This window comes from Miscanthus floridulus, chromosome 9 (assembly GCF_019320115.1).
Source record: "Miscanthus floridulus cultivar M001 chromosome 9, ASM1932011v1, whole genome shotgun sequence".
Taxonomy (NCBI): domain Eukaryota; kingdom Viridiplantae; phylum Streptophyta; class Magnoliopsida; order Poales; family Poaceae; genus Miscanthus; species Miscanthus floridulus.
Window position 1 is genome coordinate 43,138,566 of NC_089588.1, and position 144,179 is coordinate 43,282,744.

Genomic DNA, 144,179 nt, shown 5'->3' on the forward strand with positions numbered 1-144,179 from the left:
TTATGATGGGTAAGTCTAGCTGAGTACATTCGAGTACTTAGGGTTTATCCCACCATGTTGTAGGTGAAGTTCTCGGCCTGCTGAAGATGGTGGCTAACCGCCAGTGGGCTCGGTGACTCTATATTTATTTCTCATCTATCTGCTTTTGTCAGAGGATGTCACTTACGCTAGCAATGTATTTGGAACTTATATTAATGTAATCATTTGAAAGCTATATTGTTTTCACTAATTGGTTTTGAAACCCAAACTTGTACTATTATTGGTGAACCCATTTGTAACATTATTTCTGCTGCAACTCTTTGTATGTGATGTGTATTTGCTTAATCCCTCAATTTTGGTTATGATGTTGATTTACCGAGGTCCTTCATGACACTCGGCAGACTACCGGGTTTATATAAGTGAAAGTATGCACGTGTCAACGTGTTAGGGGGGGACAGCCATACTTGATCTTGTATAAATTGGGCGGTTCTATCACAGCTGGCATCAGAGCAAGATTAAGCATAATACTGTCATGTATATAGTTTTAAAAACAAAGTTTTGTTTTAAAAAGCCTATTCTGACTAAAACTTTAGCTACAGGCAAATTTGTCAAAACTAATTTGCAACACTATGCTAGCGACATCCTCCTTTATGCCCAATTAAGGACTACTAGGTGGCAATAAGTAAACTAACACTAACTATGGGGGTTTACTTCTTGTAATTTTTATTTCATCGTCCATACGGCGTGCTATGGTATGGATGCCATTCGCTTGAATGGTAATGTATGGATCACTATACCTCTACGCATAGGTAAGAAGGTAAGTTCATGAGTGGCACGACCGCAAGTGTGGGCATGCGGTCGGGGAGAGCTAACTTTGATACGACTATATACGCATGCTTGCATGTGTGTATGGTGTGTATTTAATTGTGGGTAGCAAATTTAATGACCGGGTAGCTTTGATACGGAAGTATATATATGGGTATATATATATGGAAGTATTTAGCTTGCAACCTAGAGCCTAGACTTTCATTTCTGCATATATAATTGTGGGATTGGGCTGAAATGAAATCCTTTTGTAGGTACGCTAACCACAAATGTGTAGATTGAATGTAGCTAACGACTAGCTATATATCGAGAGAGTACGTGCTATGCCACCGACATAGAACGTGATTGCCGCCTTAGGCTGGCAATTTTGTGAGGACGAATAGGACGGTCATGCATCATGATTGTGCTTGTGCATAAATATGCTTCCCTCACTTTGTTCTAATACTAAGTAACTTGTGATCAATGTGAGGTTACTATCTTGCCTGTGTGAAGCTAGACAAAATGCCTTGTTCCATGCTGCTTGAATAGCTATGATTGAAGATAGTATGTGATTAGTTTTGCCTTGTATGTTTGCTTCCAAAGGAAATAGATAACAAGTTAGTAGTTACCAAAAACTTTACCCCTTTGAAAACTAAATTGCTAAATGTAAGCAAAACTTGTTTTGTAGAGATATCCACCTACTCAGTAAAAAGGAAGTAAAAGATAACAGTACATTACCACCATGTTTTGCATGATATGTGTAGTGGTGTTGCTATAGGTGACTGCTTGTTATGTATGAGCTTTGTGCTTAGTAATAGTCGCTTAAGCTAATTAGATTGAGTGTTTCGAAATGCTTGCTTAAGACCATGAAGTATGTGTGGATGCTCATTATCTAAGTAGTGCCGTAGCTATCACTCTTTTGCCCTCGGTAAGCATACGAATGTTGAAGGGCGCTATCATGGAATAGCATCCAAGTTTTGATAATCTCTTGGTTGTCATCTCCAATTAAGTTCTCTCTTAGGAGCTTGAGCCTATATATGTTGTTGTTAGCTCTTGAACGTTGCGCTACGAAGACCTTTATCCATGCCTTTGCTTGACCTTGGGCCCAAGCTTAGTTCCCTTGTTTGCTCGCATGTTTCATGGTTGTCCCGCTCCTGTGTGGGAGGACCTTGCTCAAAAATCTTTGTCGGGCCTCATTGCTCCTTCTCCTATAGATGATCTAGTGCAACGCTAATCTATCCTGGCTTTGGAACCTTTTCCTCGCAGATCATGTCATTGCTTTATCAACAGAATCCCTAGTCAGTGCCTTGGCTCTGTCCCTCAAATCTCATTTGTTTTGCCTCCAACTCTTTCAAGTCTTTGGATGTTTATCAGTCATGATCTCATGTTGCTGCTCGGCAAGACCAAATCTCATGTTAATCGTTATCTGGTAATCATTTGGTGGACACAAGGCGTATATGGAAATTAGGAAAGAGTCCCATGCTCAGTTGTCTTCGGCAATTAGGCTATGTTCTTTTGCGCTGTGTTATGATCTTTGGACCACCTCCTTGTTGATTCCTAACCTTGTGACTACCTTTCTTTGCTATCCCTCCTTCTCATGGTGCTTTCTTCTATGCAACCAAATTTGTACCACATGTAAATTCTTGTGGGTTGTATGTTCAGTAATGGTGCCATGATTAGCGATCTACAATGCTGCGACAAAACCGAGAGCCTCCTGTGGGTGCACACATAAGGCTGTGCTGCTCGACACGCGCTGGTATCGAGGTTCCTAGTCATGATCCATTGTAGAACTACACCAATGTATTATTTTCATGAGAGCTCCTCCTTTGTTATCTCTCCTTATCGTGTCAGAAGATCTGTATGTCGAACCAATGCAATAGGACTTCCTTCTAAAGTTGTCTAAAGGATAACCATTTAAGAATAGGTCACTGACATGAACTTAAACGGACTACAAGAGGTAGTAGACAAGTGACGTTACTTGACGGTCCCTATAATGATGTCGGTCATCTAGTGAGCAACTTATGTTATCCCCGTTGGATCAAAAGGGCACACAACACTTAAAGTTGGAACAAGTTATCAATCGGATGATAAATGGACCGGGATATTATGTACTGTAATAGGTCACCTGGTGCTTATGAGCTTTCTATCTTAGCCTTGATCTTCAGGTGCAAGATGCTCAACTGACCTTCTTCGGTGTGACCCCTTTCTGCTGACTACAATGGCGACCATCCATTATGCGTCAACCACGATTATGGCTATTACGAGTGAAGATTTGAAACTTTAGTATTGAGAGACAACCAATTAGTTACCAGTAGGAAGGTTAATCTCTAGCTAGGTAATGATTCTTTGGTAGCTCCGAAGCCCAGATCTCACAGAACAATGTTAAGCAAAGAAACGGCAAAGTCATTCATCGATGCCAGTACTGCTTCCTTCTCCAAGCCTTGTGTCATCAAGTCAATTCCATCTTGGACAATCCCAAGGGTAGTGCAAGAGGTTGTATCAGCTAAGTAAAGAGCTAGAGAAAGCACATCCCTAGTCTTGGTCAGCATCATTATGTATATGGTGCTATCAAAGGATTTGTTCAAGACTCTATTGGATAAAGCATAGAAGGATAATTAGAGATATTTCCTTATCTAGTAGGATTGTCCTCCACGTGAAGTATGCATTGTGCCCTACAAGAACATCCCACCAGTTCAATGCTTGGGTATCATCGAGCTGGTACCTACATCAACAGTTGAAGTTGTTACCTAGGAAGCATATGAGGAAAACCCTAGCCTCCACCCTTAGCAAGAAAGCTACCGCTGTCATAAAAAGAGTTAAAGACTACGAACACAATTCTGAATGTGTGAAGTAAAGGAAAAGAAGAGCGGGATAATTGTCGAGATTTTAAGGCACTCAATCGGTTATCTTTAAGCCGGTGATTAGAGGATCAACATGGTTAGATTATCACAAAACTTGGTGATCTCATTCCTCGCTTAGTATGCTTCAATGTCTTAAGTTGGTTTGAGGATCGGTTGAATAAAGCATTGGATTTGAGAGATGTTTTGATAGTTCGGTTCCAAAATTTCAGAACAAAATAGTTTTGGTAGATGAGTTGTTTGGATTGTCAAATGCTGTCCATTTGAGCTGAATTTTGGTCAGTAGTTAAAGGACTCTTGGATCTAAATGCCTACCAAGATTTGTGCACAATGGAGTAGTAATTTGCAGGATATGAACTGATTACCATAAGGTATAGAATCTACAATTTCTCTGCTGACTACTAGTATCCCTCATACTAGTAGGTTGTGTTGTAGTTCAGGTCATGTTGGCAATCTGATGATTGTTAATACTTTAGATACCCTAGAGAATACTCCTTGCACCCTTTTGTGCCTTTCTTTTGCCCTCTCATATCAACAATGCTTGCGCAGTCAAGGTGTTCTACAAGTCAATTTGTGCCATTACGAGTCGAAAGCAATTTGAAAAGTGTCACACAACATATTTCAGATTTTGCTTATGAGTTGTTGATTGACATTAGAAAGGAAGCTTCAATGTCCAATGTAGTTCAACAAAGCTAGTTTTGCTACAGTGCAAGTCAACCCAACTTACCGCGCCACTTCACCATGAAGGCAAATTGTGCTCAACCTGCTTAGTGGTGTACTGTTTTTCTAGTCGGTGTATACTTGCAACTTTCATTGACCTTTAGACCTCGCTGTCATCCTTCTTCAGCAATGTTTTCCAAGGCGGACTTGTCCTTTGGTACCTTCCATGTGTTTTACCCAAGAGGTTGCCTCATATTCAACCCAGATAATTGTTGCCACTTGGATACATGGATTCCCCCAAATGATGATCGTCGAAAACACTGAGTCAATAGAGTCAGCTATCACATTCACCGCTCACTCAACGGACTCAGATAATAATGTGTTATCATTAGTGAAAGAGAACTACACACATGGAACATTATGTAGTTTTCCATCGGGTGGCATCTGAGTAATTGAATTGTTATGACCGGCATAGACATTGTTTATTGGGGAGTTGGTTTCTTATAGCCTGGGAGGATGATTACCCCATCTGTGATCTCATCCCTTATGAAAGGTTGTACTCAAGCTACTTCGGTAGAGAACTACTTTTTCGAACTTTGTGAATGAACATGGAACCATTGTAATGAGTAGCTTTCTGAAGCTTGCAGCCTAATGCAAAGTTCACATGGTCCATGCTATATTCACTAGGGAAATAGATATTATGGGTAATTAGTTTATACTCTGTAGTACTCTCTGAATCCCGAGATCGAAGTGATGTGCTATCTTGGATTCCTCCCAAAGTAATAATGCTTTATGGAAGCCAACGAAGGAAATTTTTTAGACAAAACTTGTTACGAAGGGAAAGTGTCTTGACCAAATTAGCCTCTCTAATACTCCAAAGTTATGTAGCCTAAGGCTATCACTGATGTTGGAAAATGGATGACATGCTTCTCTTCCCTTAAGAGTCTTTCACACTGAATCTCGGGGCGAGATTCCCATAAGGGGGGAGGGCTGTAACACCCTAGGTGTTTGTCACTAGTTAAGCGATGGGTTCGAGCTCAGATATGACATGTTAATTGGTGATGAAGGTGTCAAGATCAAATCTACAAGAGTGACATCCAACTTAAACATAGAAAATGCACCTTTGCTTACATATGGATCCTTGTTAAGATTATGCAAGAGTAAGGTTAAGCATGCTCATTCCATGTACATTACATCAGCATACATCCATCTAGACCAGTGGAAAAGTTTCATGAAGTTTGGAATCAAGAAGTCATATGAAATGATAAGTTATAATCTTTCTTGGATTGCTTTATTAAGTGAATGGAATTATAGGTCATCAACCAGACCTTCCTACCTAGCCCAAATGACTCTAATTGAACTCTACAACAAAAGTCATGCAGGGTTCGTGTTGAGCAAAGGTCAAGAAAATGCCTCAATCGGTCAAGAACTCTAAATTAAGCTTTACTGTGATGCTATTTTGACCTATGTTGACCAATCGCTTACATTGCTTGCATGGAGTTGCACCTTAAATAAAAGTTGAAGATTGAGTGGAGTAGAACAAACTTTGTTTTTGGACCAAGAGCCAGATCAACTTGGAACTAAGACAAGCAGAGGCTTGAAGATCGAATCAGATGTTGTCTTAGGCTCTCGGAAAAATATTCTCAGTCCCCGATTGACAATAGCAAGTTTACATGTTTGTGAATTTTTATCTTCCAAATTCATGTGGTAGCTCAATTGGATTCCTTAAGATGAGTTGAAGTACTTTTCATGGTGAAAACAATAGATCAAGTCTCATCAAATTTGGAGTTCATTTGGATCTTCAAAAATAGTTTCAAAAATAGCAAAGGTCTACTTTGTCACTTAACTAACATCGACATTGGCATTCCACGTTCTGCAAATTTTGTGAAGCAACTTGATTTGGTACCAAAATAAAAGTTGGAGTGTACAAGATGGAGAAGAGCATATGTAAAAAGATGGCACTCATTTGACTTCATTTGGACCATCAATTTGGATTTTTGTTTGTCGTTGTGAATACGTTGACACTATCACTTTGGAGCTTAATTACCTACTAATCCATAGCTCTAATGGTCTTGATCCCTTAAGACAAGTCGAAGAGCATTCAGAGTAGAGCAACTTTGGTATAGGCACCCATGTCTGAATCCAACTGGAATATGCCAATAACAGGACCCAAAGTTGGGCTCGTTCTCGCATGCCGCGTGTTCGGCAGAATGTCTTCGTGGCAATCGTGCACCAAGCGCGCCCCCACCATGGCCGACATGCATCCCACCTCCATGCCATGTGTCGCTGCGTGCCCTACTTCACTAAAACCAAACACCCAAGCATCTCCATGCCTTCCTCCCTCTCTCTCGCCCTCCCTGGCGCTCTCCCTCTACGCATGCGCACGCCAGAGCACGGTCGCCATGGTCACCCCGAGCTGTTGTGCTGCTCCTCCTCCATAGCGCGCCTCCTCTAGCTCCTCCAACCTCTCCATCTCCCAATCATGTGGTGGCCATGCTGCTCTTCCGCCTATGTCTCTTCTCCGGCCAAACTCGCTGCCATGCTTGCCATCGCCGAAGCTGCCGCTGCCGGTAGTGCTGTCCTGGCGCTGCTCAGCTGCTATGCTACTACTGCCTGCAGATTGGCTAGCCAGGGTCAGGCATGGCCATAGCTAGCTATGGCCAAGCCCTAGCGCGGTCCCTCCTTGCTGCTACCGGCCGCTTCCCTGCTGACCCGAGCTGGCTCTGTTGCATTCCCGCGGTGTATAGAAGATGAAGGACCTCACGCTTGAATAAGGGAAAAGGAAGGGGCCTAAGTGCAAAGCCATGACTTAGATAAATAGTGCCAGAAAGGATATGATTGTTTGAGTTTAATTTATGGAAACTGCAGGGTCCCCGATGCAAGATTTATATTCCTTTTCTTTGATTTTGCATATTTGGATGATCAACTTTGAAAATTCATAGTAATTAGTATAAAAATAGTAAAATAGTAAATGAGGACTTTTTGGAATCCTTGTGAAATTATATATGTAGTAGATCTATAATATGGCATGCTTTAGTTTAAAGTTTTTGCTGTGAAAATCAATTTGTGCAGTTAGGTTCTTAATACTAGTTGTGTCTTGTCTTTTTCATAACTGCAGTTGTTTTGCTCAAATAAAAGTGAAATTTTTATAGAGTGTGACTAAGGTGATGGTTGATGGCTGATAAAAATTTCTGGAGTTTAGATTTGATGGTTTAAGAGTTATAAAAATAAAAAATGTCATGTGTTGCTTTGGTCCTATTCTGAATAGGCCTACATGTTTGAATTTATTGGTTCAGTTAAGTTATGAATCATGCCTTGAGGACAATAGAGGAATTGTATTAATTTTATTAATATTTTAAAAAAGATAAATGGCATAATTTTTGGTTAAGTAGATTTTTAGTTATGGTTGCTTAAAATTATGTGGCTGTTTTTGCCCAAACCCAGATAGGGTTGCCTTATTGGTAATGTCTGGCCATTTTATTAGTAGAATTAGCTCTAGGTGTTTATAACAAAATTGTTTAGAATTATCTAAGATTTCTAAAAAGTCTAGAACCACATTTATTGGACATATAGAACTCTAGTTATAGCTGCTTAAAGTGACATGTCATATTATGTCCATGTTTTGGACAGAGATGCAATTATTGGATTAATTGACCTTGTTAAATGTAGAATAATCTTAAGATGAGAATAATAAAGTTGTAGGTAACTTCATAAGATTTTCAAAAAGTTATGATTCATGTTTGTAGGAGGTCTAGAACTCCAGTTATGCTTCTTTGAAGTTCCTATCAGTTTTCTATACCGCTGTTGTTTGGGCAGCATGTGCAGTTTTGCTTGTAAAATTATTTTCGTAGTGTAAATGATATTTTGTATGGTTTTCATGAATACCAAAGTTGTATATAATTTTACAATATAGCTTGTGTTAAATTTTGATGACCATAGGACTAATAATTTAGGAGCTATAGATTTTACAATTTCATTGTCAGATTTTGCATGCTCTCTGTATAGATCTGAATGATTGTGTTGTTTGACTTAGCTAAGCTTTGAATCATGTCTTGGAGATAATATAAGAAGTTTAGTGATTTTCTTGATATTTCCAAATTATTAAAGATCACACCTTTTGGTGGTCTAAGTCTCTGGTTATAGGCTTGTGAAGTTGCATGGTAGAATCTGTCCAAGTCTAGACAGAGGTGCTCAATTGTGCTTGATTGACCTTGTTAATGGTAGAATCACCTTGTGATGATAATAAACATGTTTTAGATAATTTAATAAGATTTCTAGAAATATAAGGTTCATAATTGTTTGATGTCAAGATCTCCAGTTATGGATAAAACAAGTGATTGTTGTGCTGCTGTCCAGATTTCTATACATGTGCTAGGTGATTGTTTTAGCTTGCTCTTGTTTTGGCTAAACATGTTTGTTAGTTCTTGATCGATGCATGTGTGCAATATCTAAACTTAAGTTCACTTGTGTGTTATGCCTAATATGCTTGCTATCCCTCTATAATAGGTTGTGTGATGTTTAGTTAAATAACTCTAGGTGCCTATCTTGCATGATCTTATGTTTGCCTTGAATGCTATTATATGATGCATCTCATATTACCATTCTGCATATTCATGCACTTGCATATTGCATCTCATCTAGGTATGCTAGATGAACCACGTGAAGGATGTGATGTTGGAGCTGAACCCGAAGACGGTGTATGGTGGACCTATCCCGAAGATGGAAGGACTGGACAAGTGCTAGGATTGGAGATGCTCACCAAGCGAGTGTTGTCTAACAAACACTAACCTAGTGTTGGATCCCAGGCAAGCCCCGAAGCATTTTAAGTCTCCTAGTGTTTTACAAAATACTATTTGAGTCCTTTATGTTTGATGCATTAGGTTATAAGAGTTGATTGGAAACACTTGATGCATGGAACTACCTTGTCCAGATATATACACCTTTAACCCTATGTAGGTCTAGGATCGAATGTATGCTTAGCAATGCTTGGACTGGTAGAAGTCGGGTGATTTCCTATGACCTGCGAGATATAGGTGGATACCAAAGCACGGTTGGCTATATTGCTATCATGGAAATAACCATGTGTCAATAATGAATGGAGACCGGGTGAGATGTCGATAGAGAAGCAACAAGACATGGAGGTCTTGGGTGTGGATCTATCCCCATTTGTGTCGATTAAGGACCGTACCGTTGTTGGTGCTTTTTCACAAGATTGAACGCATGTCTATCACTTAGCTAGCTAGATAACTTCTTCTGACCATGAAGCCGAGTAGCTCAACTCAGGCCGGGCCCCGCTCTGTAAAAGTGCGCACACTAGAGGAAGTAAGGATGTGCGGGGAGCGGATCAATAGACCGTGGGCAAGCATGACCTGAGCGACCTGGTCCGAGACCATGGGCAGGCATGGCTTGAGCGACCTGGCTACCGTCAGTCCCTGATTGTGCGGCGCAGGTCGAACCCGCAAAATGCATACCTGAGTTGTACCAAAGGTGACCTAAGACTACCTTGGCATAGGTATGTCTGGGTTTGTGTTAGGAATACCTATCTGGTTGAAATCGATTCGAATCACCGTCTCTCCCGAATAGTGAGAAACTTGGCTAGTACCAACATCGTAGTAATTGTATGATGGAATGTGATGGTTTAGATAAACAAGGAATTACTACACCGGCTATGGTTACTATTGTATGCTATCAAATGATATACCACATGTTTGGCATAGGTTAGTTGCTAATCTAGAGATGAATAGCTATAATTAACTTGATGACCAAAGTATAATTGTATAACTGAATTAGTCACGTTTTATGCAAAATGTTGTCAAGCTAGCTCCACTTATAAAGCCTTGCATGATCCTTGGAGTCATTTTATTTCTGGTTTACGATGTGTAAGTCTAGCTGAGTACATTCGAGTACTCAGGGTTTATCCCACCATGTTGCAGGTGAAGTTCTCAGCCTGCTGAAGATGGTGGCTAACCACCGGTGGGCTCGGTGACTCTATTTATTTCTCATCTATCTCCTTTTTTCAGAGGATGTCACTTATGCTAGCAATGTATTTGGAACTTATATTAATGTAATCATTTGAACGCTATGTTGTTTTCACTAATGGTTTTAAAACCCAAACTTGTACTATTATTGGTGAACCCATTTGTAACATTATTTGCGCTGCAACTTTTTGTATGTGATGTGTGTTTGCTTAATCCCTCGATCTTGGTTATGATGTTGATTTATCGAGGTCCTCCGTGACACTAAGTAGACTACCGGGTTTATATAAGTAAAAGTATGCGCGTGTCAACATGTTAGCGGGGACAGCTGTACTTGATCTTGTATAAATTGGGTGGTTCTGTCCCATCAGTGTGGTACTTGCCGACACCAAAGTTCGCTACCCTAGTTCAAAAGCTTCTGTACTCTATGCTGATGGTGACCCAGAAGCTCCTGCACTACTTCACCAACCATGAGGTCACAGTCGTCACTTCATACCCGCTGGGGGAGATCATACGCAACCGTGATGCCGCCGGCCAAATCTCCAAGTGGGCTCTCAAGCTCATGGGCCATGACCTTAGGTATGTGCCCCACACTGCTATTAAGTCTCAGTCTCTTGCCGACTTCATCGCCGAATGGACGGAAGTCCAGTTTCTGACCTCTGATGTCACCCATGAGTATTGGATGATGTACTTCGATGGGTTGGTCATAGCGCCTGGCTCAGGGGCTAGAGTGGTTCTAATCTTCCTGGATGGGAGCAGGCTCTGCTACACAATCCATCTTCATTGTTTAGCCTCAAACAATGCTGCAGAGTATGAGGCCCCCATCAATGGGATGCACATCACCATCAAGCTCGGCGCAACACGGCTGTATGTCCACGGTGACTCAGAGCTGGTCATCGACCAAGTCATGAAAGAGTCCTCCTACAAGAGCCCTCTCATGGCAGCATATTGCCAGGAGGTGCGCAAGCTCAAGGACAAATTCTGAGGGATCAAACTGCATCATGTCTCTTGGAAGGACAACGACGTGGCTGACTTCCTCATGAAATTGGTGGCCAGATGGGGACCGCCCGCCGATGGGGTCTTTGTAAATGACCTCCACGAGCCATCTGCTCACATCCAAGAGGATCCAACCTAGACATGCTCCAACATCGATCTGGCGCTCGGGGGCTCTGACCCCCGACGTGCCCTGACCCTAACTGAGCGCTCGGGGGCTCCGACCCTGGCGCCTCTAGGGTGATGTCACCCAGTGACATTGCTATAATGGCACTCGATCCAGCCGACTAGAGAGCTCACTACTTGCCAACATTCTCGAGGAGGCCCTCCCACTAGAAAGGACTGAAGAGCGATGAATCGCTCAATGCGCCAAGACATTCGTTGCCATCGGTGATGAACTTTACAAATGATGTGCGTCGGGAACACTCATGAAATGCATCCTGACTAACTAGGGGAAACAACTTCTCCTCAAAGTCCATGCTAGAATCTTCGAACATCACACGGCCCCAAGGTCGCTGGTCAGTAGAGCCTTTCGCCAAGGTTTATACTGGCCCACTGCGCTCTGAGACGCATAGGAGGTTGTCCGCAGATGTTAAGGATGCCAATTCTATGCTCGGCAAACTCTCCTACTGGCGCAGGAACTCCAGACCATCCCCATTACTAGGCCATTCACGGTCTAAGGCCTTGACATGGTCGGCCCCTCAAAAAGGCCCCAGGTGGCTTCACTAACCTACTCATGGCAGTGGACAAGTTCACCAAGTGGATCAAGGCGAAGCCCATCACCAACATCCGCTCAGAGGAGGCGGTCAAGTTCTTCCTCGACATAATCTATTAGTTTGGTGTCCCTAACTGTATCATCACCGACCATGGAACAAACTTCACCGGGAAGAAGTTCCTAGACTTTTGTGATGGATACGGCATCAGGATTGATTGGGCCTCGGTCGGACACCCGCGTACTAATGGTTAGGTCAAACGGGCCAATGGCATGGTCCCATAAGAACTCAAGCCTTGCATTTTCCATCAACTCAAAAAGTATGTCGGACGATGGGTTGCATAGGTCTCAGCAGTCCTCTGGAGCCTAAGAACAACCCCAAACCAATCTACGAGGTTCACCCCTTTCTTCCTGGTGTACAGAGCTGAAGTCGTGCTGTGATCCGACCTCAATCACGGCGCCCCAAGAGTGAAGGCCTTCGACCAAGACCAAGCTACGGAGGCTCAGCAGGACACAGTTGACCTACTCGAGGAGGCTTGTGAGATGGCCGTCATCCACTCTGCTCATTACCAGCAAACTCTCCATAGGTACCACGAGAGAAAAATCAGGGGGAGGACCCTCAAAGTCGGTGATCTCGTACTCTAGAGGACCAAGTCGACCAAGGACAAGCATAAGCTCTCTCCACCATGGGAAGGACTGTACATGGTGGCTGAGGTGATCCGACCAGGCACCTACTGGCTGAACGACAATGACGGCAATGTTCTCACCAACACATGGAACATCAAACAGTTATGTCGTTTGTTTCCCTAAAGCTCGGTTTTACTGCTCATTTCCATTCAACGCTTGCTCCTACATCACCCTAGCCCGAGCACTCTTGGTCTAGGTTGCTCGATGGCTCCATGGGGGTGTGATACCACCCCCTCTTTACTGTCATGCAGTAACACATTTCACCCAAACAAAAGGGCATCACCCAAATGAAAGGGTGTCCCGTTCCTTTGATTACCCTACGTAACTTATGCTTTAGCCTCCCAACCAATCAGACCTAGCCATGACCTACAGTTATGAGCAGCTAAGCCTCATGGGCCACGCCTGGTTTCTTAAGGTTGCAACCTACAATCAACGGCAGGTGTGAATGGGAAAGGACAAAAAGCAAAGTCACACAAGGATAAAAATAAGGGTGGGCGGGACAAGCTTCACCTCACGAGTGATTTCATCACAAAAGAACATAAGTTGTTCACACAGGGGCTCCCCCATGAATTTATCTTTTTACAAAGACTGACTATTTCTATTTTTAACTCTATTGTGGCCCCCTGGCTGCGTCGGCCGATGGTGCAATTGGCGAGGACGAAGGCAGCTCGGCTATGGTCGGGAGGACGACGCTCGGCTCGGCTATGGTCGGGACGATGTTCGGCTCACTCGCCTCCAACCTGGCCTCCGCCGCTTTGATAGTCTGGACGATGTCTTCCTAGTGCACACCTGTGGCCAACGTCGAGCGACAACCATCCATCACCCACTACATGGTGACCTACTCGGCAACCACCTGTGCGTGTGGCGCCAAGCTTTCCCCTAGCGCCTGGATCTTGTCCACGCGCCACACACTAGCATATCCTCTACAGGCGGCCACGATGTCCAGGTCAGGGTAGTGGGTCCCCACCGACGTCAGCACCCCAGATGTCCCGTAGAACATGCCATCGGAGATGAGCGCTCGGACCTCATTCGGGACCTCAGCCAGCTGGATGGCGGGCGTGCTAGTGCTAGGGCTCGACCCGAACACCTCAGCGACCACCACCTGTGCAATGTTGCAGAGTTGGTCAAGCTCTTCCTAGACAATGCTTCACTCCTCTAGGAACTAGGCTAGTGCCTCCGTGCTCCGACCTGCAGTCACTTTGGCCGCCTCCAGCTCCTGCTCCAGAGAGCTAACCTTTCCACCCAGTTCTAGAAACAGACGATAGATTTAGGAGCAAGGAAAAGAAAAATTCAAGACATCAACTAAGGGACAGGTACATACTGAGGTGGGTGCTTTCAAGAATAGTAAGCCCTTCCTCTTGCTGGGTCACCCTCTCGAGCAGTTGAGCGTTCGACTCCTCTGCCCCGAGCATCTGCCCCCAGAGCACGATGACCTCCTGCTTGGCCTCCGACCGAGCCTTCCACTCTACCTCTAGAGCCTCCAAGGACTTCCTGAGCACCGCCTTGGTCTCTGCCAAATGGGCCTACACTACATAAGGGACCGACAGCTTGGGCCGCTTCTGTAGGGCAAACCCACCAACCAGAACGACTCTAGGCGGTTTCCCCTCGAACAAGGCCTGCCCGCTGAAGATCCACCGGAAGAGATCCATGTGTGGCTCCATCTTGAGGAAGGCCACACAAATGGTGATGAAGCTGGTGATGTGCAGCACAATAGTTGGGTTCAGGTGCTGCAACTCCAGGCCCCACTCGTTGAGGAGCCCACGCAAAAACTAGTGCACGGGGTACCCGAGCCAGCGCTTGTGGAAGGCAAGGAAGGAGACAACCTCATTGGCCCAGGGTTGCAGAACAACCTCCCTCAGTGTAGGAGTCCTCCAGTGCACCACCTCCCTCGATGGGAGCAACCACTTCTTGGCAAAGGAAGCTAGCACATCTTCCTGCACATTGGAAGGCCTCTAGGTTGACATCGTGCATGGATCTATGAACGGATATGTGAGTTTTCTCCTCTCCCTTGCTCTACCCTCTTGTCTCCTAGAAACCGCCATGGCACATGAACAGGCTTGGCAAAAAGAAGGAAGGAGAAATGGTAGCGGTTGAAGAAAGGCAAAAGAACAGGAGGAAACCCCTCTCTGTTCCCTCTATTTAATGCAGAAAGACGTGCGATGGGACATGGCCTTGCTAATGGGATGTGGCCTACCCTATGGGACATTGCATGGCTGATGCGATGTGGCCTGGACGAGGCCCACCACAACTGCTACCTAGGCAAAGGAAACACGGTGCAACCACACGCAAACAACCCTCTGCCTTCCCAGGTAGGGTTTGGAGGGGCCCACTAGCAGAATCTCCATCGAGGAGAAGCTAGCAGTCACCCAAGTCGATTGGATGGCTTGGGTGGCTATTGAGAGATGGGTAAGGAGCAGTGGGATGCCCCATGTAGATTATGCCGACTCTGCCATGAATGATGGACCCGGATTCCACTCGGACATATCCGATAGAAGCTCCCCGAACCCATCACTTGAGCCATCGAGGTAACTTTACCAAACCCCCATTTTACTTCTCCAATGCATGAGCATTCATTCATCCATTGATCTCATGCATGCATACATTCATCTCATACATCCAAGCATCACATGTGCAATTATTGCATCATAACGCTTCGTGTCATGTCATGAAGCCATAGTCGTCTCATTCGATATGAGCGGCGACCAACCAGGGTTCAAAGGCCGGCCTATGAAGGGCGCAAGGCCGCCTCGCATCAAATAGTGCTAGGGGAGATAACGCAGATGAGCCCCAGCGGCCCTCGCCTGACCCACTCAGAAGCAGACAGGGTCATCTCGACCTTCTCGTTCAATCTTGACCTCGAGCCAGGCCCACAGAATCACCATCGAGGGGAAGCCAGCGGGCCACCTGAGTCAATCTGGGGAACGGCTCAGGCATCTGCCGAGAGGCAGGTTAAGGAGTAGTGGAATGCCACATGAGGGCTATGCTGACCCTGTTATGAACGACAAACCCAGATTCTACTCGGACATGCCCATTAGCGAGCTCACCGAGCGTGTCACTTGAGCCGTCATGGCAAGCGACGTTAGCTCAACACCTCTAGTTGTGGAAACTGTGGATGTAGTGATGCATGAAACTCGATCGATCCCTACCAAGCCCAATGGGGCTCGGGCTGCTAGATCCTGACTCAGGAATCCACCCAACCGCACAGGTCACGGTCGGAACAAACATGGACAAATGCCCTGACCAGTAGGGACACCAGAGTCTGTGGCCCTAGGAAAGAGTACCAAGGTGCTCAGCCTCCAACCAACTCAGCAGTCGTCCATAGGCTCAAGGGCTGCACCCACCGGGTGTGCTCACGTGCACCCGACAGAAGACGGACTACCGATGAGTCCCCCCCTCAGGGGCTAGGCACCTATATCCACTTGCCGTGCCTCCACGGCCTTCGCCAGTCCCCTCATCAGGGGCTGGGTGCTAATATCCACTCTGCGTGCCTTCGTGGCCTTTGCTAGTTCTCCTCGTGGAGGTTGGGCGCCTAAATCCTACTCGGTTACCCTACGCGGTACAACAAACCAAGGGGGAAACACTGAAGTTCCAATAAACAGCCTGCCTCCACGGCGCAATGGGCACTAGAATTACAAAGCAAATAAAGCTTTCGTTAATCTAAAAACACAAGCCATAGGCTTTTACAATATCACGCAAATCATGTGTGAACAGCCCCAGCACTGCTCCGCACCTTGGAGCATGAAGCGAAACAAGGGAGCCAAGATCCTTGTTCTCACGCTCCAATGTTCTCCTCCCTTCCTCCATCCTCTGATCTAGAATTCAGGACAAGGGCCTGTTCGAGACCCATGATGCTCTCTCCTTATGAGAGATCTTCTAGCATCGTGGCCCCTCAATGTGCCTAAGGAGGCTTTGGAGGGAAGGAGCTTCCGAGTACCATTACGAGAAATCTTCTGGCATCAGGAGGAGTGGCCGAAGCCACCCCTAGCGAGAAGCAAGAGCCTCAAACCAAATAGCACTATAACTAGAGCCATGAGAACCCTGGAGGCAAAGGCAGCTCTATTTATAGCCAAGGCAACAAGCTACCGTCCGAGTGCACTATAGCATACGCCCGTGATCGCACAACAAAAGTGTCTGAGCGCAAGACGATGACACAGTACACCCGTGAAGCTGATCCTTATCTAGAATCTAGAGCTAGTACTCACACGCGGCTCACCATTCTGCAAAGCGACAATGATGAACAGTACTCCCATGCGCCCTCAAAAGCGACAACTCGACAGCGCCTTCACAGTTTCATAGACCCGCTTCGCTGCAATACTTGGCCCAGTAGGTGGCGTGGCGACATCATGTGCCTAGGCTAGCCTAGATACACGATGACAGGCCAAGACCACAATCCAGCCCTTGACTGGCACCTCTGGCCAGGAGACCTGATCGGCGCTTCGATCGGAAGGTCTGGCCGCGGTGGGACCATAGTTCAACTTTGACTAACTTCCTCCGACCGAGGATATGCCAGACCTTTGCAAGCCGCTCTTTCCCGACTGACATAGTCGAGGCCGACTGGGAACGACCGACCGGGGATGCTTGCTCGATTTGGGCCCAGAGAGCAGGTGGAGCAAATAAGGTAAGGCGCTCAAGTCAACCGCAATACCGAGGACCGTACCCTGCCATGCCCTATGCACCTACATGGCGGTGCTGTTGAGCCATGTCAGATGGACACTGTAAAGCCTGCTAGATGCATCAGAGCATAAACCGTATTGTGAGCGCCGTCATTTGCTAACCCAGGCGGACATTGTGCACCCTGCAGATACAACGAGATCATGAACAGTAAGGTGGGCGATGGCTGCATAAATAGTATGGCGGACGATGGCAATGCCATACCCGATGGTGTGGGCAACAATACTAGGTAGCACCCGTACACACTCTCTCCTTTTCCGACTTTGACTTGTAAGGCCACCCCCTTCAACTATAAAAGGGGATGCGCTCTCTCCTAAAAGGGGACAGCCACATGGCTCTATGACTCTCAACTCTAGGAGTCTAAGGCGCACATAGAGCATACGCTCCAACACTTAGCATATGATTGAGTCCCCGTCCCTCTTTTCCACTCGGATCGGAGTCCGACCAGGCCTCAAACACCCCCCCCCCTTCTCATTCCTCACTCGTTTGTAACCCCACAACAAACTTTGAGCACCTAGGCTCAGGAATAAAGTCACTAACCAACCGAAACTAGACGTAGGGCATGTTGCCTGAACCAGTATAAATCCTGTGTCATTGTGTGCTAGGCCACATTCGATCTCAACGCATAGCAAAACTACAAATATTTACTTGTCAGGCACATTTTGCACCGACAAGTAGCTTCCCTACTGCCTTGTGATACCTTGGTCCAATTTTGGTGGCAGTTGGTTTTGATTTGGTTGCAAATCGGGCAAATCTGTGTTCTTAGTGATTTTCGGGAGCTCTGTCCCGCAGACCACGGACAGTCCGCGCCCTTGACCGTGGATAGTCCAGCAGTCGAGGTCAGGAACAGTCAAGTTCAGTGCCTGTACTATTTTGTTTTAGCACAGGCGTGGATAGTCCACCCCTAAGGCGCGGACAGTCCGTCGCTGTAGCGAATAGTCTAGACCAGAACTGGTTCTTTTATTGTGTTTCTGCAGTTTTTGCCAGCAGACAGTCTGGGCCTAGACCGCAGATAGTCCACTGCTGCTGCAACTTTTCTGGGCAGAATTGTTTCTCATCTTCTATTTTTAGAGCTCTTGCTGGGGGACAGTCCAGAGCAAAACCGCGGACAGTCTGGCCCTTCTTTAGCGAACAGTAATGGAGATGGGGATCTCGATCTTCCATCAGGTGATGATAACTATCGTTATGGCGGAGAATGACACACCGATCCGGCTTCAGATCGAAAGATCGAACCCTGCAATCTTAGCACCACAGCTCCTCTGGTTATCAGCCGAGTCACAGACCAGGTTGACCTCGCCAAGAAGGCTAATCCCTACCTGCACAATGAACAACACAAGCAAGAACAAGAAAGAACGCAACCAAATTGCAGATGAATGATTAAACTCACAAAGTTGGGGTCTCACAAACCGATGAACGGCGAAACTGTTCTTGACAGATTAATCTAAGCAAAACCCCAAACCCTAATGGAGGGGCGGCAGCTGTTTATGAAGACTCTAGGGTCGTGCAAGACCCCTGGACATGCCCCTAATGGACCCAAACACGATACATGGTCCAACGGACCAAAAGACGGTGTTGCAGCACCCTAGCTGATTCTGGACGCTGACTTGTTTTGACGATTCCTATTGATTCCGAAGAGTTTTTGACGTGAAACCACTTGGATTGGCTTCCTTATCAAATTATCTTTCCATCCATATGTGGATCATCGAAAATGGAGTCCGGATGCGTCCTGAGTGACTAGTTTAAGGCAGACTAGTCCTGGATTCCAAGGCAGACTCGAACTTGAGTTGCTTTGGGCCTCCACCTTGGGGACTCAAACCGAATTAGCCTCGGGCCTCCTTCTTGACTTGGACACCCTTGCTGGCCTCCTTCCCCTCTATCCCATGTGCCAAACATGGTCATATGCATGGGTGTCATGTCCTCATCATCCTCCCCTTCTTGATGAAAAGCCGTCCTCGGCGTCGATTGTGCTTGAAACTGATCCTGCACAACATAAAGGAGAACGGGGTTGCGAGGACAAAGAAAACTGAAATAATTGTGAGAAGGAACGTGACTATGTTTCCAAGTTTCTAGCATGTCTTCTCGCATAAAAAATTCAGCAAGCATGTAGACTCCATGATCCGAACGCACACGATGTATGTCAACACTATCCTGCAAAAGATTAGAACTAACCAAAGACAATGCAGGAATAGATGGTCGAGCAGACATAGGTAGCGACCAACAATGCTCCCCTTCTTGGAAGTGAACTTGTTTCTTTAAGGAACATGAGAAAATGTTTGTATTATTATGGCTGCCCTCTAAACGATCATAATCTTGTACAACAAAAGGAGAATTCATATTATTACGAATGTATACTCGATGTATCATATATTGTCCCTTGTTGTTATATCTGCCAATAACATGATTTGTGTGTTTAGAAAACCAAGGCAAATTAGCATATTTAAAAAGGCTCTCTTTCAAACAATCTAGGTTACACAAAACATCAAATTCAATGTAACCCAAAGTATGTAAAGAAGACAACAATTTGAACTCATCAATTTTAGTAGCAATATGAATAACATGTTTATTTTTAGCACAAGTCACTGGTTCCAAAACATGTAAAACTGAAGCATCTTCAACCAATTCATCTTTGTCACAAGGAACATCAGGCAAATTATCATGGGACAAAGATAAATCAAGAGAGGGTTCCACTAACAATTGCTCTATGACAGCATGGTTTGTGGAAAAATTTAGTACATTAAGACAATTTTCATCTTCCGTGAGTGTAGGACCATGGACATTACCTATGTTCTCAGCAGGAGTAATAGGTGCATGGTGAAGTGATGGTTCTAAATTTGCATATGAGGTTGTGAGCTCCTCATTTTCTTCCACGTCATCCTCTCGCTTATGTACATTATTCTGTAGAAGGTTAGTCATAGCAAGAGGAATAACAACAGACTCTTCCTCTAAATGGTGCGCCTTAGCATACAAAGTCAAAATAGGAGGTGGATTAACAAAGGTTTCTCGCATAAGAAGTTTCATATCATTCCAAGTCTGAGGTTTATCACAAGGATCTAAAGACTCCCACCAAGATAAAGCAGAATGTCGCAAAACAGTAGCTGCATTTTTTACCTTCCTCATTGGACATATAAAGCGAGTAGCAAATATGTTATCGATGACAATTTCCCACTCCAGGTACTCATCAGCACCTATACCATCATAAGTCGGTGGATACGAACAACCTGTCATTGTAAATATAAAAACAAGGAACAAACGGTGAAAGTTATCCCTACCAAATGACTATGTGGTTGCAGTGGTGTCACTTTTCATAGCAAGTGGAAGCGTCTTACCAAGCTCTTACAAAGTTCTTACCAACGCAAGCAGTGGCGGTACAACCGGCGGCTGGTTCGTGATAACTGTGAGGCAGTGGTACCAAGATTGCAAAGCCCCTTTTCTGTACTGATCTGAAGAATTTGTGGAGCTTGGAAGGCAAACAAAGAGTAATATGTATATCTGGCACACAAGTCAGTAACAGAAAGTAATGCTGAATTATAGTCCAAAATACTTGTTCTCGTTGCTAGTCTAAAATGTTCCAAGTACCAGGTGTGTGATAAAAGTATGGTGGATAGCAAGGTGACAGGTGTATGAAAAACAAGTATGGTGGATGGAAACAGCAACACAAACAAGGAATCAGACAGCACATGCTATCACCGCTCACTTTGGTCTTCTCTATGTGCTCCTCTAGATATTGTTCCTCTTTTGCCCCTCTCTTTTTTTCTATTTTTTGGGCTGTCGTTGTTTTTTTGGAAAATTTTAACTTTTTTATTTTATTTTTTTGATATTTTTCCTTTACTTAGGAGCACAAAAGAAGTAACCACAGAAAATATGAGCTAAAACAAGTGAAAGACGTGGCCTGTGGAATTTTTAGAAAACTTGCTCGAAATCGACAAAAACCTTGTGACCACGAAAAGATCTTGTGACCACTTTTTGACGGGGATGGACGGATCTGGAATTTTTTTCTGATCGATTTTGATATATGGAACGTCGAAATCGGAGTTCGTATGTGAAAACTAGACCAGTTTTAAAAATTGGCTCCGAATTAGAGGACAAAACGGAAACAATGTGCACAAAACTGGTCACAACAGCAAAGATTTGATGGAAACGATGGGGGAAAATACATGAACTGGACTCTAACACGACCGAACCAGCAACAAGACCTCGACCAGGACACAAACTCAACACGATGGACTCTGAAACTGAAATATGCAAAGGCTATAGCGCGGAAGGTTCTAGGACAGGAAAAATGAGTATGGCACTAGACTATGGGACGAATACGAAACACTCAAAACTAGGGAATAAAAGTGAACCTGACGATATACCTTAGCTCTGATACCACTTAATAGAGACGGGGATCCCGATCTTCCGTCAGGTGATGGTAACTATCATTGTGGCGGAGAATGACACACCGATCTAGCTTCAGATCGAAAGATCGAACCCTGTAATCTTAGCACCACAGCTCCTCTGGTTATCAACTGAGTCATGGACTAGATTGACCTCGCCAAGAAGGCTAATCCCTGCCTACGCAATGAAGAACACAAGCAAGAACAAGAAAGAACGCAACCAAATTGCAGATGAATGATTAAACTCACGAAGTTGGGGTCTCACAAACCGATGAATGGTGAAACTGTTCTTGACAGATTAATCTAAGCAAAACCCCAAACTCTAATGGAGGGGCGGCGGCTGTTTATGAAGACTCTAGGGTCGTGCAAGACCTCTGGACGTGCCCCTAATGGGACCAAACACGATACACGGTCCAACAGACCAAAAGACGGTGTCACAGCACCCTGGCAGATTCTAGATGCTGAATTGTTTTGATGATTCCCGTTGATTCTGAAGAGATTTTGACGTGAAACCACTTGGATTGGCTTCCTTATCAAATTATATTTCCATCCATATGTGGATCATTGAAAACGGAGTCCGGATGCGTCCTGGGTGACCAGTTTAAGGCAGACTGGTCCTAGATTCCGAGGCAGACTCGAACTTGAGTTGCTTTGGGCCTCCACCTCGGGGACTCGAACCAAATTAGCCTCGGGCCTCCTTCTTGACTTGGACACCCTTGCTGGCCTCCTTCCCCTCTATCCCATGTGCCAAACATGGTCATATGCATGGGTGTCATGTCCTCATCAGACAGTCCATACTTAGTTTGCAGACTGTACGGCCCTATGCTGTCTTCCTTGTTTTGGGTCGTTTCGTCATGGTCTTGGCTTGGTTGTTTCTCAAGTGTCCCGCTGTGTCTTTTGGTCATCACCATAGACATCCAGCCACCTAGTTGGCTCATGGATTACTCTTATCTTGCGTGTTTGGTTTTGGGGTTGATTTTGGTATAGCGGCCCAAGTTTTCAAAAGAAATTTGAGGCTCCCATTCACCCCCCCCCCCCCTCTGGTCGCTATTTTGGTCCTTCAATTGGTATTAGAGCTGATTAAGGATCATTCTACCTTAATCGGTTCATGATCTACGAAGGCAACATGGAGCGTGGTTTCGGCAAGCCACCGTACTTCGATGGTACAAACTATGCTTATTGGAAGATCCGCATGTATACGTATCTCCAGAGTTTGGATTGGCACGTTTGGGAGATTTGTGAGGATCCCAACTATGAAGTTCTTGTTATGCGTGTTGATTAGGAGCAAATTGATCAACACAACACAAATAGCAGGGCTCATAATGCTATTTTCTCGTGTCTTTCTCCCACTGAGTTTGATCGTGTTTCTCACCTCTCTACGGCTCGAGAGATCTGGGGTAAGCTTCTTAGCTACCATGAGGGTACAACCCAAATCAAAACCAGACTCTTCGACACATATAGACATGAGTATGAGAACTTTGTCGAAATGAGTGGAGAGTCTGTCGATGCTTTGTTCGCTCATTTTTAGACGATTGTGAACAAAATGAGAGCAAATCGTGCACGACTACATTATGATGATCATGAGAGGGCAATCAAACTCTTACATGCCCTTGATCAGATGGTGTGGGAGGTGAAAGTTGCTGCCATCACTGAGTCACTCAACTATGAGACACTCACTGTGGAAGAGCTCTTTAGTAAGTTGAAGTCAACTGAGATTGACATCAACACTAGAGCCAAGATTGAGAACCCCTCTGTGCCTACCATGGTGTTGGTCTTAGGTAACGGTAGCTCAAGTTCCTTCACTAACCCTTCATAGCCTCTCTTTGCATTGTTTGTCACAAAGGACCAGATGGAGGTGCTTGGAGACGATGAGCTGGCTCTAGTCATCAGTCGGTTCTCATGATTTCACAACAATCGCTTGAATCATTGGCATGGTGGCTCAAACCAAGGGTGCTTTGGTTGTGGAGACCCAGACCACTTCGTCGCCAACTGTCCCAAGAAAAGCAAGTACCCCTCCAACAAGTAAACTCTAGCAAGCGTAAAGAGAAGCGAGAGCACTCCTCGGACAAGCACAAGTCCAAGGGAAGATTTGACAAGGAGGTGCTCAAGAAGAGGTTCTTGAAGAAGGCCAAGGCTCAGCAACGTGCCTTCCTAGCGTCACTCAGCGACCTCGAAGACTCCGGCGACGAGCGAGCTTCCCTCTCCTCATGTGACAATGGGCACGAGAGGAAGGTGGAGGAGAGACTGAATGGTCTCTGCTTCTTCACTAACTCTTCCCATGGTGGTTTCTGCACCATGGCTCTTGGAGATGAGGAGGCCGGCAAGGATGAGGCGATCGACGATGACGACACCCCTAAGGTACTACCTTCTACCGACAAGCTCACCACTGAGGTAGATGCTTTGAGCGATGCCTTGATTAGTCAGGATAGACTGCTTAAGCGTGTTGCTCATGAGAGGAAAGAGTATAATGAAAGGCTAGAGCAAGCGCTTAAGGACTTGGAGCTTGCTAGGTCTTCTATGTCTGTGACCGAGGAAACAGAGTGTGATACTTGTGCTATTCACATGTCTAGTCTTGTTACTTTGCAAAACAAGTATGCACTCTGTTAGATGAGCATGATGAGTTGAAGGCTAGGTTTGTTTTGTTGGATGCATGCAAGTCCTGCTCAGGCTTGTAATCTGAGCTAGCAGAGAAGAATGCCAAGATCTCTATTCTTAAGAAGGCTAGTTCAGATAGCACAGTTGTTGCTAGGTGTGCGCTTTGTGAGAGTCTGAAGTTGGAGCTTGAGTCATGCAGGCACGACAAGATGAGATCTGAGGAGGAAAACACATATCTTTGGACCATCTTGAGCTAGGTGTCTTGTAGTGAGCTGTAGTTGGGCATGATGGTTAACCAGCTCAGGAGGGGAACTAGTGGACTAGGAGTAGGCTTTGCTATAGGTGGGAAGGGTGAAAATCTCTATGGCAAGGTTGGTGAGTGTAGTGGTTTGACCCCCAAGTGAGAAACCCTCCACCACTCCCAAATTGATCAAAATCACACTACCAAAGCCCACTGAGTTCAGTGTCAAAGATGGAGTGTTTGAAGAACCTCCAAAAGCTCCACCTTAGAAACAAGTGTGGATTCCAAAACCAAACCATCTCAGGAACCCACTTGACACTCTGCCAAACATCTCTGAGGATCCCCTTCCTAGAGTCCAAAGGCCACCAAGAGTGAACCATACCCACAAGAGAGTAAACCAACCACCACCCAAGAGAGAGGTGAGGTATCACTATGATTACTGCCATAAGGATGGTCACCTTGTTGAGTTTTGCTTTAGGAGGAAGAGAGATGAGAGACGTGAGTACGAGTTGAACAACCGGAACATGTATCACCCACCCCTTAGCATATATGTATCGCCTGTTTAGAGGCACAGTGCTAGGCCTAGAGGTACAATGCCTCAAGGTGCTAGGCCTCAAGGTGTGAGACCATGTGGTGGTCGTGCCCGGCGTGGTTCTAGTCATGATCAATATGACCTTGAATCTCGTGGTAGTGGCTTTTGGTCTCATAGCTTTAGCGCACCACGTTTTCCCCCATGTGGTGATCGCTTCCATCAAATGGGACATGGCATGTTTGGTATTTTTCCAAACACTTTTTTAGGGCAAATGAGCCAACATTGGTATCCTTCACAGTTTACTAACTCTAGTGTTGCGCCATTTGCTCATCCCATGCCTTTCTATTGATACAAGGCAGAGACCTGGAGAACACATGGCTCATTGATTCTGGCTATTCGCGCCACATGACCGGAAGCTCAAAGTGGTTCTCTAGCCTCGACCCCATGAGTTGCAAGGAGTACATCACATTCGGGGACAATAGCAAAGGTAAGGTGGTCTCTCATGGAACCATTCGGGTTAACAAGAGTTTTGTTCTCAAGGATGTTGCGCTGGTTTCAAATTTGCATTTTAACTTGCTCTCTGTTTCGCAACTCCTTGGGGATGGCTTTGAAGTGCGCTTTAAGACTGGCTTGTCTGGAGTTCTTGATTCTCAGGGAAATCTAGTTTGTCAGATTGTCCCTTTTGGCCATGTCTTTCGAGCTGACTTTTCTCACTCTTTTGGTTCTTCTCGTTGTCTTGTGGCTAGATCCTCCTCTGATCTTTGGAAGTGGCATAGGAGTCTTGGTCACTTGAGTTTCGATCTACTTGCTAGGTTGAGCTCACTTGACTTAATCCGAGGATTGCCCAAGCTAAAGTTTGAGAAGGATCTTGTTTGTAACCCTTGTCACCACGGGAAGATGGTTGCTGCTTCTCACCCTCCTGTGAACCAAGTCATGACCAAGGAACCCAGCGAGCTACTTCACATGGACATAGTTGGTCCAGCTCAGGTTCAGTCAGAAGGTGGGAAGTGGTACATTCTTGTGATCGTGGACGATTTTTCTCGCTACTCTTGGGTGTTTTTCATGGAGGGTAAGGATGAGGCTTTTTCTCATGCTCGAGATTTGATTCTGAGGTTGCAAAATGAGTTCCCTAAGAATGCTATGAGAGCGATTTGCAGTGACAATGGCATGGAATTCAAGAATACTCATTTTGAAACTTTTTGCTCTTCTTTGGGTCTCAAGCACCCGTTTTCCTCTCCATATGTCCCCAGCAAAACGGTGTTGTTGAGCACAAAAATCAGACTTTGGTTGAAATGGCTAGGACGATGCTCGATGAGCATAGCACTTCAAGGAGATATTGGGCCGAGGCAATTAACACCGCTTGCCATGTTTCAAACTGCATTTTTCTTTGAGCTTTCATGAAGAAGACTTCTTATGAGTTGTGGCTTGGGTGGCCACCCAAGGTAAGCCATTTCAAGGTGTTTGGATGCAAGTGCTTCATCCTCAAGCAAGGTAATTTGGACAAGTTTGAGTCTAGGTCCTCCGATGGGATATTTCTTGGTTATGCTTCTCATTCTCGAGCTTATCGTGTACTTAACCTTGAAACTAATCATGTCATCGAGACATGTGAGGTCACATTCGATGAAACCATACCTTGTGCAATTCCTATCTTTGAGCGTGCAGGTGAGGATGAGCTTAGTGAAAGCATCTTTGTGGGCGAGGGGTAGGGAGATGCCGATTGGGGTGATCCTGAGCTGGCTCCACCGGCTGCCCCTCTCTAGCCTACGACGACTACTTCGGTCCACGGTCCCGATCCCTCTACTTCCACCTCTTGGGGGCCACTCGAGCAGCTTCCTCAGCTTATGCCAGTTGCACCTGAGGAGGCACTAGCTGCTGTTAAGGGGGAGGCGACTTCTTCTAGGGAGGCACCACGCCACATTCAGCGTCGCCATCCACCTCAGACCATGATTGGCAACATCGACCAGCAAGTCACGCGGTCCAAGTCATATCACATCTAACACTTTGCTCATTCTGCATTTCTAGCTTCTTTTGAGCCTCGAGAAGTTGAACATGCTTTATCTGATCCCAATTGGGTTAATGCCATGCATGAGGAGTTGGAAAACTTTCATAGAAACCAGGTTTGGGTTTTAGTACCACCTCCACTAGAGTGCCATCCCATAGGAACAAAGTGGGTCTTTAAAAACAAATAGAGTGAAGATGGGGTGGTAGTGAGGAACAAAGCTAGGTTGGTAGCCCAAGATTTTTGCCAAAAGGAAGGTATAGATTATGAGGAGACCTTCACCCCTGTAGCTCATTTAGAGGTGAATAGAATCCTTTTAGCTTTTGCTGCTTCAAAGGGTTTTAAGTTTTTTCAAATGGACGTCAAAAGTGCCTTCTTAAATGGCTACATAGAGGAGGAGGTATATGCGAGGCAAGACAGAAACCAGGTTTGGGTTTTAGTACCACCTCCACTAGAGTGCCATCCCATAGGAACAAAGTGGGTCTTTAAAAACAAATAGAGTGAAGATGGGGTGGTAGTGAGGAACAAAGCTAGGTTGGTAGCCCAAGGTTTTTGCCAAAAGGAAGGTATAGATTATGAGGAGACCTTCGCCCCTGTAGCTCATTTAGAGGCGAATAGAATCCTTTTAGCTTTTGCTGCTTCAAAGGGTTTTAAGTTTTTTCAAATGGACATCAAAAGTGCCTTCTTAAATGGCTACAAAGAGGAGGAGGTCTATGTGAGGCAACCTCCCGATTTTGAGAACCCAAAGTTTCCAAACCATGTTTTTAAACTCCACAAGGCTTCATATGGTTTGAAACGAGCCCCGAGAGCATGGTATGAGCGTTTGAAAACCTTCTTGCTTAACAAGGGTTTTAAAATGGGTTCAGTTGATAAAACTTTGTTTATCCTCAAGCAAGGCAATGACACTCTCTTGGTTCAGATTTACATGGATGATATCATTTTTGGTGGCTCTTCTCATGCACTTGTTGCCAAGTTTGTAGATCTTATGAGTAGGGAATTTGAGATGAGCATGATGGGAGAGTTGACCTTCTTTCTTTGGTTGCAAATCAAGCAAACCCGAGAAGGGACGTTCGTGCACCAAGGGAAGTACACCAAGGACGTGCTGAAGAAGTTTGATATGGGCGAGGCCAAGCCTCTTTCGATGCCCATGTCAACCACGACGGTGTTGGATGCTGATGAAGAAGGAGAAGCCATGGACCAGAAGCAGTACCGCAGCATGATTGGGTCGTTGCTCTACCTGACAGCGACGAGACCGGATATACAGTTTGTTTTGTGTCTGTGTGAGCGCTTTCAAGCTTCTCCACGCACGTCTCATCACCAAGCTATCAAAAGGATCATGAGGTACCTTCGTTTCACTCCTGAGTTTGGGCTTTGGTATTCTACTTCTTCCTCGCTCTCTCTTTGCGGTTATTCTAATGTGGATTTTGCTGGCTACCGCTTAGATAGAAAGTCCACATCGGGGACTTGTCAGTTTCTTGGTTCTTCTTTGGTATCTTGGTCTTCTCGCAAGCAATCCAGCATAGCGCAATCCACCACAGAAACTGAATATGTTGTTGCCGCTAGCTGTTGCTCCCAGCTGCTTTGGATGATAGCCACCTTGATTGATTTTGGCTTAAATTTCACTAGAGTGCCTTTGCTTTGTGACAGCACAAGTGCCATAAGTGTAGCCAAAAACCCAGTTCTCCACTCCAAGACCAAACACGTTGATGTGCGCTTTCACTTCTTGTGTGACCATTATGAGAAAGGAGACATTGACCTTTACCACGTTGACACCCAAAAAAACTTGCAGATATCCTTGCAAAATCCCTCGACCTAGCATCCTTTGCCCGCTTGCGAGGGGAGTTGGGTGTTTGCTTCCCTTTTTAGAGGAGGGAAGTTTTGGTTCTTGTACTATAGTTTTTGGTTTTTCTTGGTTTTCTAGTTCTAGTCTTTGTTTTGTTTTTGTATCATACACCTTTTGCATTGCATCATGTATTATAGTGCATCGTGAGCTTCATGTGTATATCCCTGAGAATGAGATTATGCTCTTAGTGATAGATGCTTATGTGATACATGATGTTGGTATGGCTAGCTTAGACTCTTTTTGATCATATGTTACACTTTTGATGAGCTATGTCTGTTTTCAATGTGAACTTGATCTATAATTGATAAATCTACAAATTTGGTTCACCACTGAATCTGGCTCCTAGCATGTGTAGGATGTGTGAGATCCTTGTTCTATCATATTTATGCAAGGTTACTATGTCTCAGTCTTGGAGTCTTTCGCTTCAACTTGTATTACTCCGATAATCAGTTAAAATTATGACTCCAAGATAATTGAAACAGAAAGATCGAGAGGGTTTGCATTATCACACATCATTGTATCAAGACTACTTCTTATTGCACTTAGAGATGAACTTGATCAGTGTAGTGTATGACCGAGACCGACGCTTTGAGCTTCTGATTGTCTTTTGACATAGGCTTCGCCTGGTTGAAAAGTTAGGCAGGATAGTGCTTACAACCTCTCGCAATCACATGCCTTCTATGTTACTTGTGCAAAATGACTAAAATGAGAATTTGATGTAAAACACAAGTTTTGAATTATTTTGTGGCATGTTGATTAGACACTAGCTTGAGGTAGTTCACCTTGTATAGATTTGAAAGCACTTGTTGATTTTCTGCTTATACATGCTAAGTGCTAATTCTGTGGTGAATGCTTTTTCAAGATTAAAATTGGCTCAAAATGCTTTGCAATTCACTATTGTACCATATGATTAGTTTGAGCATTTGCCAGCCTTCAGATTTATTGTCTTACTCACATGACGGTATCCCTTAGAGCATTCTCTAATTCTGAATAATATACTCCTGAAGCTTCTGCATTTCCTGCATCCCTGTGCATTTTCAGCATACTTTGATGGGGAGTTGTAGTCTTGGGGCTTTAGCTTGATAAGTGCATATATCAACAAGGGGGAAAATGTTTCACACAAACCACTCAAAGGGAGAGTATGTTGTTGAGAGTACATACATTTGAGAGATTGCATTTGTTTAGGGGGAGTTGCACTTGAGTTGCTTTTGCTAGATGTGTTGAGCCTTTGCCTCTTTTGGAGGGTCTAGCTGTTTTTCAGGTGCTTTGAGCTTTCCTAGTGGTGTTGAGCCCGTTCTGCCTCTAATTGAGGACTAGCTGTGGTTTACTTGGTTGCGTTGAGCTGTTGGCCATGTCTTTGGGGACAAAGTTTTGCTTACCTCAAATGACCTTGTTTTGGCTTTTTCATTGGCTTTTGGTCATTTGGGTACATTCCTTCTTCCTTCCCCTTCTTCTGCTTCTTTATCTATGTGGTTTGTGTGTTGGTGTTGACAATGCACTCAACAAGGGGGAGATTGTGGACACATGGTTGATATGTGCCCATGTGGTCTTGTGTGATGAGTAATTGTCAACGTGATTCGCGTCTTGGGTTGAGTTGGTGAACTAACCTTGGCGTGAGTTGGGTTGTGCAACATGTCTCTTGGCTTGTGGTGCGCAGGTGTGGAGCTCAGAGGCAGTGGTAGATGGCAAGGTGAAGGACAAGTAGAGACGGGCCGTGCCGATGGACCGGGAGCGGTGAAGGGCGGATGTGAGTCTTGGACTAAGGGACCGGAGCGCCGGAGGACCAGCCACGGTGGCTGACACCTGCAGACATCGACAAGCACAAGCGTACATGGAGGAGTGACCGTGTTGACCGAGTCAAGATGGTGGACGTGTAAGTCGAGCGGAGGCTCTGGAAGACTTGGCGGCCGGGCGGTCGAGGACGGTGGTCACACGTGTCGAGGAGCGGTTATATGTACTTTTTTTATACAGTGTCACCGCCGTCCTCGACCGCACGACCACCAAGTCTTCTAGAGCCTCTACTGGACTTGCACGTCCGCCGTCTTGACTCGGTCAACACGGTCACTCCTCCATGTACACTTGTACTTGTCGATGTCCCTAGGTGTCAGCCACCGTGGCTGGTCCTCCAGCGCTCCGATCCCTCAGTCCAAGCCTCACGTCCGCCCTTCACCGCTCCCGGTCCATCGGCATGGCCCGTCTCTACTTGACCTTCACCTCGCCATCGACCACCGCCTCCGAGCTCCACACCTGCGCACCACAAGTCAAGTGACATATTGCACAAACCAACTCACGCCATGGTTAGTTCACCAACTCAGCCCAAGACGCGAATCATGTTGACAATCACTCATCACACAAGACCACATGGGCACATATCAACCATGTGTCCGCATTCTTATTATGTTTCTTCATTAAACACAGTGTTACTAAACTCAAGTTAGTTAAGTTTGTTAGGATGAAGTTAAAGCAAGCATATATCTTAATTGCAAGGACCATATATAAATCTATTTAAAAATGCTAGGACCTAATATCCTTGCAATATTTAAATAATGAATACCATTATGCAACTTTTTACAAATTACATTTATGCATATGTCCAAGCTTGCTTATAGTAAGTTCAGTTTGATAAAGGGTCATCAAGAATCGATATGGTCACATCATTAAAGGATGAGGCATTGACGGAATCAATCTTTTCATTGCATGATTTGAAACCATAAAGATGATAATAACCTTAATCAAGTTCTTGAATTACACATGATAAAAGATAGTATAGAGTGTTGCACAAGACCGATATTTACAATGAGTTAAATTTAGTCCTTCAAATGTGTTAGAACAATATGATAAGATTTCATATTTACCTGCCTATTGTCATGTCATCATATTTATAAAATGATAATCAATTTTTTACCTGCTTTGGTTTAAGAGGAGGGAATGGGGGATAGAGAGAAAAGGGTTAAGAAGATGAATGGGAGTTGCATGAGACAGAAAACAGGTAGGAAAAAGGGGGTGGGAGCACAATAAGATGGGAGGTGGGGAATAAGATGAAGATGGTGAGAAAGGGAGATGACAGCCATGTGCATGCTAACATTTATTTATGACATTGTGTGCAAAAATATTTTAAATACTCTCATCTAATTTATATCTATAATATATGTTTTTTTGTAGTACGAACAAAGGAGATATCAACATAGCAATACGCCATATATACTATACACCTAAATATTTGAGTTAGGCCAGGATATGTTGACATACCGTACCCTATTGAATCATTGCAAAGATCAATTATTTTTTACATGATACATATGAATTGGCTAGTAACAAAATATTAATATTTATTCATTATGCCTGAAATGTTTTTTATAACACATAGGTGTCTACCAGTTTAAACAAACTAGTCCGTGCATATACATACAGATACAGATACACTAGTAGAAGCAAACAATGGTCGTCACACACATCTTGGTATAATACGGTGGCTTTAGGCTCCATCGAGATTCCCAGAAACAAATGGTGCGCTGCAAGAGGCGGCTACATCTCGACAATGAGGTTCCCAAAAACCAGCGCCGTGATGAAGCTAGCAACGGTCCCTGCAATCTCGCCAAACATGTTCTCAAGCATGTGGTCGACATTCAGGGCGCCACCACCCACGTCGTCCTGGTTTCGGTTGTTGGCCTCCCAGCTGCGGCGAGCCGTTTCCTTGAGGCACGCCACGTGCAGGTCTACAGCCTCGCCGTCCACGTCGCAGCGGTACGCCCAGAACCAACGGCGGCGGCCCTCATTCTCTGGGCACAATGCACACGGCCGTGATGCCTTCCGGTGGAGATCGAAGGCACGGCCGTCCAGGATAATGCGGTCCGGCAGGGCCGCGCAGCACGGGTGGAGGTCGAGGTCTTGCTCGGAGCAGTGGTAGACGAAACCCCTCGTGGCGTCGCCACAAGCGTCGCAGAACCTCCTGCCCTCGTGGACCGGGGACGACGGGGCCTCATGGAGGAACCGGAACTCGAACTGCTTGCCGTAGCCGAACAGAGGATGCACCAGAGGATCCCCTGCGAGTGCGCAACGCGTGTGGAGGTCGTCCAAGGATTGGCCCCCGCCGCCGTAGTCGCACCTGTACCTGGGCCCGTAACCGGGCTCCTTGCAGCCGTCGCACAAGAACGGCGCGCCAGCGTCTGTCATCAGCTTCAGCTTGTGCTCCGGGCGGGCGGGATGGCAGATCTCGGAGGGAGAATCGTTGTCCGACGATCCAGACTCTCTCTCCAAGTACAAGGGCGTTGGACCCCAATCAATGGTTCCTAGTTCAGCCGTACTGAAATACGATGGAGGATCCTTGTGCGACGAGCCGAGTGGTTCCTCCATAAACAAATCACTAAGATATACAAGTGTTAAAAAATTATCTTAAATAAAGTATAAAACAAAAATAGGTGCCCTGATGTCCTCCAACTTAGTATTAGTTCCTCCATACTTGATGGTTCCGTCGCGCTGAAATATAACCTATCCACGCGTTCAAAATTTAACTTAAATAAATGACAAACAAATTTAGATCAACTCTCTAACTTAATTTAAAAAGGAAATATTCTCTCTCATACGTCATACATATTATTAATTTCAATTATTAACCAATGGTAACAAGAGATATTTTTTTTATGTGTCATTTAATTTACCATATATATATATATATAATATCTAAAATTTCTACAATACCTTGTATACCCGTCCGACCATTCCGGAAAACAACTTTGATGTTGACACCTTATGCGCCTTGGAGACCTTGGCCCTTGTTTTACCCTATAATCCAAAATTTGGTACTATACAAAAAGAAGATTCATCGTCACATCAAACTTGCGGTACATGCATGGAGTACTAAATGTTGACGAAATCAAAAACTAATTGCACAGTTTGGTTGTACTTTGTGAGACGAACGTTTTGAGCCTAATTAGTCAACGATTGGACAATTATTACCAAATACAAACGAAATGCTACAGTGCGCTACAGTTCCTTGAATTTTTGGCGGCGCCAACTTTGAGGGCAAACTAAACGCGCCCTTGGATAGCAAACTGCACTATACTCCGGGTCCGGAAAAGTCCACGGAAGGCCCTAGACAATCAGTTCGATTAAAAAAAGGATAAGATTTGAAATAATTAATTAATGCGGCGGCATAAATTGTGCAGGCCTTCTCCCTAGGGTCCTCTCCTCGCCGGCGGAAGCCGGTGGCCTTGAGCAGGACGGCAGCCGAGCGTTCCTCTTGCCGCGCGTTGGGCTTCCAGCAGCCTGTTCGCTGGTTGGTTTCTGGGCCGATAAACTCGGCTGGTGCTAGTTTGTTGTGAGAGAAAACACTATTGACTGTTCAGCCAGAAAATGGCACCGCCGCCACCGCCATCGAGTTCGGCGTCCGTAGTCCGCGGCCTGATCTGTCGTCCCTGTGCGCGGATCCACCATCCTTCGGCTTGGATCTGTCTTTTCGGCGGTGGCTGGCGCTGGCATGGAGGTCGGGCTGTGTGAGCCGCCGACTCCGGCTTCGCGTGCTCCGCTCATCCCAAATCCGGAGTCCCTCTGGCCTCTGCTGTCGCTCGCACGGCAAGCGGGGGCTGCTCCCTATCCTCTATCCTCACCTTCCTCCTTTGGTGTTGGTTGACCGAGCGGCGTCTGTAACTCGTTCTCACGACTGCAACAGTGCGAGCGATCGTCCCGTCTTCAGCGCCTCGGCACTTCCCTAGGGGTCCGATCGGCCGGTTCCCAGAGTGTTCGGCTGGTATGAAAGGACTGTTTATGCTGGTATGAAAATACTGTTCATGCTATATTTTGTGAGAAAAAAATATTGCTCCGGCTGAAAAAAAAAAAAAAAAACCAGCCAGCCGAACACTCCGTCCATTGGGCCCTTGGCCAGATCTGGCTAGCCCCGGCCAGATTCGCCCCCTACCCTCACCTTCCTCCATGGGTGCCGGTCCCGAGCGACTTCACCTACATCCGTGGGACTGCTGCTCACCTCGGCTTCCTTCCACATCTTTCTTCTGTTGAGCCTTCCTAATTTAGGCTGGTGGTTGCTACCATGACTCTGCGAGTGTCTGTCTTCGGCACATGTGTTCCGTCAGCGCTCTCCTTGTTGGTGGTGTCACTAAAACAAATCCCAGGTGGATCCACCTCTTCCACCAACCCCCTTCGTGGCTTCCTCCCCATGTGCCATGGCTTGTCTATGACATGTACTTAGTTGCTGTAATATTTCCTGATTTTCTCTCTCTGCTTTGTCTCTCCACACACCCTCTTCTACACTTTGTACACCTTCTGGTATGCCGAAAGTATGGTGTATCCGTTTGAGCTTTTAGCTCCTCCGTTTCAATATAGTAGGTGGGAACTTCTCCCGAATTGATCGAAAAATAAATAAATATAGTATCCTGCCCCCGCCAACAGCAAATAGAGACAAAAAAAAAAAACTTGCCATGTCCCTGAATATATATATAGCTGGGCACAGGACACTACATTCTAATTCGACATTATCTATACGCCTTCCTAATCCTATGGTACCTGTTCCATCAATATTTTCAGACTTATATAATGCATTTTCAATTGAACCAAGTCATCACATTAAGTTTGACCCAGTCGGTAGAAAATAATGTTATGATCTACCACATCAAAAAGATAAATTATGTATCTAATTAAGTTCATTTAGTAGTGTAGTAAATATTAGAGAAATTTTAAATTGGGTCAAACTTAGAATGTTTGAGACAACTAAAAATCCATTTTGTTTCAGGGTTGAGAGAGTAGGTCGAGGATCTTTTGGTTTGCCCTCTCGCTCTGTTTTGAAGAAGACTGGCCATCTTTGAATGGAAGATGGAAAAAAATCAATATTATGTGCCATAGGAGTATATATTTTTGTCATTTTTATATTTGAAAATAAAACTAACATTTTGTTATAGTATTTCCAGTGTAGTACTAAAATACATATATAGTCCAAGTCCAGTGCCATATGATGTACCAAAAGTTTTGTATTTACTATGGGCATAGATTTTTTTTTTTTTTTTTGGAAAAATAGCATACGGTCGATAGTTTGCATACAACAGATTAATAAATCGTACCATTCTGCGCAGCGGGCGATCACTCTCATCCAATTGGCTAACAATATCCTTGATTATAGGCCTTTTATGGCGATCACTCTCATCCAATTGGCTAACAATATCCTTGATTATAGGCCTTTTATGGCGATCATTCTCCATGCACCTTCTTGCAATTTCGATACATCTTTTCACTTGTTTGCAATCTACTTCAAGTGATGCATAGTTGGGTATCTCTTGTAGACATTTTTTCCATTTCTCATGAACCTTGGAAGTCAAAACACAGAGTACAGCAGTACAGATACAGTTAACATCAATGAAAATTGGAAGCGTACCTGGCAACAAAACATAGTACCGACTGCCCTCTTGCAAATATGGGTTCATGTTTTGAACACGTGAATCAATAACAACAGACCGTAGGAAATTATTGGCGCAGTTAGGTGATCAGAAGGTGAGCCTCTTGCACTACAAAACTCGAGCTTTTTTAATAACTCTAACTAATTAAACAATATGATAACAAGCACAACTTGTAGATTGAAGAGTCTGAGCTATAATTTATCCCTTCGTTCCAAAGACTAATGTATTTCCAATTTAGTTTGTCCTGAGCCAAACGTTCTGTAATTTCAACCGAGTTATAGAAAAATGTACTAATATTTATGGTATTAAATTAGTTTATGAGTTAAGACTAAATATGTATTGGTGCAACATTTATTTGGTGTTCTAGATGGAGTATTAGCCAAAGGTTGACAAAAGCATTAGGACTAAAATGATTTTAGACATTGCTGCAGAGTGAAGTAAGGGAGAGATGATTTGTTCTGCATGTGGAGGCAGTTGCATGGATTTTTTTTTATTCCAAAGGATGGAAGATTAATAACAGACTTGGCTTCCTTTAATTTTTAATTTTTTTCAAGTAATGTTTGATTTCCATATGCAGCTGCTGGATAGCTAGAAACGTTGTAATATAAGTCAGGCTGCATGCTTAACCAGAGGCCAGGAACTATCCTTTTCCAAAAAAAAATAGTACACAACATATGGGAAACTAACACATGGTAAATCTAACGGTATTTTCTTACTATGTCACAAGCTGTGATGTGAACTTGGTGCAATGAGGTCCTAATGGAACTCGTACGTAAAAAATAACATATTCTTACATGTTCAACAAATTCTTCGGCGCCCATGTCGGCAACATCTGAGTAGTCCGTAATTTCAGTGACGATTATTTTTGTAATTATAACACCTAAACTGTATATATCATACTCCTTCGAGATCACTTGATAATTAATGAACTCCGGCGGTAGGTATCCACTGCAGCACAACATTAATGACAAAGGTAAGGTGAGATTGAGGAATATATACTATTCACTTGAGCATTATTCTTACATTGTCCCTAGAGGAGTCAATGTCCTTTTGGAATTCTCTTCACCAATGAGCCTAGATAAACCAAAATCTGATATTTTTGGCACCATCTCTTGGTTGAGCAGTATATTATCCGGTTTTAGATCCAAATGGAAAACGGGAAACTCCAATCCCTCTTGAAGATATTCTAAACCCTCGCAGATTCCATTAATTATTCTATAGCGTGTCGGCCAATCCTTGCCAAGATTTGTACCTGCAAGAGCAAACACGATATAATCAATGAATAATTTTGTATTCACATGCATGGCAGACAAAATATTCATGCAATACCGTGATAATCACCAACCAGAAAGGAGCTTGCCAAGGCTTCCATTGCGCAGATACTCAAGGCAGAGTGCCCTGTGTATCCTTTGACACACTATTAGTTTGCCTTTGTACTCTCGGACTTCTTCTTCAGCTTCATCGCAGAACCCTACTAGTCGGACAATATTGGGATGCTTGAGCCGCTTAAGGATTTCAAATTCATTTTCGAACTGCTTGTCATTGATATTAGCCATGAAACGGAGCATCTTCACAGCAACCTCTTCTCCATCTTCCAGCACTCCCTATTCAGGATTAACTTTTGTAGGTACTCATACAAAGGTTGTATTGTTTTTATGCTCGTATGGGTTGGATTTGAAACAAAAAAAAAGTAAATAAATAGCTACAAGCACCATTTGTTTTGTCCACGTACATATAAACAACCATGGTCTTCATGTTTTATCAGTTTTACCTTGAAGACTTGTCCAAACGCACCGCGCCCAAGCTCCTCGGAGAAATCATTTGTAATCAGTTTTATCAATTCGAATGGTAGCTTCTTTAGATTGTCACTTTTTCGGTTGCGCTTGTTCTCCATGTTGTATGCGTTTACTCCTGTACAGCCTGTTAGCAGCACCCTGTTCTCTTCATTATTACTACTGCCACTGCTCCTGCTTTTGCAACAAATGATAGAATAATCAGAAATAGAATGACTTTTAGCAAATAATTAAATTAAGCAAATTGAGGAGATGTGCGTTCAGCAGCAGGAGTACCATTCCATGAAGCTTCTTGATCTTTTGAGCTCACCGGCCGGCTGTGCTGGTTCGGTCGCCGCCGTCGCCCCCTGCGGCCCGAGGTTCCCCGGTGTTCCGACGAAGCAATCTTGTTCGTGTCAAAAGCCAAAAGGCCAAGTTACCATATATATTCAACAAAAGGTCAAACAAACTCTGATTATGGATTTATGGTGTGGTGCGTTGCTGTGGTTCAGTGGAGCATGCATGTGGCGTAGTACTACCTCCGGGAGCCTGGGTGTTGGCAGGCTTGGGTTCAGCGGCAGACGCCTGTGGTTGCTCGTCCGCCTTGTTCCGCGGCCGGTCGATGAGGTATCCTATGTAGCACGGCAAACGAAAGATGATTAGAGAGAGAACGAGAGGGATGGAGCGAGACAGTGAACCTTGTGGCGGCACCCACCTCCGGGAACACGGTCGCCCATGGCAGATGTACCGATTTGTGGCCAAACAGCCTCCTCCTCTGCAGCTGCTCCGGCGGCGGTGGGTGGGACGCCGAGTCGACGACCAAGAGACATGGCAAGCAGGAGACGCCCTCCACCACGCGTTATATCAGCAGGGCGTACGTGCTCGGTCAATATGTGGGGTAAGCGTCCGTCGTCCGATGACACGCTTTCCACGCCCAGTGACCGGCGTTATATTTCCAAGGCCAGATTTCAAATTCTGTTAAAATTATAAGTATAACATACTGCAATACTCTCTTTGAGCTTTGACCATTAAATTTATCACTTATTCTTAGCTAGCATGGTGGATTCTAATATAGAATGTTCTCAAATTACGTATGACGATGGCAAGTCAGAAAATTAATCTCCATTTGGAGGGAAGCTTCACCTTCCCTTCTGGTTCGTTGCACGGTGCCTGCAGGCCGCAACTGCCGCTTGACGCCGCCCACACGCAGCCCCAACTGAGGGAAAAGCTTCCCCGCTTGTGTATGTGGCCGCACGGCTTATCTCTGCTGTGACCCACCACTACCGGATTCAGCTTCAGGCACTCGGCAAATGCCGATATACACTCGGCAAATGCCGCTCGGTAAACAGTTTATCGACAAAGACCTCTTTGCCGAGTGCACTTTATCGGGCACGTGCTAATCTGACATTCGGCAAAGAAAAGTCGCCGTGACAGCGGCTTTGGCGAAGGTCAAGCACTCGGCAAAGGTCGCCGCTTTGCCGAGCGCCGTTGACTCAGACACTCGGCAAAGGTGGCCACTGTGCCGAGTGCCACTGTCAAGACACTCGGCAAACAGGCGACCTTTGCCGAGTGCCTGGCTCGTGGCACTCGGCAAATCTGTGATGTTTGCCGAGTGCAATGGCCTTTGCACTCGGCAAAACATGTTCCCAGGTAGTCACTTTGCCGAGTGTCATGGCCATTGCACTCGGCAAAGTGACTGAAAACAACCTTTTTTATTTATTTTTTACATGCCATGCAAATAAATAGAAGATATATATAACAAACATCACCAACATCACATATATATCACAAACGTCATATATATATATATATCACAAATGTCACATGTCTCACAATATATCACAAATAAGTTCACAAGTAATTCAAGTGCTCCATCATCTACAACTGAAGTCCTTGTCATCATCCAGTTATATCTTTTTATCCCAAATTCCTTGGCTATATTTTCCATTCGCTCATCACTGCTATCATCACTACTGAAGTCCTTGTCATCATCCTCATCTTCTTCTTTTTCATCATCATCATCACTGTCTAGGTCTTCAGATTCCTCATTTCCTTCCCCTTTATATGAGTATCCAACCTGTGAATATGCACCTTTGCTAGCAGGAGGCTGTGAGGATTGAGGTCTACCAGAAACAAGAACAAACAATAACTAAGAGTGAAACCAGAAAAAAAAATTAAACACAGGAATTGATGAAAACTAAACTGTATCTCACAGAGAAGCAACGATACGAGTCACACCAAATGGTTAAAATAAACATTCTAGGTATGCATACTGTTATGCACCACATTATTTAAGTCTGGTTTCCATCTGGAATATTCAGATGAATAAATTGGTGTCTACTCAGGTATGAGCTGATTTGTGCACTTATTCGGTAGATTCAAGTATCCAACTAACGACCTGCTAGTTCAAAAAATCAGGAATGTCCAATTAAATGCTTTCATCTTGTTCAATTTGGCTGATGTCCACAAATGAGCTAGATTATTTGGGAAGTCTCTCCCTCTATCTTTCTTCTCTGTCCCCATACTAGCATCACTCTATTCCAACTTTTGTTAATGATTGTTTTCTTGGTCCTAGGTTAAACTTCTTTTGCTCATAAATTTAGAGTTAAGCTAGTCCAGGCAAATGCCAATGCATATGAGAGCTAATCATGCTAGGAACATAGCAAATCACAAGAGCGACAGACATTGGCAATGACATACACATCTGCATAAACAAGTGTCAAGTTTATCAGCTTTTGTAATTTAACTAAACATATCTTTTTTATTATTTTCAGATAAACATGAACACATAATAACGAGTAGGCTGTCTATGGCACAACGACAGGACTAGATGAAAATATTTTTATCCTAATCAGTCCTTAAGGTTTAGAGTGCTGAAAATACAGGTTGTAGCCACCTAAACCTGCAAGCGCAAGCCTCTTCTTTCTGTGCTTGTTGGGAGGAATATTAATTTGTCAAATGCGGTGAAATGTGCCAACAGAAACAGCCCAAATTGAAATTCTCTGAAAAATATCTTCCTTTTAACAACCATCAAGATGTTTTCTAGTAGTCAATGACATACTAAATATGTACAAAGCATTCAAGATGATATTTATTAAGTTCAAGACTTCAAGCACTCTTTGACTGAATCAGCATAAAAAAAGTTGATAAAACCAATATGGTGTTTTTTTATCAGACTTTCATTATGATTATGCAAAAGCGTTAAACAGTTAAAAACATATCGGTAATACCCAGATACACATGTGTTTAAGCAATTAATCCTCTTAAGAATGAAAATATTCTAGAAGAAATTTATAAGGCTATACAATTTACTCCAACAGAAATTTTCAATGATAAAAAATCATACAGTCCTCTAATGTCAGTTGTCCGTGTAGTTTCCTTAGTCATACAATACTTCAATGTCTATTATAAGCGCTGCTTCCCTGAGCAACAACAACCACAAAATATCTTGCAAACCTTTGAGTTTGATGAAGTACTTTACTCATTCGGAATCAGAACTTATACCAATGCATGAATGCAATTTTTATTAGGTAGAGCAGCAAAGAGAAACTTGAGAGTGGAATCTGTCTGAATAACTGTCTTTAGAAAAGGGGTGTAAAACAATAGTGATCCATGTGCATAGTAACGACCTAGGAACAAGTTCCTTTTACTACTCTGTTGTCAGTACTAGTACTATACTCATATTTTCTATGAATCCTATTGTAGGGTCAATCCTCTAACCTACCCCAAGTTGCTAGGGACTACCGGCTTTTGTGGTAGTGGTGGTGTCATTTGGTAGAGCAAAGAATTACTGCTCTCATTCCTTAACATTTCACAGCAATGTTCTGTGTATAAATGTAACTATGTAAGTTGCAAGAGCAGGAGAGGAAATAGAGAACACATAATTAAGAGCAGGCGTACTTGTCGAAGCTAAAGGGGAGAAGAGCTTTTGCCTCCAACTCTTGAACAACATGCTGCAAACCGGCCTCATCAGAAACTGCGAAAAGAAGCTAGGTAAATGTTCAGTTAACTAGTGCTATGAATTGAGAAATAGCACCCTTTTTCTGTGCTAATTTAGGAACAAACAAAGTGTGGATCAGGACAATCCCTCAAGTGATGTAAATGGATGCAAGACATGAAATTCCTAAAGCAACAGCAATAGAACAGAGAAACCAAAAAGGTACCGACATCCTCTGCGACGATGCTTAATCAAATCCCGATAACGTTCAAAATTAACAAATTCCTCTAACTCTTCCTCTTCTTCAGATTTCTCTTGGACTCGAAAAGGACGAGAGCTCGAGTCTCGGATAAAATCAAGCAATGCACGGCCATCAAATCTGTTCATTATAAATATAATGGGTATCGATTTTCTTGTTCTTAGGATAATCTATCATAAACACAAGAAAAGGTAGTTACCTGTCAATCAAAACATCTTGCTTTCCATTCCATGGTATCCTGCAAGAAAGCATAGTGAATGAGTAGTAGCAATCAAGCAATGACAACAAGCCGTCATTTCGAATTTTCAGTAAACTGAATATTTTTACAAGAAAGAGATAATATCCATTTTTTGGAGATAACAGACTATGCTTCATCAGAGGAAATTGCCAATGCCATGGTTTTATCCGAGACTCAGCGCCGCAGTCTCCATCATCAGCTATTACAGTAAACTTTCAACTCGTACAGGATAACCCATGAGACCAAATCCGGAACAGTGCCTCCGCTGCGACCAAGCATCGCACCGCACCGAGAGAGAAGGAAAGATCGTGAGAGAGGGCGGGGCACGCACAATCCCTGCTGGTCCTCGGTGGCCTGGTACAGGGCGTCATCGCGGTGGACGCGGCACCGCGTGCTGGAGACCTGGAGCGCCTGCTTCGGGTCGCCGCGGCGGCGAGCGAGGTAGGCGGCGCGGGCGCGGGCGGCGGCGGCGGCGCTGGCGCGGTCAGCTGCCTGCGTGCGTGTGTGCGGTGTGTGGCCGAGGTTAAATCGCCTTTGCCGAGTGCCCCGATCCGGCACTTGCCAAACTTTTTTTTATTTTTTTTAATTCTCTACCGAGTGCCACTGGGTTTGACATTCGGCAAAGAGAGTTTTTTTTTTAAAAAAAATTATTTGCCGAGTGCACTCGATCTGGCACTCGGCAAAGTATTTTTTAAAATTTTTTAAATTCTTTGTCGAGTGCCATCCGGTCTGACACTCAGCAAAGAGGGTTTTTTTTTAAAAAAAATTAAAATTCTTTGCTGAGTGCCAGCTGTCCTAGCACTCAGCAAAGAGGCTTCTTTGTCGAGCGCCAAACGCAGACACTCGGCAAATCGTTTTTATTTTTTTTCTTTCTGCCTCCAAACTTTTTTTTGTAGTCCTCATACAATACCTGATACTTCATGTTCCAATGTGGCACATTTCTCAGATTTTTTCTATATTTCTTTAATTTACTTTATTTAATTGAATTTTCTTGGATAATTCAAATTATAACAGCTAGTCATTCAAATAATGAAAAAAATGAATGGAAAAATGATATTCATGTTATTTAGTATAATGTGAGGCCGTATTCAGGAACAGACCACTAATTTCGAACATATTGTTCACGAAACATGATCATGAACTTACGGTCGAGTTGTTTTTAAATTCTATAAAAAACAAACAAAGACCGAAAATCTTGAAACTTATCGAGATGTCTTGAAATCATGAAACTTGTCGAGATGTCATGATAAAAAACCTCATTGGCCTCTTCACGAAATCATGAAACTTCTTCGGAGATTCTTCGGTTTACAAGCATCGTACGTGACAACTTGCATGAAATCTTCTCAAATTTTTATCATAGCCTCCACATATGATATCATGACATTTTAACAAGTTTTATGATTTTCAGACTTCGTTTGCTTTTTATAGAATTTAAAAATAACTCGACCGCAAGTTTGTGGTCATATTTCGTGAATAAGATATTCGAAATTGGTGGTCTGTTCCTAGATATAGCTCACATTATACTAAATAACATAAATATCATTTTCCATTCATTTTTTTCATTATTCGAATGACTAGCAGTTATAATTTGAATTATCCAAGAAAATTCAATTAAATGAAATAAATTAAAAAATATAGAAAAAGTCCGAGAAATGTGCCACATTAGAACATAGAGTACTAGGTATTGTATGAGGACTGCAGGAAAAGTTTGGAGATCAAAAGTGAAAAAAATATGATTTACCGAGTGTCAAAAAATAACACTAGGCATATCACCGCTTTGCCGAGTGTCAGGAGAGACACTCGGCAAAGGGTTAACGGCGGTGACCCTTTGCCGAGTGTTCTGGTTTGCCGAGTGCCCGACACTCGGCAAACCTGGTCTTTACCGAGTGTTATTGTTAGTGCCAGTTGTTTGCCGAGTGCTTTCTCTCTGGCACTCGGTAAACCACCTCTTTGCTGTGCCCCCGATAAAAAGCACTCGGTAAAGTCTGAGACACTCGGCAAAGAAGTCGTCTTCGGTAGTGCACAGTGGAAGTTTTTTTTTGTGTGTGGTTGGAGGGTTTGTAGTTGCTGTTGTGGTGGGATAAGGCTGCGGGGCAGTTTCGGTACGCCAAAAGAGGTCATCGTGCTCCAGACATTTACGGATTCCCTCACTCTTTCACTTTTCCCATCCGGTTCTTGTTGTTTCAATTTTCCCTCTCCTTCAACTGAGCAGCGTTTGAGCCACAACCCCCTTCCCCCAGCTGTCTCCCGAAGCATCCCCTTCCAAAACCCTAGATAGGCCTTTTCACTTCTCTCTTCATCCTTATCCCTAGCTATTGTTGCTTAGGGCGAAAAGGAGGCGAAGCAAGTTTCCGGCGATGATTCCACCGGTCCCCTTCCTCTCTGGTGGTCGGAAAGGCGTCAGAGAGGGAGGAGGGCCAGTGAATCGCTGTGCGAATGTATATAGGCTAGGTAGTTATCTGTCTAGGTCTAGCTTGTGCTTGCCGTCGATAGTCGATGGTGTAGTTAGGGTTTGCCGGGGGATGTTGCTCCTCTGCGGCTTGCTTTTCCTGGCGGCGCCAGCGAGGCGGCAGTGGCAGCGTCGCAGGGGAATAACTTTTCTCAGTCTCTCCCTCGCCCCTTTGGCGTTCTTCTCTGGCGTCAACAGCAGGACCGGGGAGGAGGGGATCTGCAGACGAATCCCATGTACAGGAGTCCGGGGCCGGTAAGTCGTCATCTTTGCCAGATGGCGGTGTTGCTAGCCTTCCTCTTCCTCAAGTTTGTAGGGCAGGCTGTGGGAGTTGTGGATGGTGGCCGGCTAGATCAGGCTCGACTTTCCCTTGGTGGCAGCGGCCGTCAATGGCGAGCTCAGATCCAGGAGCTAGAGGGGTTGGGGCGCGGCCCTGGTCGATGGGCGACCGCCGATGGCTTCTTCTACTTCGACTGCTACAAAAACCGGTGTGCGATGCGGCTCCTCCAGTTCATGGTGGTGGTAGACATCTTCGAAGGCGGTGATGGCCGGCGGCGAGGATTTCGATCTCCGGTGCTTCGCAAAGGTTCCAGGGGTCTCGATGTAATTTTTCTTTTCTTTAGGGTCCTTTGCGATGTTTGGCTAAAATAGCAGTCTCTGTATCCTTTACGTATGTGTCTATATCCGAACGTCTAAAAGCATCTAGGCCCCTAGTTGGTTTCGGTGATTAATTACAACGCAAGATTATTGTGACTAACGTGTGTTTTGTAGAAACAAATTGAGTTATGTCACGATAATGGTGATTGTTTGGGCAATCAATGGAATTCATATCCCTATTGATGGAAATCATTTTGGTTTTTAAAGGATGGACAACAAGGCTAAGGATGGCTAGTTCTAAGTGTCATTTGGCGTTGGAGAGACACTTAGATTAGTTTAGGGCTTTGTTTTTCCTTTGGCCGTACTATAAAGGGGGTATGAACTAGTAGCTTGACCTAGGCGAATCTAATGGTTGAGGTGTGGTACACACTTGTCAAACTTAGCACTAGGTAGCTCAGGTATAGCCCAAAGATCATTTGAAGTCAACTCCATTCACAAAGTGTTTTGAATTGGAAGTGTTTGGAACTGAGACAGAGGCACCAGATGCTGGTCCCCGTGGGACCGGACGCATTCGGTCAGTGTCAAAAGACAGCCAAGGTGCACCGGACGCTGGTCCCCATGGGACCGGATGCGTCCGGTCATTTCAAGGCAACGTAGTGAAGCCTCTGGGAACCAACCGGACCCTAGCACAGTGGTCCACCGGACGCGACTATGCCTAGGGTTGGGTTGCCTATGGCACCAGACGCTGCACCGGACGCTGAAGGCCAGCACGTCCGGTGCAACTCAGAGAAGTTCTAGAGAGCCATTTTCAGCATCGGACGCGTTCGGTCAGTGTTGACCGGACGCCAGCAGAGTCTGGTCAACTAGCCATTGCCTGTTAGAGGACTATGTCACATAGCTGTTGGCTACACACCGGACGCATCCGCTATCCCCGACAGGCGCGTCCGGTGCATACTGAAAAACTGAGTCCGAACTCCAACGGGTATGTTTGGTTGTGGGGGTTATAAATACACCTCCCACTCCTCCAACATACCCCTCTTGCTTATTTGATTAGCTGAGGCAACCATTGGAGTTCTTGTGAGAGCAAGTGCCTAGTGAGGTGATTGTGATTTGTTAATCCAAAATTAAGGACCTCATTAGTGTCTAGGGAGTAGCAAGTATGCATCCACCTTTCTCATTAGGCTTGTTTAGCTCAAGTGAGAGTTCATGCTTGTTACTCTTGGTGATCGGCATCACCTAGACGGCTTGGTGGTGACTGAGAGTTTGGTGATCATCTGGTGGAGCTTGTGGATGACCCAACTCATCTTGTGAGCGGTTGTGGGCGATTCTCCGTGCCAGAGTGGTGAAGAATTAGCCCATAGAGAGCACTTGATCCTTACGTGGATCAAGGGGGAGCGATACCCTTGCACGGGTGCTCCAACGAGGACTAGTGGGGAGTGCCGACTCTCCGATACCTTGGTAAAACATTGCCGAGTTCCTTCCTTCGCTTTACTTTAAGCATTTACATTGAGCAATTCATTTCATGTCTTTACATTCTTAGAATTGTCATGTTAGAGTAGGATTGGAACTAGGTTGCTAAACTCTTTGTGCGAATAGAACAATAGGACACACTTTTAGGCACTAGGGGTGAAGTGGGCTAAGTTTAGGACTTAATTATTGCAAGAATTTTTAGAGATGCCCAATTCACCCCCCTCTTAGGTATCTTGATCCTTTCAATTGGTATCAGAGCCGAGTGCTCTTCTATTTAGGCTTAACCGCCTAGAGCAAGATGTCTCATGGGGATGGACCCCCTCCCTACTTTGAGGGAGATGATTTTCCTTATTGGAAAAATTCACATGGAGACGTACCTAGAGGCCATAGACGTTGGAGTTCTTAGAGCCACCACACAAGGCTTCCCAAAACCTAAGGATCCCACAAACCTTATTGGTGATGAGGTTAACTATGAATGATGGAATGCAAAGGCCAAAAACACCCTCTTTAGAGGCATTTGCAAGGATGTGTTCAACCGTGTCTGGAACCACAAAGACTTCCATGCACTATGGTCAGACATTTGTGCGCTCCATGAGAGAACAAAGAGTGAGCGTGAGGAACACTATCACCTTGTCATTAAAAAGCTTAATTCATTTGAGATGCTTCCTAATGAATGTGCTAATGAGATGTATTCACGCTTGAATGTGCTTATAGAGGAAGTTAATGGGCTTGGACTCACTCAATTGCAACCATCCGATGTTGTAAGAAAAATATTGAGTATTCTTCCCATTGACAAGTATGGGCATATTATGACCGTGCTACATCAAGGTGATCTTTCCACATCTACACCAACTCAAATATTAGGAAAGATCAATGCGCATGAGATGTACATGCACATCACACCACAAGATGACACCTCCTCTTTCACCAAGAAGAAAGACTTGGCTTTCAAGGCTAGCCAAGAGAAGAAGGGCAAAGCTAAAGTGGTCCTTGAAAGCTCAAGTGAAGATGATGATGACACCAACATTGCTCTCATGGTGAGGAAGACCACCAAGATGCTTAAGAAGCTAAACAAGAATGGTGTCAAGTTCGACTCCAAGAAGAAGAAATTCTTCACAAGTAGCAAGAGAAAGCCCATCTCCGAGATGGATTGCTACAATTGTGGTAATCTCGGTCATCTAGCTCATCAATGTCCTAAGCCCAAGAAAGACAAGTACAAGAAGAAGTACAAGGACAACAAGGATGACTCAAGTGATGAGGAGAAAAGAAAAGACAAGCCATACAAGAAGAAGGATCGCAAGAAGAAGCAACACCACAAGAAGAAGAATGGCAAGGCTTATATTGTTGGTGATTGGCTTACCGACATTGAATCATCAAGTGACTCATCTGGTGAAGATAGTGATGATGAAAAAGAGAAGGTGGCCGCTCTTGTGATTGGCACTTCACTCCCTCTACCACCACCACCGCCATCATCCTCTACACACCTATGCCTCATGGCCAAGGGTGAACGAAAGGTACAAAGTGATGATGATAGTAGTGGTAATGATAGTGGTAGTGATAGTGATGATGAATTTAAAGCACCTTCTTATGATGAACTTATTGCCTTGCTTAACAAATACTCAAAAATCATAAGAAAGACAAGGGCTAAAAATGAAAAGCTAGAACTTAAGAATGAGTCTCTTTTAGCTAAGTATGAAAACACAAAAAGCTAGTGATGAGCTTAGAGATGAAAACAAGCTTGTGTCATCCACCCTAAAGGAGCTCAAAGCTAACCTAAAGGAGCTTAAAAAAACATGATAAACTTGAGGGGATACACAATGAGCTCAACACTAGATATAGCTTGCTAAAAGATGAATATACCACTCTCAAGGTTAATTATGATACCCTTGTTGTTGCAAATGAGTTCTTGTCCAATGAAACACATGATGCTACTAACCATGTTGTTAAGATTGATATAGCTACATCATGTGATGATTTGATTGATGAGAACATTGAGCAAGGTTCTAGTAGCAAAGACAAGCAAGTGGTTGTGACCGATCACTATGATGATTATGTCAAGATCAAGAGTGAGAATGAGAAGCTAAAGAAAGGTCTTGAGAAGCAATCGACCAATAACACAATTGTCATTGAGATTGAGAAGCTAAAAGAGGAAAACAAGAAACTTAAGATTGAGAAGACTCATCTCACCACCGGCTTGTACAAGTTCACCAAGGGACATAATCTTCAAAGTGAGCTACTCATGAACACCATGATGAAGAGTGACAAGTGTGGCATTGGTTTCAAGGCCAACCAAGAGAAGAAAGCCAAAGCTCAACATCAAGCTCAATGTCAAGCTCAACATCAACATAAGCCAAAGCCCAAGCTAAAGAGATGCTTTGAGTGTGTACAAGAAGGTCACTTTGCTCATGATTGCAAGACTCTATCACCACAACCCTTGCCCAAGCATGCTAGACTCTTTGCCTTCAATGCTCATTATGTGGTTAGGAAGGACACAAAAGGAAGGCCTCATGTTGTGTTTCTAGGTCCACCTAACAAGAATAGGCCTAGGCAAATTTGGGTAGCAAAGTCTCTAGTTGAGAAGGTGGTTGGCCCCCGTTAAGTGTGGGTGCCTAAGAATCAAGCTTGATCTCTTATGTATGTAGGTGAACTACAAGACCGGTGGAGGTCATTGGGTAATTGATAGTGGTTGCACACAACATATGACCGGTGATCCTCGTATGTTCATCACTAGATGAAGATGTAGATGATCAAGAAAGAATTACATTTGGTGTTAATTCAAAGGGCAAAGTGCAAGGGTTGGGCAAAGTTGCTATATCAAATGATCACTCAATATCAAATGTGCTACTTGTTGCTTCATTGAGTTTCAATTTGCTATCCGTTGGACAATTGTGTGATCTTGGCTTTCAATGCTTATTCATCGAGAAAGAAGTGGTTGTGTGAAAGAAGGATGATGAGTAAGTCATATTCAAAGGCTTTAGATACAACAACTTATACCTAGTAGACTTCACCTTCGATGATGCCAACTTGAAGACATGCCTATTCACCAAAACATCTCTTAGGTGGCTATGGCATAGAAGGCTTGCTCATGTTGGAATGAGTACACTCAAGAAGCTATTGAAGAAAGACATGGTTAGAGGTTTGAAGGATGTTGTATTTGAGAAGGACAAGCTTTGTAGTGCATGTCAAGCTAGCAAGCAAGTTGCCAATACTCATCCATGCAAGGCATATATGTCAACATCAAGAGTACTAGAGCTTCTCCATATGGACTTATTTGGGCCAACAACTTATGCAAGTTTGGGAGGCAACCTCTATTGTCTTGTGATAATTGATGATTATTCAAGATATACTTGGGTGTTCTTTCTTCATGACAAGACCAAAGTGGCCGCATCTTTCAAGAAGTTTGCCAAGAGAGCACAAAATGAATTTGATGTGAAGATCAAGAAAATAAGAAGCGATAACGGCAATGAATTTGACAACACAAACATTGAAGCCTATTGTGATGAAGTTGGGATCAAGCATGAGGTCTCTGCAACTTACACTCAATAAAATGGTGTAGTTGAGAGAAAGAACCAGACATTGATCACTTTAGCAAGAACAATGCTTGATGAGTATAACACACTAGAGAGTTTATGGGCTGAAGCAATCAACACCGCTTGCTATGCTTCTAACTGCCTATTCATTCAATGGTTCCTTGGGAAGACCCCTTATGAGTTGCTCAATGGGAAGAAGCTGGATGTCTCATTCTTCTAGGTGTTTGGTTGCAAAGCTACATCTACAAGAAGCGACAACATCTAGAGAAGTTTCAAATACATTGTGACATTGGTTTCCTTGTTGGTTACTCATTGAAGTCCAAAGCATATCATGTATTCAACCATGCCACCGGCTTGGTAGAAAAATATATGATGTGGAATTTGATGAATCTAACGGATCCCAAGGAGCACATGAGAATCTTGATGATGTAGGTGAAGAACCATTGAGGGAGGCTATGAAGAACATACCGGTTGGAGCCATCAAGCCAAAAGATGATGATGATGAAGTGCAAGTGATTGACATGCCTTCTTCATCAAATGTGCCACAAGATGAAGATAAAGATGTGAGAGAAACAAATGAAGACACATATGTCTCTCATGATCAAGTGGTGGCATAAGCTCAAGATGTTGATGCTCCACAACCTCCTCCCCAAGTGGTTGAAAGAAGAACAACTCCACTACTTCAAGCATGTCCACAAGATCTCATCATAGGGAGTTCTTCAAGGGGTGTAATGACTCGATCTCAAAAACTTGCTTCTTTTATTGAACATCACTCCTTTGTTTCTTGTGTTGAGCCAACTTGTATAGAAGATGCTCTCAAGGATCCGGATTGGGTGAATGCCATGCACGATGAATTAAAAAACTTCACCCGCAATCAAGTTTGGACACTTGAAGAGCGACCATAAGATGCAAGAGTCATTGGAACAAAGTGGGTGTTCCAAAATAAGCAAGATGATCAAGGTATTGTGGTAAGGAACAAGGCAAGACTAGTAGCAAAGGGGTCTCTCAAGTTGAAGGTTTGGATTTTGGAGAGACCTTTGCACTAGTTGCAAGACTTGAAGCCATCCGTATCCTCCTTGCATATGCATCTCATCATGATATGAAATTATATCAAATGGATGTTAAAAGTGCATTTCTAAATGGCTTCATAAATGAACTAGTCTATGTTGATCAACCTCCTAGGTTTGAAGACCCTAGATATCCTAATCATGTTTATAGGTTGTCCAAGGAGCTATATGGGCTCAAGCAAGCCCTAAGAGCTTCGTATGAGCGCCTTTAGGACTTCCTCATTGAGAAGGGCTTCACCATTGGGAAGGTTGACACCACACTATTTACCAAGAAGTTTGATGGAAATATCTTCATTTGTCAAGTATACGTTGATGACATCATATTTGGCTCAACAAATGAAGACCATTGCAAAGAATTTGATGAATTGATGTCTAAGGAGTTCGAGATGTCAATGATTGGGGAGCTTACATTCTTCCTTGGTTTTCAAGTGAAGCAAATGAGAGAAGCGACCTTCATCTCTTAAGAAAAGTATACCAAGGACATCCTCAAGAAGTTCAACATGGATGAATGTAAGCCAATCAAGACACCAATGCCAACAAATGGACATCTCGACCTAGATGAGGGAGGTAAACCGGTTGATCCAACTCTCTACCATTCTATGATTGGTAGTTTGTTATACTTGACCGCATCTAGGCCTGACATCATGTTTAGTGTGTGCATGTGTGCTAGATTCCAAGCTAAACCTAAGGAGGCTCATTTAGTTGCCATTAAAAGAATCCTTAGGTACATAAAGCACACACCAAGCATTGGCCTTTGGTATCCCAAAGGAGCTAGCTTTCAACTCGTTGGCTATTCTAATTCGGATTATGCGGGTTGCAAGGTTGATAGAAAAAGCACATCCAGAGGGTGCCATATGCTTGGTAGATCACTAGTGTCTTGGTCCTCGAAAAAGCAAAATAGTGTTGCCTTATCCACCGCCGAGGCGGAGTACATCGCCGCCGATGCTTGTTGTGCATAAATCCTTTATATGAAACAAACCCTTCTAGACTATGGTGTAGTTCTAGAAAAGGTACCTCTTTTGTGTGACAACGAGAGCGCCGTAAAACTTGCAAATAACCCGGTTCAACACTCTCACACCAAGCACATAGATATCCATCATCACTTCCTTAGAGATCATGTTGCTAAGGATGATATTTCACTAGGAGGTGTAAGGACGGAAGATCAATTGGCGGATATCTTCACAAAACCTCTAGATGAAACACAGTTTTGTAAGTTGAGGAACGAGCTCAATATACTTGATCTAAGTAACTTCACTTAAAAATGAGCTTGTGTTGTCCCTTGCATTGCATTGTAATATAAAACATGTTTAAAAAACTTGTATTGCACGTAGGGCTTGGCTAACTCAGTTAAGATAACTGCCCTAAAGCGTGTGAAGAAGCTTAACCAAGGTTTAAACTTGACAAACGACTAGATTTACTTTCAAGTATTGCATTGCATATGCATGTGTGTTGCTTTTGTCATTTCTTTTGGTTATGTTTTGAGTATCCGCTGAGTTCGTCCACACATAGGGGGAGCATTTGAAGCTCTAATTTGGTTATGACCCCTATAGTGTGGCCTCATGATGCTCCTCGCCCCTTTTCTTACCTATTTTTGCTAAAACTTAACTAGCCAATGGCAAAATATTTTAAAAAATTGAGAGTTTGAGAGAGGTCACTCATATCAGTTCTAATTGGTGTTTATTTGGCTCTTATTTGAGTTGGGACTTGGTTGGGAGAAATCGCCACGAAAGAAAGATGGAGAAACAACTGCTGATTGTGCACCGGATGTAGGCACCGAACGCGCCTACAGTGGCGTCCGGTCAGTACTGTAGGACCAGACTCAGTGACTTTGTCACACTCGCGTCTGGTCGATGGATGTTGGCAGTGTCTGGTCATTCAACTGAGTTGCACCGGACTCTGAGCACGTCCGGTCAAGTCCATCGGACGCGTCCGGTCGTCTCGAGAGCGTTTCTGGAGCTCTCTGAGTTGCACTGGACGCTGCTGTTGGGGCGTCCGGTCAACTCATCGGATGCGTCCGGTCACTAGAAGGAAAGCGTAGTTTATTTAGAATCCGACTTTGACACGTGGGGCCCCTCATAAAACCTAGCCATACTTGTCCTCTCGCCCTCGCTCTCGCCCAATGTCGCCCGCCTGCTCGCCATAACCTAACCCTAACTCACCGGCTGTGCCATCTCCTCTGTCATGCTTCCTCGCCGTTGAGCTCACTGCGCCACACCACGCCACCGCGCTGCTCACCACACCACACCATCAAACCACCGCAATGCCCTCTCACCATCGAGCTCACCACCCTGGCACACTCACCAGCCGCTCCACTACCCACGCCCCTACGCGTGCCTGTCCACCGCCGTGCGCCCTACTCGCGCCCTAGAACACGCCCTGCTTTTGCCGATCTCGTGATTCAACTTCCCCAGAGCTCCTCCTTGCCTGCATTGTTCATCTTCCAGGGTGAGTTCTTGCCTTGCACTGCAAGTGTTCGACACAATGCCTAAACAATGTTGAACCTCCTTTTAATCCAAGATCTCATACTTTGCCCTGCAGTGCTTGTTGCCGTTCGTGAGTGGTGCCCCGTCGTGATCGATCTCTTACCTATTCATAGGTCATTGACAGGTATCAAGCCCGCCTCTATTTCTTATCTTCATTGCTTGCTCCAAATAGGCAATCTTCTCTCTAGATGAATATAATTGCTTATATATATCTCTATCACTGCTAACGTGTAGCGAGTCTGGTGTTTGAGGCAGTTGGTCAATTGATCAGTGGCAGATAAACTCGGGGCCAAGCCCACGAGTAAGGATTGAGGCCAAGCCTCTCGAGTGTCAGCGAGGTTGTCAGTTGGCAGTTGGCAGTTGGCAGTTGATTGTCTCTCAGTTGCTGTTGTTTCTTGTCAGTGATTACCATGGCACGTTGCAAGAACGTCGGTGGTGGTCTAGGAGACGACAACAGACGTCCTCCTCCCTCGTCTGGCAGAGACAAGGGGAAGGGCCTAGCATAGGAACCTACAAAGAAGAAGCGCAAGCGGCCCGATAGAGATTATTTTTGGGTCATTGACTGGTTTAGCTCCTAACATACTTGAATTATGCTCACCAAAATCAGCAAATCAACATTTTCAACACTTAGCAAATTTTGCTAAGTCAAGTGCTTTGAAAACTTCAACTTTGGGATGACATTACTCCTTAACCACTGGGAATTAGGTCTTGAGTGCTAAATAGAAATTGGAGCTGGTACATTAGTCTTCAATTTCGGTTTAGGAAATTTCAGCTAACAATCCACGGATTTGGGAATTAGGTGAAGGTCGAAAGCGAGGTCACTGAATGTACTGAACCGAACAGCTTCGGTGGCCGACCGGCGTAGGGGATGGCTGCCGCGTGGAGGAGGCGAATGCCGCGCGTCACCAGTGCCCTGTCCTGTGTGGCCAAGCCAGGCCAGAGCGCGCCTTATCAACCCCTGCCCTCGCCCGCTCAAGCCCCACGCACCCATTTCGTTTTTCTGCTCCTCCTTCGCCTTTGCGCGCACCCGCAGCAGCCGCTCAGCTCGCCGCCATCGCCATTGCCGGCGCCAGCTCGCCCTCGCCGCTTCTCCACCACTGCAACTACTCCACCATCACCCCCGTGACTCACCGTGTCCGCCCGTGCTCGCTGACCACGCTCGGTAAGCCTCCGTGCCGTGCTTGACCTTGCTGGAGCATCACCGCCGCGCCCGTCACCGTGGCTGGAGCGCCACCGTCCACCTTTTCATGCGTTAGCTTGTGTGTTGAGTTCGTCTTGGGTAGTAGATGCTTGTCCGAGCTTGAACTTGCATCGCCGTGGCCACTGCCGGTGTAGCGCCGTTGTCCGGCTCCGCCTTGCTGCCATGAATGCCGCCACCGTGCTTAGCTCCGATGATAGGCTCGGTCGAGTAGGTCAATAGGTCCGGGAGGTCGTGGGGGTCATGATGTGTAGATGCCATCGCCGGTGAAGCTCACCGTCGACAAGCCGTGGCCACGCAGTATCAACCAGCGCCGCTGCCCTGTTCTGTGTCACTGACGCGTGGGGTCCCCTGTCAGGCAGGTCCCTCCTGTCATCGACTAAAGAGTTTTAGGATAACTCATTTAATCCCTGATTTCATGCGGTTTTGTAAATTTTGTATCTCCAGTTGTGTAGATACAAATTTAGTGATTCAAATTTTGTTAGGATCTTGGTGAAGTGTAGTATTTAGGAAAAATATGATATTAGCATTTTCAGTAGAGTTTTTGGTAGAAACTTGAAATGTGTTTTTGAATGCATGTAAACTTGTTTATTTTATATCTAGAGTTCCTGTGCTCCAAAAATTATAAAATTTTTGTGACAAGCTGTTCTTGACATGTATGAGCTCTGGTAAAAATCTGAGGGTCAGTGCATGTATAGATTTGTAGTTATAGATTTTTCTTTTATAATTAGGTAATCCTTGTATGAATTTTTATAAATTATTTATGAATCCAATATTCATGAAATTTGTTGGAGGTTATCCTAGTACCATATGGATGCTAGGAAAAATATAAAATCTATTGCTTGACACTTTTCACTAGAGTTTTCTATTTATGCTATTTCAAGCATTTCTGCCTTGTCATTTTTGTATAGGATGTTTTACTTGGTAGAATGGCATGAAACTTTTACAGTAGTATATTGGTAGCATTAGTAAGACACTGTAAATTATTGAGAATTTATGATGCATATTTGGTATATGTTTATTATTTAACCTAAGTATCTAAATAAAATACTAAAGGCATTTAAATAAATAGTTTGAGCTTTACCATTATGTTTTCTGGAGTGTATTTGGTATGCTTGAACTATTGGTAGACTTTGTGTTGTCAAAATTTGAATGCTTACATGAAGTAAAAGTATTGTTGCTTTATAATTCAAGTTGGGAGGGTTTTCGGACAGATTCTGTAGGTATGTTGCATAGTGAAAATGATGTTTGCTGTAAAAATGGTTAATAACAAAGTTGTAGATAACTTCTTCATGTATCTTGTGTTAAAATTTCAGGACCATAGGCCATAGGGTTTAGGAGTTATAGCTGTTTAAAGTTAGTATTTCCGAATTGCTTGCTCTCTGGAATTTCTGGACAGCACTGGAATGATTGTCTGTTTTGGTTTAGATAAATTGTGCATTAGCTTATGGTGATTAAATAAGAGTTGTAGAAAATTTTATAAGCTTTCCAGAAAGTCCAAGATCACAGCATTTGGATAAGTAGAACTTCAGTTATGAGTAAAACAAGTAGCTGCTATTTTATAGTGTAGTACATGAACTGCTGAAGTGTTTGATTGAGTAATGAAGAAGAGATATGCACCTACTCAGTAAAACATGATACACTTGTTATTACTTTAGCACCATGATGTTAAGAATACATACAAGAATGCATTCATCATGTATCATCATATTATACTTGTCGGCATGCATACATTCGCAATACCTTATGCCATATTCATGCATCTAGGATCGGAGGAAGAAATAACGTTGCTGGAGTTCGACGAAGTAGAGGAAGGGGACCAGCAGGAGAATCCTGAAGCTGCAGCTTCCAAAGGCGAGGAGCAGAACCCAGAAGAGCTTCCGGAGTGCCCTGATCACCGCCCCACGCCCTTTCTGAAAGGCAAGCCTTGAGCATTCTAAGTCTCCCAATATTTTACAAATGATTACTTAAGTTCTTATGATTACTGCATTAGGTTATAAGGGTTGAATAGAACCACTTGATGCATATAAATTCCTTGTCCAGATATATATACACCGTAACCCTGTGTAAGTCTAGGATCGAATATATGCTTAGCCATGGATCGACCGGTAGAAGTCGGGTGATTTCCTGTCACCTACGAGATATCGGTGGATACCGGAGCACAGTTGGCTATATTTGCTATCGTGGAACAGAACCATGGGGTAAAAAAAATCAAGGCCGAGCGGAGTCTATGCGTAGGTTGACTCATATGATTCCGTTTGTGCCGATTAAGGACCGTACCGTTGTTGGCGCTTCTGACAAGATTGAACGCATGCCTATCATTTAGCTGGCTAGATAACTCGTTCCGACCGTAAAACCGAGTAGCTCAACTCAGGCCGGGTCTCGTTCTGTTGTGCGCTCCTTGCAGGGAGCCAAACTGAGCCCAAGGGTACGGTAGGCCTGAACGTCCTGGCATTTGGTGTCCCCGATTGTGCGGTGCGGTACGAACCCGCGAAATGTGTACCTGAGTTGTACCAAAGGTGACTTTAAGGTGACTAATGATCTGGTATGCCTGGGTTTGTGTTAGGAATAAATTCCCAGCTGGTTGAAATCGATTCGAATCGCCGTCTCTCTCGGATAGTGAGAAACTTGGCTAGTCCCAACATCGTAGTAACTGTGTTATGGAACATGATGGTTCGAATGAATATGGAATTATAATACCTGCTATGGTTACTATTGTATGCTTTTAAAATGATATACCACATGTTTGCCACAGGTTAGTTGCTAATTTAGAGATGGATAGTTATAATTAACTTGATAACAGAATCATAATTGTATAACTGAGTTAATTGCTTTTATGCAAAATGTTGTCAAGCTATCTCCACTTATACAGCCTTGCATGATCCTTGGAGTCATTTTATTTCTGGTTTATGATGGGTAAGCCTAGCTGAGTACCTTCTCGTACTCAGGATTTTATTTCCCATTGTTGCAGATGGCACTGTTTATCATAGTTATTGCAAGAGTTGTCTTTATCCCACTGTGGATGAGAAGTAAGCCTTGGGCAGGCTTCTTTATTAATCCCTCTACATGTTTTTGTGGATTGTGATCGTATTTCGGCACTATATTAAACTATGTTGGAAACTTTACTTTCAAACTTAATTTGCTTCCGCTTTTGATTATCAAATTTGGTTTGTAATAACTTTGTTTCATACTCTGATGATGAAAATGTATCTGTGAACTTTATGTAATATGTGACATGTATGTTGAATCATGTACGATCTTGGTTGTTGTAAATCGTTTATCGAGACCCATCGTGGTACTCGACGGACTACCGGGTTTATATGGGTTCAAGTATGACAGTGCGACCGCTTGCGGACTGCCATTGTACTTGTACTCTTATAAATTGGTCGGTTCTACGACACCCTAGCCGCTCAACCACACGCTGTCGCTGAGCCGATCCTCGCCAGGCAGCCGCTACTCGGATAGTCGGTGCCCCTTCGGTCGCCTGCCCTTGCCGCTGATCCTCTCGCCAAGTCGCAGTCATGAGCCCTCCCATGGTCGAAGATGATGAAGCCACCACCGCCAAAGAGGCAGAAGACAAACGCTACACCGATGAGAATGCGCACCTAGCCAGCCTCGCCAACATGCGGTCGCCTTCGACAAGCACGAGGCCGACTGCTCTCTGGGCGTAGGCCACCGCCGTCATCAATGTCAAGGCCTTGATCCCGGTCACCCCACTACTACATAAACCTTTTGTAGGGGCGGCTCCAGGTGATTTGTAGGGACGGTTTGGCCAGCCGCCCCTACCATACCGTCTCTATAAATCATGCATTTGTAGGGGCGGTTCCCAAACCGCCCTTACAAATCGATTTGTAGAGGTGGCTGGTGTTATCAGTCGCCCCTACAAAATAGATTTGTAGGGGCTGCTGTAGTACCAGCCGCCCCTATAATACCTATTTGTAGGGGTGGTTCAATCTAGAACCGCCCCTACAGTATATTTTTCCGACAAAAAAAATCAAATTTACAATTAAATTCGACCATAACATATATATATATATATATATATATATAATTTAAATCTGACCACAAGCACAAGAGCACAAGGTATTGGTCCTGAGGATTTCTACCTAAATGAACGTTACAAGTATGTATACAAACTTATAAGCTAACGAGGATTATCGATATGTATACGTCTTGAGAATCGATATGAAGTAACCGGCCGAAGAGGTATAAAATGCATCTCCCAAAGATAAACTTGAGAAGGTGCTATAGCTACGACACCACCCAAGGTAACTAAGCTGTAATCTGTCCCTGACTAATGATGGCTGACTATGCAGGCAGCAGATATGCTCATCTTGGGCAATCGCCATAGGTCCTGCAGTATCTTGTGTCGTAGTTCATTGACTGCCAATTTAACAACACCAGCACAGACACACATATTGACTGCCAATTTAACAACACCATCAAGAAATTCTAGACGGTCGCGAGAACCAGCATCGCCTTACAGTCTGTTCGCTAGGTCGTAAATGATCGTGAATTATAAGTTAGAACAGTATTTTTCTCTCACATCAAACCAGCCAGCAGTAATAATCCACGATCGTTTAAGCCGAAACGAACTGGCTGTCATGAATTGTTTGGTCCAGCCGTACCAAAGTTCAATAAATCATTACCTGCGTCATGTCCTTACAGGGCAATGAAAGCATAGGTTATTAGCGTGAGGTTCCATATATATAGATTCTATCTAGCACATGACCCTCCACACCAATCTGAAATTCATAGTAGGGCATTTTTAATGAGTTCCAGGTAGTTTCAAGCAGCGGTTCAGAAGAAACACAAGTTAGTAAACTGTGGGTATATAACTAAAGAGAGCTTAAACAAAATCTTAAAAAAATAAATAAGATAGTAACCTATGGAGCTAAAGTGTTGTTCCCAAATTCACAAAAACTTGGGCACTGTTAATGAGTTCTAAGTTATTTGAAGCCGCAATTGAGAAGAAACAGAAGTAAATAAAATATGGGTATACAACTAAAGCCCTCAGTGTGTGTGCCTAGCTGCATCTAAAAAAATGTGGGGCTAGGCGCTAATTGAGAGAACAAATGGCCTAGTTATGGAACTGTAAAATTCAGCTCTGGATCATGTACCCCTAAATTCCTTGATCTACATCATTTTTGGATAGGAAGCAGAAATAGTGATCAGAATTATGAGGTATGCAAGCAAATAAAAGACCTCCAATTTTACAACCAAAGACACATATACTGAAGTAAATAAAAAACAGTAAAAAAAGCCTCAAGCCGTGTGCAACCTCCAATTTAGCAACCTTCATACATAAGACACATGCACGAGAGAAGTTAGTTACCAAAAAAAGAGCTCTTCCATAACTTCACAAAATCTACCTGCACAAGCCTGGAGCAGTAGAGAAGAATGACAGATAAACTATTACACTTGTAAGTGACATGAAAATCAACAAACTCATTTGTAACATAAGCAAGAATAAAACTGAGAAATGAAACTAAAGCATGTAATTGTCAATACTGGAAGTACAATCTTCAGTGTAGTCCTAAGAGAAGGCAAGACCATAAACAATTTATTTTAGCTCTGAAAGTTGATGGAAAGGGAATTATTTGCTTGAAGGGGCTTTCCAAAAAGCTGACTATAACGACAATAGCTGAGAACCCGCCTTTGAGACAATGGTTCCATTATCCGCCTGAACTTGTCGAAACTTGGGGGTGTTGACAAATGCACAAACAAGAAGGGTGTGGTCCGATGTCCAATCAGCTCGATACTCAGCACCCATGTTCAATGCTTGTCAACGAAACGTGCTCCTCTCGGGGTTCACGATCCCTGACAGCACAAACACCACCCCGTCGTACATAGATGTATGAAATCACCAATACAGAACAATATACATGCATATATCTGATTGCAGCTGTGGCGAATAGATAGGTACCAAAAGTTTTGAGAAATTAGGCCCTTTTCTGAACCTTCTGGGAGGTGCATGCATGTTTCTTCTTGGTTGAATCGTCCTCTCCATCTTTAGAAGAACCCATCCAAGATGGGAGGCTTCTCTTGGAACCAGACATTTTTTTGAGCAACCGAACTACACCACTCTACAGATTGGACGATATTATTGTGCGCGCCGAACAACACCCGTGTACACCTGATAATTTTTGCAAGAAATAAAAAAAATCAAAGTTGGTAAGCATAATACATTTATACACTTAAAGCTTGTAATTAGATCAGATCCAATTACAGATAGCCAAATAGCTTAGTTAGGGCTTAGGTGCTCGGTTTCATGCAGCAGGAAGGGAAACGAAGCAGATAGCCAACTTAGTTAGGGTTTGGGTGCTCGGTTTCGCGCAGCAGGAAGGGAAATGAAGGGGCCGGCATACCTGGGTGCTTGTTTTTGGTGAAGGGCACGACGAAGAACTGGGCACTGTGGCAACGGCGTGGCGTATGTGCCGATGGCCGGCCAAACCCTAGGACGGCATGGCCACGCCGGGGGTCATCCACCCAGGTCAACGTGCCAACTCAGGGGACGGAGAGAAGGCCGCGGCGTTTGGAGGAGGCGACCTCACCGGGGGGCGACGACGGTGGTCGGCGCTCCCGTGTGCAGCGGCCGGGGGGCGCCGTCGCGCCACCAGCGCCTCGCACGGGGGAGCCAGTGGTGGGGGGCCAGCCGAGACGACGCGAGGGGGGAGGAGGAAGAGGAGGGGGCGGCCGTAGCTGCCACGCCGCGCGAGCCAGCGGCCATCGCCCTGTCGGCGTCGGGAGAGCGAGGGAGGGAGAAAGCGAAGAAGAGAACGGAGGGGTAAGAAGAAGCCTCTGGAACGACAAGCTGAAGCTGAGTATTTATTTGTTGGGTTATTTGATTGCAGCCTTTTGCATGTGCAGCATTTGTAGGGGCGGCTGGTGATTGAGCCGCCCCTACAAATCATAACACCGGGGGAGGCTGGTGAGTGAGACGCCCCTACAAATCGACCCATTTGTTGGGGCGACTCGTATCACCAGCCGCCCCTACCGTGCTATTTGTAGGAGCGGCTGGTCTCGTGGGTCCCGAACATGCCCACTGTAGTGGCGGCTCTATCACCGGCCACCCCTATAAAAAAATTGTCCCGTTGCTACAAACGTTTTTTGTAGCAGTGCCCTAGAGTCGGCAGACAACAACTTCAGCAAATGGCGCGGCCTATTCCTCATGGTGCTCGGCATGTACACCCTGACTCCACACGTCCTCTCTGATGACGCCATGCGAGACCGCCCTATCTAGGTCCAGATGGACTACACAGTGTTGACGTGGATCTACGGCACCGTCTCCAACGAATTGCTCCAGTCCCTGATGCTTCATTCATTCAACGCTCGCAACACCTAGAGGTTCCTTGAGGGTGAGTTCCTCAACCACAGTGAGTCCCGTGCACTTCTCCTTGAGACTCAATTCCGCAACCTCCGTCAAGGCTCCATGTCCGTTGGGGATTATTGCAGCCGCCTTGAATCCTGCGCTATCTTCAGGGCACCCCGTCACATGGCCTGACTCTTCACCGCTCACGACCAGAGGAGCTCGTTGTCTATTCTGATGCTGATTGGGCCGATTGCCCTGATACTCGGAGATCGACGTTCGGCTATGTAGTATTTTTTGGTGATAACTTGTTTTCTTGGTCCTCCAAGCGCCAACCGATTGTCTCTCGTTCCAGCGCTAAGGCGGAATACCGGGCAGTAGCGAACGGTATCGTAGAAGCTTTGTGGCTGCGCCAGCTTCTTGCTGAGCTTCGCCACCCACTTCACCGTGCTACCTTGGTTTAATGTGACAACATCAGTGCCGTCTACCTCTCCAACAATCCGGTTCAGCACCACCATACAATGCACATAGAGATCGACCTGCATTTTGTTCAAGTTCGCGTTGCTCTCGGACAAGTCCACGTCCCGACGACATTGCAATACGCCGACATATTCACCAAGGGCCTCCCGACCTCTGTCTTTCGGGAATTTTGATCCAGCCTGAATGTCCGCGAAGCTGCCACTCCCACTACAGGGGAGTGTTAGCGCATATTATACTTGTCCACACACCTGTACTTGTGTAGCCTGTGGGGCTTGCATGCCACCCGGCTCCGATATATGTCACTTGTACACCTCAGTGGAAGACAATTCATTCCTCTCCAATCTCTCTTACAGCAGGGAATAAGATGAAGATGGTGAGAGAGGAAGATGACTGGAATTTATTTATAGAGATTATGCTTAGGACCTGTTTGTTTCTTCGATGCTTAACCGTGCGCTGCGTTTGAGCGAATGCGGCTCCACGGCCGCGTTTTTGGAATCGCAGGCTCCAGTTCATTTTTTCAAGACTCCACGCCGTCGGTCGCGGGGCGTTCGGCTAGATTATTCCGCTTATCTCGCTAAATCACCACGCAAACGCGGAAAAACACGGAAACAAACTGGCCCTTATGCAAGAAATATTTATACGCTCATCTAATTTATATCTGTAATATATGTTTTCCTGTAGTATAAGAACAAAGGTTATATGAACTTAGCAATACATCATACTACACCTAAATATTTGAATTATGCCAGGATATGTTGACATACCCTATCGTATCATTGCAAAGTTCAATTATTTTTTATATATTAAATGGGAATTGGCTAGTAAAAAATTATTAACATTTATTCATTATGCCTGAAATAGTTTTTATAATTATAACACAATAGGTGTCTACTAGCTTATACAAACCAGTCCGTGCACAACGCACTAGTTGACGAATAGCATATACATGCATACCACTACTATAGGATGGCCTTGTTGTCCCGGGCGGTAACGGCCTTTAGTCCCGGTTACCGCGTCAGGACAACGATCCCGAGACTAAAGTTGTAACCTTCAGTCCCGGGTCATCGAGCCGGGACTAAAGAGGGACCTTTAGTCCCGGTTGGTGTTACCAACCGGGACTAAAGGCCCTCCAGCCGAGCAAACGTGGCCGCACCCTTTAGTCCCAGTTGGTAACCCCAACCGGGACTAAAGGTTCCTTTTCTTTTTCTTTTTTTTATTTAATTTATTTTCAGTTCAGTTACACATATTTGTTTAATATATAATATGTTTTTATATACGTATTATATGCTGCTAATATAAATACACGCACACATATAATTACATCTAATTCTCATCTCGAGCATTATTATATTCGAATAAAGTATGAAACTATATATATTATAGATATATATGTATATATACAACACTTTCATAATCTTGTTCTCAAAAATAACGATATCAATAAACATTTAATTTACATCATTTATTCCTTAGGATCAAATTATAACTCGTTGTTGGGATTTAGCACTTTTTCTAGAAGAAATCCTGCTATTGACTCTTGAACTGCTTTCAGATGGTCTTTTTGCATGACCCTTTGTTTCAACCATTCAGTCTTGCATTTGAAATAAAAGAAATAGTATTAATACATATATATATTCATTTAAAAATAAATAAAAAATTGATATATACGTACTCTGAGGACATCTTCAGGAGTTCTTCTTATGTGTGCAGTGATAAATTCACAAACATAGTATCCACACAAGTTATTACCTGGTTGCTGCCGCAAACACCACTATACGAGAAGAAGATTATTCTCATCATCTCACACGTAAATTGAAGTATGATATAGTAATTAAACATGTGGGGAAGTATATATAGTACAACTTACTGGTATTTCAACTACATTAAGTGGTGCCTTGCAATCCTTGCGGTGTTACCGAATAAACTCTTTCCAAACCCTGTGCGACCAATAATGTACGATCGTTAATAAATTATGACAAAGTCTATTCAATAATAGTTGTGCGCGAGAGATCGAAATTACCCCTAGATAATGTCTATCATATCTTGGTATAGTGCCCGCTCTTTTCTCAACGAGTCCAAGATTACTAACCAACTTGAGTTTAACTCAATGACAATGAGTATCCAGTGAAACCTGCATTAGTTTATACACACACGTACATGCATATAAGTTGTATTGATATTACATAAAATGTGTAGACTACATTATTATTAACACTTACTGAAAGTTGTACGGGAAAAATATTGTTGTCTTGTCGTGCTGCTTCACGAAGAACCTCATGATATTCTTCTGTGCTTCAGATACCCACTGCTCCTTGACAATAATATCGGTTTTGAATACGATATAAGGATCAATGAAGCCAACACTGGTGTCTTGTATTCTTTGGAGCTCTGATATCTGGAATCTGTATATAAATATAAGTTACATGTGAGGATAATTATATACATGTACGCATGGAAGTGAGTTTATTAAATAAAAGTAAGAATCACTTACAAACAAAAGGAGCTAATGATTGATTTGTCCAGAGCGTCCATGTGGTATAGTTGATGCAATTCTTCGAAACTAATATGTAAGATGTCATCGCCACGGAAGTAATGATGGTCTCTAAATCTGACAAAGATCCACTCCTCACCCCTGCCACACGCCTGCATGTACCACTTGTTGAGCAAGTACATTTGCGTACCCAATTCATTCAGAACCACAGGGTTGTACAGACTTTTGCCAAATTTATAAGTCTTTCAGGTATCAACTTCCAGGTTCTAGATTGGAGCTTTGCCCGTCAATTGATCCAAGGTTAAACCAGTTAGTTCAAAAAAAGCATTAAGGTCTTGAACCAACACTTCTCCAGAGTTGTCTGGTCAATAGACTTCTATGTTGGAACCATATTCATTAGCAACAACAACAACAATAACAACAAAGCCTTTAAGTCCCAAACAAGTTGGGGTAGGCTAGAGTTGAAACCCAACAGAAGCAATCAAGGTTCAGGCACGTGAATAGCTGTCTTCCAAGCACTCCTATCTAAGGCTAAGTCTTTGGGTATATTCCATCCTTTCAAGTCTCCTTTTATTGCCTCTACCCAAGTCAACTTCGGTCTTTCTCTGCCTCTCTTCACGTTTCTATCCTGACTTAGGATTCCACTACGCACCGGTGCATCTGGAGGTCTCCGTTGCACATGTCCAAACCATCTCAACCGGTGTTGGACAAGCTTTTCTTCAATTGGCGCTACCCCTAATCTCTCATGTATATCATCATTCCGAACTTGATCCCTTCTTGTATGACCGCAAATCCAACGCAACATACGCATTTCCGCGGCACTTAGCTGTTGAATATGTCGTCTTTTCGTAGGCCAACATTCTGCACCATACAACATAGCAGGTTTAATCACCGTCCTATAAAACTTGCCTTTTAGCTTCTGTGGTACCCTTTTGTCACATAGGACACCAGACGCTTGCCGCCACTTCATCCACCCTGCTTTGATTCTATGGCTAACATCTTCATCAATATCCCCGTCCCTCTGTAGCATTGATCCTAAATATCGAAAGGTATCCTTCCTAGGCACTACTTGACCTTCCAAACAAACATCTTCCTCCTCCCGAGTAGTAGTGCCGAAGTCACATCTCATATACTCAGTTTTAGTTCTACTAAGTCTAAAACCTTTAGACTCCAAAGTCTCCCGCCATAACTCCAGTTTCTGATTCACTCCTGTCCGGCTTTCATCAACTAGCACTACATCGTCCGCGAAAAGCATACACCAAGGGATGTCCCCTTGTATGTCCCTTGTGACCTCATCCATCACTAAAGCAAACAAATAAGGACTCAAAGCTGACCCTTGATGTAGTCCTATCCTAATCGGGAAGTCATCCGTGTCTCCATCACTTGTTCAAACTCTAGTCACAACATTGTTGTACATGTCCTTAATGAGCCCGACGTACTTCGTTGGGACTTTATGTTTGTCCAACGCCCACCACATAACATTCCTTGGTACTTTATCATAAGCCTTCTCCAAGTCAATAAAAACCATATGTAGGTCCTTCTTCTTCTCCCTATACCGCTCCATAACTTGTCTTATTAAGAAAATGGCTTCCATGGTTGACCTTCCGGGCATGAAACCAAATTGGTTCATAGAGACCCGCGTTATTGCTCTCAAGCGATGCTCGATAACTCTCTCCCATAGCTTCATAGTATGGCTCATCAACTTAATTCCTCGGTAATTTGTACAACTTTGAATATCCCCTTTATTCTTGTAGATCGGTACCAATATACTTTTCCTCCACTCATCAGGCATCTTGTTCGATCAAAAAATATGGTTGAACAGCTTGGTTAACCATACTACAGCTATGTCCCCGAGGCATCTCCACACCTCGATTGGGATACCATCCGGTCCCATCGCCTTACCTCCTTTCATCCTTTTCAACGCCTCTCTGACCTCAGATTCTTGGATTCTCCGCACAAAGCGCCTATTGGTGTCATCAAAAGAGTCATCCAACTGAAAGGTTGTGTCCATATTCTCACCATTGAACAATTTGTCAAAATACTCTTGCCATCGATGTCGGATCTCATCCTCCTTTACCAAGAGATGCTCCCTTTCATCCTTAATGCACTTAACTTGGTTGAAGTCCCGTGTCTTTCTCTCACGATTCCTAGCCATCCTATAAATATCCTTCTCTCCTTCCTTCGTACTCAAATGTTGGTAAAGATCCTCGTACGCTCTACCCTTTGCCACACTTACAGCTCGCTTTGCAGTCTTCTTTGCCACCTTATACTTCTCTATGTTGTCCACACTCCTGTCATGGTACAAGCATCTATAGCATTCTTTCTTCTCCTTAATAGCCCTTTGGACTTCCTCGTTCCACCACCAAGTATCTTTAGCCTCACGTCCCCTTCCTTTGGTTACTCCACACACCTTTGAGGCTACCTTCCGAATGTTGGTTGCCATCTTGTCCCACATATTGTTTATGTCGTCTTCTTCCTTCCAAGAGCTCCCTTTGATAACCCTTTCCCTAAATACCTCTGACGTCTCCCCTTTCAGTTTCCACCACTTTGTTCTTTCAATCTTAGCTTGTTTATCCCTACGGGCACGCATCTGAAAACGAAAATCTGCCACCAAAAGCTTATGTTGAGAAACAACACACTCCCCTGGTATCACCTTGCAATCCAAGCATGCTCGTTTGTCCTTTCTTCTTGCGAGGACAAAGTCAATCTAACTACAGTGTTGTCCGCTACTGAAGGTCACTAGATGAGATTCTCTCTTTCTAAAGAAAGTGTTGGCTATCATCAGGTCAAAAGCTACCGTGAAGTCTAGAGCTTCCTCCCCCTCCTAATTCCTACTACCATACCCAAAACCTCTATGAACTGCCTCGAAACCTGCCCTTGTAGTACCTACATGCCCATTAAGATCTCCTCCTATAAAAAGCTTCTCACTACTAGGTATAGCTCTAACCAGGCCATCTAAGTCTTCCCAGAACTGTCTCTTAGCACTCTTATCGAGGCCTACTTGGGGGGCATACGCACTAATTACGTTCAAGACCATATCATCAACGACAAGCTTGACTAAGATAATCCTATCTCCTTGCCTTCTCACTCCCACCACACCATTCTTGAGGCTCTTATCAATTAAAACTCCTACTCCATTTCTATTCGCAACTGTCCCTGTATACCAAAGCTTGAAACCTGTATTGTCCACCTCCTTCGCCTTCTGACCCTTCCATTTAGTCTCTTGAACGCATAATATATTTACACGCCTCCTAGTCACGGTATCAACTAATTCTCTTAACTTACCTGTAAGTGACCCTACATTCCAACTACCTAAACGGATCCTAGTTGGTTCGACTAGCTTCCTTACCCTTCGCACCCGTCGACTCTGATGCGAAGACCCTTGCTCATTTTTCACTACACCCGGGCGCCGATGTAGCGCGCCACTAAGGAAGCGACAACCCGATCCTTGGTTACTTGACACCATGCCCAGATCACGACACGGCGTGTCACGGGGGTGACGACCCGGCCCTTGCCCATTTAACACCATACCCGGGTTCCGATATGGCGCGTCGCTAAGAGGGTTATGCCCCAACGATTTTCTTTCAGGTTTCATCTCCATTTAAGTGGCTAAGTTTTTACATTGGCTCGTCATGCCTAACACAACCCTCCTCCTTTACCAGGGCTTGGGACCTGCTATGCTGGGACACCAAAGGCGCCCCACCATAGGCAGAGTTAACCATATTAATTAGCAACAACAAGTTTTTGTATTGGTTGCTTCTGTTGTTCGAGCTGTGGGACATCCTTCCCTGATGCTCTTTTTCTTTTCTTATGTGCATCATGTGACTTCACGAGGGAGTGGTCATAGTCTGATAGTGGTGGAGGCTTATGAACTTCAAGCATCTTTTTCTTGTGAGCTTCGACCTTCTGCCTCAGCAGATCTCATGGTATGTAAAAGTACGGCTTCTCCTTAAGCTTCGCTTGTCTCTGCTTTTGGATATCTATAAAAAAATCTTTCACTTTTTTGTCTTCTTCAGCTGCTATTTGCTCATCAATCTTTTCAGAAAGTATTTCTTGAGAAATAACTCTTTTTTTGGGGTCTTCTTTGCCGCCGGGACATTGGACGTCTCTGTAGTGCGTCGTTGTGGAGGGGGTGGGGGCGGTGTTGGAGATCGGCGTGGAGGCGATGAGGCCGGTGTTGGAGTCCGGCGTGGAGGCGTTGGAGATCGTTGTGGAGGTGATGGGGCCGGTGTAGGAGTTGGAGATCGCCGTGGGGATGAAGTCGTCTTGCCCCCCGCGACGCTGTGATGAGATGGGGAATGAATGATTGGGCTAGGCTGGGGGGAGACCCTGCTACAAAAACAAGTTGTGGGTCAATTATTTTTGAAGCCAATATAAAATTAATGGAAAATAATATTTCATTCACTTTCATTCGTACCTAGGGTGAGGTAGGGGAAGCGGTGGCACCCCAGGAATGATGATGAAGCGTTTGCGCCATTAAATAAATGTCTTCTCTGCTTCTCCTAGTGTCTTCTCCCCATCACCGCCTTCAATGTCAAGAGGAACATTGCTGTAACCTTTGAGCACTCTATCGACCGAGACGCTAGCATATCCAGGTTGAATAACTGACCCATGGATTCTTGGTGTCTTCGTTCGGTCTATTGGAGATACAACCCCGACAGCCACCATGATTGATGCATTATTACCATCTGGAATGTGCAGCTCACATGTTGTTAGAGGCTCAGTAATGTCATCAACAGGGAAGCGCAACCCAGCGTCATCTTGAATAACTGGTAGCTCCGTGGAAGCACAACTGCTTTTCATCTGACCAACGGGGCTAATGGTGACTCCCGGCGTTGATTGCGATTGCATTTGACTCATTGCTAGCTGCACTTGCCTCTTGATCTCCTCCTGCATTCTTGCCTCAAGAGATTTTTCTCGTTCACGTGATTCAAGCAATGCTTGTCGTGACTCATTAACAAATTGCTCTAATACACGGATTCAGTCTGCCTCCTCATCCTTCTTTCTCTGGCGGCTTCTGTAGGTATCCTTGTCTGCTGGGAATCCTTGTAGCCACGAAACCGCCCCATAGCCTCTTGTTCAACCACCATGTTTAGGATTCTCTAGGGCATATGTCAATTCATCCTTCTCTCTGTTGGGCTTGAAAACACCACTATCAGCTTCTTCCCTAGCACAAGCTAGTCTCTGTGTTGCTCTCTCAATTTTTTGGTCGAAAATTAGCTTGCCAGTGTCTGGGTCTAGGCTTCCCCCATGAGCGTAGAACCAATTCTTCACGCAATGAGGCTAGTTCTTCTCTATTGTTTCAGGTATGATTCCCTTGGCAGTAATCTCTGCTTCTAGGTTCTGCCACTTGGGAATAGCACTCCTATAGCCACCTGATCCCATGCAATGATGGTATTGCTTCTGTCGGGCATTCTGTCGATTCCTCATCATATGTTCCTCACTCTCTTGAGATGTCTTGTATTGTACGAAGTCATCCCAATGGGACTCCAACTTGACAAACGCCTTAGCATTGAAATCCGACGTTTCATTCTTCAAGATAAACTTTTTATGCAATGTCTTCTTCCAACTCTAGAACAATGTTGCCATCTTCTTCATTGTCCAATCCCTCACTAGCTCCTTCAAAGCATCATCTGCTTGTAATGTGAAATGCTGAGTGATATCTCTCCAAGCTAGGTTCTTGTCACAATCAGATACAAAACTAACATTAGGAGCGGATATCTTCTGCTTCCATTCACGAGCACTAACTGGGATCCTATCCCTTACAATGAACCCACATTGATTGACATATGTTCGAGCATGTGGTCCCAATGGTTTGCCAGTGTCTGTCAGTGTCGAATTCTGATATTATAAAACGGTCCTCTAATGACTTTTTTGGCCCTCGGACTTTTCTACTCTTGTCGGTGGTTGATGTAGATCTAGAGACCGGCTACATGAGTAGAAACACAACGATTAACAACAAATATATGTGCGCATGCATCTATAAGAGATGATAGATAATCGAATATACCTCGCCAGTATTTTCTTGCGCAACAATTTGTTGATCTTCAACCACCGGGATATTCAGGATATCCTCATAATCAGCAAAGTACTGACTCATGTCATCTACATCCGCATTGGTGCCGACGTTGATAATATCCGCCATTATGTCATCATTCAAGTTATCATCCGGAGCAGCCATTTGTATCTTCAAGATAACACATAGATAGAATTACTATAGCACAAAACATAAGGACATGTGATAACACATATAGAATTACTAAATCCAATTAAATATAATAACACGTAATATTTCATAAGGATAAACAATAATAAGGTATAGGCTTTGGAATCGAATCAAAAACACTTTCGATCCAAAAACATGGACATAAGTACATGTATATATACACATAGAATGATACAATTTTCTCTCTCTCTCTCAACACATAGAAATAAGTGCATATGTATATATCTCTAGATATGCATGTGATAACACATAGAATGTCTCTCTAGATACAATTTTCTCTCTCTCTCAACACATGAAAATAATTAAGTACATGTATATATACACATAGAAATAATTAAGTATATATATATGTATACATATAGAACCTCTCTCTAGATACATGTGATATAGATGGAATTACTAATAAAATATCCAAGCGATATATAGATAGAATTACTAAAATAAAATATGTATGTGATATAGAGATAGAATTACTAATAAAATATGCATGTGTCAATTACTAAAACAAAAATTAAATCTAACATATATATATAGAGATAGAATATAATTACTAAATCCAATTAAATAAAATAACACACATATATCTAGATAGAATTAATTACTAAATCTAATTAAACCTAACATATATACATAGATAGAATTACTAAATCAAAATTAAATCTAACACATATATAGAGAGAGATAGAATAATAATTACTAAATATATCAAAAACTATAATAAAAAAATATCTAAAAAACTATCTAAATAAAGTACTAATTAAATTTTAATACATTTAAATCTAATTAACATATATAAAAAACTATCTAAAAACTAACTAAAAAACTAAGAATAAACTACTAATTAAATTTTAATACATTTTAATCTAACATATATATCAAAAACTATCTAAAAAACTATCTAAAAAAATATGGCCGAGCTAGCTAGCAGGCTAGGGGCGGATGGCGGGCGTGCTGGCTGGCCACGGGGCCGAGCTGAGCCGCGCGAGGATGACGTACGGCGGAGACGAGCTCGACGGCCGCTGGGCGGGGCTCGACGACGAGGCCGGGCGGGGGTAGACGACGACGGCGGCGCGGCAGAGCTCGACGCGATCGGGCGCGGTAGAGACGAGATCAACGTTGTAGATCGAAAAGTAGAAGATGAACAGAGGAACCGTTCGATATATATAGGCCGGAACCCTTTAGTCCCGGCTGGTAACACCAACCGGGGCTAAAGCTCCTTTAGTCCCAGCTGGTAAGCCGAGCCGGGACTAAAGGCAGCTGGGACAACTAAAGGTATTTTTGGGCGGGCAATTCCGCCCACCCTTTAGTCCCGGTTCCTGGCCTGGGCCGGGACTGAAGGCCTGAAAATTTTGACAGCCCGCCAGAGTAATTGGAAAGGCCAGAGATTTTGATTTTGTTCTCCTTGTTTAATACTAATTAATTCTATTGCAACTTCAATACTTTGCAATATTTATTTTAAAAAATACTATTGATTAACTAATTATTTATTGTAAATAGAAAAATTTTGTAACCTAAAGTTTTTAATTTTTTTTATGAATATAGAATATAAATGTTACTAATACTAAGTATTTTGTTAATGCAAAAATATATTTGTAACTTAAAATTAATAAAACTAATATTACTCGATAGGAAATTTATTATCACATTATTGTAACGTCAATGTTTCAATTTTTTCTCGGTTTTTTTGACCAAAATGACAGAAAATTTTTGTTGAACCTATAAAAATAAAGAAAATGTAGTATTTTTATTCTACAACTTTTTCAAATGAAAAAATAGCCTATATAAGGATTGTAGATCTTGATGAGTTGAACAAACTTAATATTCAAAACTTTTCAATTTGAGACAATCTAGGGTTTCGAAAACTAGTTTGTAGGCGTCGAAATTTAAAAATCACAAATTTGAACCATCTAAACTTTCTCAAATGGAAAGTTTACCAAAACAACAATTGTATATCTTAATGAGCTGAACAAACTTGGTATTCAAAACTTTTCAATTGGAGACAATCTAGGGTTCCGAAAACTAGTTTGTAGGCGTTGAAATTTAAAAATCACAAATTTGAACCGTCCAAACTATCTCAAATGGAAAGTTGACCAAAACAGCAATTGTAGATCTTGATGAGTGTAACAAACTTGGTATTCAAAACGTTTCAATTTGAAGTCATTTAGAGTCTATAATACTAGAGTCAAAGTGTTGTTTTTTCATTTGACCAAATTTGACTTGGTCAAACTTGCTCAAATGAGACACTAACTGACCTCAGATGAAAAAACTCTGAATGCCAAGTTTGATCATCTCAGCAAGATCTACAATTGTTATATAGCTTATTTTCCCATTTGAGAAAGTTTTATCAAACACTAATCACAAATTCTTGAATCTCATATAGACTTTCTAAAACTATATCACACACTTGTGAAATTTAAACTACATTTTATTCAAACTTTCTCAAATGAAAAAATGGCCTATATAAGGATTGTATATCTTGATGAGCTGAACAAACTTGGTATTTAAAACTTTTCAATTTGAGACAATCTAGGGTTCCGAAAAATAGTTTGTAGGCGTAGAAATTTAAAAATCACAAATTTGAACCATCCAAACTTTCTCAAATGGAAAGTTGACCAAAATAATAATTGTAGATCTTGATGAGTTTAACAAAGTTGGTATTCAAAACTTTTCAATTTGAAGTTATTTAGAGTTCATAATACTAGAGTCAAAGTGTTGTTTTTTCATTTGACCAAATTTGACTTGGTCAAACTTGCTCAAATGAGACACTAACTGACCTCAGATGAAAAAACTCTGAATGCCAAGTTTGATCATCTCAGCAAGATCTACAATTGTTATATAGCTCATTTTCCCATTTGAGAAAGTTTTATCTAACACTAGTCACAAATTCTTAAATCTCATATAGACTTTCTAAAACTATGTCACACACTTGTGAAATTTGAACTACATTTTGTTCAAACTTTCTCAAACGAAAAAATGGCCTATATAAGGATTGTAGATATTGATGAGCTGAACAAACTTGGTATTCAAAACTTTTCAATTTGAGACAATCTAGGGTTCCAAAAAATAGTTTATAAATTTAAAAATCACAAATTTGAACCGTCCAAACTATCTCAAATGAAAAGTTGACCAAAACAACAATTGTAGATCTTGATGAGTTTAACAAACTTGGTATTCAAAACTTTTCAATTTGAAGTCATTTAGAGTCCATAATACTAGAGTCAAAGTGTTGTTTTTTTATTTGACCAAATTTGACTTGGTTAAACTTGCTCAAATGAGACACTAAATGACATCAGATGAAAAAACTCTGAATACCAAGTTTGATCATCTCAGCAAGATCTACAATTGTTACATAGCTCATTTTCCCATTTGAGAAAGTTTTATCAAACACTAGTCATAAATTCTTGAATCTCATATAGACTTTCTAAAACTATGTCACACACTTGTGAAATTTGAAACATATATTAAACATATTACAATGTGAAGTCATAAAATATTACATAATATCCGTCTCTAAAACATAATATATTAAACATGCATCGTTGTATCATGCGGGCACAACAGTGAATTTCTTCTTGACGTATGACCCTTGGTTATGATCTTGTCGTAACCATGGAGTGTCTTCATCATTTAACATGATGCTTGGATCTTTCTTCACTATGAAGGGTGGAATTCGGACATTTCTTTTATAATCTTCTGACATGTCTGACTTGTCTTCAATTCCCACTATATTTATTTTCCTAGAAAGAACTATGTGGCGCTTTGGCTCATTGATCAATGAGTTGATGTCTTCGTTTTTTCCTCTCTTTGATTTTGTAGACATGTCTTTCACATAAAACATCTGACTCACATCGGTAGCAAGGACGAATGGTTTGTCTTTGTACCCAATATTGTTGAGGTCCACTATTGTCATTCCATACTCTTTGTCGACTGTTACCCCTCCTCCGGTCAGCTTCATCCATTAGCACCAGAACAAAGGGACTTTAAAATTAGGTGCATAGTTTAGTTCCCATATCTCTTCTATGTGGCCATAATATGTTTGTATATTCCCATTTAGATCTGTGCCATCTATGCGAACACCACTATTTTGTTTGGTGCTCCTTTTATCTTGGGCAACTGTGTAAAATGTATTCCCATTTATCTCATACCCTTGGTACATGAGGATATGCCACGATGGTTGCCTAGCCAACAAATACAGTTGCTTATCAATATTGTCATTGCCTTGACATTCTTTTCGCAACCAACCACTAAAACTTTCCATGTGCTGACGCCTAATCCAAGCTTCAGTCTTCCCTATAAACTTGGATCGTAAGAACTCCTTATGTATCTCGATGTACGGATGCACCAATGATGAGTTCTGAAGAACTATGTAGTGTGCTTTATTAAAATAATCATCTTCCATGCCAATATATGTTTTCTTCCCTAAAGTTCCTTTACCACTGAGTCTCCCCTCGTGTCGTGATTCAGGAACGCCAATCGGGGCAAGGTCAGGAATAAAGTCAACACAGAACTCAATGACCTCCTCTGTTCCATAGCCCTGGGCGATGCTTCCTTCAGGCTTAGAACGGACTTTCACATATTTCTTCAAGACTCCCATAAACCTCTCGAAGGGGAACATGTTATGTAAGAACACAGGTCCAAGAATACTAATCCCCTTCACCAAATGAACTAGAAGGTGTGTCATGATATTAAAGATGGATGGAGGGAACACCAACTCAAAGCTGACAAGATATTAAACCACATCATTCTGTAGAGTAGCTAGTTCCACTGGATTGATTGCCTTCTGAGAAATTACATTGAGGAATGCATATAGCTTCACGGTGGCTAGACATACATGTGGAGATAGAATTCCTCTTAAAGCAACTGGAAGCAATTGCGTCATAAGCACGTGGTAGTCGTGGGACTTTAAGTTTAGGAATTTCTTCTCTGGCACATTTATTATACCCTTTATATTGGAGGAGAATCCCGATGGGACCTTGATGCTGCTTAGACATTCGAACATGTTGTCCCTCTCTTCTTTGCTAAGCGTGTAGCTAGCATGACTTAAGTAATGACGTCCATCATCTATCTTCTCTGGATGAAGGTTGTCTCGTTCTTTCATGACCTGCAAGTCCTGGCGTGCTTTAAGTGAATCATTTGGCTTCCCGTACACACCCATGAATCCTAACAGGTTCACACAAAGATTCTTTGTCAGGTGCATCACGTCGATTGCGTTGCGGACCTCTAGGACTTGTCAATAAGGTAGCTCCCAAAAGATGGACTTCTTCTTCCACATGGGTGCGTGTCCCTTAGCATCTTTGGGAACAGATTCGTTGCCTTGTCCCTTTCCAAATACTACTTTCACATCCTTGACCATTGCGAGTACATCTTCCCCGGTTCAGTTATGAGGCTTCTTCTAGTGGTCTGGCTTACCTTTAAAATGCTTACCTTTCTTTCTTACTTGGTGATTCAAAGGAAGGAATCGACGATGGCCAAGGTACACGACCTTTCGACATCTTTTCAAATATATACTGTCAAGGTCATCAAAACAATGTGTGTATGCATTATATCCTTTGTTTGTCTAACCTGAAAAATTACTTAAAGCAGGCCAATCATTGATTGTTACGAACAACATTGCTTGTAGGTCAAAGTGTTCTTATTTGTACTTATCCTAGACACGTACACCTGATTTGTTTCATAAAACTAGAAGTTCTTCAACTAATGGCTTCAGATAGACATCAATGTCGTTGCCAGATTGCCTTGGACCTTGGATGAGGATCGACATCATAATGAACTTCCGCTTCATGCATAACCATAGAGGAAGGTTGTAGATACATAGAGTAACTAGCCAAGTGCTATGACTAGTGCTCTGCTCCCCAAAAGGATTCATACCATCTGTACTTAAGGCGAACCTTAAGTTTCTAGCCTCATTTGCAAACTCTAGAAATTCCCTGTCTATCGCTCTCCACTAGGACCCATCAGCTGGGTGTCTCAGCATATTGTCTACCTTACGGTCTTCTTTATGCCACCGCAACAACTTTGCATGGTCTTTAGTTCTGAACAAACGTTTTAAGCGTGGTATTATAGGAGCATACCACATAACCTTGGCAGGGATTTTCTTTCTAGGACGTTGTTCACCCTCGACGTCACTAGGATCATCGTGTCTGATCTTATACCGCGCTGCTTTACATACCGGGCATTCATCCAAATTCTCGTATTCATTGCCATGGTAGAGGATGCAGTCATTAGGACATGCATGTATCTTTTGGATTTTTAATCCCAAAGGGCAAACAACCTTTTTTGCTTTGTACGTAGTGGTGGGCAATTCATTTGGCTTCGAAAGCATTTTCTTTATGAGGTTCAATAAATTCCCAAATACCTTGTTGGATACACCATTCTTTGCCTTCCACTGTAGCAATTTCAGTGTTGTACCCAACTTTTTTTTGCCCCTCTTCGGCCGTCGGGTATAGCAACTTCCTATGATCCTCAAGCATACGCTCGAACTTAACTTTCTCTTTTTCACTTTCGCATTCTTGTTGTGCATCACGAATGGCATCGCCAAGAGCATCACCAAGATCATCTTCTGCCGCTACCTCTTCTTCATCTCCTCCTATTGTAGTATCATCAAAGGCACCATACTGAGCAATAATGTCATCAATGTCTAAATCTTCTCCTTCACCTTCTTCCATCATGACCCCGCTTTCTCCATGCTTAGTCCAACATATATAGTTTGACATGAAACCTGACTTAAGCAAATATGAATGAAGACTCATTGAGCTTAAATATTCATTTAAATTCTTACATATGGCACATGGACAGCATATGAAACCATCCCGCTTATTTGCCTCGGCCACACCTAAGAAATAGTGCACGCCCTCAATAAAGTCTTGGGAGCGGCGATCAGCATTGTACATCCAATGGCGTGACATAATCTGCATTACACGACAAATTATGAAAACCTTGAACATAATTAAGTATTTTATTACACAACATAGATGACACACACGGTTGATTAATTAACTAAGCCTGGCTACAACGTAAGCAATCCCAACTATCACTAAACAAACTAAAACTACAATGCACTTCAGTAACATAATTATTTCGTGACCGTACGCAACTAAAACAGACAAATTATTCGTCTGTTGAATATTAATAAGCTTCTCCTGCTGGCTCACTGCCTCATCATCATCAGCCGCTACCTCAAGCGCACCTGAATTCTGCATGTATGTAGCATAATCTTCCTCCCAGTACCAACCATCGCATCCATTGTCCTCCCACTGAAATTAAAGCCAAAACATATTTAGTCAAAAATATTCAAGAAAAGCAGGTCAATTAGCCATAATAATCAAATGCGTAAGAAACTCACATCGCGATCCGGGCACTTATAGAAAACACGACCCTTGTTGGGTCCCTGTCTCTTGACTTGGTACTCCATCACAATCTTCTGCTTACACTTGCCACAGATAATGAGAGGGAGTTCTAGCCTCAGTCGTTTCGCAACCGAACAAGAGGCCGAGGATCCGGTACCAGTTGTCATCTACTTTCTATACTTATTTTTGCAAACTAGTGTAAATTTCATATTTTCTAAAATAATATATTTAAACAAAACTAAAATTATTTATTTATCTAACTAAATCATGAAATATGTACTATGTATAATAGTAAAATACCAAACTATCAAGTGATTTTACTATTGTAAATCATCATATGATTTTGAGCTAAAAATGACATAGAAATCACATAGCTCAAAAACATGTTTCAATAAATAACCATCCGTACTAGTTGACATTGCTTACGTGATCATCTCAGCGAGTATTTCTCCACCGGACGGCACCGTACTTGGCCAAGGAAGAGCTCCGATTCTACGAGGAAAGGAACACGATCTTCCATGACCGTTGCCGCTCTCCCTCGTAGAATCAAAGCTCCTCCTTGACGTCCGTTACCGCTCGGCAGAGAACATGCTCGCCGAGATAAACACGGTCCGCAAGTTCAACTAGTACGGATTTTCTATAATTTTCTAACTATTTTCTAAGTTTTTCATTTCATGGAAAATTTAATTCTAAAAAATAAAAAGCACCATTTCATGGCGCGTGCTCCAGCGAGGACGAGCGAGGCGTGATTTTAATGAACTAATTTAACTTTTGTTTATCCAAACATATAGGCAAATCATCATATGATTTTGAGCTAAAAATGACATAAATCATAATAAAGTCCAACATATAAAGTTACACATGCATCTACATCGCAAAATGAGATAAGCTACTGATAAAATATAAGAGGATTAAGTTTGTTACCTCCAAAATCGAAGAGCAACACCAATGGAGGGGGAGAGAGCAAGAACAACATCAAGCTGAAGAACAGAGGCAGTGAGTTTGAATGGAATGGCTCGGGCTCGGAGAGGAATAAATGAGCTGGTCTATAGGCCGGGATAATTAGTCCTGGTTAGGGGTCCAAACCGGGACTAAAGATTAATCTTTATTTCTGGGGCATCACCTAAACTGTGACTAAAAGCTTTAGTCCCGGTTGGTAATACCAGCCGGGACTAAAGATCGCTGCCCCGCGGACGACCGTTGGGCAGTAACCTTTAGTCCCGAGGACAAAAAAAAAAAATGCCGAGGCTAATATCAAATTGGGACATCGTTCTAAAGTATGTTCTATAGTAGTGTACAGATAAAGTGGTAGCAGCCAACAATTGGTGGTCACGTACTCGCATCTTGGTACATATGGCGGATTTTGGCTCAATCGAGATATCCCCAGAAAAACAAATGGTGCCCTGCAAATAAAGGCGGCTACATCTTGACAATCAGGTTCCCAAAAACCAGCGCCGTGATGAAACTAGCAAGGGTCCCTGCAATCTCGCCAAACTTGTGGAACCCGATGCTGCTGGTAAACATGTTGTTAAGCATGCTGTCGAAATTCAGGGCGCCGTCACCCACGTCCTGCTTACGGTAGTAGGCCCCCCAGCTGCGGCGACCTGTTTCCTTGAGGCACGCCACGTGCAGGTCTACAGCAGCCTCGCCATCCAAGTTGCAGCGGTACGACCAGAACCAACGGCGTTGGCCCTCATTATCTGGCCACAAAGCACACGCCCGCGATGCCCTCCGGTGGGGAGGTCCAAGGCACGGCCGTCATGGAGAAAGCGGTCCGGCAGGGACGCGCAGCACGGGTGGATGTAGAGGTCTTGCTCGGAGCAGTGGTAGACGTAGCCGCGCGGGGGCTCGCCACCAGCGTCGCAGACCCTCCTGCCCTCCTGGACAGGGGACGACGGGGCCTCGTGGAGGAAGCGGAACTCCAACTGGTTGCCGTAGCCGAGCAGCGGATGCGCCAGAGTGTGGAGATCGAAGAGATGATCGTCTGCGAGGGCACAACGCGTATGGAGGTCCAAGGATTGGCCCCCGCCGCCGCAATCGCACGCGTACCTGGGCCCGTAACCGGGCTCCTTGCAGCCGTCGCAAAAGAACAGCGTGCCGGCCATCAGCTTCAGCTTGTGCTCTGGGTGGGCGGGATGGCAGATCTCCGACGGAGGATCGTTGTGCATATTGCCACATTTCTGTTTCTTATACCTGACTGGTTCGCGACGTGGTAGGGGCGACGATCCTGACAACACCGCCGTCTGCTACAGAAGTTTGATTAATATTTAATAAACAAGAATAAGGTTTCAAATAACTAATTAATACAGAGACCTAAGTTGTGCAGGCACGAGTGAAAATAGATAGTGTCCTGCCCCCACCGTAACTTTAGCCAAGAACAACATCATTATCTATACGCCTTTCTAATTCTATTATGGTACCTACTCCATCCGTTTTAAAGTAAACTGTTTTGGCTTTTTTAGATAAATTAATTTAACTACGTATATAGACGTATTGTATATCTAATTATATAGCAAAATTTATTGTATCTAGAAAATCTAAAGTATCTTATAGTTTGAAAAACAGAAGTAGTATAATGCATTGTCACTTGTCCCAAGTCAACACATTAAGTTGGATCAACTTTATGGTAGAGGCTCGAACATTGTTCCATTATAAAAAAAAGTATTATGACCTTCCACATCAAAAAGGTAAATTTTGTATCTAATTAAACACATCTTAGATATTATTTCAAACTTGGGATGTTTCAGACAACTAATAAAATTCCATTATGTTTCAGGGTTGAGATGGTAGCTCGAGGATTTTTGGTTCGCCTCTCGATCTGTTTCCAAGAATATCAATGAGAATGGAAAAAAAATCAATATTAAGTGGCATAAGAGTATTTTTGTCATTTTTATATTTGAAAAAAAGCTAGCATTAATTTGTTATAGTGTTTCCGATGTAAATACAAAAAGACATGTACAGTGAGTCCAGTGACATAAGATGTACCAAAAGTTCTGCATGTAATTTTTGGGAAAAATATCATACGATCGATGGTTACATAGATTATTAATCGTACCCTTTTCATCGGCACCTGTGAGTCAAGATTAAAATTTCTCACCTCATCCAGTTGGCTCACAATATCCTTTATTGTAGGCCTTTTACGTCGATCATTCTCCATGCATGAAACGATCCACGATTTCCTCGAAGGAAAATCCACATATACAAATTATAATGTGATAGTCCCAGAAGATCATGACATCATATTATCGAAATTCAGTCGATATCACAGTACATACATCGAATACCTGTCTTAAAGAATACAATAGAGAGGTTTACTCATTATTACATCGCCACTTGGCGGAATCACTCAGAGCACACAACATCCTGAACAACATCAGAAGATATGACAGCGGGCGCAGACTCCATCTCCTCAGGCAGACTTGGGCACAAGACAAGACCTCTAATCCTCCCGATCATTGCCCTCGTAGTCGTACTCAGGCTCATCACCTGTCAGACAATTATCAGTACGATTTGTACTGGCCACTGGCTCCCACCCTATGCTTTGTGTTTGCTTTGTGGTAAGTGGTAGCAAGGGTAAGAGAAAAGGGCCTATAATATGGCTATAGTTTTTCCTATACAAGTTCGTCAATATAATAATTGTTATCAAGTTTTGACCCATTCCATCCAGCCAGCCCATCCATACACATCCACACATCTCACCACACTCACACTCTCTATGCGACAAGGATGACTCCCTCTCATACCTTGCCTCATCGGCTAACAGCCAGATCCATCCAACCTAGGGGGAGAGAAGAGAATACACCACTCACTAATCAAGGGAAGCGAAGATCATAGGAATGTCCATGACCGTGGACACGGCTATACGGATAGATCGATCAACTCTGCAGAGCGTGTACACCTGTAACCACAAGATCACCATCATCGGCATGTGCACTGTCTAGGTTGATACCGGACTGACTCCTATCTGGTATGATGCCACCTACCTCTCAGCCCTAGGGCACCCCGAAGTCTACCGGCACACTGAGACTGTGAGACGTAGTACTGGGCCACCAAGGTCACCACGCTATTGAAAGCTCTAGTTTGGTTTTAGTAAATTGATGAAACCCTAAGTGCTAACCTAGTTTATCAAGTGATCATGAAATAGGTTGCACATTCCAAGTGGGGAAGTAAATGAAGATTATGACATGATGATGGTGATGCCATGGTGATGATCAAGTGCTTGGACTTGAAAAGAAGAAAGAGAAAAACAAAAGGCTCAAGGCAAAGGTATAAATGGTAGGAGCCATTTTGTTTTGGTGATCGAGACACTTAGTGAGTGTGATCACATTTAGGATCGCTAGTCGTACTATTAAGAGGGGTGAAACTCGTATCGAAAAGCGGTTATCAAAGTGCCACTAGATGCTCTAACTCATTGCATATGCAATTAGGATCTAGTGGAGTGCTAACACCCTTAAAAATGTTTATGAAAATATGCTAACACATGTGCACAAGGTGATAGACTTGGTGGTTGGCACATTTGAGCAAGGGTTAGGAACTTCATTGGCGCCCTATACAGAAAAGACAAGGTCTCACAAAGTGGACCGGACGCTGGACTCAACTGGACCGGCGTGTCCGGTCAGTGGCAACAGTGAGCGTGCGGTTTCGGTCTCATGACCGGACGCTGGCGCGAGAAATGACCGGACGCTCAGGGCCTAAGTCTGGTCAGTATGACATATGATGACATATGCAGCGCATAGGGAAGATGTTGAGTGACCGGACGCTAGGTGAGTCCGGTCGGTCATGACCGGACGCGTCCAGTCGTGATTTTTCGCTTCTAGAACCTTACTGGAAATGATCGGACACTAGTGTTGGTGCGTCCGATCACTTCGAGCAGTGCATCCGGTCATCACTTGACCATTGAAATTAGGCGATCAGCGTTTGACGCTGATGACACGTGGCAAGCATCGGGCGACCGGACACTGGGGTCCTACGTCCAGTCGATCTGACCGGAGCGTCCGGTCACCCCGAGTTGCGCCCAGTGAAGGAGTACAATGGCTCTATTTCGTGGGGGTTTCTATTTAAGCCCCATTGCCAGCTCTAGCTCACCCTCTTGGCCATTTGCATTGACATAGCAACCTTGTGAGCTTAGCCAAAGCCCTCCCACTCATCTCCATCATAGATTCAACATCTTTGTGAGATTGGGAGTGAATCCATGTGCATTGCTTGAGTGTTTGCATCTAAAGGCACTTGGTGTTCGTGTTTTGCTGCGGGGTTCGCTTGTTACTCTTGGTGGTTGCCGCCACCTAGACAGCTTGGAGCAGCGAGGATCGTCGAGCAAAGGTTGGTGATTGTCTCCTGCTCCGATCGTGGTGATTGTGAGGGGTTCTTGACCTTTCCCCGGCGGAGAGCCAAAAGGTACTCTAGTGGATTGCTCATGGCTTGTGTGATCCTCATCTTGTGTTGGTTGTGCGGCACCCTATTGAGGGTTTGGCGTGTGATGCCAATTAGCGCGTGAACCTCCAAGTGAGTGAATCGCCACAACGAGGACTAGCTTACCGGCAAGCAAGTGAACCTCGGTAAAAAAATCATTGTGTCATCATTTGATTCCGAGATGATTGGTCTTCATTGGTATTCATTCTTGTGATTGATTGGCTCCTTCCTCGACATGGCGGTATAACCATCTTGCTCACTCACTTTACATTACCGCAAACTAGTTATCAAGCTCTTTAGTGTAGCTAGTTATGAGAGCTTGTTAGTTTAGTTAGTGTGGCTCTTTAGTTAGCATTTGAGAGCACACTAACTTAGTGTAGTGACATAGCTATTGTGTGGATAGAAATTATATAAACTAGAATTGTGGTAGGTGGCTTGCAATTTTAGTAGGCTAGCGCAATACTTGCTTTACCTCATTATTGTCTAACGGGATTTTAAGTGTTGTTGTAGAAATTTTTAATAGGCTATTCACCCCCCTCTAGCCATTAGGACCTTTCAGCTGTCTTAGAAGGGTGTGGGCTAGACGCCCTTACCTCCCTACACTTATCAACTTCCTACCTAGTAGTAGTGGCATCGCCCTAGCTAGTCGGTATGTCGTTTCCCACCCATTTAGGAACGAGTGGTGCGTACGAAGGGGTCCTATGAACCGGTTCTCTTGACATACCAGTCCTTAGGGGGACCAGACAAGACATCTTCTCGATGGGGATAACCAACACCCCATGCCTCGATGGCACCTCCCTTCTGGAGATTCGCCCCATGAAGAGTCTCCTCCCCCGGAATCTACTCATGTCACATGTACCCGCCATAGGTACCTCTCACGGGGAATGCCCAGGTCACATCCCCCCGGCAAGACTTGTCTATAGACTTGTTATAGAATCCTATCCAGTCGACTCAACCCTCACCACACACCCAAAACACACGCCAAGATCTCCCCAAGTTGTTATCCCGTTAATGGCACCATGTGCCTTAGCCACTCACAAACAATCTTCCACCCAGCATCACATCATAAACATAATGTATAGTAGAAGTAAGTAGAAAGCATGGTAAGCGCGTGTCTACCCTAACAACGGGTATGCAGGGGGTATGGTTGCATCAAGGTAATGGCTTCCAAGCAATTCTACCATGCAACCTATCATAATTTGCATGTAAGTAATAAAGTGCTAGCAGCTAATCATTTGCATGCCTAATCGGATTCTATGAGGTTGGGTGGGATGTGGCAACTTGAAAGCTCTAGTTTGGTTTTGGTGAATTGATGAAACCCTAAGTGCTAACCTAGTTTATCAAAGTGATCATGAGATAGGTAGCACATTCCAAGTAGTGAAGCAAATGAAGATTATGACATGATGATGGTGATGCCATGGTGATGATCAAGTGCTTGGACTTGAAAAGAAGAAAGAGAAAAACAAAAGGCTCAAGGCAAAGGTATAAGTGGTAGGAGCCATTCATTTCGGTGATCAAGACACTTAGCGAGTGTGATCACATTTAGGTTCGATAGTCGTACTATTAAGAGGGGTGAAACTCGTATCGAAATGCGGTTATCAAAGTGCCACTAGATGCTCTAACTCATTGCATATGCATTTAGGATCTAGTGGAGTGCTAACACCCTTGAAAACATTTATGAAAATATGCTAACACACATGTACAAAGGTGATACATTGTGTTTAACACTTGGGAGCAAGGGTTCGAAAACTTCACTGCGCGTCCTATATAGAAAATACAGGGTTTCACAGAGTGCACCGGACGCTGGTCACGCTAGGGTCCTATGTCCGGTTAGTGGCGCGCAGTGAAGGCCACCATCGGTCTCTTGACCGAACGCAGGCAACCAGACTCTAGCTGAACACTATTCAGCATCCAGTCATCCTAATGTGGCGGCGCACAGAGAAGAGGGAGAGTGATCGGACGATGGGCGAGTCCGGTCGTGACTGGATGCTTACTAGAAGTGACCGGACGTCGGGGTCCTGCGTCTAGTTGTGAATGGAACCTCTCTATAAATGACTAGACTCGGCAAAGGTGTGTCTAGTCTTGGCACTGTGCTGCGTCCGGTCATGACTTAACCATTGAAATCGGGCGCTCAGCATTTGAAGCTAGGGATGACGTGGTAGCCATCTGTTGATCGGACACTGGTAGGGTGCGTCCGGTCGATCTGACCAGAGCGTCTGGTCACCCCGTGCAATGCCCAGTGAAGGGGTACAACGGCTCTATTTCATGAAGGCTTCTATTTAAGCCCCATGGCCAGCTCAAACTCATACTCTTGGCCATTTGCATTGACATAGCAACCTTGTGAGCTTAGCCAAAGCCCTCCCACTCATCTCCATCATCGATTCATCATCTTTGTGAGATTGGGAGTGAATCCAAGTGCATTGCTTGAGTGTTTGCATCTAAAGGCACTTGGTGTTCGTGTTTCGCTGTGGGATTCGCTTGTTACTCTTGGTGGTTGCTGCCACCTAGATGGCTTGGAGCAGCGAGGATCATTGAGCGGAGGTTGGTAATTGTCTCCGGCTCCGATCGTGGTGATTGTGAGGGGTTCTTGACCTTTTCCCGGTGGAGAGCCAAAAGGTACTCTAGTAAATTGCTCGTGGCTTGTGTGATCCTCATCTTGTGTTGGTTGTGCGGCACCCTATTGAGGGTTTGGCATGTGATGCCAATTAGCGCATGAACCTTCAAGTGAGTGAATCATCACAACAAGGACTAGCTTGTCGACAAGCAAGTGAACCTCGATAAAAAATCATTGTGTCAATATTTGATTCCGAGGTGATTGGTATTCATCCTTGTGATTGATTGGTTCATTCCTTGACTCGATGGTATAACCATCTTGCTCTCTCTTTTTACAATACCGCAAACTAGTTGTCAAGCTCTTTAGTGTAGCTAGTCATGAGAGCTTGTTAGTTTGGTTAGTGTGACTCTTTAGTTAGCATTTGAGAGCACACTAACTTAGTGTAGTGACATAGCCATTGTGTGGATAGAGACTTTAGAAACTAGAATTGTGGTAGGTGGCTTGTATTTTTAGTAGGCTAGCGCAACACTCGCTTTGCCTCATATTTGTCTAACCAGTTTGCTAAGTGTTGTTGGAGAGATTTTTAATAGGCTATTCACCCCCCTCTAGCCATTAGGACCTTTCACAACTGCAAATTGGTCATCTCTAACCTCCTCCGTGTAGTTGTAGTCCTCCTTCTCAAACTGCTGCTCCTTCGGGGCTGCAAATGAGACATATAGTCACGATAAGCGACTCCTACAGATATTCACAAAGAAGCAACAGAAATCCAAAAGATCCAAATGCACTCAAACATAGGCCTATGATGTAGAGCTTATTTTTAGAAAAAATTGGACACTTGATTCATATTTTTTGAGGTTGGATGAATTTCCTATGAATTTTCTAAGTTTAATCCATTTTCTGAAAAAGAAAAAGGATCGAATTAATCCTGGGGTGACACTGGCAAGCTCTAATTGGATGAGGCGGTTGTGGTCGCTGACAAGTGGGGCCCACGGCTATAGAGGATGATAGGTGGGGTCGGGTAAGCGTTCATGGGTCAATGATCAACGTTGACCGGGCTTGACCGAGCCTGGCGGGTGGGTTACGAGCCGGATCTAGGCTAGGTTGGGCCTATCTGGGCCAGGATGGCCCGGACACGTGTTAGGCAGCAGGGTTGTCCACGTGGTGGCTTGGGCTGGGCCGAGTCTATGGGCTCGGGCGCACGGTAGACTAGGGTGCTGCACAGTGCGGCCTCCCCTCCTTGGTCTACGTGGACCGGGTGCATGCGAGGGCGGATAGAGGCGAGAGCGGCGTCCGGCTCTAGCTCCTCCAGGTGTTCGATGTGGGTCCTCAATGGACTCATCGGCGACGATGTCGCATGGCGGGGCTCACATGGGGTAGCTACGGCCTACTAAGGTCTCCTTGATCCCTGCCGCTCTTCTTTTGTGGCGATGGTAGGGCGAAAGGTGGTGGCTTCAGCTCTAGTGAGGCTACCATGGCTCATGGTGGTGTGGCGAACGGTAGCGGCGGCTCAAGCGCTCGATGGCGCGCTTGGCAGGGCGACTACGGCTCCCTTGGGTGCTCCTGGTACTCTGGTGAGGATGATATAGGGCTAAGGTAGGGCCTTTCAGCTTGTGGATGCCGACCAAGGCGGTGGCGGACAGGGCGTAGAAGGCGGCGTGGTGGCTCGCACTGCCAGGGCCCAAAATGGCTCCCTTTCTTCGCAATTAAGGTCACCGAGTAGCTAATGGGGGCAGTGTCGGTGACCAAACTCCATGGCAAAGTCCACACCGTGATAGCGTGCTCGACAGGGCTCCAGTGAAGGCATGGCTACGGTGGCGCAGGGGCTAGGGTAGGCCAGGGCTTCAATCGATTAGATGGCTAGGTGCACTGAAAGTTCATCTAGCCCTTTAGTGAGTTTTGGATGATTTATTAACAACAATGATTAAAGAACTAACAAGTTTGCTAAGTGTCAAACAGGAAATTGATTATCTCACAAATACTTGATGAAATTGTATAAAGCCAAAATGATGTATTGTTGTATAAACAATCTAGTTCAAGCACAAGACAACAATGCAAATAGAATTCATGCAAAGGCTTATTTATTGTAGGATTTCAATGACCTTTGTGAAAGCAAGTATGATAAGAATTAATTAATGAGACATGAGGGATTGCATCTGGAATGGTCTCATATTTGAAGCTTGCTAAATTGAAATGTAAAAGAGAACAATACAATTGAATGGTTGATTAAACATAAGATGTGACTTGACGGCTTGAGATGGTGAAGATAGCAAGGAAAGGCTTTGAGGTACTAAGCAAGGGTGAAGGGCAAGCGATGGCTTGGTGGCCGAAGAACCTAGCTAGGGTGAAGAAGGAAGTACTTGCATTTAGTTAAGGTACTAATCAAGCTATGATGGTCATATTGATGTGGAGGATCAAATCACTATTAGATTGGTTGATGAAAGTGACTTGGTACATTTGGAATTATCTATATTTGATGAATGGGATCAAGTCACATGCTCAAGATGGCTATGCTCAAGTGAAAAGATCAATATTGACATGTTTGCACCCTCACTTGATGAAGATCGAAAGACATGGCATCGGTTCAAAGGAGATCAGCTCAAAAGGCTTAAATTCGTTTTTTTCATTTGATCTTGAGTTAATAGGTATGTCGTACTATTAAGTGGGATGCATCATGTTGATAGATGAGTATTCATAAGTGCTCAAGCCAACCTTTGTGAGGTTTAAGTGGGAGAGAGACACGAGAGTTAACTCAGCCTGGTGTGGCTGGTAATACCGGACGTGTCCGGTATGGGCTTGGTCACAACAGTAATGTTCTTTGTTCTCTTGTTTGGGTTTGTCAGAAGTCCCAACATGTGTCAAGAGTTCCAAGAGTTGCAAGTATTGGCAATCGTCAGAAGTTTCGACACATTGCGCTGACTAGAGCTAACTACCAGGTCATACCAAATGTGTCCGGTATTCACCAACGGCTCTCTAACGGCTAGTTTTTCAAAAGGGCCGGGGGTTGGAAGTTCCAGCAAGAGTCAGGAGTTCTAGGTGTTAGAAGTTCCGGTAATCATCGGGAGTTCTGACATCGCACACGCTTTTAACTCTGTAACTTTTAGCGTAGTGCAAGTAATACCGGACGTGTCCGGTATTCCTACCGGATGTGTCTGGTATGTTCCAACGACTAAAAAATGGCTAGTTTTTCAAGGGGGCTATAAATACCCCAAGCCTCCACCTTTGGAGGCTGCTGATTTTGCTGATACACATACACATTTTTGTGCCACGCCAACTCTCCCAAACCCTCTCTTAGTGAGTGATTGATCCCAAATCCAATTGTGGGTTGAGAGAAATTTGAAAAAGAGAGCAAGCCATCCACTTGAGAACTTGTGCATATTGACAATCTCATGATTCACATTTGTTACTCTTGGACTCTTCGGTCCTAGATGGCTAGGCATCGCTGGAGAGCACCCGAGAGATTATGGTGTGCCTTGGAAAGTTTGTAACGGTCGATTCCGCCGCCGCAAGGGAAGGAATCAACTAGTGGAAGGAGGAAAAGGAGTTGGAAAAGACTTCGGCTAGAGTGACCTTCATGGATCCTCTAGGGCTGACCTTCACTGGGTCACCCGCAACCCCCTCAATGGAGAGTAGGACTCAACGGAGTCCGAACTTTGGTAAAACAAATATCATGTCTCAATTCATATTTCATTTGATATTTGTGTTGCTCCAACTCTTGTGCAGGTTACCTGTGTGTGGCATAATCTTTAGTGGGTGCCTACAGGTTGGATTGAAGTTTGCAATCGAAAGGAGCAAGTTAGGAGTCACTCTGCAGAACTCGTGTATACCTAACGCGTCCGGTATTATCTGCAGCGTTTGAGTTAAACGGACATGTCCAGTAACTGTACCGGACGTTCCGCTATTGGCCCCTTGCACTGTTTTTATCTATTCACTTCACTAATCTTTGTGTTGTAGGGTTGTGGCTCCTAGATTCATTTAGTATCTTTTATATACTCTATTAGTTACTCATGAGGTGGTATATTACTCTAATTTGGAGTTTCCAAACTCCCACACTAATCGTTTCCGCTTTTAAAGGTGTTGATTTTTAGAAACACCTATTCACCCCCTCTAGGCGGCATCCTCGGTCCTTTCATGCATGAGGCTATAGCGGACCTCATTGGCCCCTCCTCGCCTTGCGAGGTGGCCGGAATCGTGCGGAACAGCTTCATCACAGCGGCGACAAGGGGCGCGGTGGCTCTGGCAAGGTGGACACGGCCGATGGCTCCCGAGGGTCTTCTCCTTCAACCAGTTGGCGTGGGGTGTGTCTCTTGGTGAGGCGAAGCCTTCCAAGGTGGTGGTCTTACCTCTACCGGTGCAGGGTGACTGAAATGGTGCTTCGCCATGGTGGGGTTTGGCCATGGCGAGCACACTTGGGTGCTCATGAAGGCACTGGCGTTCTCGAGCTATGGTGGCTCGACAAGGCCATGCAGGTGCCCATGTAGGTGCGTGCAATATCGTGTGACGACCAAAGGCAAGGCCTTTGGGCCTCCTAGGTTGGAAGGCCACGATGGCGGCCATGGCGTGGTGACTATGGTGAGGCAGGGGAAGGAGGCGAGACTCACCATTAGGCTTGGGGCAGCTAGGATAGCGGTGCAGTGATGAGGTGGGGCTATCATGAGTGAATGTAGTGTATGAAGAACTGCAACGCCGACATAATCGATCTAGGCGTCGCCTCCAACTCTAGTGGCGTCTCCATGGCGCCGATCGGCTTCGTAACGGTGATCTCCTCCTTCATCCTCTCCTCGGCCCTCCTTGTTGGCTCGATGTGCTGCGTGTGTTGCCACCAGATGGCGGCGAGGGTTTGGGAAGGGCGCTAGGGCACCGGGGCTTGCCCTTTTTATAGCTGGACGTGGCTATGGGGATGTCAGCGGACAGTGGGGAGAGGCAGAGGGGTATGTGTAGGGTGGATACGGCCTCTGGGCAAGGGTTCTGGGGTGCGCGGGGGATTGCATGAGCGATAGTGCTCCCAATTTCAAACAACGCAAGTCAAAAGAGGTCACGGTGGCATCAGCGGCTAGTGCGGCGCGAGCTGGGGGAGGTGTGTGGTGTGCCATGGATCACGGATGTGGCATCCATCCATGCGGGCACGGCCAATGGCTTGGGGATGGATGACGGAGATGCGAGGGTGCAGCCTTAGATGCTCGCTGGCTGGCACTCTACCTCTATGGCAAAAGCAGAGAGGGGAAGGAAAAAGGTAGGTGATGACAAGTGGGTTCCCTCATGCCCACTTGTCAGCCGCGGTGTGAGGGGAGAGCGGGGGCGGGCACTGGCAAGCGGCTACGATGCTGAGCTAGGCCACACGGGCAAGTTGGGCCGCTCAGTGCGTAGGGCAGGCCGGTGGGGCATGTGGGAGCAGGCTGGCCAGGCCGAGCTGGCTAGGCTGCTGGGTTACCTTTCCCCTCTTCCTTTTCTTTCTATTTCTAGTTCCTTTTTTGTTTCCTATTTCTATTTATATCTCCAATCCTTGGTACCTATGCTTGTATACATGTATTCCATACATATACACAACCCTAGTGGGGTCCACCTAGGTCTCCTAGGAGGGCTTTAGGTCTAGCCTGGGCCTGGGCCCACACACACACAACACTTTTATATTAGGAGTTGGTTCATATTTTTAATTATCATCACATGAAATCAGGAAGAAGCAACTCATGAGTTGTTTAAGTGCATATGCCCACACAACTATTCTTGGGGCTACTTGTGCAACTAAGGGGGGTTTCCTAGCATAACACTCACCATACAAGGGTTTTACAGAATTTTTTTTAAAGTTGGTATTTTTGGCTTTTTGGATTTTTCTGGGATGTTACAATGCACCTTCTTGTAATTTCGATACATCTTTTCACTTGTTTGCAATCTACTTCAAGTGATGCATGCATGGATAGTGCATACATGGGCATCTCTTGTAGACATTTTTTCCAGTTATCATGAACCTTCGATGTCAAAACATAGAGTAAAGCAGTACAGGTGCAGTTAAGATCAATGTAAATTGGAATCGTACCTGCTAACAAAACATAGTAGTGCCCTATTGTAAATATGGGTTCATGTTTTGAAGATGTGAATTAATAACAAACCCTAGTGCAACTATTGTAATGACTCAGAAAGTGTTATTATGCCAAATCCTTGTGGCACGCTATTCATTTTCTTTTACACATCAAACCTCCTCAGAATATTAATCATCTGTTTAACTCTTGGTCTAAGCAAGGTGGTCAAAACCTAAGATCTTTGTTATTGACAGGAGCTGGAGCAGTTTGCTAGGCAATATGGCTAAGTAGGAATGATTTTGTGTTCAATGGTGGCCAAACAAAATCTTTTTTGTAGGTACTTTTCATGGAGACACACCGGCTTCGTTTCTTGGCTCTGTTGCAGCACAATGATCACCATAAGGATTGGTTAATGTCGGTGTGCCATTGCAGAGCAATGGAGCTTGTTGCTTCCCATGGATGGTGTTGCGGGTTTGGAACCGCGGCAAGCTTCGGAATTGTTCATCGGAGGTCGATGTGTGGATCTTTGGTGGCTCGAACACTAAAATACGTGAGAGACACAGATCAGTTATCTAGGTTTAGGCTTCTAAGCCCTATGTCCAGCAGTATGGTGTTCTTCATGTTAGGAATTGCCAATCGGGTGATTACAATGGTGGAAAACGAGAGAAATCGATAGGGGGTTATTACGCGGTGCTATCCTAGCGTTCTTGGCAACTGAGCCTGGGTGACGATCTCATACCCAATCTCCTATGTCCCCTCATGAGCTCTCTAAACCCTCTAAGAGTCTAAGAGGTCCAACAGGGAACCCTCTATTCTCTTTTCTTCTACTCTCCTCTCACCTTCTAAGCATTCGTGCCTCCCATTATACTCCGGGGAGGCCACGGTGTACAAGTCAGCTTCTCGTCTATTCTATCATCCATACACTAGGTGTATGCCTTCTGTGTCATGGCTTTGGCGGACGTTGTCTTGTCATGTAGGAGGGAGCCGACAGTGCTACAACCACCTCCAGACACTGCTGCCTCCGTTATGGTGCTTAATTTTCAGGGGTTGCCTGCCACTGCGCGGCCTCCCCCAGGTGTGCCTTCTTGAGTCTTCCTCGGTGTCTAAGGAGCCTCCCTACATACTCAAAGGGGCTAATGAGCAGGCCCGACATTGGGCGACAGGGCCTAATGGCCATTGACCATGCAGACGGTGTAGCGCCATTATGCTCTGCCAGGCTCTAGGCGCCAGACTGAGCCCCAAGACGTCCTCTGGTCATGTCTAAGGATGTCGGTTGCTGCCCGGCTTAAGGCATGGGTGGGCACTGAGGTGAGAGTCAGGCTCAGGATCCCATTGTTCGATACCCTAGGGCCATTGCCGAGCCTCTGAGCCCCGAGCAGTGACAATAGGCGCACTCAGGCTCGTCCTGACTCCTTGAGAGGGTACGCGCGAGCATACCCAATGGGTATAGCCCCCGAGCGATCTAGTGGATCGGTCGGGGGTTCTGCCAGTCGATTATCTCTTCCCTAGGGACTTAATATACCCCTATGTTAGACTCTCGTTAGGAGCCCCCGAGCCCTTTGTGGCCTTCTAGGTTGCGTCTAGGGTGGTGATGAGGCGCAAGGCCCAATCTGGTTGAGTCTTGGTTGTCTTTGGTCAGATGTGCTTCTAGGGGCACATCATCGTGCATGGCCTCAGAGCCGAGCAATGTTGTGATCGAGCGTTGTTCTCGGGAGGCCCGACGGTGGACCCAATGGAGTCATCGAAGGCTTGCTGGCTTTGAGCCCATGGGGGCACCCTGCTTACCTTAGACTATTGTGAGTCGAGCAGCAAGGCTCTAAGGCCCTGGCTCGGTGCCAACCCACTACTCAGCAACCCACACCCATTTAAAGGATCGTTGATAGGCCTCCTTGGCTTAAGCCATGCGTCGCGATGTCCTGGGGCATCCTATGCGCCTGTGCTTTGACGACCATTGGTGGTCCTATCGCTCAGCACATGCTGCTCTGATCCTTTGGATGGTCAGGAGCGGACATGAACTATTCAATGGTCGAGCCTTCGAATTATCGGTGGTGGGGACCGACGCAGCACACGAGCCCATTATGGGTCGGTTTGTCTATGGGTGGAGCGGTTTCTCCATGTATGCCTTTCCACTGATGCTCGGTGTAGTCTCTTGACATCCCTTGGTTGTCGCACCGATAGATAGAGTTAAATCGCGTGGTGTCCTATACTCCATGGGGTGAATAGCTACGCCACATGGTAACGATCCAAGGATCAGGAAGCTGCGACATTTTGAATGCGCGGATCTGAGCCATCGGTCCCATATGGAGGGTTCTAGGGGGCATGGCCCCTTGAATCCCATGCCAAGGCATGTGCATGGGGGAGGCATGGTTTTGTCACATGGTGGCATGGTCTACGGAGCAAGATGTGACCAGTCGTGGGTGTCCCATCGCATCATGCCATTATGGTGCGCGGTTCTCCCCATGCAACCTCTTGGCGCCCGTCCTTGGGGTGAAAGGGCACTGGTCCTTCTTCTATGGCACCTCCATCTGTCTCACCGTTGGTGGTGAATTGGACGACCATCGCTGTTTGAAGTTCTCCACTCGGGGAAATAAATAACCATGAAACATGGTGAAAGCATCTAGGTCTCTAGTTGGATTTCGGTGATTAATGATGACACAAGATTACTATGACTAACGTGTGTTTTTTAGAGGCATTATAAGTTAGGTCATGGTAATGGTGATTGGTTGGGCACTTATGGATTTCATGCCCCTATTGATGGAAATGGTTTCAGTTTCAAAGGATGCATGACAAGGTTAAGGATGGACTAGTTCTAAGTGTCGTTTGGCATTAACAGATACTTAGAGTAGTTTAGGACTTTGTTTTTTCCTTTGGCCATAGTATAAAGGGGGGCATTGATGAGTAGCTTGACCTAGGTGAGTCTAGTAAGTGAAAGTGGTGCACACTTGTCAAATTTAGCGCTAGGTAGCGCAAATGAAGCCCAAGATTATCGGAAGTTTGAAAATAATTCAATTGGCAATTGAGTTGAAAGCATTGCAATGTTGGTCACACCGGATGGGGTAGTGTGCACTGGATAGTCCACCGAACAGGCTATCCGGTGCACCACTCTATTTATCTAGAGGGTGTGGTTTTCTGGTTTTCAAGACTCAATGCTCACTGGACAGGCTATCCGATGAAAGTGGCGGTGCGCTACTCTATTTTTCCAGAGACTGATGTTTTTGGGGAGTTCATGGTTTAAACTCACCAGACGGGGTGTTCGGCGCACTAGACAGGTTGTCTGGTGCCAAACTGTGTAATGGCTAGTTCAAAAACTAGCCATTGGGGTTGCACCGGATAGGCTGTCCGATGTGACACCGCTTTGTCCGTTGACCCCAAAAAAGCTGAGCTGAGGGGTAACGGCTAGTTCCTTGGCTTGGGGCTATTTATACCCCCTCAACTCGTGCATTGAGGCTCTCTTGTGAAAGCCCTAGTTTGGTTTTGGCTAATTGATGAAACCTATTTGGACTAACCTAATTGCTAAGTGTGTGTAGCTAAGAGAGGTTAGGTCCAAAGCCAAGTGGAGTGGTCGGCTATGATGATCAAGTGCTCCAACTTGGAAAGAAGAAAGAGAAAAACAAAATGGGCTCAAGGCAAAGGTATACTTGATAGGGCCATTTTGTTTTTTGCACTCAAGACACCATAGAGGGTGTGAGTGTATTTAGGATTGATAGCTATACTATGAAGAGGGGAGAAATTCATTTGTGAAATGCGGTTATCAAGGTGCCACTAGATATTCTAACTCATTGCATATGCATTCATATTCTAGTGAGTGCTAAAACCCTTGAAAATGCTTTGGAAATATGCTAACACACATGCACAAAGGTGATACACATTATGTTTAGCACTTTGGAGCAAGGGTTCAAAACTTCACTGGCCGACTGTCCGTAGGTGCCACCGGTGCCCTGGACAGAAATCCTGATCGGAGAAAAGATAGGGTTTCACAGAACTGACTAGATGCTGGTCCCCATGGGACCAGACACGTCCGGTGCTTAACCCTAGGTGCGCGGACTCTGGGCGAGTCTGGTCATGTGTGACTGGACACGTCCAGTGGCCTGAGGAGCTCTCTAGATGCTCTCTGAGTTGCACCGAATGCTGGCAGCAAACTCTGACCAGACACGTCCGGTGGCACGAGGAGCTCTCTGGATGCTCTCTGAGTTGCACCGGACACTGGCAGCAAACTTTGATTGGACATGACTCTAGCGAGTCTAGTGCTAATGACACGACGCTCAAGAAATCTAACAGAGAGAGGACCAGACGTTAGGCGAGTCCAGTTAGGATGACCGGATGCGTCTGGTCACGGAAAATGCGTTTTGAAACCTCTCTGAGTAACGACCGGACATTGAGCATAGCAAGTCCGGTCAATGCACCGGATATGTCCGGTGCAAGCGCAGTGAGTGCGCCTGAGTTAGCTGTTGCACGCCAACGGATAGTTTCAAATGGCTAGGACACGTGTCAATGGGCGATACACCAGACGCCGTGCACCGGACGCGTCCAATGCACCCTGCAGCGCGTTTGGTGCATGCGTAGACTGCCCATCAAGTTGCCCAATGGGTATGTTTTGAGGGAGAGCTCTATAAATAGAAGTTGGCCATCTTTGGGCCAACTCTCTTGGCATTCCTAACATCCCATTGTGCTAAGCATACTCCCTCCCACTCATCTCTTTGCTTGATAGTGTAAATCAAAGTGAGATTGAGTTATCCAAGTGCATTGCTTGAGTGATTGCATCTAGAGGCACTTGGTGATTGTGTTTTGCTGCAGATTTCTCTTGTTACTCTTAGTGTTTGCCACACCTAGATGGCTTGGAGCAGCGAGGATCATTGAGCGGAGGGTGGTATTTATCTCTGGCTCCAATCATGGTGATTGTGAGGGGTTCTTGAGATTTCCCCATGGGAGTTCTTGAAAGGCATCTCTAGTGGATTGCTCATAGCTTGTGGATCACTTGGAGGTTCACAAGCTAATTGGCATCACACACCAAACCCACAATCGGGTGCCGCACAACCAACATAAGATTTTTATCCGATCACCACAATTGCTACAACGAGGACGTAGCTTGCCGGCAAGCAAGTGAACCTCAGATAAAAATCTTGTGTCATCTCTATTCCAAGGATTTCATTGTATTTATTGATTGATCACTTGCCACGGTGGTATAACCCTCTCTATCACTCTATTGTATTTACATTGATATACATCTTGTGTAGTGATAGATTACCTTGCTAGTTGTAATTATCCTTCGTGCTACTTTCCTAGTAATAGTTGTTAGTCCTAGCTCTTGAGTGCATAGACAAGTACAGCTCAGTAGACTTGTGGATAGGTGGCTTGCAACTTTCTTATAGTGCTAGCACAAAACTTGTATTACGCCATTTAGTTATCTAACCACCTTGTCTAAGTGTTGTTGTAGAAAATTTTTATTAGGCTATTCACCCCCCCCCTCTAGCCATTTAGGACCTTACATCTTGCCCATTTGTTCAGCTAAGGAAACTTGTTAGAGTGCAAGGGAGAGCAAGAGCCTAGTGGGGTGATTGAGATTTGATAATCCAAGATTAAGGACCTCATTAGTGCAAAGAGAGTAGCAAGTGTGCATCCACTCTTCTCATTAGGATTGGTTGGGTCAAGTGAGAGTTTATGCTTGTTACTCTTGGTGATCGGCATCACCTAGATGGTTTGGTGGTGATTGGGAGCTTGGTGATCATCTGGTGGAGCTTGTGGATGACCAAACTTATCTTGTAAGTGGTTGTGGGCAATTCACCGCGCCGAAGTGGCGAAGAATCAACCCATAGAGAGCACTTGATCCTTGTGCGGATCAAGGGGGGCAATACCCTTGTGTGGGTGCTCTAACGAGGACTAGTGGGGAGTGCCGACTCTCCGATACCTCAGCAAAACGTTGCCATGTTCCTTTCCCTCTCCTTTACATTGAGCAATTACTTTTGAGCATTTACATTCTTGTATTTACTTGCTAGAATTGTCATGATAGAATAGGATTAGAACCTAGGGTGCAAAACTTTTTTATGGTAGAACATTAGAACACACAATTAGGCACTAGGGGTGAAATGGGCTAAGCGGTAGGACTTAATTGTTGCGAGAAATTTTAGATTAGCCCAATTCACCCCCCTCTTAGGCATCTTGATCCTTTCAATTGGTATCAGAGCCTCATGCTCCTTGAATTAGGCTTAACCGCCTAGAGCAAGATGTCCTATGGGGATAGACCCCCTCCCTTATTTGAAGGAAACGACTTTCCATATTGGAAAATCCTTATGGAGTCGTATCTTGAAGCTATAGACGTCGGTGTGTACAGGGCTGCCACTCAAGGCTTCCCAAAACCTAAGGATCTCGAAAACCTTACACCCAACGAGCAATAACACGAGAAATGGAATGCAAAGGCCATTTAGGTCTTTGCAAGGACGTGTTCAACCGCGTGAGGAACCATAAGAACACCCATGCACTATGGTCAGACATTTGTGCGCTCTGTAAGGGAACTAAGGGTGAGTGTGAGGAATGCTATCACCTTGTGATGAAAAAGCTTAATTCATTTGAGATGCTTCCTAATGAAAGTGCTAATGAGATGTATTCACGCTTGAATGTTCTTGTAGAGGAAGTCAATGGGCTTGGAGTCACACAATTGCAATCATCCATTGTTGTGAGAAAGATCTTAAGTGTCCTCCCCATTGACAAGTATGGGCATATTGTCATGGCGCTTCATCAAGGTGATCTTTCCACCTCCACTTCAACTCAAATATTGGGGAAGATCAATGCTCTTGAGATGTATATGCACATCACTCCACAGAATGGCTCTTCCTCTTCTAACAAGAAGAAAGACTTGGCATTCAAGGCTAGCCAAGAGAAGAAGGGCAAAGCAAAAATCAAGGAGGTGGTCCTTGAAAGCTCAAGTGAAGAGGAAGATGACACCAACGTTGCTCTCATGGTGAGGAAGACCACCAAGATGCTCAAAAAGTGGTGTCAAGTTTGATTCCAAGAAGAAGTTCTTCACTAGTAGCAAGAGGAAGCCCATCTCTAAAATGGATTGCTACAATTGTGGTGATCTTGGTCATCTAGCTCATCAATGTCCTAAGCCCAAGAAAGACAAGTACAAGAAAAAGTACAAGGACAATAAAGATGACTCTAGTGATGATGAAAAGAAGAAAGAAAAGCCATACAAGAAGAAAGATGGCAAGAATAAGCAACACCACAAGAAGAAGAATGGCAAGGCTTACATTGTTGGTGATTGGCTCACAGATATTGAATCATCAAGTGGCTCATTCGGTGAAGATATTGATGATGAAAAAGAGAAGGTGGCCGCTCTTGTGATTGAGACTTCACTACCTCCACCGCCACCACCACCATCATCCTCTACACATCTATGCCTTATGGCCATGGGTGATTGGAAGGTACAAAGTAATGATGATAGTAGTGATAGTGATAGTGACAATGAGTTTGAAGCACCTTCTTTTGATGAACTTGTTGCTTTGCTCAATAACTATACTAAAATCATAAGAAAGACAAGAGCTAAAAATGAAAAGCTAGAACTTGAGAATGAATCTCTTTTAGCAAAATATGACATAGCCAAAAAAGCTAGTGATGAGCTTAGAGATAAAAATAAGGTTGTGTCATCCAATCTCAAGGAGCTCAAAACCACCCTAAAAGAGCTTAAAAACATGATAAACTTGAGGGGATACACAAAGAGCTCAACACTAGATATGACTTGCTAAAAGAAGAATATACAACTCTCAAGGTCAATCATGATAATCTTGTTCTTTCACAAGAGTACTTATCCAATGAAACACATTATGCTACTAACAATGTTGTTAAGATTGATATAGCTACATCATGTGATGATTTAATTGATGAGAGCATTGAGCAAGGATCTAGTAGCAAAGGCAAGCAAGTGGTTGTGGCCGATCACTATGATGATTATGTCAAGATCAATAATGAGAATGAGAAGCTAAATAAAGATCTTGAGAAGCTATCAACCAACAACACAATTGTCATAGAGACTCAAGGTGGTGATTATGATACGGCTCTTGACATTGAGATGCTAAGAGAAGAAAACAAGAGGCTCAAGATTGAGAAGAATCATCTTGCCACCGGCTTTGAAAAGTTCACAAGAGGTCACAATCTTCAAAGTGAGCTACTTATGAACACCATGATGAATAATGACAAGAGTGGTATTGGTTTCATGGCAAACAAAGAGAAGAAAGCTAAAGCTCAATATCAACACCAACATCAACACAAGTCTAAGCCCAAGCCAAGAAGATGCTTTGAGTGTGGATAAGAAGGTCACTTTGCTCATGAGTGTGAAACTCCACCACCTCAACCCTTGCCAAAGCATACTAGACCATTTGCTTACAATGCTCACTACATCCTTAGAAAAATGCAAAAGGCAAAGTCAAAGTCATGTTCTTAGGTCCACCCAACAAGAATAGGCCTAAGCAAATTTTGGTTGTAAAGTGTCTCATTGAGAAAGTTGTTTCTTGTTGCTTCATTGAGTTTCACTCAATATCAAATGATCACTCAATATCAAATGTGCTTCTTGTTGCTTCATTGAGTTTCAAATTGCTATCAGTTGGGCAATTATGTGATCTTGGCTTTCAATGCTTATTCATCGAGAAGAAAGTTGTTGTGTCAAAGATAGATGATGAGCAAGTTATATTCAAAGAGTTTAGATACAACAACCTATATTTAGTGGACTTAACCTCCGACGATGCAAATTTGAAGACATGTTTATTCACCAAATCATCTCTTGGGTGGCAATGGCATAGAAGGTTTGCACATGTTGGAATGAGTGCACTCAAGAAGCTATTGAAGAAAGATATGGTAAGAGGTTTGAAGGATGTTGTGTTTGAGAAGGACAAGCTTTGTAGTGCATGTCAAGCTAGCAAGCAAGTTGCCAACACTCATCCATGCAAAGCTGGCAAAGCTTACAAGTTTGGGAGGCAACCTCTATTGTCTTATGATAATTGATGATTATTCAAGATATACTTGAGTGTTCTTCCTTCATGACAAGACCGAAGTAGCCACATCATTCAAGAAGTTTGCCAAGAGAATACAAAATGAATTTGATATGAAGATCAAGAAGATAAGAAGCAACAATGGCAAAGAATTCGACAAAACAAACATAGAAGGCTATTGTGATGAAGTTGGGATCAAGCATGAGGTCTCCATAATTTACACTCCTCAACAAAATGGTGTAGTTGAGAGAAAGAATTGGACATTGATTACCCTAGCAAGAACTATGCTTGATGAGTACAATACACCAGAGAATTTGTGGGCCAAAGCTATCAACACCGCATGCTATGCGTCCAACCACCTATTCATTCAACGGTTCCTTGAGAAGACCCCTTATAAGTTGCTCAATGGGAAGAAGCCGGATGTCTCATTCTTTTGGGTGTTTAGTTACAAATGCTACATCTATAAGAAGCGACAACACCTAGGGAAGTTTCAAAGATGATGTGACATTGGTTTTCTTGTTGGTTACTCATTGAAGTCCAAAGCATATCATGTATTCAACCATGCCACGGGCTTGGTAGAAGAAACATATGATGTGAAATTCGATGAATCTAATGGCTCCCAAGGAGCACATGAGAATCTTGATGATGTAGGTGAAGAACCATTGAGGGAAGCTATGAAGAACATGCTAGTTGGAGCCATCAAGCCAAAAGATGATGAAGATGAAGTACAAGTGATTGATATGCCTTCTTCATCAAATATGCCACAAGATGATGACAAAGATGTGAGAGAAACAAATGAAGATACATATGTCTCTCATGACCAAGTGGTGGCACAAGCTCAAGATGTTGATGCTCCACAACCTCCTCCCCAAGTGATTGAAAGAAGAACAACTCCACTACTTCAATCACATCCACAAGATCTCATCATAGGGAGTCCTTCAAGGGGTGTAATGACTCATTCTCAAAAACTTGCTTCTTTTATTGAACATCACTCTTTTGTCTCTTGTGTTGATCCTACTAGCATAGATGATGCTCTCAAAGATCTGGATTGGGTAAATGTCATGCACAAAGAATTGAACAACTTCACTCACAATCAAATTTAGACACTTGAAGAGTGACCACAAGATGCAAGAGTCATTAGAACAAAGTGGGTGTTCCACAACAAGAAAGATGATCAAGGCATTGTTATAAGGAATAAGGAAAGACTAGTGGCAAAGGAGTTCTCTCAAGTTGAAGGCTTGGATTTTAGAGAGATCTTTGTACCGGTTGCAAGACTTGAAGCCATTTGTATCCTCCTTGCATATGCATCACATCATGATATGAAACTATATCAAATAGATGTGAAAAGTGCATTTTAAATGGCTTCATAAATGAACTAGTCTATATTGATTAACCTCTCGGGTTTGAAGACCCTAGATATCCTAATCATGTTTATAGGTTGTCCAAGGCGTTATATGGGCTCAAGCAAGCTCCAAGAGCTTGGTATGAGCGTCTTCGGGATTTCCTCATTGAGAAGGGCTTCACCATTGGGAAGGTTGACACCATACTATTCACCAAGAAGTTTGATGGAGAGATCTTCATTTGTCAAGTATATGTTGATGATATCATATTTGGCTCAACAAATGAAGACTATTGCAAAGAGTTTGGCGAATTGATGTCAAAGGAGTTTGAGATGTCAATGATTGGAGAGCTTACATTCTTCCTTGGTTTTCAAGTCAAGCAAATAAGAGAAGGGACCTTCATTTCTCAAGAAAAGTATACCAAAGACCTTCTCAAGAAGTTCAATATGGATGAATGTAAGCCAATCAAGACACCAATGCCAACAAATGATATCTCGACCTAGATGAGTGAGGTAAATCAGTTGATCAAATCTCTACCGTTCTATGATTGGTAGCTTGTTATACTTCACCGTATCTAGGCCTGACGTCATGTTTAGTGTGTGTATGTGTGCTAGATTCCAAGCTAAACCTAAGGAGGTTCACTTAGTTGCCGTCAAAAGAATCCTTAGGCACATAAAGCACACACCAAGCATTGGCATTTGGTAACTCAAAGGAGCTAGATTCCAACTCGTTGGGTATTCTGATTCGGATTACGCGGGTTGGAAAGTTGATATAAAAAGCACATCCGAAGGGTGCCATGTGCTTGGTAGATCACTAGTGTCTTGCTCCTCCAAAAAGCAAAATAGTGTTGCCTTGTCCACCGCCGAGGCGGAGTACATTGTCGTGGGTGCTTGCTGTGCACAAATCCTTTACGTGAAGCAAACTCTTCTAGACTATGGTATAGTTCTAGAAAAGGTACCTTTTTGTGTGACAACGAGAGCGCTGTAAAACTTGCAAATAACCTGATTCAACACTCTCGCACCAAGCACATAGATATCTATCATCACTTTCTTAGAGATCATGTTGCTAAGGATGATATATCACTAGAAGGTGTAAGGACGGACGATCAATTGACAGATATCTTCACAAAACCTTTAGATGAAACACGGTTTTATAAGTTGAGGAACGAGTTCAATGTTCTTGATCTAAGGAACTTCACTAAAAGATGAGCTTGTGTTTTCTGTTGCATTGCATTATAATATAAACACATGTTTAAATAACTTATATTGCACTTAGGGCTTGGCTAACTTGGTTAAGATAACCACCAAAAAACGTGTGAAGAAGCTTAACCAAGGTTTAAACTTGATAAGCAACTAGTTTTACTTTCAAGTATTGCATTGCATATGGATGTATGTTGCTTTGTCATTTCCTTTTGGTTAAGTTTTGAGCATCCATTGTGTTCGTCCACAAATAGAGGGAGCATTTGAAGCTCTAATTTGGTTAAAACCCCTATTGTGTGGCCACATGATGTCTACTCACTCTTTTGTTGACTATTTTCTTAAAAATAAGTTAAGCCTATGGAAAATTATTTTTAAAATTGAGGGTTTGAGTGAGGATGACTCGTACCAGTCTCAACTGGTGTTTATTTGCTTCTCTTTGTGGTCGGGACTCGGTTGGGTGCAGGTTCGGTGAAGAAGAAAATCAAATTCGCCAGACAATGCACCGGACAGTGCACAGTACCTGTCCGATGTGTGTACAAGCTGTGGTTTCCCTCAGCCGAGCACCTTATCGTCCAGTGTACATGGGACAACTATGGGCGGTGCACCGCCATGGTCATCGCCATGTGAACAGTACCCATCCGGTGCCAGATTGAAGCCCACAGTAAATCACAATGTCACGTGGGGGCCGTCAATTAGTCACTTCTCTTCTTTTCCTCAGTTCGCTCGACCCATGCCCGCACTCTGACTCCACCACCACGCCGTGCCTAAATCCTAACCCTAGCGCAGCCGGTCGTCGTTGTCGTTTCGCGTGCCGCCGTGACCCACGCCGCTGACGACCGGTGCTCACCCGTGCCTCCTCTGTGCTCGCCGCGCCGTGTTTTCCGCCTAACCCTAGCGACATGGGCGGACCTACAGTTGTGCCCGGGTATTCCCGGGCATACCCAATATTTTTAAGAAAATTTTTAGTAGTTCTTGAAGGTATATACATGTACAATATAATTAAGGTCTCAAAATTGTGATTCTTCACTATTTTCTCGCTTTAATTCACGTCTAACTGAAAGCAGCCCACAGGCCACACCTAGCCGGACGGCCCAATGGCCCATCTGGCCTTCCCACTCCCAAATCCCCAATTCCCCACTTCCCAAACCCATCAGACTGTCATAGGGGTAGGGCAGCCAACAGCTTGGACCGTTCGACGGAAGCGGAATCGCGCCGCGGCGCCGACGCCCCCTCCCCCCGTAGCTGCGGAGCCAGAGCTGCTCGCTCGGTGCGACCCGAGCCATAGGAGCCGGCGAGCCTGACTACTCTAGTTCTCTGCTCCAAAGTGCGACTGTCCGACCTCGATTTGATTTCTTCGTCCAGAGGTAATCAAAATTCAAATCCCTTTTGCCTTTGCTATGTTCTGTCAAATCCAAAGGTAAACTTTTTATGTTGTTCATCCAAATATTTTCTCTAAAATCCTTGGTCCGCCACTGCCTAGCGCCGTGCCACATTCCCTGTCGTTCTGCCCGCGCCACCGCTGCTTCTCCCTGCCGTTCTGCTCGCGTAGCACGGAGCCGGAGGAGCCCGGAATCATGGCTTCTCCGGCTCCTCTTCTCAGTTCATTTTCTACCTCGGTTTCCGAAACGGCTCCTGCTACAATGCTCAAATAGTGTTGCTACAGTGCGCACGGGGGAGGAGCCAGAGCTAGCCGGAGCTGCGCCAAAGAGGGCCAGAGTCTGCTGGTCAGTCAGAGGCACAGCAGGCTCAGAGTTCACCAGAGTCAGACATAGACGTTCTCGCTTCTCAGTTAGAGCTCTCGCCACGTACCTCCGTGCCTGGTACGACTGCTGCGACTGGCGTTTGGTGCTTGACGCCAAAGAGAGGGAGGGAGGAGAGTATGTGAGATAGGGGGAGAGGTGTGAGTGGGATTTGATATCTTTGTATTGCTCTCCCATCTTTTGCATGCATGTTTACTTTCACTGCATTGTATTATACTCTATGCTTGCATGTGTGTGATGGTACTTTGAAACATGTGTTTCTCTATGTTTATGATGTATCATGTCTCATATTGCTTGTTTATTTATGCTTCCGTGCTTACTCCATGTTGAATGAGCTTTTATTCCTGTACTTGCGCTTCCTTTCATATTATTTGAGTACATGATGTGGACTTGGTTTGCATGGACTTGCCTAACCCTTTATTCTTATTGTCACAAGTTCATGAAAACCAAGCATTTGAAAACCTCAAATCCTTTCTTATTCACATACTCGAGGTTGTGTTGTCATCCATCACCAAAAAGGAGGAGATTGAAAGCATCTAGGCCCCTAGTAAGGTTTCGGTAATTAATGATGACATGAGATTACTATGACTAACGTGTGTTTTGTAGAGGCATTATAAGTTAGGTCATGGTAATGGTGATTGATTGAGCACTTATGGATTTCATGCCCCTATTGATGGAAATTATTTCGGTTTTGAAAGGATGGATGACAAGGTTAAGGAAGGACTAGTTTTAAGTGTCGTTTGGCGTTGAGAGACACTTAGAGTAGTTTATGACTTTGTTTTATCCTTTGGCCATACTATAAAGGGGGGCATGGATGGGTAGCTTGACCTAGGTGAGTCTAGTGAGTGAAAGTGGTGCACACTTGTCAAATATAATGCTAGGTAGCTCAGATGAAGCCCAAAATCATCAGAACTTCAAAAACAATTCAATTGGCAATTGAGTTGAAAGCATTGCAGTGTTGGTAACAATGGGCGGTGCGATGTGCACCGGACAGGCTATCCGGTGCACTGCCCTATTTATCCAGAGAGTGTGGTTTTTTGGTTTTCGAGACTCAATGCTCACCGGACAGGCTGTCCGGTGAAAGTGGCGGTGCACCGTCCTATTTTTCTAGAGACTGGTATTTTCGGGGAGTTCACGGTTGACACTCACCGGATGGGGTGTCCGGTGCACCAGACAGGTGGTTCGATGCCAAACTGTGTAACGACTAGTTCAAAAACTAGCCATCGGGGTTGCACCGGGCAGGCTAGCCGGTGTGACACCGCCTTGTCCGGTGACCCCAAAAAAGCTGAGTTGAGGGGTAACGGCTAGTTCCTTGGCTTGGGGATATTTATACCCCCTCAACTCGTGCATTGAGGCTCTCTTGCTCATTTGAGCCTAGTGGGGTGATTGAGATTTGATAATCCAAGATTAAGGATCTCATTAGTGCAAAGAAAGTAGCAAGTCTAGATCCACTCCTATCATTAGTCTTGGTTGGGTCAAGTGAGAGTTTGTGCTTGTTACTCTTGGTGATCGACATCACCTAGATGACTTGGTGGTGATTGGGAGCTTGGTGATCATACGACAGAGCTTGTGGATGACCGAACTCATCTTGTGAGCGGTTGTGGGCGATTCACCATGCCGGAGTGGCGAAGAATCAGTCCATAGAGAGCACTTGATCCTTGAGCGGTTCAAGGGGGAGCAATACCTTTGCGCGGGTGCTCCAACGATGACTAGTGGGGAGTGCCGACTCTCCGATACGTCGACAAAACATCGTCGTGTTCCTTTCCCTCTCCTTTGCTTTGAGCAATTACTTTTGAGCATTTATATTCTTGTATTTACTTACTAGAATTGCCATGATAGAATAGGATTAGAACCTAGGGTGCAAAACTTTTGTGCGGTAGAACATTAGAACACACAATTAAGCACTAGGGGTGAAATGGGCTAAGCGGTAGGACTTAATTGTTGTGAGAAATTTTAGATTAGCCCAATTCACATGGTCTGCTGGGAGGCACTCCATTTTGGTCTTCTTGCCCGGATCCAGCCTTTGTGAGCATGGCTTGGGTGATGGAGTGGGACAACACCCTCCAAGTGAGTCTCCTTGGTGTTGTGCGCGCTACTTCTGTGAGAGTGTAAGGACTTCAGCAAAGCCATCGTGGCAGCATGGTGGAGGGGAAGAGGAACTATGTGGCACGGCACGTGGGGGCGAGTTCCCCCATGCCCTCCGTGGTTGGGGGGTTGTAGCCCATCCCTCTCGCGTCTCTAGCGCCACGGGTTGCTGGTTGCCATGGGTAATCGGACCCCTCCCTCGAGAGTGGGGTTGGTAATGGGCCGCATCCCCCTCATCCTCATCAGAGATGGCATGGGGCCGCCTTCCCTCAATCCACCGTTGAGGGTGGAAGATATCGGTGATGTTAGTCGCTCGGGAATCCTCCCTTCTTATGAGCTAGGGTGGCTTAGTTGGGCAGCAACCACACTGCCTCGCTAACAGAGTCAGTAGGCCAGGCCACGTCTTAGGCTGCATATAGGGGTCGGCCATTGTGACATCGAGTTGCTACGAATATGGCCTCCTCTGTCAACTCCCTCTTTTGCCTAAGCACCATCTCCGTCCTTGGGTCCCGATCCAGGGGCGTCACCCTCCCTCGGATGGCTATGAACTGACGGCTCGGGATTTCGGTGCGCCCGTCTGTGTGCCATGGAAGCTTGGTCGAGAGGTCGGGCATCCTATTCGTGGTCCTTGCCACCGTATAGGCGGCCTTCTTTCTTGGTTTTTGCCACCATATATTGTAATCGACTTTTCCTTTTGGGTCGTTCCCTTGTAATGAAATTACTTCGTGAGTAATCCACTTTTCTCAAGTCGTGCTTGGATTTTTTTCGTTCCCTCGTTAGCCTAGGTTGTACGATATTGGCCACGATGGCTAGGAGCATTGTGCCCATGCTACTAGTGGGTAAGTCTATGAGAACCCCAAGTATCTGGAAGGCTAGTCCTTGGTCTTGGGCCTCAGGGGGCGATTCTCTGCTTCCGTATCAAGCCACTCGCTTGGTTCTCGAGCCCGTTCACCCATTCTTGGGGGCTCACTGCCTCCCTCAGTGGGTCACCATGGGTAGCTCTAGGTTGGTACTCAGACAACATTCGACAGGGTGGCTGGTTTTGCTTCTGATCCCCCAACTATGGCCGCTTGTGCCCATCCATGAATGTCCCTCGCACTTTAGTTGCCTCAGGCGGCCTAGAAGCCTCATCGACTGGCTTTGAACCCTCAGCTATGACCCCTCTGGGGGCCTCACCCTATTTGATGCATGGGGCTGCTTGTCCTATCATTGTGTCAAAAATGTGATGGAGAGGAAAGAAATAAAGACAAAACGAGCTAAGGGATAGTATATGACATAGCTATTTTTCATAGGTCAGCATTGGTTAGATGCAGGGTGCAATTTGTCCATGAAATGCATGTGTGCTCATTAGGCATGGTCAACCCAGAGTTGTGCTCCTATGGGGCCCCGAGTGCTCCATCCTGCATGGATCGACTGAGTGCCATAGAGAGCTCTAGGTGCGGTGCTTTCTCGAGAAAAGAATTTGTAGCAATGAGGGCATAGTTTTTATTTCGAGCTAAAAGTTGAAAGAGTACAAAAGTAAATGAAAGACTTAGACTTGAACTACATAGCTTTCATTACGCCTTCTGGATACCTTGTCAGTGTAGAGGGTCAAGCTCCTCTGCCTGCTGAAGATGCTACGCTACTGGGCTTGTGGCTCGATCGAGGCCTTCCCACAGGGGAACGGTCGGTGCATGTCTTGGCTGGGCGAGTTCCTTCTACGAACTCGAGCACCCGAGCAGAGGGGCATGCCAATCTAGTGTCACTGCAGGTAGCGTCTGGGACCTTGCTGGAGCTTGGTCAGTCATGCGACGCCATCGCCCTACCTTTTTTCCTTTTGGTGCCTCCTCTGTGTTGCGGTTGGAGCCAGCATGATCGAGGGACGTGGGTATCACGGTCACCAGAGCGACGTGGTCCTGATCAAAGTGGTAGGACTATTGGAAGCTAGCGCTTACGGTGATCACTCCCTTGGGGTCGGACATCTTCAGCTTGAGGTAGGTGTATTTGGGAATGGCCATGAATTTCGTGAAACATGGCCACCCAAGCAAGGTGTGTTATGTGTTAGGGAAGTCAACCACCTTGAAGGTGAGCGGCTCCTTCAATAAGTTGTGTAGCTCGCCAAACATGACGTGCAGGCAAATCCATCCGAGTGGCATGACTTCCTTCCCCGGAACGACCTCGTAGAATGACGCTCTGCTTGGGCGAAGGCTGCTCCGAGGTATCTTCATCATGTTGAGGATCTCAGCATAGAGGATGTTGAGGCCATTGCTGCCATCCATGAGGACCCTAGACAAGCATGTAGTGCCCATGATCGGACTGACCACAAGTGGGTAACTCCTCGAGTGAGGGACATGGTCAGGATGGTCATCTCGATCGAAGGTGATGGCTGTCTCCGACTATCAGAACCACATCATGGTGGCAATGGTCTAGACTACTTTCACCTATAGCTCGGTCATCAAGCGTTGATGCCGAGATTCGTAGGTGTGGGGGCCTCCAAAGATTATCAAGCACTGCTCCACTTTAGTGAACTTGGTGTCCTCCTTGTGTCTGCCATTGTTGCCCTCTCTGACCTTCAAATGTAACTCCTCATGGTCCTATAGTCCTCAAGGAGGTGCCTGGGTAGCCCACTGTGGAACAGGCATGGCCCCTCAAGCGCTTTTTTGAAGCGCTCAGGGCGCTAGCCCTCCCCTCGGGCTAGGTCAGATGGTGCGGTCAGCTCCTGCCACCACCTTGTCTTCTCTATAGCACTTCATGTCCTTTTCCCTCTTGTTGTGGTGCTAGCCAGCCATGTTGGCCTTGTCATTACTGTCCCTACCACTATGGTGGGCAACGAACTTGCCTTTGTCGCTGAAGTTGGTGGCCTCTTCCCCCGTAGCATACTTGGTGGTGACGTCGAGCAGCTCCCACATCGTTCATGGGGCCTCATGCCTGAGCACATGGATGAACGCCTCGCAGGTGGTGCCAGAGGTGAAGGCATTGATGACGTCCACATCCGTGATGGCTCGTTGCGCTTCTTGGAGAAATGCTAGATGTACTCGTGGAGGGTCTCTCCTGACTTCTGGCTACAATTGCACAGATCCCAAGAGTAACTAGATTGACTGTTGGTACCTTGAAAATGCCTGATGAAGGTCGAGAGAAGATTGGCCCAGCTTTGGATGCTGCCTGGCTCGAGTTGCTCGAGCCACACCCTCGCCGAGCTTGACAGGAGTTGGGGTAGTTACTGGACCATGAAGTCATCGTCCAACCCTCGTCCTCGTTATGAGCTAGTAGTCCATGAACCAATGGTTGGGTTGGTCTCCCCGCCATACTTGCTATTGTGGGTCAGATGTCGGAAGCATTTGGGGTAGCAAGCCACCTAAATTCTAGCCCCAAATGCCTGTCGGGGCTTCCCACCCGTCTGTCGGAGCTCGGTGACTTAGCCTGAGCGTTGCGCCTTGCCTTGATGGTGTCGCGCATGTCCCAATCTTCTCTGATTCGGTTGCGTATGAGAGGTCAGAAGGAAGAGGGCTCAGCCCTACGCTCCTGCTAAGGCTTGGCTCCTCTCATCCTCGGACGGTCGAATCTGTCGGTGGAGGTGTTGCCGTTGCTGCCACCCGTCCACGGGACATGGGTGTCAGAGCGATCCCCGTCAAAAGTCATCGCCTAGGATGGCCTACAGGCGGCGTTGTGATGGCGGGATATCAAGCTCTCGTCTTGCTGCTTGTGGGCGATGTGGAGGACACACCGAGCCTCTCGAAGCTTCTCATTGGTATTCGGGTTCGGCATGTTGGCAGGCGGCGGCGGCCATGTTGTAGGCTGCTCAGGGAAGCGCAGCACGTCAGGAGCCGCCGCGTGGCGGTCGTCATCGCACTAGGTGACCTGCTACTACTCGATCTCCTCCCTCCTCCTCTCGAGCTCGGCGCGGTTGGTGTCGAGGTTGGTCTATCGGGCCTAGAGTCGCTCATCCTTCTCCTTAAGCTAGGCCGTGTGGTTGGTTGGGCTCATGTACGAAGGCATGAGCTCAGGGGCGGTGTTGGCGGCGTGCTCCCCATCGATGTGAAAACACTCTTGTGGCGGGGAGTAGCCGCTGGTGTTGGCCTTATCGGAATCATACTTCGGCCTGAGTCCTGAGAGTATCTCTAGGAAACTACGCAGCAAGGGGACGTCGGCCCCTGCCATGCCCAAGAGCATGATACCGTTCGACACCTCCTAGCTCACGAGGTGTTCTACCTCAAGATGGAACGACACCGCAGCGTTCTGGATCCCATATGGGAGTTCTGGGAGGACGCACCAGAAGCGGTGAGGCGGCGGTAGCTCTTCTCCGACGACGATGTGGTGGTGAACGTTTGCCCGCATGTAGAACATGCAGCGATGCTCTTACACGGTGGGGTTCAGGCCTAGGTCGAGTCAAATCTACCAGTCCAGGACCTCAAGGTCAGCTGTCAGGAGGACCAGTGAAGGGTACGACGCCGGGGACTCTTCCGCAGATGAAGTCTCCTCGAGGGGGCGAAGCTCGCCGTTGCAATCAGTGATGTAGTCTAGGCTCCCGAAGGTGAGAACTTGCTGGGGCGAAGGAGCTGCTGGTGATGACGATCTTGCCGGAGAAGCGCACGTCGCCCTCGGGGGCGACGTCGCCAGCTCCGACAGTGAAGTGGGTGGTTCTTTCCACCGTAGAGCGACAGTCACACACAACGCGCTCCCTACCTGGCGCACCAGTTGTCGCAGGTTTGGAACTACAACAAGCATCAGAATTGTTTGTAGGACGTCGATGTGTGGGTCTTCGGTGGCTTGGACACTCAAAACACATGAGAGACATTGTTCGGTTTATCCCTGTTCGGGCTTCTAAGCCCTACATCTAATAGTGTGGTGTTCTTTGTGATAGGAATACCCAATCAGGAGATTACAATAGTGGAAAACGAGATAAATCGGCAGGGGATTGTGTGGTGTTATCCTAACGTTCACATGTGGTTGTGTGGGCTAAAACACATAGGCTGAATCATGTGGGCTAAAAAATATATGGGCTAAATTGTATGGGCTGAAAAAAATTATATGGGCTGTAATCATAAAAAAATATATGGGCAAAAAACAAAATTCAAATAATGGGCCACACAGCAACAACCCAAATAGTGGTTGTGGCCCATGAAGAGGTTGCCTGCTATATGGGCTTTAGCAGGCCAAAATTCATTTTGTGACGTATAGGACACTAAAAATCCAATGTCATATATACTTGTGACATTAAATATACAAACGTCACATAATAAATTTATGACGGTGGCTTTTTGACGTTTGGATTTTCATCAACTGAATGTCACAAATCTTAAAATGTGACTTAAATTCCATATATTATGACATAAAAGAATGTCAAAAGGCCATACATTTCTTGTAGTGGTTCTTGGCGATTGAGCCCGGGTGACGATCCCGTACCCAATCTCCTCTGTCTCTTCCAGAGCTCCCTAAATGCTGAGGCTAAGCGGCGCAATAGGGAACCCTCTCTTCTCTTTTCTTCTTCTCTCCTCTCCCCTTCTAAGGGTCCATGCATCCTCATATACTCCGCGGAGGTCATAGTGTACACGTTGGTTTCTCTTCTAGTTGATCATCCATACATCAGGTGAATGCCTTCTGTGCTGTGGCGTTGGTGGACGCCGTCTTGCCGTGTAGGAGGAAGCCGATAGTTCTGCAACCACCTCCTGACGTCGCTGCCGCCATTCTGGTGCTTGACCATCAGAGGTTTCATGCTGCTACGCGGCCTCCCCTAGGTGTGCCTTCTCGAGGCTTCCTTGGCGTCCAAGGAGCCTCCTTGCTCGGAGGGGCTGACGAGCGGGCCCGTAGCCCTCCGCCTTCGGAGCCTGGGAAGTTTTTTGTCTTGATATGTCACGCCCGTTGCATAACACTATCGAGAGAGTGGGTGACAGGGCCTCGTGGTCGTTGGTCATGCACATGGCGCAACGCCCTTGCACTTTGTCAAGATCTGGGCACCTGACAAAGCCCAGGGCCGTCCTCTGGTCATGGCTCGGGACATCGGTTGCTGCCCAACCTAAGGCCTGGGCGGGTGCTGAGGCGGGACTCAAGCTCAGGCTCCCGTCGTTCGGTAGCCCAGGGCCGTTGCCGAGCCCCTGAGCCCCGAGCAGCAACTACATGCGTTCGTCCTAACTCCTCCAGAGGGTACGCTTGGTATACCCCCGAGCGATCTAGGGGTCGGTCGGGAGTTCCGTCGGTCGGTTGTCTCTTCTTCTCGGGGGCTTAACATACCCCTATGTTAGACTCTTGTGAGATGGCCTTTAAGATTTCGTAGTGGTCAATAATGTTGGATATTTTATTGTTTCGTAGTTGATTTGTATTGATTTGGACTGATCTCTCTTCTTTGAAGAGGTTTGAAGCCGGAACTTTTTCTATTATCTAAAAAAATAACAACAAACCCTACGAAATTGGCACAGTTAGGTGATCCGAAGGTGAGCCTCTTGCACTACAGAAGCCGAGTTGTTTTTTTTATCAACTAATTAAACAATATAAGCACAACATGCATATTGAAAACTCTGCACTATAATTTACACCTTCGTTCCAAAGAGTAATGTATTTTAGTTTGTCCTAAGTCAAACTTTTATAATTTCGACAACGACAAAATTTATAGAAAAATGCACTATCATTTATGATATTAATTTACTTTAACGAGTTCACTATTAAATATGTATTTGTGCGGCATTTATCTGGTGTTCTAGATATATTAGCCGAAGGCTGACAGAGGCAATGAGTCTATCGCGATTTTAGATATTGCTGCAAAGTGATGAAGTAAGAGATAGATAATTTGTTCAGCATCCTTATCATTGGATTTTTTTTTGTTGCCATGGATTTTTTTTTCTTCCATAGGATGGATGATTGATACTCCCTACGTTCCAAATTATAAACGTGGTGCTTGTTTGTTCTGCTTGCAGCGTTGTGGCTGCTGCAGCACACAAGCCAACGCTCAACATTGCAGCTGTAGGCTTGGCTGGTGGCCGCAGCCACAGCAACAGTTCTGCAAAGTAGCACTACTGATCAAGCTAACATTTTGCTTTTTTTAAATACATAGCTTTTACTATGTCTCTAGACATACTATATACCTAAGTTTATAGAAAAAAATATGTATTTAGAAAAGCTAAAGCGTTTACAATTTGGAACGGAGGGAGTAATAGACTTGGCTTTCTTTAATTTTTTTGCTTCTTTCAAGTAATGTTTGATTTTCTATGCAGCAGCTGGATAGCTGAAAACTTTATAATATAAGTTGGGCTGCGTGCTTAAGCCGAGGCCAGAAACTAACCCTCTTTTTTCTAAAAAAAAATACAGCATATGGAAAACTAACACATGTTAAATCTAAAAGTATTTTGTTACTATGTCACAAGCTGTGATGTGAACTTGGTGCAGTGAGAAGCTCCTAATGGAGCTCTAGTATGTATTAATAGAAAAAACGTTAAAACAACATATTCTTACATGTTGAATGAATTCTTGGGCGCCCATATCGGCAACATTTTAGTAGTCCGTAATTCCAGTGACGATTATTTTTGTAATTATAACACCTAAACTGTATATATCATACTCCTTTGAGATTACTTGATAATTGATGAATTCCGGAGGTATAAGTATCCACTGCAGCATAACATTAATAACATAGGTAAGAACTAAGAATGGTGAGAATTCAGCTGATTAAAACTCTGCACTTGAGCATTACTCTTACATTGTCCCTAGAGGAGTCAATGTGTTTTTGGTATTCTCTTCACCAATGAGCCTAGATAAACCAAAATCTGATATTATTGGCACCATTAGTTGGCTTAGAATGTATATTATCTGGTTTTAGATCCAAATGGAAAATGGGAAACTCAAATCCCTCTTGAAGATATTTTAAACCCTCGCAGATTCCCTTAATTATTCTGTAGCGTAAGAACCAACTCTTGCCAAGATTTTCACCTGCAAGAGCAAAGATGGCATTCTCCATATTATATAATAAAGCTATGAATATTCTTGCAATACTGTAATCACCAACCAGAAAGGAGCTTGCCAAGGCTTCCATTGCGCAGATACTCAAGGCAGAGTGCCCTGTGTATCCTTTGACACACTATTAGTTGCCTTTGTACTCTACGACTTCTTCTTCAGCTTCATCGCAGAACCCTACTAGTCGGACAATATTGGGATGCTTGAGCCGCTTAGGGATTTCAAATTCATTTTCGAACTGCTTGTCATTGATATTAGCCATGAAACGGAGCATCTTCACAGCAACCTCTTCTCCATCTTCCAGCACTCCCTATTCATTATTAATTAGCTTTTCTAGTTACAAAGCTTGTATTATTTTTATGCTCTTATGGGTTGGATTTGAAACAAACAAAATAAGTAAATAAATAACTATGAGCACCATTGGTTTTGTCCACATGAATATATAAGAACGATTTATAGTTTTAAATACCTTGAAGACTTGTCCAAACGCACCGCGCCCAAGCTCCTCGGAGAAATTATTTGTAATACATTTTATCAGTTGGTATGGTAGCTTCCTTGGACTGTTGTCACTCGTTCGGTTGCGCTTATTCATGTTATATATGCGTTTACTCCTGTACATGTAAATTAGCAGCCTTAAGCCATCCTGTTTTCTAATACCACAGCTCTTGCTTTTGCAACAAATGATTAGCCTAGCTGAAAGGTAAAAAGAAAATGCACATCTATTGGTGGAAAACTGAAATGCAAAAGAAAATGCAGATCTAGTGGTGAAAACTGAAAACATATCGGCACTGAAAAAAATGCAGATCTCCTGGTGAAAAATGAAAATGTAGGTGAAAAATGAAAATGCAGATCTACTTGAGGAATACCACTCCGAAAGCAAAACAGAGTCGATTAGCTCAAAAAAAAACACGGTTAGCTCAAAAAAAAAAGGAAGGAAAACAGAGTCATCAGTAGAAGATGAACTAATTCATAGCCATCATGTCATACCTCCTAACCTTGGCAAGCAGATAAAGGAGGCACGCACCTCGTGATCACAGTGGAGAACTGAAGATGGATGACTAGATCTCACACCTTCTCAACGGCGAGGGGGCGATGACTTATGCAGGGGACGAAGACCTGGCTACCTACTACCGAAGTCGTAATAAAGCTGACAGGCACCCTGCTTCTCTTTTGTTTTTCCGGGTAACGTCTTTCGTTATGCGTCCTCACAAAGAATCTGAATTTTGCTTTGGTTTACACAATGTCTACACCCGTGACAATGGTCCCACGCTATTTCCCCATTACCGAAAAAATACTTTAGGTAGTTACGTTGGTACTTGTAAATTGCGTAGTCGGCTCTCTGAACTTGTATTACCATATCATTCTGATTCACCCCATGTGCCATATCACGCCACTGAACCCATCTAGGCTCTATTTATGGAGACGGAGTGGTTTTTGTTACTGATGAACACAAGTACGTGTGACTAGCGTGTGTTTTGCAGCGATTATTCCAATTGAATTAATCACAAATTAGAATGGCCACAGGTCTGGCTTCAAGACTTGGTCTTTCCTAAAGTTGCTAAGGGGCTGTTTGGTACTGCTTTCAACCGGCTTCACACTGGCTCCACCACCTTCTCCAACCAAACAGTGACGCAAGGTGCAGCTCCACAGAGTAAGCCCCGGAATTTCGCACTCTCTAGAGCCACGGGTGGGATGGAGAGTAGAAAAACACTAGCTTCTCCTAGCTCTATGGCTCCCATGGCCCCCCTGCACACCCATGGTCGGATGTGCCTTGGGGGTGCGTCGCTGCGAGTACGGCCGACGCAAGCGAGGCTGGCCGGGAGGCGTGGAGGCCCCTTGAAAGGTCTTTAATGGCTAGAGGAGGGGTTGAATAGCCTAATAAAATTTCTACAAAATACTTAGAGCAACTAATTAGTCAATTAGAAAGGGAAACTTTTTGCTCTAGCTCTACTAAGTGTTACAAGCCACCTATCCAAGCAATTCTAGTATATTATGATCTCTATGTCAATCAAAGTCTAGGTCACTACTCTCTAAACTAGTGAGCAAGTAAGAGCTAATTACTTCTATCTAGAGAGCTATTACTAAGAACTACAACTACCACTACACAAGAGTATATGAACGTAATGCAAGTGATAGAGATAGCTACCAATGCCGGCAAGAGACAATTAAACACAATATGAATACCAAATGAACACCGGGAGATATCCAATGAGACAAGTGACACATGTTTTTTTCTCCCAGGGTTCACGTGCTTGCCGACACGCTAGTCCCCGTTGTGTCGACCACATACTTGGTGGTTCGGCGGCTAATAGGTATTTCACAAACCTAGCCCAACAAATGGGCACCGCAAGAACCGATCCACAAGTGAAGGTAACTTAATGACACGAGCAATTTACTAAAGTTACCTTTTGGCTACTTCGCCGGGGAAGGCACAATACCCCTCACAAATCACCAGGAGATGGCCACGAACAATCACCAATTCATGTCAATGCTCCTCCGCTGCTCCAAGCCGTCTAGGTGGCGGCAACCACCAAGAGCAACAAGAAAACCGCAACAACAACAATCCCTAAGTGCCACTAGATGCAACCACACAAGCAAATGCATTTGGAATCACTCAATCTCACTTTGATTTGTACTATCAAGCAAGGAGATGAGTAGGAGGGAGTATGCTCAGCTCAAAGGGATGTCAAGGATGTTAAAAATGCCAAGAGAGGCCTCCCAAAGCAGGCCAAGTTCTATTTATAGAGCTCCCTCAAACAACATACCCGTTGGCCAACTTAACATGCTATCTGTGCATTGACCGGACGCGCTGCAGGGTGCACCAGACGCGTCCGGTCACCAGCGTCCGGTGTATCGCCCGATGACATGTGTCTCGACCATTTGAAAGTTATCATTGGCGCGCAATGGCTCTCTTGCTCACGCTTGCTGAACTTGCACCGGACGCGTCCGGTCACATGACTGGACTCACAATGCCTCAGCGTCTGGTCCAACTCAGAGAGGTTCCAAAATGCGTTTTTGCCAACCGGACTCACCCAGCGTCCGGTCCTCACAAGACCCTTCTTCTCGAGCACCACGTCATCAGGACCGAACTCGCCACAGGTGCGTCCGGTCAAATCACGCTGCCAGCGTCCGGTGCAACTCAGAGAGCATCCAGAGAGCTCTCGGAGCCACCGGACGCGTCCGGTCATGCATGATCGGACTCTCCCAGCATCCGATCAGTCTCTGTTGACTGACCCAGCACCTAGGGTTAGGCACCGGACGCGTCCGATCCCATGGGAACCAGCGTTCGGTCACTTCTGTGAAACCCCAAACACCTCCATTTCAACTTCTATCACTTCACCCTTGCTTCCATGTGCCAAACACAATGTGTATCACCTTTGTGCATGTGTGTTAGCATATTTTCAAAGCATTTTCAAGGATGTTAAGTTAGCACACTAGGTCCTAATGCAAATGCATGTATGAACTCACCAAGTGGCACTTGATAACCGAGTTAACCGAGATTTTCCCCTCTTAATAGTACGGCTATCAATCCTAAACCAAAAATGGCTCCTATGGTTATACCTTTGCCTTGAGCCCATTTTTGTTTTTCTCTTTCTTCTTTTCCAAATGTAGAGCACTTGATCATCACTTTGTGGTGATCACCATTTCCATGATCACCATCTAGCTCCACCGCTTAGATTGGACCACCCTAACTTATCTACACACTTAGGCATAGGGTTAGTCCAATATGTTTCATCAATTAACCAAAACCAAACTAGGTCTTTCAATCTCCCCCTTTTTGGTAATTGATGACAACCTTTTCACAAAGATATTCAATTAAAAACTTTTGGATTTATGTTGCTTGCCCAAACATTTTACCATGTGTAAAGGATATGGACAAGTTGCATAAACCCGAATTGGTAGCATTAGCTCCCCCTACATATGTGCTAAGAGCTTTGGGTTGAAAGCTTGCACATATGCATGGATATGAATTGTGGGAGAGTGAATGTCTACCAAATGATGCTAAGGTGTAAAGAATAGACCTTTGAAGCGTGATACCAATCAGAGTTGCCAATATACACCATCCTTAGCACCATGTTAGCTAGATACCACTTGCAAAATTACTAGTAAAATAAGCACAAACTAAAACCTTGTGAGATCAACATTAGAAGCAAGGGTCTAGTACCACTTGTGAAAGCAACAACATATCTAGCTACCTAAGCATGCTAGTATTCAAAACATCAATTAAGTTATACTACTAGCATACACCACATAATTATAAATCTTGAATTTGACAACTTGTGCAATGCAACCAACCATATGTAAGTGCACATACAAATGCAACAAACAAGTTTATGAGCTTGCTCCCCCTACTTGTGTGCTCAAATTTTAATTGCTCCCCTTCTTTTGTTATATCTCTCCCCCTTTGTTATGCAATCTTTAAAACATAATCTCTATCTCTCCCATAGGCAATCTCTCCCCCTTGAATCTATCTTTGTGACTAATTTCTCCCCCTTTGTCATTAATGGCCATAAAAGGTATGGCTCAAATTTTAGGTTGAGTTAGTCAATCAATGGGATGAGAAGGATCATTATTCCAATTTTGGTTGCATCTAGAGCACTTGCTTAAGATATTTAACTCGGTTTGAACCAATGGCAAGCTTATTCACACCCCTTGTAAGGGTTATCTTGGTAATGTTGAGTTAAACACTTTTTAGCTCATTTTCTAGATCAAACACTAGGTTCACAATGCCCATAAACATGTTTTATGTTACCACTAGATCAAATGAATCATAGAAGCAATAGTGGCACATATAAGCATTAAAATTTTTGATTTAGTAAATGAGCCTAATGAGTGCAAAGTATGACTAGATGCACTAAACAAGTCCTTAGCAAAGAATGTATGTATGCCAAACAACTTTTACCTTGTCTTGCTCGAAGGAGAGGCATGTCATATAATGTGGATGACGGCTAGAGGGGGGTGTTATCAACACATATTGGAGAAGTCAAGTATGTTCAATTCATTTCTAATCTTGCAAAACATTTTCTCATCAAGTGGCTTGGTGAATATGTCGGCAAGTTGATCATCGGTGCCAACACTCTCAATTGCAATGTCGCCTTTCATTTGATGATCTCTTATGAAGTGATGCCTTATGTCAATGTGATTTGTTCTTGAATATTGAACTGGATTGTTGGTGAGCTTGATTGCACTTTCATTGTCATATAGCAATGGCACTTGTTTGAATTTTATTCCAAAGTCATCTAAAGTTGCTTTCATCCAAAGTAATTGAGCACAACAACTACCGGTGGATATGTATTCGGCCTCGGCGGTAGATAGTGCTACACTATTTTGCTTCTTTGATGACCAAGATACAAGTGACCTTTCCAATAGTTGGCATGTGCCCGATGTGCTCTTTCTATCCACTTTGCATCCCGCATAGTCAGAGTCCAAATATCCAATTAACTCAAATTGAGACCCCTTGGGATACCACAATCCAACATCTTGTGTATGCTTCAAGTACCTCAATATTCTCTTTGTTGCCTTCAAGTGACTCTCTCTTGGTGAGGCTTGAAATCTTGCACACATGCATACGCTAAACATGACATCCGGCCTTAAAGCGGTCACATAGAGTAGACTTCCAATCATAGACCGATATAACTTTTGATCCACCATATTGCCACTAGCATCACTATCCAAATGTCCATTTGTTCCCATGGGTGTGCTAATTTCTTTGTCTTCTTCCAATCTAAATTTCTTGATCAAGTCCTTGATGTACTTGCCTTGACTTATAAATGTGTCATTCTTCATTTGCTTGATTTGAAGACCAAGGAAGTAACTAAGTTCTCCAATCACGGACATCTCAAATTCACTTGTCATCATTTTCCCAAACTCTTCACAAAATTCTTGATTGGTTGATCCAAATATGATATCATTAACATAAATTTGCAACACAAACTAAGTCTTTGCTTATCCTTTTGGTGAAGAGAGTGGTGTCAACCTTTCCCATCTTGAATCCCTTTGAGAGTAGGAAATCACTCAACCTCTCATACCATGTTCTAGGTGCTTGTTTCAAACCATACAATGCCTTCTTGAGCTTATATACATGGTTGGGCTTCTTGTCATCTTCAAAACTAGGAGGTTGCTCAACATACACCAACTCATTGATATATACATTTAAGAATGCACTTTTCACATCCATTTGATAGAGTTTGGATGTTATGGGCACAAGCATAAGCTAATAGGATTCTAATTGCTTTCAATCTTGCAACCGGTGCATATGTTTCACCAAAGTCAAGACCTTCAATTTGAGTACAGCCTTAGTGCTACCAATCTTGCTTTGTTTCTCACAACTATGCCATCTTGATCTTGCTTGTTGCGAAAAAAACCCATCTAGTACCAATCACATTGTAGTTCTTTGGCCTTTCAACAAGTTCTCATACTTCGTTGCGGGTAAAGTTATTTAGCTCTTCATGCATAGCATTTACCCAATCAACATCTTGTAATGCTTTTTCAATCTTGGTTGGTTCAATGGATGACACGAATGAATAATGTTCACAAAAGGATGACAATCTTGATCTTATTTGCACACCACTTCTAATGTCACCAACTATTTGATCTATGGGATGATCTCTTGCAATATTAGTTGGTTGGAGCACTTGAACTTGATTGCTTGTACTAGCTTAATCATTTGATTGAGATGAACTAGCCATATGTTGATCTTGTGTTTGAGAAACACTAGCTTGCACCATGGGAGAAGTGAGCACTTGATCTTTGTCATCTTCAGTCTCAACCACTTCTCTTGGCCTAATATCACCAATATCCATATTCTTCATTGCATTGGCCAATGGTAGACCTCTCACATCATCATGATTCTCATCTTCATCTTGAGAGCCTTTGGTTTCATCAAACTCAACATCATGAACTTCCTCAAGTGTACCACTAGCCAAGTTCCAAACTCTATAAGCTTTGCTTGTAGTGGAGTAACCAAGTAAGAACCCTTCATCACATTTCTTTTCAAACTTACTCAATCTAGTGCCTTTCTTCAAGATATAACATTTGCAACCAAACACTCTAAAATATGCAATATTGGGCTTTCTTCCATTCAATAGCTCATATGGTGTCTTCTCCATCATTAGGTGATAATAGAGTTAGTTGCTACAATAGCATGTCGTGTTGATAGCTTCGGCCCAAAATGAATGACTCACATTATACTCACTAAGCATAGACCTTGCCATATCAATGAGTGTTCTATTATTTCTCTCAACAAGGCCATTTGATTGTAGAGTGTATTTGGCCGAGAATTGATGTTTGATTCCAAACTCATCACAAAGCTCATCAACTCTAGTGTTTCTAAACTCACTTCCATTGTCACTTCTCACTTTCTTGATGGTGGTTTCAAATTCATTTTGACATCTCTTGACAAAAGATTTGAATGTAGCAAATGTATCACTTTTGTCACTAAGAAAGAATACCCATGTATATCTTATGAAATCATCCACTATTATAAATCCATATTTATTTCCACCAATGCTAGTGTATGTGATTGGTCCAAATAAATTCATGTGCAACAACTCAAATGGTTTGCTAGTGCTCATCATGCTTTTCTTAGGATGGGTGTTACCAACTTGTTTGCCGGCTTGACAAGAGCTACAAGGTTTGTCCTTTTCAAATACTACATCTTTCAAGCCTTTAACTAGATCATTCTTAATCAATCTATTCAATTGTTTCATTCCAACATGACCAAGCCTTCTATGCCATAACCAACCCATGCTAGATTTGGTGAATAAGCATGTTGTCAATTGTGTCTCACTAGCATTGAAATCAACTAGATAGAGGTTCTTATATCTAAAGCCTTTAAAGATCAAATTTGAACCATCTACACTAATGATCTCAACATCATCTATTCCAAATATGCACTTAAATCCAAGATCACACAATTGAGCTATAGATAGTAAGTTGAAGTTCAAGCTCTCTACTAGCAAGACATTTGATATGCTCAAGTCATTGGATATTGCAATCTTACCAAGTCCTTTGACCTTGCCTTTGCTATTGTCACCAAATGTGATACTATCATAATCATCATTGCCACTTGAATTGATTGAATTGAACATTCTTGCATCTCCGGTCATATGTTGAGTGCACCCACTATCAAGCACCCAATGCCTCCCTCCGGCTTTATAATTGACATACAAAAGCAAATCAATTTCTTTTAGGTACACAAACTTGCTTGGGTTCTTGAAGGTTAGTCACTAAACTTTTGGGCACCCAAATTGTCTTCTTCTTTGGGCCACCAATGGGAGCACCAATGAACTTAGCCTTCACGTCATTGGTACCCTTAGTAAGCAAATAACAAGAATCAAATTTAATTGAGGATACATTAGCATATGATTTCTTGTTCTTGCATTGTTGCTCTATATGCCCTACTTGCTTGCAACTATGGCAAAATCGACCATTGCTCCTCACAAAGCTAGCTTTGGGAGTAACAAAGGCCGCCTTGCCTTTCTTGGGGGTATAGCCTAATTCCTCTCTATTAAGAGAGAACCATTGGCTACCCAAGCACTTTAGCAAGCGGGCATCACCGCCATAGGCATTGCCTAAGGCACGTGTGAGCTCATTGACCTCCTTCTTGAGGGTCTCATTTTCCACCATAAGTGAGGTATCATAGGTGAGACCATCACTCGAAGGTGAAGTAGTAGTGGAAGTGCTACATGTAGAGTTAGTGGGAGCAACAATGATAGGACTATGAAATGATTCATCAATAATATCACAAGTTACTCCTATATCACATGTTACAACAACCTTTTCCTTGTTTTGTTCAAGGAGAGAGGAGTGAGCCTTTTCAAGCTTCTTGTGAGCTTTGCCAAGCTTCTCATGGACCTCCACTAGTCCCTCATGAGTTGCATTGAGCTCATCAAATGATTGCTCAAGAGCCTTAAGCTTCTTTTGCAATTCTTTGCACTCCTTTCTCTTCATCTCAAAACAAGTGTGAGCTTGTTCTAACATGTCCATGAGGTCCTCCTTTGAGTGCTCATCATCATCATCACTTTCACTATCACTACTATCACTCTCATCACATTTTACCTTAGTGGCCTTAGCCATGAAGCATGTTGATGGAGTGTCGAAGAGAGAAGGCTTGTTGTTGATGGCAATACTTGCAATTGCCTTCTTCTTGGATGTCTTATTTTCATCATCACTAGACTCATCATCATCCGAAGAAGCATCACTATCCCATGTTACAACATAAGAGCCACCCTTCTTCTTCTTCTTTGTGAAGGACAACTTCTTTTCCTTCTTCTCTTTCTTTTCTTTCTTCTTCTCTTGCTCATTATCGTATGGACAATCTGCAACAATGTGATCTTGCTCTTGCACTTGTAGCATCTTCTCACATAATCCTTGTTCTTGAGATTGTCTCTTCTCTTTCTTGCACCATAGCCCTTCTTCATGAACTTGCCAAACTTGCGCACAAAGAGAGCTAAGGCATCATCATCAATATCACTCATTTCCTCATCATCACTTGACACTTTTTTATTTGACTTGCCCTTGCTCTTGGATGATGTGCCGGTCTTGAAAGCTACACTCTTCTTCTTATTGTCCTCCTCTTCATCAACCCCCTCCCTTTCCACATGGTATGTCTCTTGAGTCATGACATCACCTAGTACTTGGTTCGGGGTTATACCTTTCAATCCTCCTCTTATGATGATAAACCTTAATGTTTCAAACCTTGGAGGTAGACACATCAAGAACCGACAGGAGACATCATCATCATTTACTTTTTCACCCAAGCTCTTCAAGTCATTTACAATAACTTGAATCCTATAGAACATCTCCGGAATGCTCTCATCATCCTTCATCTCGAAGCTTGTTAACTTATCTTTGAGGATGTATAGCTTGGCACTTTTGACCGTCGGCGTGCCTTCATAGGTTTCTTCTAACCTTGCCCAAACTTCATTTGCCCTCTCAAGATCTTTGATTTGCTCAAACACCTTTGGATCAATTGCATTGTATATGGTGTTTAGAGCCATGGTATTTACATTGCATGTTTTCTTGCTCTCTTGGAGTTGGATTTGTGGGATCAAGAATCACAAAATCATTTTCGGTCACATCCCACACCTTCTCATGAATTGACCCCCAAATGCATCTTCATTTTTCTTTTTCAATAGTCATAGGATGTGCCATCCAATTGCGGTGGTTTGCCCTCAACATTGTTGAATAAAATTTGAGCCATCTTTTGACACCAAAAGTTGTTAAGCCTTAATCAAAAGGTGATCACTGCTTCGATACCACTTGAAAGGTCCTTAATGGCTAGAGGGGGGTGAATAGCCTAATAAAATTTCTACAAAACACTTAGAGCAACTAATTAGTCAATTAGAAAGCGAAGCTTTTTGCTCTAGCTCTACTAAGTGTTGCAAGCCACCTATCCAAGCAATTCTAGTATATTATGATCTCTATGTCAATCAAAGTCTAGGTCACTACTCTCTAAACTAGTGAGCAAGTAAGAGCTAATTACTTCTATCTAGAGAGCTATTACTAAGAACTACAACTACCACTACACAAGAGTATATGAACGTAATGCAAGTGATAGAGATAGTTACCAACGCTGGCAAGAGACAATTAAACACAATATGAATACCAAATGAACACCGGGGGATATCCAACGAGACAAGTGACACATGATTTTTCTCTCGAGGTTCACGTGCTTGCCGGCACACAAGTCCCCGTTGTGTCAACCACACACTTGGTGGTTCGATGGCTAATAGGTGTTTCACAAACCTAGCCCAACAAATGGGCGCCACAAGAACCAATCCACAAGTGAAGGTAATTTAATGACATAAGTAATTTACTAGAGTTACCTTTTGGCTACTTCACCGCGGAAGGCATAATACCCCTCACAAATCACCGGGAGATGGCCACGAACAATCACCAACTCGTGCCAATTCTCCTCCGCTGCTCCAAGCCGTCTAGGTAGCGGCAACCACCAAGAGCAACAAGAAAACCGCAGCAACAACGATCCCCAAGTGCCACTAGATGCAACCACACAAGAAAATGCACTTGGAATCACTGAATCTCACTTTGATTTGCACTATCAATTAAGGAGATGAGTGGGAGGGAGTATGCTCAGCTCAAAGGGATGTCAAGGATGTTAAAAATGCCAAGAGAGACCTCCCAAAGCTGGCCAAGTTCTATTTATAGAGCTCCCTCAAACAACATACCCGTTGGCCAACTTAACCCGCTGTCTGCGCATTGACCGGACGCGCTGTAGGGTGCACCAGACGCGTCCGGTCACCCGCGTCCATTGTATCGCCCGATGACACATGTCCCGACCGTTTGAAAGTTACCATTGGCGCGCAATGGCTCCCTTGCTCGCGCTTGCTGAACTTGCACCGGACGCGTCCAGTCACATGACCAAACTCACAATGCCTCAGCATCCGGTCCAACTCAAAGAGGTTCCAAAACGCGTTTTTGCCAACCGAACTCACCCAGCGTCCGATCCTCACAAGACCCTTCTTCCCGAGCGCCGCATCATCAGGACAAGACTCGCCACAGGCGCGTCCGGTCAAACCACGCTGCCAACGTCTGGTGCAACTCAAAGAGCATCCAGAGAGCTCCCGGAGCCACCAGACGTGCCCGGTCATGCATGACCAGACTCTCCCAGCGTCCGATCGGTCTCTGTAGACTAACCTAGCACCTAGAGTTAGGCACCGGACGCGTCCGGTCCCACGGGGACCAGTGTCTGGTCACTTCTGTGAAACTTCAAACACCACCATTTCAACTTCTATCACTTCACCCTTGCTTCAATGTGCCAAACACAATGTATATCACCTTTGTGCATGTGTGTTAGCATATTTTCAAAGCATTTTCAAGGGTGTTAAGTTAGCACACTAGGTCCTAATGCAAATGCGTGTATGAAGTCACCTAGTGGCACTTGGTAACCGAGTTAACCGAGATTCTCCCCTCTTAATAGTACGGCTATCAATCATAAACCAAAAATGGCTCCTATGGTTATACCTTTGCCTTGAGCCTATTTTTGTTTTTCTCTTTCTTCTTTTCCAAATGTAGAGCACTTGATCATCACTTTGTGGTCATCACCATTTCCATGATCACCATTTAGCTCCACCACTTGGATTGGACCACCCTAACTTATCTACACACTTAGGCATACGGTTAGTCCAATAGGTTTCATCAATTATCCAAAACCAAACTAGGGCTTTCACCCCTATGGCGCAGGTAGGCATGGCGCCCCATGGTGTGGGGAGGCCTGTGTAGGCACGACAGTGTGAAGAGGACCAGCGGTGTGGGGAGGAGGAAGATGTGGGCGACAGGAGGAGAGAAGAGGAGGGCGATGGAATCAGGGAGGAGAGAAGAGAGAAGATAATGTTAGTGTGGAGAGAGGATGGAATTAAATAAAGAAAAAAGACAAAAAAAGGAGAAAACAGTACTATAGACATTTCACTGTGCTTAACCTTAAGGAGAAGTTGTTTACCAAACGTTTTTCTAAAACAGCTTCAACTCCACCAGTAGACCTGCTCCATCAGCTAGAGCCAGAAAAAAGCTGCTCGACTAGTAAAGCAGAGCCACACCCTAACTCACCAGAAAATATACAAAAGGAGAGAAAGTGAAGATAAATAGTTTTAAATAACTGTACGACACCAAATGCATTCGCCAGAACCTCTAAATTATGAAGTAAAGCAAATGTCGCACATCTGACTTTTCCTTAATTGTGAGTAGATATTGTGCTTACTATAATCTTAGTATAATTATAAAAATTAATGGATTGTACATATGTGACTACTGTCGTGTGAGAATTAATTTACCTAAGTTATAATTTGAGTCAAATTTTGAAAACTTTGGATTACAGTTTTCTTTCTTTGAGGGAAGATAACATAGACCTGCGAAAACTTGGTAGTACAAACTGTAGATATAATCCAGCACAGACAAAAAGGCTTGGGATAAAAAAAACAGAAGTGCAACGAAAGTCAACCCAAAATGTCAATTAGGCCCCTCCATAGCCTCGCTTTAGCAGTTGGTGGAACTTGGAAGTGGAGGCAATGCTGTGGGCCATGCCATGGGCCCATTGCAATTGTGACGGTGGGCCAACTATGGTTTGGCTTTTGGCACGATATGACGAATCATGATGGGCCGAGAGAATTGGTTGGCTCGGCCGGTGCTTGTCGTCGGCTCGTCCTCCTCGTCGTCGTCGCTGCCGCCTATTAACTTCCGGCTGGTGAGAACTGCGGCCAGCCTGGGGCTTGGGAAGCGTCTCTTCGGACGCTTACCCCACTGATTGACCACTGATTGACGAAGCATGCCCTGCTGATAAAACGTGGTGGAGGGCATCTCCTGCTTCCCCAATCCCCAGTGTCATTCTGCCTGTTCGGCTGGTGCTGATACGATCGTATACGATCGTGGATTATTACTGCTGGCTGGTTTGGTGTGAGAGAAAAATAATATTCTGGCTGGAAATTTACGATCGTTTACGACCAAGCGAACAGGCTGATTGTCGTCGACTCGGCGTCCCAGCTCCCAGGTCCCCACCCACCGCTGGAGCAGAGGAGGAGGCTGTTCGGCCATAAATAAATCAGTACATCTTCCATGGGCGACAAGATTCACGTGTCTCGCTCCATCCCTCTCTTTCTCTCTCTCTAATCAGCGTTCAACCTGTTCGTTTCGGCTGAATTGGCTTATAAGCCATGGCTAAAAGTACCGTTGGCTGATTTGGTGTCAGAGAAAAACACTATTCAAACCGTGGATTATAAGAGCGAATAAGCCGAAATGAAAAGGGCTATTTGTTTGCCTGTGCTACGTACTGATACAGAGGATACTTCATCGGCCGGCCGGCGAACAAGGCGGACGAGCAACCCAACAAGCCTGGCAACACCCAGATTCCCGGAGGTACAAGTACTAACGCCACATGCATGCTCCACTGGCCCAGACCCATAGCAACGCACCACACCAATATCGAGTTTGTTTGCTCTTTTGTGTGTTGATTTGGCCTTTTGACGCGAACAAGATTACTTCGGTACACCGGAGAACCTCCGGCGGCAACCGATCCAGCACAGCCGGCCGGTGAGCTCCAGCGATCAAGAAGCTTCATGGAATGGTATACTCCTGCTGCTGAACGCACATCTCCTCAATTTGCTTAATTGGATATAAGTAGTTTCATGGCTAATCATTTCTTACGGCAGCTTTTCTTGTCTCGGCGGCGGACAAGTTGCAAACTAGACGATCGATCGGCAAGCCCAGCGGCGTGATTGCTCGCAAGACTCAGCACAACTATTTGGATAGGGACGACAACCCTCGACCTTAAACCTGAATTGCAGGTTCTGTGTCATAAGGAAGACGTTCTGTTTTAGGGGTACGCCTTGTTTATGAGCTTCTTATCTAATCCGTATATATTGGCCCCGTTCGCTTGTCTTAAAATTGGCTTGTTCGGCTTCTTTTTTCAGCCAGAACAGTGTTTTTCTCTCACAATAATTCAGCCGGAACAGTGTTTTTCAGCCAGTTTCAGCCAAGTTTCAGACCAGCCAACATTGTCTAGTTTTGCTTTGTTCAACCGTCCTGGTTCCTCGCTGCAAATTTTAAACTATATGACTACGAGGTTATTCCTGTATGGGTATAATGACAATAATAAAGTGACGTTGATTGGATTTTTTTTAGTTCTTGTCTTCACACTAAACTTTAAAAGTGCTTTCTTGCAAATTCACTATATACATTTTTTTAGCAAAAGAGTCATCCTTCTTTATATATTAGAATAAGAAGTACACACTCTATCAGGAGACGAACTAAATCAAACATATCTTCCGAGCCTACCAAAAAATTAACATAGCTCCTAGCTAAACAATGAGCATCAAAATTGGAGCTTCTTCCTTCTTGCATGAACAATCCACTCTTGTGAATCCATCCTTCCTGCTCTTAATCTCCTGGATGATGGGGCCGTCCATGGATGCTTCTTACTACGTTAACGCAATCACTAGCGACCCGGAATGTTTGGAGACCGAGGTCGCTGGCTAATGCCAGGCCTTGTAGTATGTGAAAGCCTTAGTTTGGTTTTGGATGATTGATGAAACCTAAGTGAACTAACCCTTTGCTCTAAGTGATATGAGATAGGTTGTTTCACACCAAGTGATGGAGCTAGTTGGCACTCAAGGATGGAGATGGCCAAGAGATGACGATCAAGTGTTCCACATTTGGAAAAGAAGAAAGAGAAAAACAAAATGGGCTCAAGGCAAAGGTATAAGCAATAGGGCCATTTTGTTTTGGTGGTCAAGACACTATAGAGAGTGTGATCATGTTTAGGATAGATAGTCGTACTAATAAGAGGGGTGATCTCAAAGCAAATACGGTTATCTAAGTGCCACTAGGTGAATTGACTCCATGCATTTGTATTAGGACCTAGTGAGTGCTAACATTCCTTGAAAACATGTTTGTGAAATGCTAACTCACCTTCACAAGTGTTGGAAACTTGTTGGAGTTACACATTTGCACAAGGGATAAAGAAAAGAAAAGGACTTCACTGCCTTGCAAGAGACGCTGGATACGCTGGCGCAGCGTCCGATGGCAAACCCTAGGTGCAGGCAGCGGCGGAAATCGCATCGGACTCTGGCGTGGTGGACATCAGACACGACGATGGACTGTTCATCTGTTGACCGCGCTGACTCAGGTGCATCGGACGTTGGGGGTGACCGGACATGTCCGATGTGAATTGAGTGGCTCTGGGAGCTCTCTGTGTTGCATCGGACAATGAGGCACAGAGGTAGCTGTTGGGCGCCAACGGCTCTTTCAAACGGTCGAGTTACCGCGTGGCAACACATGGCACACCGGATGCTGGCGCAGCGTCTGATGGTTGGACACAGCGTCCGATGCCCCCACAAAAGCTGTTGTGAGGGAGGTAACGGCTAGTTGAGGTTTGGAGCCTCTATAAATATGTGTTGGCCGAGTGTGGATCACACTCTTGGTTCTCTAATTGATTGATACACCTTCTGAGCATACTCCACTCCCTCCCACTCATCTAGTTCATGTGTTGATCATCTTTTGTGAGATTGGAAGTGATCCAAGTGCATTTGCATTGAGTTTGAGCATTTAGTGGCACTTGAGATCGTGTTGGCTGCGGGATTGCTTGTTACTCTTGGTGGTTGCCGCCACCTAGATGGCTTGGAGCAGTGGGATCGTTGAGCGGAGGGTGGTGATTGTCTCCGGCTCCATTCGCGGTGATTGTGAGGGGTTCTTGGGCTTATTCCCCGACGGAGCGCCAAAAGCCACTCTAGTAAATTGCTCATGACATTGAGCGCCCTAGAGCAAAACACATTATCGCCATTTAGTTGACTAACAAGTTGCTCTAGTGTTTTATAGAAAATTTTATTAGGCTGCTCACCCCCTCTAGCCGTTTAGAACCTTTAAGCGTTCCACCACTTCAGCTATTTCCACGTTAGTGCATCCCTACATAACCAGGGCCAATGCCCCTAGGAACTTGCCATCTTCATCCTTGGCCACAGCAGCCACTGAAGCCATGCTTGAGTTCTTAGAGATCACCGCGTTGACATTAATTTTTGCAAAACTTCTTGGCGGTTTGATCCAGCGCACTACTGGGCTCCCCACCGGTGGCTTCTCCTTGTTCTTCGGCTTGATGGAATAGAACTCGTTAATGAAACACTCGACAAAGCTATGAGTCAAAAACGGACTCTAGAATTGATTCTCGTGCAACGCTTGCCATCGCGCTTACCAAATGGCACAGAGTCGAACCACCACCCTTGTGAGCTCCTCGTGTTTGAGTACCTTCATCACCTCAGCAAGCCAAGCTCTGGCATCCGGTGTTGTATCTAACATATGAATTCCGTGATCTCCACCCTCTCTAGAGACAACACACATGGCCCCGTTGCACTTCAATAGCGCATGCCTCCACGAGTCCATATATACCCCACATAACATCCAGCCCCCATTTGGTGCCATGTTCCTACAGTGTCACACATCCCCGGTTGGGATGGATTGCCTTGCGAAGTGCCACAAGAAGACACAGATCTTTAACGGAACTTCAATTCTCCATAGATCGCTCCATTCCTTCTCCCGTGCCTTCATCTCTGATTGGCTGGGTCTGTCCTCCACCTAGTCCGATGTCGCCTCATGCTTCTCATAGTGCCATGCCCAGAAGTCATCTTACGGCTGTTGGCTTCGCCCAGGAATCACTCAAACACACACACGCCAACGCTCTTGGCGAGAGATAGAACAAGCATAATAGACACTATTTTCCAGCGATGAAAGCCACGGCAACAAACTCGCCTATATCTTGGCTACATATTCACTGGACTTGGCAACTGAATACAGAGGAGCATAGAGGCAACAAATAGGCCACGCAGCTCGCCACCATGCTGGCCTTCGCACCATGATCCGCAGGACCCACCCAGCAACACCGAGAACCACTTGCTCATCCGAACAATACGGCTTCTACCATGCAAATTGGTGCCATACACACCAGTACTCCAACTAGACTTGGTCTCGACCATTGCATGCCATCCAGGAGGCGCACACACGAGACTGGATCCTAACCCAAAAATAGACTGCATGCAGCCATGCAGACCACCATGACACGGCACACACGCACATCTCATGGACACTCATGGTTTATTTCTAACAATCACCTCCTAAACCACGACATCCCGTATGCCCAACCTAGATGAGCGTCCGCTCATCGTCGATGTCGGTGCCTTCCTTGCCGCCGCTATGCTTGTCGCTGCCTTTGCTTGAGCGTTCCTTGCTGCGGCATTGACGTCGCCGACATACCTCCCACTGCTCCTTCATGAGCAGTAGACGCTCGACGCCATCCACGACCGCCTCGACTCCACCATAGCACTCATCTGCCATACGCAGCCTGCCGACGAGCTCCTCTAGCAACATGGTCGACATATAACCTAGGTCTGATACCAATTGTTGGCTTCACCCTAGAATCACTCAAACACACACGCCAACGCTCTTAGCGAGAGGTAGAATAAGCACAATAGACACACTATTTTTCAGCGACGAACATCACGGCGACAAACTCGCCTGTATCTTGGCTACATATTCATTGGATTTGGCAACTGAATATAGAGGAGCACATGGGCTATATATAGGCCATGGAGCTCACCTCCATGCCGGCCTTCATGCCATGATCCGCAGGACCCGCCCAACAACACCGTGAACCACTTGCTCATCCGGACGATGTGGCTTCTACCATTCAAATCGGAGACATGCACACCACTACTCCAACTAGACTCGGTCTCGACCAATGCATGCCATCTAGGAGACGCACACATGAGACTGGATCCTAACCCAAAAATAGCGTGCATGCAGCCATGCAGACCACCACGACGCGGCACACATGCACATGTCATGGACACTCGTGGTTTATTTCTAATGGTTTATTTCTAACAGCGGCAATCATGCTCAATGAGATATTCTCAATGATATCCCAATATAAAGGGGAGAAAAACTCTCTCAAGACCTATCTATTCCACCTCCATGATGACTGGTCGATAAGATCAGAAACCCAATGCGGCGGGTTCTCCTTCGTCGGATGCAACGGCTGTAGCATGGCGTCCCTAGGAAGCCAAGGTGTCGCACCTAGTTTTAAGAACAAAACTAGGTACATCCCATATGTGTGCCCAAGAATTCAATTCACACATATAGTTACAAATGAAGGGGTAATATCAAAGACAATGCCATTATTACATAGCGCATAAATATTTGTTACAAAAGACATAGGCTTACTTTACATTATATACCATAACTCTATTCTTCTAGCGAAGCCTCCAACACCACAGGAATCATTAACTGGTTGATCACAAGCCTAACACCTCTTGGAAAAACTCCACTGAAGAACCTCCATCTGGTACCCATCCAGGATTTTGCCAAAGTATTGAAATAAAACAAGCGTAAGCTACTACCGCTTAGCAAGCATAACATAAGGGGATGCATGCTCAAAAGGTTTGACACTGTTGAACTGTGGTAAACACTTTTAGTTGGTCATATTTTATTATTAATCATAAGTTGCTAAGTTATGCTTAGGCTCTCGAATATGAATAATTAGAGATATCAGCAATTTTAATCATAACCCAAACCATCCAAGTAACCAACTATTTAGTAAGGATTCAGGCCACTCGTGTCCATGAGCACGACCGATATACCAGTTTTACACTCTGCAGAGGTTGTACACTTTCACCATGAGTCGTGTTGCCCATATGCTCGGGTTAATTACTCCCAAAACACTTCCAAGGTGAGTAGGCAGGGTACACTACGAAGCTTGTCCCCAGTCATTCTAATAAGGAGCAGCCACTAAGGATTCCATCTCCCAAGTGTTATGGAGTCATCTCCAAAAATGGCACTAATACTCGTAGCATAGTACACACCTTAGGGATGAGGCCCATACCCAGCCTGGTATGCCCCTCTTGCCCTTTCGGTAAACTGCTACAAACTAGAAAGAGCAAGGTACTAGACTAAGACTAGAGCCATGTGGCCCTCATGGTTGTACTGTAAGTCCTGGGTTGCCACAGAAAGATGAGTCGTTATCGAGAGAAACTAGAGCACCATAAGAAAAGGCCCAATGCTCTAGCCCCCTTGGTTCCATGTTGCTAAAAACATGTTTTAATACCATGTTGCATATATCTTTAATTGTATTCTTTAATCAATATTAGTTGGAGCAAACTAAGCATACTACCCACATGCAAAACCCATAGGTAAATCAAGGACAGGATAATCAATATCAAGGTAATTAGATTCCAAGCGGTTCATTAACATATGCATATGAATTGAGATTGCATTAAAGTGAATAGGTAACAAGGAGCCTCATATTATACTTGCCTTAATTCAAAGTATCGCTACTGGTCTTGATCTTCAAAGAGTTACTTCAAATCACCCACATAAAACTCACTGTCTAATCGAGATCAAGCAGCACCACACAGGCATCCATACATACATGCATAGCAAACACATGTAAACTAATTAGAACAATACACCAAATAGTATAAAAAGAAGTTAAAAAGGTTTTAAAACTGTTCTACGTGATATTACGAACACGCATACGTGAGAATCACTCAAATCGGAGTTAAAACGGAGATTCTACGCTTAAAACAAGAGTTAGTGGCAGTTTTGTAGCTTTTAAAATGGACCTATACGTAATTTTGATTATAAACACGAGGTCTAACCTATAAAACTACCCCTGTGGATGGTGGGTTCTATTTTTATAAAATACAGGGTTTAAAATGGAAGAAAAAGGACTTAATTTGAAATACTTTTAAAAGAGAGTGGACTGCGGGTTTATTCTATAAAAGGTGAGGGGCTCTTTAGCAAAATGCATCGCGTGAAGGGGTAAGTTCTAATCTGAGTCGTAGATCCGCGGATGGACGGTCGAGGCAGGTTGGGGAGGTTTGGCCGGCCGAAATAGAACACCCGTGCGGTGGTCCTACATGGATGGCGGCGGATACCTCACCGGAGTTAGCCAGGAACGACGTATAAGCCTTGGTTCTCCACGAGGAAGGCACAAGGAGATCCAGTGGGCGATGGTGAACTCACCTAGACACCTTTCACGGACGGAGGTAACTCGGTGATGGCGTTGGGCACGACGGGGCAGACGGTAGCTCCCTGTGATAGTTCGGCGACGATTAGGGACCACACAAGAGCGAGGGAAAGAGGAGACAAGGGATCGGGAGGTTCGAAACCTCAGTGCAAAACATGGCTGTGGGCTCAAGATGATGGAAAGGTAGGGACCAAGGGCTTCAACGGTGGTGGGTGAGCTCTACATCGATGGCGAGATCTGAAATGAGCATGTGTGCGGCACGGAGCTAGGGCAAAGGCGGCGGCGTGTAGATGCAAAACAGGGGCACGGATAGGGCCTCGAGCTTTATAGGAGTGGTGGAGATCTCCTACATGGAGAATCCCGCACAAGCCAGGATCAGGCGGCAACGGCAATGACCGGCTCGATCACGACGCGAGGTAGGAGAAGGGGTGCCGCTGACGGCTGGACCCGTGTCATTAGCGAGGGAAGGGAAGTGAGGGAGGGGTACCGGTGGGCGCTGGGCCTGTGCTGGCTTTGACCCATGCCAGGAGAGAGGGGTGCCTACGTGGGCTTCCTCCACTGGGCCACGTGAGGAGTGAAGATAGGAGGCTAGGCCGAAGCGGCTTCTGCGTGGGGTGGACCTAGGCCGCTGTGCACGAGAAATGGTTGGCTGGGCTGCTTCGCTACTCGGGCCAGAAGGAGAGATGGATTGGGCTGCGAGGGAGAGCAGGCCACAGGACAAAAACAGAGAGAGGGAGAAGTTTTCCTTTTTCTTTTCTCTTTCTTTTGTTTCAAAGCCATTTTCAATTTCAAATTTGAATCAGTTTTGGGATTTACAAAAGTACTCAAAACAAAAATACAAATGCACCAGCATGTATGCATAAACATGTTTCTAGACTTATGATGAATTTTAATTTCAATAAAACTTATTATTTACCCTAGGTTTAAATGTACACAAAAATACATAATTAGATGAATTTAACTCTATTTGAAGAAAAGCAAATTTTAGGGTGTTACAAACCTACCCCCTTAAAACGAATCTCATCCTTGAGATTTGGAAGATGTTGCCTCAAAAAGTTGTGGATACTCCGCCTTTAGATCCTCTTCTCTTTCCCAAGTAGCCTCCTCCTCTGAGTATCGATTCCATTGAACCTTACACATCCTGATCACCTTACTCCGAGTAACTCTCTCAGGTATTTCCAAGATCTTGACTGGATACTCTTTGTATGTAAGGTCCTCTTTCACATTGAGCTCCTCCAAAGGTATTTGTTCCTCTGGCACACGCAAACACTTCTTCAGTTGTGACACATGGAATACATCATGTATCCCAGACAAGCTCTCTAGCAATTCCAACTGATAAGCCACTTCTCCTTTTCTTTCCAGAACCTTAAACGGACCAATGTAGCGAGGTGCTAACTTGCCCTTCATATTAAACCGCTTTATGCCTTTCATGGGTGACACTTTGAGATAGACATAATCTCTAGGTACAAATACCAACTCTCTTCTTCGCGTGTTAGCATAATTCTTCTACCTTGACTGTGCCACTCTTAAGTTTTGTCTAATAGTCTGCACTTGCCTTTCTGCATCCCTGAGGATCTCAGGTCCAAACACTTGACTTTCTCCTGTCTGGTTCCAGAACAATGGAGTTCTGCACTTTCTACCATATAGTGCCTCGAATGGTGCCATCTTGAGACTCTTCTGGTAACTATTGTTGTAGAAGAATTTAGAATAAGACAAACTCTTATCCCAACTTGTACCATATTGCAAAGCACAAGCTCTCAACATATCCTCTAAGATCTGATTGGTTCTCTCTGTTTGTCCATCAGTTTGTGGATGATAAGTTGAGCTAAAGTTCAACTTAGTGTCCACAGACCCATGCAATTTCTTCCAAAAGTGTGATGTAAACTGAGTACCTCTATCTGACACAATCTTCTTAGGAACTCCATGCAAACATACTATCCGTTGCAAGTATAATTCTACCAACTTTGCACCCGTATATGTAGTCTTGACCGGTATGAAGTGAGCAACCTTAGTCAACCAATCTACTATTACCCAAATTGAGTCATAACCACTCTGTGTTCGTGGTAATCCAGCAATAAAATCCATACCAACTTCTTCTCACTTCCACTCAGGTATCTTCATAGGTTCAAGCAAACCCACTGGCCTTTGATGTTCTACCTTAACTCACTGACATGTGTCACATATTGCTACATACTCGGCCACATCTCTTTTTAAACCATACCACCAGTACTTCTCCTTCAGATCTAGATATATCTCAGTACTACCTGGATGGATAGAGTATGTTGAGTCATGAGCTTCTCTTAGAATCATCTCTCGAATGGACTTTATCTCTAGCACACATATTCTCTTTTTGAACCACACTGTTCCCTGATCATCCAATCGAAAACCCGGTGCTTTGCCAATTGTGATAAGTTCTGCTATCTCCTTGATTTTCTCATCTTCCAACTGACGCTTGTGGATCTCTTGTTCAAGTGTAGGTTCCACTTCCAATTCCATCGCATTAGCAACTATTCCCAAATTAAGATGCTTGAATTCAGCACATAACTCCTTAGGTAACTATGTCACTAGAGCTGCATTAACATAGCTCCTTCGGCTCAGAGCATCAGCTACAACATTTGCCTTGTTAGGGTGATGGTGTACCTCTAGAACATAGTCCTTGATTAGCTCTAACCAACGTCGTTGCCTCAGGTTCAGCACTGACTGAGTGAAGATATACTTCAAACTCCTATGATCTGTATAGATGTCACACTTATGCCCAACAAGATAATGTCTCCAAATCTTGAATGCATGAACCACAGTTGCTAACTCCAAATCATGGGTGGGATAATTTAGTTCACGCTTCCTTAGTTGCCTTGACGCATAAGCCACTACTCGTCCTTCTTGCATAAGAACACAACCCAAACCAAGTCAAGATGCATCACAGTAGATGGAGAAACTCTTATTTAGATCTGGTAGTACCAGCACCGAAGCTGTAGTCAACCTTTTCTTCAACTCTTCAAAACTAGCTTGGTATTGCTCCGTCCATACGAACTTAACATTCTTCTCAAGTAGCGATGTCATAGGCTTGGCAATCTTAGAAAAACCTTCAATGAACCTCAGATAATATCTGGCCATTCCTAGGAAACTCCAGACTTCACTTACATCCTGAGGCGGATTCCAACTCAACACATCACTAACCTTCTTGGGATCCATAGCTACTCAACAATTAGAGATAACATGCCCAAGAAAAGAGACTTCCTTCAGCCAGAACTCGTACTTGCTTAACTTTGCATACAGTTGATGTTCTCTAAGTTTCTATAGGACTAATCTCATATGCTCTTCATGTTATGCTTCTGTTTTGGAGAAGACTAGAATATCATCAATGAAGACCACAACAATCTTGTCAAGATATTCCATAAACACCTTATTCATCATATACATGAAGTATGCAGGGGCATTAGTCAATCCAAAAGACATAACCGTGTACTCATATAATCCATACCAAGTAGTAAAGGTAGTCTTGGGAATGTCCGATGAACGAATCCTCAACTGATGATAACTAGAGCAAAGATCAATCTTGGAGAACACACAAGCACCTCATAATTGATCAAACAGATCATCAATTATAGGCAAAGTATACTTGTTCTTGATGGTTACCTCATTGAGAGAGCGATAATCCACACACATCCTCTGTGTACCATCTTTCTTATCAACAAATATAACTAGGGCTCTCCATGGTGAAGAACTAGGATGTATGAAACCTTTATCCTATAGCTCCTTTAACTGTTTCTTAAGTTCTTCTAGCTCATTGACTCCCATCTGATATGGTCTCTTGGCCATAGGTGTAGTTCTAGGCAAAAGCTCAATAATAAACTTAATATCACGATCTGGCGGCATACCTGGCAAATCATCAGGAAAAACATCTAGAAACTCATTAACAACCTTAGTCTTATCCATGGTTGCACCATTCATCTGATTAACGCTGCACACCTCTCTTGTCATTGTAGTTGCCTTGCATATAACTTCTTCTCCTAACTTGGATGTCAAGTGTACTGTACCATTCTCATATTGGATAATAGCCTTTCGTGGATTTAGCCAATCCATTCCAAGAATTACATCTATGCTTGAAGACTTCAGCACAATTAGATTTGCCAAAAACTCTACCCCCTTATTTCAACTCTTACACTGGGACACATTAGAGTAGCTTGCATATCCCCACAAGGTGAGTCAACTAACATCTGTTTCTTCATAGGACACTTTGGTATATTGTGCTCCTTAACAAAACGATGTGCAATGAAGGAATGTGAAGCTCCAGAATCAAATAAAACCGATGCAGGGCTAGAGTTGACTAGACACGTGCCAAACACAACATCTAGGGCTTCTTGTGCAGATTTTATCATCACATAATTGACTCTACCTTGCACATGGTTCCGTTGTTTGTGGTTTACATTATGGGGTTGTTGCTTGTTCGGCTTCTTCGGGCACTGACCTGCATAGTGACCGGGTTCACCACAGCGGTAGCACTTCTTGTCTGAAGAGAGAGTGTTGGGCACACTATCCTTCATTGGGGAGTTGATGAGGGGTTCCTAGGGTGGACTCTGGTTCACATACTGTTGCTCTTGCTGGTATTGAGGGAGTTGTTGAGGAGGATCAAAATCCAACTGACTAGTTGGTCCCTGGTACCTTTGCCAAAATTCTTGCGGGGGAGTGTAGTGGGGGCGTGTGTTGCTACCTACAGATTGGCTTTGAATTCTCCTTTTCTTCTCTTCCATTTCCTGACGCTTGTTCTCAATCAAAATGGCCCTATTCACCAAAGTTTGGAAGTCAGGATACACAACAGTCATCAACTGCAGTTGAAGTCCATCATTCAATCCTTTTAAGAAGCGTTTTTGTTTCTTGGCATCATTAACCACCTCTCCTGGAGCATAACATGATAGCTGAGTGAATTTGTTACGATACTCACACACTGTCATGGAGCCTTGCTTCAAGTTGAGGAACTCCTCCTCGATCTCCACCAAACCTTCTAGAACACAATAAGATCTAAAGGCAGTCTTGAAATCTTCCCAACAAATCTCATTTATATCTTTCTCAATCTAAAATGATTCCCACAAGTCTGAAGCTACTCCTTGAAGTTGACCGGAAGCATAAAGCACTTTCTAATGGTCATTACACTGAGCTATGTTAAGTTGTCGCTCCACAACTCTAAGCCAGTCATCAGCTTCTAGTGGATCGCTTGCATGAGAGAATGTCGACGGATGTCCCTTCATAAATTCACCATGCTTGTCCCTTGGTGGTGCTTGATGTGGGTTGATGCATACATTCTGAACAAAGGTCTGTAACAATTGAGTCTATATCATCATAGATTGCTCTATAGTTGGAGGATTTGGTGGCGGTGGATTAGCATTGGGGGCATTCCTTCTGGCATCACGTGAAGCACTTCTCCTAGTAGAAACCATCTGTTTGGAACATTTAGCACAATTATTGGTTGTAGTCCATGATCCAGAAGTAGTTCACATGATAAAATAATCAATCTGAAATTTTCTGGACGAGAACTACCAGTAGCAGTTCAGAAAGACAGCCATATCTCAAGTTTTAGAAATCATATGAAGATGGACCTTATATGGCTGGAAAGCTTATGAAATTCCCTACTACTTTCGTATAGACCACCTTGCCAGATTTTGAGCTTAAGTTAGTCAGAAATAGAACACAACCGAAATTGTTCAGACTCCCAGACAGTGTAGAAACTTCAACTTGTAGAGGTCGTAACTCCCAAACCACAATAGATATAAAGGTGATTCCAGTGGCATATGAAAGATACAGAAGTGTACTTTCATCCATAAAATTTTCATAACTTTTGGGCATCTACATTTGGAGATATAACCCAATGAACATTGACTGCTTAGAAAACAGCACGCGCAGAGACGAGAAAAACCAACCCAACTATCTGATCATTGGTCCTTATGTCTTATCATGTAAACTAAATGAAATTGTGAGCATACCCACAAAATCATTGCAATCATTACAAAGATCCAAATCAAGCATGAACTTCAAGACAACCATTCAAACATTAAAGGTTCACAATTCAAGCATTAGGACTCCATGACTCTACTCATGTTACTAGAGTTCTTGTTGTATCAAGGCCTCAAAACTCAACAACTTCACCTTCATTTTGCGCAAGAATGTGGCAAGTGATACCTCTAAAAGCAATTCAAATAAAGGATGGAGATAGGGACAAAAATGTATAGCAACAAGGAGGAGATGAACAGCAAAGACAAGAATATACCATAAGAGAAAATAGCAAGGTTTATAGACCAAGGATTTCATAGCAAATTCTAAACCTTAAAACGACCATTTTCTAACTAGGCTTGCGTCCTACAGTCAACCTGGCTCCGATACCACTTTGTCGCACCCAGTTTTAAGAACAAAACTAGGTACATCCCATATGTGTGTCCAGGAATTCAATTCACACATATAGTTACAAATGAAGGGGTAATATCAAAGACAATGTCTTTATTACATAGCGCATAAATATTTGTTACAAAAGACATAGTCTTACTTTACAGTATATACCATAACTATATTCTTCTGGTGAAGCCTCCAACACCACAGGAATCATCAACTGGTTGATCACAAGCCTAACACCTCTTGGAAAAACTCCACTGAAGAACCTCCATCTGGTACCCATCCAGGATTTTGCCAAAGTATTGAAATAAAACAAGCGTAAGCTACTACCGCTTAGCAAGCATAACATGAGGGGATGCAGGCTCAAAAGGCTTGACACGGATGAACTGTCGTAAGCACTTTTAGTTGGTCATATTTTATTATTAATCATTAGTTGCTAAGTTATGCTTAGGCTCCTGAATATGAATAATTAGAGATATCAGTAATTTTAATCATAACCCAAACCATCCAAGTAACTAACTATTCAGTAAGGATCCAGGCCGCTCATGTCCGTGAGCACGGCTGATATACTAGTTTTACACTCTATAGAGGTTGTACACTTTCACCATGAGTTGGGTTGCCCATATGCCTGGGTTAATTACTCCCAAAACATTTCCAATGTGAGCAGGCAGGGTACACTACGAAGCTTTTCCCCAGTCGTTCTCATAAGGAGCAGCCGCTAAGGATTCCATCTCCCAAGTGTTATGGAGTCATCTCCAAAAACAACACTAATACTCGCAGCACAGTACACACCTTGGGCATGAGGCCCATACCCAGCCTGGTATGCCCCTCTTGCCCTTCT

At 44.3% G+C, this 144,179-nt stretch overlaps 5 protein-coding genes and 2 long non-coding RNA genes across 10 annotated transcripts; 1 reads left to right on the top strand and 6 right to left on the bottom strand.

The window, feature by feature from the left end:
* The first annotated feature begins 10,709 nt into the window (after positions 1-10,709).
* LOC136479737 (uncharacterized) lies at positions 10,710-11,261 on the top strand. The gene has a single exon (XM_066477505.1). It carries the CDS (start codon positions 10,710-10,712, stop codon positions 11,259-11,261), a length of 552 nt encoding a protein of 183 aa, XP_066333602.1.
* A 20,985-nt stretch (positions 11,262-32,246) lies between these two features.
* LOC136483675 (uncharacterized) lies at positions 32,247-39,014 on the bottom strand. 3 transcript variants are annotated; one of them, XM_066480805.1, is made up of 10 exons: positions 38,813-39,014; positions 38,637-38,729; positions 38,395-38,503; positions 38,058-38,292; positions 37,671-37,929; positions 37,349-37,577; positions 37,120-37,273; positions 35,993-36,235; positions 33,624-33,727; positions 32,247-33,288 (listed from the first exon to the last, which is right to left on the bottom strand). In XM_066480805.1, exons 1-10 carry the CDS (start codon positions 38,925-38,927, stop codon positions 32,451-32,453), a joined length of 2,379 nt encoding a protein of 792 aa, XP_066336902.1. In that variant the 5' UTR covers positions 38,928-39,014; the 3' UTR covers positions 32,247-32,450. The 3 variants fall into 3 exon arrangements, with proteins under 3 accessions (XP_066336902.1, XP_066336903.1, XP_066336901.1); XM_066480806.1 differs by having other exon boundaries at positions 38,097-38,295; XM_066480804.1 differs by having other exon boundaries at positions 38,058-38,295.
* An 857-nt stretch (positions 39,015-39,871) lies between these two features.
* LOC136479738 (uncharacterized) lies at positions 39,872-45,247 on the bottom strand. Its single transcript, XM_066477506.1, has 6 exons — positions 45,048-45,247; positions 42,863-43,063; positions 42,493-42,531; positions 42,265-42,413; positions 41,998-42,073; positions 39,872-40,220 (listed from the first exon to the last, which is right to left on the bottom strand). The coding sequence occupies exons 1-6, from the start codon at positions 45,245-45,247 to the stop codon at positions 39,872-39,874; spliced, it is 1,014 nt and encodes a 337-aa protein (XP_066333603.1).
* A 19,359-nt stretch (positions 45,248-64,606) lies between these two features.
* LOC136483806 (uncharacterized) lies at positions 64,607-65,060 on the bottom strand. The gene is made up of 3 exons (XR_010765656.1): positions 64,982-65,060; positions 64,787-64,885; positions 64,607-64,705 (listed from the first exon to the last, which is right to left on the bottom strand). It is a non-coding gene; the product is annotated as an uncharacterized lncRNA (long non-coding RNA).
* Positions 65,061-80,811: 15,751 nt separating this feature from the next.
* Positions 80,812-81,345, bottom strand: LOC136479739 (uncharacterized). The gene has a single exon (XM_066477507.1). It carries the CDS (start codon positions 81,343-81,345, stop codon positions 80,812-80,814), a length of 534 nt encoding a protein of 177 aa, XP_066333604.1.
* A 34,615-nt stretch (positions 81,346-115,960) lies between these two features.
* On the bottom strand, positions 115,961-117,562 carry LOC136481828 (uncharacterized). 2 transcript variants are annotated; one of them, XR_010764861.1, is made up of 5 exons: positions 117,461-117,562; positions 116,906-117,047; positions 116,489-116,746; positions 116,183-116,412; positions 115,961-116,094 (listed from the first exon to the last, which is right to left on the bottom strand). It is a non-coding gene; the product is annotated as an uncharacterized lncRNA (long non-coding RNA). The 2 variants fall into 2 exon arrangements; XR_010764860.1 differs by having other exon boundaries at positions 116,906-117,544.
* Positions 117,563-137,977: 20,415 nt separating this feature from the next.
* LOC136479740 (uncharacterized) lies at positions 137,978-138,388 on the bottom strand. Its single transcript, XM_066477508.1, has one exon. It carries the CDS (start codon positions 138,386-138,388, stop codon positions 137,978-137,980), a length of 411 nt encoding a protein of 136 aa, XP_066333605.1.
* Positions 138,389-144,179: the final 5,791 nt, after the last annotated feature.

Excerpts from the sequence above, each read along its gene's own strand:
- LOC136479737 (XM_066477505.1), top strand. The coding sequence starts at position 10,710 with ATGGTGACCCAGAAGCTCCTGCACTACTTCACCAACCATGAGGTCACA.
- LOC136483675 (XM_066480804.1), bottom strand. The coding sequence starts at position 38,927 with ATGTCTCTTGGTCGTCGACTCGGCGTCCCACCCACCGCCGCCGGAGCA. Across the intron at positions 38,504-38,636 it reads CAACACCCAGGCTCCCGGAG|ATTGCTTCGTCGGAACACCG; the intron begins GTAGTACTACGC and ends GACACGAACAAG. Across the intron at positions 37,274-37,348 it reads TTGACTCCTCTAGGGACAAT|TGGATACCTACCGCCGGAGT; the intron begins GTAAGAATAATG and ends GTTGTGCTGCAG.
- LOC136479738 (XM_066477506.1), bottom strand. The coding sequence starts at position 45,247 with ATGACGACTTACCGGCCCCGGACTCCTGTACATGGGATTCGTCTGCAG. Across the intron at positions 42,074-42,264 it reads TAAGCATCGTCGCAGAGGAT|TTTCTGATGAGGCCGGTTTG; the intron begins GTCGGTACCTTT and ends TTCTTTTCGCAG. Across the intron at positions 40,221-41,997 it reads CTCCCCTTTAGCTTCGACAA|ACCTCAATCCTCACAGCCTC; the intron begins GTACGCCTGCTC and ends TGTTTCTGGTAG.
- LOC136479739 (XM_066477507.1), bottom strand. The coding sequence starts at position 81,345 with ATGCACAACGATCCTCCGTCGGAGATCTGCCATCCCGCCCACCCAGAG.
- LOC136479740 (XM_066477508.1), bottom strand. The coding sequence starts at position 138,388 with ATGAAAGGCATAAAGCGGTTTAATATGAAGGGCAAGTTAGCACCTCGC.